The sequence below is a fragment of the Stenella coeruleoalba genome (assembly GCF_951394435.1).
Source record: "Stenella coeruleoalba genome assembly, chromosome: 1".
In the NCBI taxonomy this organism is placed as follows: domain Eukaryota; kingdom Metazoa; phylum Chordata; class Mammalia; order Artiodactyla; family Delphinidae; genus Stenella; species Stenella coeruleoalba.
Window position 1 is genome coordinate 114,141,760 of NC_137169.1, and position 144,179 is coordinate 114,285,938.

General features: G+C 38.4%; 3 protein-coding genes and 2 pseudogenes across 5 annotated transcripts; 1 reads left to right on the forward strand and 4 right to left on the reverse strand.

The window, feature by feature from the left end:
* Positions 1-6,070: 6,070 nt before the first annotated feature.
* OR10X1 (olfactory receptor family 10 subfamily X member 1) lies at positions 6,071-6,880 on the reverse strand (the record flags this gene model as incomplete). Its single annotated transcript, XM_079945708.1, has 2 exons — positions 6,071-6,705; positions 6,859-6,880. The coding sequence occupies 2 exons, from the start codon at positions 6,878-6,880 to the stop codon at positions 6,071-6,073; spliced, it is 657 nt and encodes a 218-aa protein (XP_079801834.1).
* Positions 6,881-13,633: 6,753 nt separating this feature from the next.
* On the forward strand, positions 13,634-14,576 carry LOC307198186 (olfactory receptor 10Z1-like; the record flags this gene model as incomplete). The annotated part of the gene is given in 3 exon segments (XM_079944934.1): positions 13,634-14,105; positions 14,108-14,200; positions 14,203-14,576. Coding segments are annotated over 3 exon segments (885 nt in total). The 3' UTR covers positions 14,523-14,576.
* A 5,599-nt stretch (positions 14,577-20,175) lies between these two features.
* On the reverse strand, positions 20,176-88,362 carry SPTA1 (spectrin alpha, erythrocytic 1; the record flags this gene model as incomplete). The annotated part of the gene is made up of 51 exons (XM_079944778.1): positions 20,176-20,301; positions 21,133-21,277; positions 22,056-22,202; positions 22,587-22,640; positions 23,536-23,723; positions 26,128-26,179; positions 26,649-26,693; positions 27,822-27,934; positions 28,762-29,058; positions 31,413-31,622; positions 34,178-34,254; positions 34,861-35,023; positions 35,787-35,885; positions 36,397-36,529; positions 37,025-37,146; positions 37,745-37,865; positions 40,981-41,189; positions 42,243-42,347; positions 42,533-42,670; positions 43,184-43,315; positions 43,578-43,740; positions 44,191-44,294; positions 44,830-44,973; positions 45,844-46,041; positions 46,156-46,255; positions 48,223-48,404; positions 49,942-50,086; positions 50,975-51,066; positions 55,466-55,567; positions 56,721-56,907; positions 57,544-57,695; positions 58,916-59,053; positions 60,769-60,861; positions 61,687-61,904; positions 63,495-63,617; positions 64,896-65,139; positions 70,057-70,238; positions 71,696-71,900; positions 73,234-73,389; positions 73,535-73,612; positions 74,934-75,044; positions 75,640-75,777; positions 77,264-77,365; positions 77,467-77,602; positions 78,548-78,702; positions 81,272-81,416; positions 81,976-82,109; positions 83,885-84,031; positions 85,129-85,269; positions 86,925-87,050; positions 88,126-88,362. 51 exons carry the CDS (start codon positions 88,360-88,362, stop codon positions 20,176-20,178), a joined length of 7,254 nt encoding a protein of 2,417 aa, XP_079800904.1.
* Positions 88,363-94,872: 6,510 nt separating this feature from the next.
* LOC307198710 (olfactory receptor 6K6-like) lies at positions 94,873-95,674 on the reverse strand (annotated as a pseudogene). Its single transcript has one exon. The product of its transcript is annotated as an olfactory receptor 6K6-like (transcript).
* Positions 95,675-105,038: 9,364 nt separating this feature from the next.
* Positions 105,039-105,997, reverse strand: LOC307198136 (olfactory receptor 6K2-like; annotated as a pseudogene). The gene has a single exon. The product of its transcript is annotated as an olfactory receptor 6K2-like (transcript).
* Positions 105,998-144,179: the final 38,182 nt, after the last annotated feature.

Consider the following 144,179-nt stretch of genomic DNA (forward strand, 5'->3'; position numbering starts at 1 on the left):
AGAGTATGCTTTGTGTATTGGTCTTGGTTCTCCAGAGAAACACAAAGAACAGAATGTATTCATATACATTCTATTCACAGGAATTGGCTCATACAGTTATGGAGGTTATCTTAAGTCCACAATTGTTTCAAGAAGTGATTCTGAAATGCGACTAACTGCAGGATTTTTCAGATTTATTTCTGCTCCAATACCTTAGAGGTCTTTGAACAGATTTCTTTAAAGGCTTATGCAGCCCCAAGGCTGAGGACTTGGCCAGCACCCCGTGGGGAAATGTTTATTTGGGAAGATGCACTGAGAAGAACAGCTGTCCAAGAAATCCAGGAATTCAGCAGCTATTAGGAGGGACTGTTGTGCACATTTGAAAATTTCTGGAAGCAGCAGTATCTACTGTCATATCTCTGTTGGTAGCCTCTGAAAATGGTATAACTGGAAATAAAAAACTGAGTCAGTAATCATCTCACTTGGGAGTTTCTGCTGTTCTGAGAACAAATGCTGTGGACTGCCAACAGGTACTTCTCTGCCCGTAGCCACTGATGAGATCTGCAACAGAGTCAAAGGCAAGAAGACCTTGATGCTAAGATCCTGCAAGCCTTTCTGACCTCTCCCTGTGAGTCGCTCTTGACTCATGAAGGAAGGTAGAGAGGGTGAATTTTTCTTCATTATCTCACAGAAGAGGAAGAATAAAGATTTCTAGAAAATTTAAAGGTCTAGAAATTGTGTTGGCTGAGTCCAGCAACAGAGAGCTTGACTTTAACTTCATTTCAAATACAGGATATGAAAACTGTGTCACACAAATGTGGAACAGGCACTTAACTGTTTTTCCTTCAACCCCACAAACTCTCTCATCTGCTTTTGGTCAGTCCAACAGAGAACTGCAGGAAAGAATGACGATAATTAGGAGACTAGCCAAGCCCTCTAGGATGCTACTTAAGATTTTTTCATCCTATTCCCTACCCTTGAGGCTGACATTTGATTGGAGGTCTTTTCATCTCCTTCAAGCTAGGAAGAAGTAGAGTATCATCTCTGTGACCTGCACCTGAACAGTCCACAGCTTTCCTTCAGTCCTCAAACCTGTTCTTTGCCACTGTTCTTCAGGGTCTCAGTTTTGCTAGCTAAGATACCGCCCTTCCTCATCCCTCACACTATGCTCCTATGCCCCTATCCTTGGTGCAGAAACTGAATTTGTAGAGTTCAGATGAACCTATACTAAAAAGAAGAACTTTGCTTCTTCTTTTGCAATGATAAAGCAGGTTTTACTTGCCTTGATGAAGTCCAAGGAAGAAAAGGTCTTCGTCCTCACCTAGCAACCTTAGAAAATACAGCTGTGTGTTACCTCTTATAATATGCAACAGCCTTCAGTTTCTAATGAGCTACCAGGCAACCTGGGACTAATTGCCAATTAATTGCCAGTGTCAGTTTTCTCCTGTTCCCTTTTTAACTTATTGGACCTGTGAGATTTAGGATCCATGTTGTTTTCCGCATCCTCTTTACTCATTGAAAGGATTGGAACTGTGCCAAAAATAATGTTGCAATAATAGCTCCCTGGAGTTTTGATAAGTATAAATATAAACCAGCATGTTGGGGCTACAACTAATAAGAGACAAAAGAAAAGTCCTTCAATGATACTTTAGGGGATACTTAGATTTCTCAGCAGAGAAGGTAAGAATACAGAGTTTGGGGGTATTGAGATGTCAGTAGTAGAAAGAAATAGAATTGAGTCATTTCAAAATAGAAATTATTGTAGTAATATTAATTTTTGACTCCTATTTGATTAGATGTCTAGGTTTCACTGACTTCTAATAGCTTTGTGCTAGGGAACTTAGAGAAATCAGCCCTGTTGGGTTATTTTATGTGAAAAATTGAGTAAAGTTAGTGTTTGGGTCTAGTGATATAGAAGTGCCAGTCACCAATGATAATTTTAGAAATGTTCTAATTATCCCATGAGCTTTAGTCTGTCTATTAATGATGGTTAGAAAAGAGCATGTAGGGAGAGCAAGGCACAAATATATATGATAGACTTAGAAGGTGGAGGATAGTACACGGCTTTGGGGTGATAAACAGGGCACCACCAATGAACTGTGGTAGGCACAGGGATGGCTACAAACAAGCGTTATGAAATATACTCCCCAACCCCATGGAACTGACTCCCTTTCTATCGACCATCTCTGAAAGACTGATTCCTTTCGAAAGGTTTTCCTGAGTGATTGAAAAAGAAAGGACAGAAACTGCTAATTTCCTATCAAGAGTGAATTTTCTACATTTACTTCATTTAATGTCCATTCTCGAATGTCACATGAAACTATTCTCCGGTGAAAATGGTGTATTAGAAAAGTCTAATAAGCAATGAGGAAGTAAAAGAAATGAATGCATAATTGAGTTATCTTTCCTTACATACCTTCTGCTGTTTTTAGACCTCACAATTGTAGCATTCTGTGGACAAATAATCTACTGCATAAGCCTCATAGACGGGAACTGAGGAGGTAAATAAATTACATTCCTCGGAATATCCTGGTGGTTGTTTTGTTAGCCATCTAGTGATGCATTAAGGTATTTTGAAGAACCAGAGTAGTAGTCATAGTAATAATAATAATAATAATAAAAGCAATGGTAGGGACATTCATGAGAACTTGGGTCTGGTTAATGTTCTACAACTTCTTGGTTGTGTGACACGTTATTATGTAGGTAACATAATTATAAGTTTGCAGTATGATCTGGTAGGTTGTGAGCTGAATCTCTGTTCCCAGATTCTCCATACAAGGCTTAAAATTCCACCATCATTTTCATGAGCTTAGATAATGCCTTTTACAGCTGCCATCTTAAAAAAAAATAAAATATTTAGTCATCAATTAATTAAACAAATAGTTCTTAAGTAGCAATTTGTATTCACATGCTATGGGAAATACAAAGCTGCTCCCAAGGCATTTACACTCTGGTGTATGAAAAAGTAGAGGTTGGTACTTTCATGATACATTTCATACACAATAGAAAGTAGCTAAATAATTTAAGAGAAAAGAAAGTTGATATCACTCTTATCATTGGAGACCAGAGTAGTCAGAAGTTGCAGCTTCTATTTGGGTGATCAAGAATGAATAGAAGTGAATAAAGGTTTTCCAGGTGAAGGGGAAAAGATGAGCAAAAGCACAGAGGTGAGTTGCAAGATGAGAAGACATAGTCTTTCCATTTGTTGAAGAATGCAAGGTGATTTACTATTATTTAAGAATAGTACTTTACTTAATGGCACTTTACTTATACTAAAATAGATATGTATTGGGGTGGGATGAATTGGGAGATTGGGATTGACATATATACACTAATATGTATAAAATATATAACTAATAAGAACCTGCTGCATAGCACAGGGAACTCCACTTCACTGTACAGTAGAAACTAACACAACATTGTAAAACAACTATACCTCAATAAAAATAATTTTAAAAAATAAAAGTAGATATGGAGTAAATGGAAAAATAATTTAATTTATGAACAAATTAACACATTAATGAATAAATAATTTGATAGAAATAATGACTTGTCTACTCAGAGAACCTGTCAAATCTACCCATTAGCCTAATGGTCACTATGCTCCATTCAGATAGAAAAATAAAACTGATACTTCTGCTTCTCTTGAAAGTGAGGGACCCTGAAGTGAAAACACATCAAAGATGGTCTAGATTTAGAAATATACCTCAAAAATGTAGGATTAGCAGTCAGCTGGTTTCTTCAATTGAGCTATTATACATTAGGTAAAAATGTTTCTTTTTGTATTCCATTTCTGTGCCTTATGTTTTCCAACTATTTGGTTGCTTTGATGTTTTTTATTACTTTACAAATTCAAATTTGATTTTAGTTGAATTAAAACAGAAAGGATTTGCTCATCTTTTAGTAAGGAGTAATTGGAGGAGCTGAAACTCCTTGTGCAAGTTTGACATAATTCACACTCTAAAAGTTTGAGAGAATCTACTAGTGACACTACAGGACCTAGACATTCTTTAATGTGAAATATATTAATTAAAATTAAGTTTCTCCTTATGTCAGTTTTAGTATGTATTTTATGGAAAAATTTCCACTTTTTCCAAATTTTATGTGAATTCTCAAATCTATGTTCATAACATCATTCACAGAATTCTTTCATTATTAATGTCTGTATGACCTGAGAAACATTTAGATTTGCCATCCGCATGATTGTTTATTTGTGTCTTCTGTCTTTATTTCTTCATCAAGATCATCAAGGCAAACATAATTTATTAATATTTTCAATATTCCAAACTTTGGCTTTTTGAACCACTCTATTGAATACTATTATTTAATTAATTTTGGCTCTTATATTTTTATTTCTTTTCCTCACAATCCTTTTGTGCTTAGTTATTTCTTTACTAAATTTTTGAGATGAATTTTTATCTTGTGAATTTGCAACCTATGAATGTTTCAAATATGGATTTTAAAGGCGGTATATTTCCATCCAAACACTGAAAAGCTGTATCCACAAGCTTTGACTTGTAGTATTTTCATTTTCTCCAGTACAAATCATTTTTTCTAATATCCATGGGATTTCTTGATTGATTCATTGTTTATTTAGAAGTGTGTTTCTTGACTTATAACCATATAGGTATATCCAGCTTCCACTTACTCCCAGTTACTTATTTCTAGGTTAATAATGGATGTGAAGTAGGCACCTAGCAATCACTGCCACAGTTACCATGTCAGATATATGCAGGTTAATTGGTGCAAATCCAAGTTCAGGAACTTGAGTCTAGACTTAATGTCATACCTACTACACTCACCATGAGCAGATAAATTGTTAATATTTACATACAACATTGTATGGTTTCCTTAGATTGAATAACCAGTTCTGAGGGGTGGAATACAAGCAGAAGAAACATTCTTTTTCACTGAGGCATTGACCACAGATGTAGAGGGAAAATATTCTGCCTACACATGTGTCACAAAAGGTCAAAGGGAAGAAAATAGAGTCATGGCAAGAGGTAATTTTAATCAGTGTAAGTACATAATAATTTCCATCCATTATCTTACTTATCTTTGTAACATCTCCATAATTAATATAGGTCAGAAATTATTCCAACAGTTTTCATATGTTTTATGTACTCCAATCCTCAGTACAGTAGTTGTATCCTTCATGAGAGGACATGTTAGCAGCAGAACTGAGAAAAGGATTCAGAAGAGCCCTTAGGCTTGTATGTTGGAATTTACAGAAAGACCACTTGCTATATATCTATGATATATAACCGCCAAAGTACTTCTTATTTTCTTCTGGGTAATATAAAAATTTGATGTTTTGTTTATCTGGTTTCCTTCATTACACATTGTATGTCTGCCAAAATTAATTCAAAACACCTTTTATTGTCATATCCATCAATAGCATGACATGATTTGTTTTTTAAACATTTACTGTTTAATACATTCATCTTATAGAAAATGGAGATTATTTCTAGCCCTCATCATGGATTTCCCCAGTCATAAAACATACAGGCTCTACTGTCTTGTTTACTTATTTAAATCAGTGTTCCAAAATATCCTATATATTCAGAAGCTAGCATCTGAGAGTCATTGAAAGACACCATCACGAACAGTGTTATTAAAAGCTTTTAAGAGTTGTTATGGCATGGAAATAAAACAGTATCAACTCTGATATGCACAAATATACAGCTGATGATTACTCCATAGTGTATCTCCTATCAGAAATGGTTTATGTTATGAGAAGCACAAACCAGTACCTCACAACATTACCTAGAAAAATTATTCAACTTTTACATCTCTAGATATTTTAAACCATCTCTTAGTGTAGTGGTCATAGGTGTTGATTTTTCCTTCCACAATCTTGCTTTTCCCACTTTATCTAAGATGCAGAACACCTAGTTGTTGATTGAAAGAAGCCTAAAATCTGCAGGGACAGATGTAGAAGTTGTTGGACAACTTCCTTAACATGCTAAGTAAATGCTTGTCAAGGCTTAGGTCCAAGACTCAGTCACTTGATTCCCATATGCCAGCCTCTGGATAAAGGCAAATGGTACAGATGTCACAGGGTAAATGCTTCACTGACTTCAGTGTACAATCAATCATGCAGTGATAATCCAAGATTATTCAAGGAATTTGTCTTTCCAAGTACCTTTCTGAAAGCATTATTCATGTCTTTATTCCTGAGGCTGAAAATGAGAGGGCTGAGGAAAGGAGTAATGATAGTGTAAGGGACTGCTATGAGTGTGTCATCTCCTCCTGATGCTTCTGGCTTCAGATAAACAATAGATGCAAAACCAAAGTGGATGTTGACCACTGTGAGGTGGGAAGCACAGGTAGAAAATGCCTTCTGCTTGCCCTCAGCTGATGGGATCTTGAGGACAGTGGAAAGAATGAAAACATAAGTGAGGATGATGAGCAGGAAGGTGCCCATCAAACCTGACACTGAGATCACTGTTACAATGAATTCTGTGAGGTCACTGTCTAGACAGGACAACCTCACAACTGCCCGCATATGACAGAAGTGTTTGACAAGGTTGGAGTCACAGAAAGAGCCTCTGAATATCAGTGTAGTCTCTATCACAGAGATAAAGAAGCCAGCAACCCAAGCAGAGGCCAGAAGTTTTCCACATACCATGTTGGTCATAAACAACGTATATCTGAGAGGGTTGCAGATGTCCAGGAAGCGATCTAATCTCTCAGGGACAGTGGAGCCTGATAGCTGATCTTTGGCTAAGAGATATGCAACTTGCCCTGAGCTCTGATTTTTCCTTCAGTGCTCTGCATAGACTCACATGAAAAAGGGCTTGTGGAACGGTGTTATAGATACAAGGGATTATTGTTGAGCAAACTCTTTCTTATTCTGTATTCATGTTAGTGTCCTACAGTGTCTGAGAAGAGTTATCATTGTTTGGGGGAAATAATGTTAGATTAGAACTCAAGTCACTTCTTCTCTGATCTTGGCTTTCTATGACTTCAGGGAAGTCACTTTCCCATCTTGGCTCTGTTGCTTAGTCTATAAAATAATATCCATCAAGCCACCCAACCTCAAGTTCTAACAGACAACGTGTCTGTGTCCACATGTGTATTATGTGGCAGTGTTGTGTACGAGGTTGGTATGAATGTATGTGTGTTGTACATATCTACATAGGTATGTGGTGTCTGAAAATACATGCATTTACAATGTATGTGCACTGTAATGGTAATGTAATACTACCATTGATGTAATATTAATAGTAAATATGCAGTGCAGAGTTTTGGTTTTTGTTTGTTTGGTTGTTTTTTTTTTATACTGCAGGTTCTTATTAGTCATCAATTTTATACACATCAGTGTATACATGTCAATCCCAATCGCCCAATCCACACACCACCATCCCCACCTCACCGCATTTTTCCCCCCTTGGTGTCCATAGGTTTGTTCTCTACATCTGTGTCTCAACTTCTGCCCTGCAAACCGGTTCATCGGTACCATTTCTCTAGGTTCCACATACATGCATTAATATATGATATTTGTTTTTCTCTTTCTGACTTACTTCACTCTGTGTGACAGTCTCTAGGTCCATCCATGCCTCAACAAATGACTTAATCTCATTCCTTTTTATGGTTGAGTAATATTCCATTGTATATATGTACCACACCTTCTTTATCCATTCATCTGTCAATGGGCATTTAGGTTGCTTCCATGACCTGGCTGTTGTAAATAGTGCTGCAATGAACATTGGGGGGCATGTGTCTTTTTGAATTATGGTTTTCTATGGGTATATGCCCAGTAGTGGGATTGCTGGGTCATATGGTAATTCTATTTTTCGTTTTTTAAAGGAACCTCCATACTGTTCTCCATAGTGGCTGTATCAATTTATATTCCCACCAACAGGGCAAGAGGGTTCTCTTTTCTCCACACCCTTTCCAGCATTTGTTGTTTGTAGATTTTCTGATGATTCCCATTCTAAATGGTGTGAGGTGATACCTCATTGTAGTTTTGATTTGCATTTCTCTAATAATTAGTGATGTTGAGCAGCTTTTCATGTGCTTCTTAGCCATCTGTATGTCTTATTTGGAGAAATGTCTATTTGGATCTTCTGCCCATTTTTGGATGGATTGGATTGTTTGTTTCTTTAATATTGAACTGCATGAGCTGTTTATATATTTTGGAGATTAATCCTTTGTCTGTTGATTCATTTGTAAATATTTTCTCCCATTCTGAGGGTTGTCTTTTCATCTTGTTTATGGTTTCCATTGCTGTGCAAAAGTTTTGAAGTTTCATTAGGTCCAATTTGTTTATTTTTGTTTTTATTTCCATTACTCTAGGAGGTGGATCAAAAAAGATCTTGCTGTGATTTATGTCAAAGAGTCTTCTTCTTATGTTTTCCTCTAAGAGTTTTATAGTGTCTGGTCTTACATTTAGGTCTCGAATCCATTTTGCATTTATTTTTGTGTATGGTGTTAGGGAGTATTCTAATTTCATTCTTTTACATGTAGCTGTCCAGTTTTCCCAGCACCACTTATTGAAGAGACTGTCTTTTCTCCATTGTATATCTTTGCCTCCTTTGTCATTGATTAGTTGACCATAGGTGGGTGGGTTTTCTCTGGGCTTTCTATCTTGTTCCATTGATCTATGTTTCTGTTTTTGTGCTAGTACCATATTGTCATGATTACTGTAGCTTTGTAGTACAGTCTGAAGTCAGGGAGTCTGATTCCTCCAGCTCCATTATCTTCCCTCAAGACTGCTTGGGCTATTCGGGGTCTTTTGTGTCTCCATACAAATTTTTAGATGATTTGTTCTAGTTCCGTAAAAAATGCCATTGGTAATTTGATAGGAATTGCATTGAATCTGTAGATTGCTTTGGGTAGTATAGTCATTTTCACAATATCGATTCTTCCCGTCCAAGAACATTTTATATCTCTCTATCTGTTGGTATCATCTTTAATTTCTTTCATCAGTGTCTTATAGTTTTCTGCATACAGGTCTTTTGTCTCCCTAGGTAGGTTTATTTCTAAGTATTTTATTCTTTTTGTTGCAATGGTAAATGGGAGTGTTTCCATGATTTCTCTTTCATATTTTTCATCATTAGTGTATAGGAATGCAAGAGACTTCTGTGTATTAATTTTGTACCCTGCAAAATTACCAAATTCATTGATTAGCTCTAGTAGTTTTCTGGTGGCATATTTAGGATTCTCTATGTATTGTATCATGTCATCTGCAAACAGCGACAGTTTTACGTCTTCTTTTCCAATTTTTATTCCTTTAATTTCTTTTTCTTCTCTGATTGCCAGGGCTAGGACTTCCAAAACTATGTTGCATAATAGAGGTGAGAGTGGACATCCTTGTCTCGTTCCTGATCTTAGAGGAAATGCTTTCAGTTTTTCACCATTGAGAATGATGTTTGCTGTGGGTTTGTCATATATGGCCTTTATTATGTTGAGGTAGGTTCCCTCTATGCCCACTTTCTGGTGAGATTTTATCATAAAGCGGTGTTGAATTTTGTCAAAAGTTTGTTCTGCATCTATTGAGATGATCATATGGTTATTGTTCTTCAGTTTGTTAATATGGTGTATCACATTGATTGATTTGCATATATTGAAGAATCCTTGCATGCCTGGGATAAATCCCACTTGATCATGGTGTATGATCCTTTTAATGTGTTATTGGATTCTGTTTGCTAGTATTTTCTTAAGGATTTTTGCAACTATATTCATCAGTGATATTGGCCTGTAATTTTCCTTTTTTGTAGTATCTTTGTCTAGTTTAGGTGTCAGGGTGATGGTGGCCTCACAGAATGAGTTTGGGAGTGTTCCTCCCTCTGCAATGTTTTGGAAGAGTTTGAGAAGGATGAGTGTTAGCTCTTCTCTAAGTGTTTGATAGAATTCACCTGTGAAGCCATCTGGTCCTGGACTTTTGTTTGTTGGAAGGTTTTTAATCACAGTTTCAATTTCAATACTTGTGATTGATCTGTTCATATTTTCTGTTTCTTCCTGGTTCAGTCTTGGAAAGTTATGCCTTTCTAAGAATTTGTCCATTTCCTCCAGGTTGTCCATTTTATTGGCATAGAGTTGCTTGTAGTAGTCTCTTAGGATGCTTTGTATTTCTGCGGTGTCTGTTGTAACTTCTCCTTTTTCATTTCTAATTTTATTGATTTGAGTCCTCTCCCTCTTTTTCTTGATGAGTCTGGCTAATGGTTTATTGATTTTGTTTATCTTCTCAAAGAACCAGCTTTTAGTTTTATTGATCTTTGCTATTGTTTTCTTTGTTTCTATTTCATTTATTTCTGCTCTGAACTTTATGATTTCTTTCCTTCTGCTAACATTGGGTTTTGTTTGTTCTTCTTTCTCTAGTTCCTTTAGGTGTATGGTTAGGTTGTTTACTTGAGATTTTTCTCATTTCTTGGGGTAGGCTTGTATAGCTATAAACTTCCTCCTTAGAACTGCTTTTGCTGCATCCCATATGTTTTGGATCGTCGTGTTTTCATTGTCATTTGTCTCTAGGCATTTTTTGATTTCCTCTTTGATTTCTTCAGTGATCTCTTGGTTGTTTGGTAACGTATTGTTTAGCCTCCATGTGTTTGTGTTTTTTAAGTTTTTTCCCCTGTAATTCATTTCTAATCCCATAGCATTGTGGTCAGAAAAAATGCTTGATATGATTTCAATTTTCTTAAATTTACTGAGGCTTTATTTGTGACCCAAGATGTGATCTGTCCTGGAGAATGTTCTGTGCACACTTAAGAGGAAAGTGTAATCTGCTGTTTTGGGATAGAATGTCCTGTAAATATCAATTAAATCTATCTGGTCTGTTGTGTCATTTAAAGCTTCTCTTTCCTTATTTATTTTCATTTTGGATGATCTGTCCATTGGTGCAAGTGAGGTGTTAAAGTCCCCCACTATTATTGTGTTACTGTTGATTTCCTCTTTTAGAGCTGTTAGCAGTTGCCTTATGTATTGAGGTGCCCCTATGTTGGGTGCACATATATTTATAATTGTTATATCTTCTTCTTGGATTGATATCTTGATCATTAGGTAGTCTCCTTCCTTGTCTCTTGTAACACTCTTTATTTTAAAGTCTATTTTATCTGATATGAGTATAGCTACTGAGCTTTCTTTTGATTTCCATTTGCATGGAATATATTTTTCCATCCCCTCACTTTCAGTCTGTATGTGTTCCTATGTCTGAAGTGGGTCTCTTGTAGACAGTGTATATATGGGTCTTGTTTTTGTATACATTCAGCAAGCCTGTGTCTTTTGGTTGGAGCATTTATTCCATTCATGTTTAAGGTAATTATCCATATGTATGTTCATATGACCATTTTCTTAATTGTTTTGGGTTTATTTTTGTAGATCCTTTCCTTCTCTTCTGTTTCCCACTTAGAGAAGTTCCTTTAGCATTTGTTGTAGAGTGGTTTGGTGGTGCTGAATTCTCTTAGTTTTTGCTTGTCTGTAAAGCTTTTGATCTCTCCATGGAATCTGAATGAGATCCTTGCCAAGAAGAGGAATCTTGGTTGTAGGTTTTTCCCTTTCATCACTTTAAGTATATCATGCCACTCCCTTATGGCTTGTAGAGTTCCTGCTGAGAAATCAGCTGTTAACCTTATGGGAGTTCCCTTGTTTATTATTTGTCATTTTTCCCTTGCTGCTTTCAATAATTTTTATTTGTCTTTAATTTTTGCCAGTTTGATTACTATGTGCCTCAGTGTGTTTCTCCTTGGGTTTATCCTGTATGGGACTCACTGTGCTTCCTGGACTTGGGTAGCTATTTCCTTTCCCATGTTAGGGAAGTTTTCGACCATAATCTCTTCAAATATTTTCTCTGGTCCTCTCTCTCTCTTCTCCTTCTGGGACCCTTATAATGCAAATGTTGTTGTGTTTACTGTTGTCTCAGAGGTCTCCTAGGCTGTCTGCACTTCTTTTCATTCTTTTTTCTTTATCCTGTTCCGCAGCAGTGAATTCCACCATTCTGTCTTCCAGGTCACTTATCCCTTCTTCTGCCTCAGTTATTCTGCTATTAATTCCTTCTCGTGTAGTTTTCATTTCAATTATTGTATTGTTCGTCTCTGTTTGTTTGTTCTTTAATTCTTCTAGGTCTTTGTTAAATATTTCTTGGATCTTCTCAATCTTTGCCTCCATTCTTTTTCCGAGGTCCTGGATCATCTTCATTATCATTATTCTGAATTCTTTTTCTGTAAGGTTGCCTATCTCCACTTCATTTAGTTGTTTTTCTGGGGTTTTATCTTGTTCCTTCATCCGGTACATAGCCCTCTGCCTTTTCATCTTGTCTATCTTTCTGTGAATGTGGTTTTTGTTCCCCAGGGTGCAGGATTGTAGTTCTTCTTGCTTCTACTGTCTGCCCTCTGGTGGATGAGGTTATCTAAGAGGCTTGTGCAAGTTTCCTGATGGCAGGGACTGGTGGTGGGTAGAGCTGGCTGTTGCTCTGGTGGGCAGAACTCAGTAAAACTTTAATCCACTTGTCTACTGATGGGTGGGGCTGGGTTCCCTCCCTTTTGGATGTTTGGCCTGATGCAACCCAACACTGGAGCCTACCTGGGCTCTTTGGTGGGGCTAATGGCAGACTGTGGGAGGGTTCATGCCAAGGAGTACTTCCCAGAACTTCTGCTGCCAGTGTCCTTATCCCCATGGTGAGCCACAGCCACACAGCCACCCCCCACCTCTACAGGCGACCCTCCAACACTAGCAGGTAGGTCTGGCTCATTCTCCCCTGGGGTCACTGCTCCTTCCCCTGCGTCCTGATGCGCACAATACTTTGTGTGTGCCCTCAAAGAGTGGAGTCTCTGTTTCCCCCAGTCCTGTTGAAGTCCTGCAATCAATTCCCACTAGACTTCAAAGTCTGATTCTCTAGGAATTCCTCCTCCCATTGCCGGACCCCCAGGTTGGGAAGCCTGATGTGGGGCTCAGAACCTTCACTCCAGTGGGTGGACTTCTGTGGTATAAGTGTTCTCCAGTCTGTGAGTCACCCACCCAGCAGTTTTGGGATTTGATTTTACTGTGATTGTACCCCTCCTACTGTCTCATTGTGGCTTCTCCTTTGTCTTTGGATGTGGGGTATCTTTTTTGGTGAGTTCCAGTGTCTTCCTGTCGATGATTGTCCAGCAGCTAGTTGTGACTCTGGTGTTCTCGTAAGAGGGAGTGAACATGTCCTTCTACTCTGCCATATTGGTTTCTCCCCCTCTATTTAATTTTTAACAGGTCACTTTGGAATGGCTTTTCACTGTGTTTCCTGCTTTTCCACCATACTCCAGAACTCTACACTCCACAGGCCCTCCTTTCCATGTGCTGCCTCTCCCCTTCCCTGCAGACCCTAACCAGTGCAGAGTTTTGAATGTGTAAAATGTGCATAATTATGTGTGAGTGCTTTGTATGTGTATGCATGTATATATGTGCCTGCATATGTGTAGTCATGTATGTATGTGCACATATGTGCATATTGTGTATATTTGTAGTCATGTATGCACATATACACATGTGAGAATAGATCCATACACCCATGTGTCTAATAAGTGTATTTCTGAAGTTTATTGCTGTCTAAAAAAGAGTTTTCTTTTTGAGTTACAACAGGTACAAAGAAATGAGAATCCGCCTCATTTTGCCTTCTAAAGAAACAAGGCATCTTCTGGCAAGGTGGAAAGAATCAAATCTATCAGGGATGTCACTCAGAATGGAGCAGACCAATGCAACCTTCTGCGGGGGCTTTGTATTCCTGGTCTCCTCTAGCTTTGGGGAACTGCAGCTCCTGCTCTTCGCATTGTTCCTCTCCCTGTATCTTTTCACCCTGATCAGCAATGTTTTTATTATCACAATCATCAGGCTTGACAGCCATCTGCACACCCCCATGTACCTCTTCCTTTCCTTCTTACCTTTCTCTGAGACCTGCTATACCTTGGGCATTATCCCTAGGATGCTTTCCAGCCTGGTCAGGGGTGGGCAGGCCATCTCCTATGGGGGCTGTGCTGTCCAAATGTTCTTCTCTGCTTCGTGGGTCTGTACCACCTGCTTCCTCCTGGCTGTCATGGGCTTTGACAGATATGTAGCCAACTGTGCCTCACTACACTATGCCAGCCGGGTTGGCACCTCCTTCTTGAGTGGGTATCTCTTTGGGCTGGGAATGATACTGGTCATTTTCCACCTCCCACTTGCAGCTCCCATGAGATCCAGCACTTTTTCTGTGACACGCTGCCCGTGCTGAGCCTGGCCTGTGGAGATACAGGCCTGAGTGAGCTAGGGATCCTATCCTCAGCCTGTTGGTCCTCCTGATCTCCTTCTCCTTCATCACTATCTCCTACACCTACATCCTGACAGCAATCCTGAGGATCCCCTCCAATGAGGGGAGGAAGAAGCCCTTCTCTACTTGCCCCTCACACCTCACAGTGGTCATTGTTCACTATGGCTGTGCCTCCTTCATGTACCTGAGACCAAAAGCCAGTTACCCTCTTGAGCGGGACCACCTTATTGCTGTCACCTATACTGTGGTGACTCCTCTCCTCAATCTCACTGTTTATAGTCTAAGAAATCGGGCTGTGCATACAGCCCTGAGAAATGCTTTCTGAGGGAGATTGCTGGGTAAAAGATGAAGGCTACCATAATGGGATAGTCTCCTCTATGTAGGCTGGACATACACCAGAAACACAGGCCACTGGGCCAGATATTCAGGGCTTTAGGCCAAAGCTACCCCACCTCCAATTCCCCAAGAGAGTCCCATCCTGTCTCTTGCATGCCCCCCCAGGGCTTCTGGGGAATGCAGATGCAGGGCTTCCTGCTCTGGTTACTGTGCTTAACTCTCACTGATCTCAGAATCTGAATTTTCACTTTCAGCCTCGCATACACCACACTTAGTTCCTGAATCCCAGTTCATTAAGAATTTTCTAACTGAGCTGAACAAGATGAGGGGAGTTTCAAGTGCCCAAGTTCAAAGGAGGGCTGGCCAGGGATACTGTAGAGATTTCTAAAATCATTACATAATTAGATTATCTGACCAATAATATTCTTCCAAGGTCTGAAACTCAGTGACTATCAGGTTGGCAAATAAGTTTGAATGCTTTCCTAAATGAAGAGGTCAGTTATTATTATTTTTTCTCTCCCAAAACGTGTCTTTAATCTTTTTATGTAGTTGTCTTCTTTATCTCTGGCTCATTATTACTTTGCCCTCTTCTTTTTAATTGGCTCTTCTAGTTGGGTAACTTCTATTTCAGAAAATAGATTTATTTCCTATTTTCCTCAATAATAGTTGTTGCTCTCTAATGGCCTCCTAATCTTGGGTGTGAGGACCTCTTCACTTGTGTCACTCCCTAGTATGGATACTACTCTTTAGAATCTATGGTGGAACTCTCTATCCTGCCTATTTTACTTTCCACTCACAATATGTCATGCATGGTACCAGACATTTCTAGGGATAAGAAAAGGTGGAATGAATTCACACAGTTGTCAGGAAGGAGTTTGAATACAGATTCTGCCACTTACAGTGTGACCCTGGGTAAGTTATTTAATCTTTCTCAGCTTCAAAGTTCTCACCTGTAAAATGGTTGTAACTTCATAGTTTTGTGTTCCTGACTAAACAGGGTCATACGTGTAAATAATTTCGTGCAATAACTGGATCATAATAATCTTCCAATAAATGTCAGCTGCTACCATTAATAATGTGCTAAGCAAAGTGATACTGGCTTTTAGTTTAGGGAGAGGTTATTCTCGGTAGAGGATCAGAGCAGATTTCATGTCTAAGGTAGTACTTGAACTTGTTCCTAAAGAATGAGTAAATTTTGAATGCAGTAAGTGGAAATAAAGTACATATATTCTAAGAAGACAGAACAGAATAACTACAGTCTCAGTGGCAAGACAATATAGGCTTATTACAGTGTGGTGAGTTGTCCAGAGGGACAAAAATATCTCACAAATGATGGGTGAAGTTAACTTGGGTTAAGATTTCTTTGAGGAGAGCATTGTGAATACCTTGCTTCAGACTTGATGCTTTTGGTAGTGGAAGATAGGACACAGTATACCTTTGAGCAGAGAGTGGAGTTGAATCTGGGAAGTGATTTAGGAAGATTAATCCAGCAGCAGAGAGGATGATAAATCTCAGCAAGCAGAAAACAGAGCCAAGAAGATCAGTAAGAAATCCATTGCCATCATTTAAAGAAAGTCAAAAAGACCTGAACAAGGATAGAGGTATTGGAAACTGAAAGAAATGGAAACATAAGAGATTCTGAAAATGTAGGATTCGTGTGATTCTTCCATGAGTTAGAAGTGGGACAAGACTTAAGAGAGAGGAAAGAACTTACATTGGGGGAATGTTTTTCAGATAGGAATCCATATTTTTCCATGCTCTCAGGGAAGAAACACATCCTCTAGGGAGAATTCAGTGGAAATCAAATTTGGCAGGAAGAAAGCTAGTCCAAGAGAAGAGAATAGGTTGTAGAGAAGTAGGAGATTTAGTTAAATGGCAGAAAGGACTTGGGTTAGGGGAGAAAAGCCATGTACTCTAGGCTCCTTTTCACTAGGTCTGGAAGTAATCTCCTCATTGCATTGAGGTATTTGAGCAAATTCATTTCCAAAATGTATTCAGTTCATCTCGCATAACATTCCCTAAATGCACACTCAGCAATGATGGGTAAAGATGTTCTAAAAATTGCTATGTAATACTCAAAGGTCAATCTACCTTCCAAATGTGGTAGTCTTAAGTATGAAAGGGTATAAAAATCACGTGAGGGATCTTTCAGTATATGTTCCTGGGAGCCATCTCCATAGACCTTGACACAATTGATCTGAGGTGACAGGCAGGAATAGTTTACAAAATGTGCCTAGGTGATTCAAATTCCCTCCCTTGATTACAAATATGGCCATGTGCTTAAAAAGAACAAATCCTCCTCCCAGGTATATACACACATATACACATAGCAAAGCAGAGGTCCCTCTGATGTGAACATGACCACATATGCCCAACTCATGGTTCTTTTTTTTTGCTGTACGCGGGCCTCTCACCGCTGTGGCCTCTCCCGTTGCGGAGCACAGGCTCCGGACGTGCAGGCGGACCCTCAACAACTGCGCCACCAGGGAAGCGCCAACTCATGGTTCTTTAAAGAGACAATTAATTCCATAAAGCTCTGGAGTCAGATTTCCTGAGTTTAAAGCCTAGCTTTGCCACTTTTTAGATGTGTGATCTAGAGGAAGTTTATTAACATTTCTGTGCCTCCATTCTCAATGGCAAAATGAAATTTTAACAGTATCTATTTTGTAGGCCTTTTTGTGATGATTAAGATAAAATCTTTAGAACAGAGTCAGCCATACATGAAACACCCAATATGACCATATTTTATTATTTGGAGTTTCTAGGCAGTATCACTTTAGCCTGACATATTTGTTACCCAGTTCATGCTGGCAGAAGCCAGCGCCGGCAGTGTCCAGCATCTTATATTTCATGATATAACCAGCCAAAGAAGAGTAAAGTGCACAGTGTCTGACTGGAGAGTGTGGGAAGATAGACCTAGATCCAGAGACCCGAGAAGAGTAGGTACTGGGAAATGGATCAGGCTATAGGAAAAAAGAATCAGATGGCTTCCAGGCAAATATTTAGCATCAGGGAAGCCCATAAAATGTAAAAGGGAGAGTTCTGTTAAGAGTGGAATAGTATTTGGGTCCCAACCAAGCAGTAGGAATCATAAAAGAAAAATCAAGAATGTAGCCACAGGGCTGGGTCCCAGAGGCAGGCTCCCCTCTATAAATTGTAAAGAAGAGAGTTACCAAGGAGCAGCAGGGATTCCAGTTCAAAGTAAGTAAACAGAAGGTCAAGAAAAGATCCATTTGAAATATGAGGAACTTAACCCTGAGATCAAGAGGAAAATTTGATACAAGTTCTAATTGTTATAATATTATAAATTGAATATTTATAGTCCACAATTATGTATGATAATTCCCATATTACCATTTTTTGCTTGAGTGCATAGGTGGTCAGAATCTGATTTCAGAAGATGCTGTATGTAATTCTAACAGTACCATCTTCTTGGGGAATTTCTGTTGATTCTTTAGATAAATACTATCTTCTTTACTATTAATCTCTTTTTATGAGATGGTACTACTGGTCCTTTGCCTTAAAGACTCACCACATGCCTAATAATCTTATTTAGGATTTACAGATACTTGGCAGGGTTCAGGAGAAGAATAAAACCATAGTCACCTCTGCCTTTGGTTATTACAAACATACATTTTTTAGATTTTCCATATTCGGGCAGTGTGATATTAAATGATACTGATTTTTGATGGCTTACTGGGCTATGAATATTTTCAACTGTAATCATATTTGGTAACTCATAATTTGGTAACACAATTTAGACATTTATGAACATTTTTTGAAATACTTTTTTTATTGTCATACTTCATAGTACCCAATCGTTTAAGCAAAAATCACTAGAAACACTTATACCTTATTAGCAGCAAAGACAGCTTTATAGTTTTAACCAAAATTTCTTTAAATGGCTCCTGTGACAGGATTTGTCCCTTAGCAAGGACTAATTTCTATACAAAGAATGGAATTGAGACTTGAAATGGTAACCAAGTGGCAATATACATGGATTGGGAGGTGGAGACTGTTCCTGCAGGATACAAAAACAGCTAGGCAGTTTCATACTGAGCAAAGAAATGAACTAAGTCTTCTCACAAGCAAATGACAGCATAAATTTTTACAAGTCAGAACAGAATGTCAGCATTCAAACCTGTTCAGATCAAACCTGGTCTGGAAATTATTTGGAAATAGCATCACCTCTTGTTTTTTTTCTTTTCTTTTCTTTTTTCTTTTTGAGCTTTTTATTATTATTATTATTATTAGAGTATAATTGCTTTCCAATGCTGTGTTAGTTTCTGTTGTACAATAAAGTGACTCAGCTATATGTATACCTATATCCCCTCCCTCTTGGACTTCCTTCCCCCACATCCCACTCTTCTAGCTCACCACAGAGCACCGAGCCGAGCTCTCTGTGCTATACAGCAGGTTCCCACTAGCTATCTATTTTACACATGGTAGTGTATTTATGTCAAACCGAATCTCCTAATTCATCCCACCCTCCCCTTCCCCCTCTGTGTCCACATGTCCGTTCTCTACGTCTGTGTCTCTATTCCTGCCCTGCAAATAGGTTCATCTGTACCATTTTTCTAGATTCCACATATATACGTTAATATACGATCTTCGTTTTTCTCTTTCTGACTTACTTCACTCCGTGGAAGCAACCTAAATATCCATCAAAAGATGGCTGGATAAAGAAGATGTGGTACATATATATATATATATATATATATATATATATATATATATATAAAGGAGTATTACTCAGCCATAAATAGGAACAAAATTGGGTCATTTGTTTTTTTCCTTAATTTTATAAAAATTCTGACTCTTCGCAATAATAGGAGATAAAAGTAAATCAAAACAAAGATTCTTTTTATCACATTAAAATTTTGGAGAAAATTCAGGGACATACAGGACAAAAAGAAGACCTGCCATGCCCATATTTTGCTGTTCTGAGAGTAATAACATTCACTCTAATGGGCAAGTATGAAAAATGGACAGATTGAGAAGAAAATGGGTGCTGTGCTGGTCTTCTCTGTGTGATTCCATTTTATAGACTAAAATATTGGGGTTTCCCAGAATATCAAATATCTCCATTTTCAAATGTAAGAATTTAAACACATTTCAAGCTCAAGAAACACTGTTTGTAGTTTATTTTGGATCTTATGTATCTACTGTACCCAAGCATTTATTTACAGTGTAATTAGCTGCCTATATTTAGATGACAGTACAATTCTCAGAAATATAGAAACCCAATTGAGTCAGGAACATTTTACTTCATATTGTTCTATCAAAAAGAACTTTAAAAAATGTTTTTTAAAGGAAATACTTTATTCTATAATCAGAAAAAACACAAAATAATAAGGATAGGTAGAACTCAACAAACGAAAAATAGAGACCTTGTTTAATACCCCTCAGCAGTGACTAGTTGCATATAAAATAAACCCATGGCCTCCTCTCCTCCAATTTTGTTAATGCCTTTATCTCCCAAGCCCAAGAATTTTTTCAGGTCCTTCAATAAATGTAAAACACACACACACACACACACACACACACACGACTATCTTTCCACCCTCTGTACTCGCCTGTCTCCTTCATCCCCCAATACCTCCCACAACATCAAGATTCTCTGACCCAGGAATAGCTGCTTATCACTTGCCAAAGTAGGAACTGATGAAGCCAACATAATCATAGCCAGCAGGCTGGCTTCGGCCCCGTGGGTCCATGTATTGCTGCATATGTGAGGCACAGAATGACACTTGTTCTGGGGTTAGGGCCTGAAACATAAAAAAAAAAAAACAAAATACAGTAATAAGGATTAAAAATATCTGGCTATTTGGGGCTTCTAATATGCCCTAAACTCAGGAAGTGGAGAGACTTTGGAAGAAGAAGCCAGTCCTGGTCCTATCACGTGCTTTTCTTATAGAAAGAAATCTATAATTTCTAATGAATAAGACCAACTCGGGCTTCCCTGGTGGCGCAGTGGTTGAGAGTCTGCCTGCCAATGCAGGGGACAGGGGTTTGAGCCCTGGTGTGGGAAGATCCCACATACCGCGGAGCGACTAGGCCCGTGAGCCACAACTACTGAGCCTGCGCGTCTGGAGCTTGTGCTCCGCAACAAGAGAGGCCGCGACAGTGAGAGGCCCGTGCACCGCGATGAAGAGTGGCCCCCGCTCGCCGCAACTAGAGAAAGCCCACGCACAGAAAAGACCCAGCACAGCCAAAAATAAATAAATGAAATTAAAAAAAAAAAAAAAAAAGACCAACTCATCTCTTCAACTTAGTTCTTATCTAGAGTCCCATCTCACTCTGACTGCACTATTTACACCATTCTCTAAATTTGGCTTATTAAATAAATAGCCTTAAAAACCAAGTAGCATGTTTGGGATTGACACTGATAGTCGCTAGAGGTTGACTGTAGGTTTTTGAGTTGTGTTAAGACAACATGAGTGATCAAAGCAAATGATATCCAGTGCATAACACTATCTGAGAAAAAGTTGGGGAGGGGAATGTGGTTGCCTATGGTAAGTAGGCAGCCAAGCCTGAGATGAGCAAAATGTTGATTATGATGAGAGTGTAATGAGAGTGGATGCAAACTGGAATCTGACCTGCTTCATGTCTTCTTTGGTAATATAGGCCTTGCCCTCTGCCAGGGCTTGGAAAGCATCCTCTAGTTCATCGCTGGACTTGATGTTCTCTGACTCCTTGACAATCAGGAAGTCGGTATAGTCGGTTTGTGAGATATAGCCCTTTCTGTTGGGAGAAATAGATCAGGAATTGTCCCCTCTCAAGACAAAGAGGAAGGCAGATCCCTTTCTCATCCTACTCAGTGTCTCAGAGACAGAGAGAAGCTGGATTCTCCAAGTGTCTGTCCCATCTCAGCTCTCTGAGACTATGGGGCTATGATCTCTATTTGACCCACATCCTCATGCCCTTACAGCCAAATAAACAGTTTCCTAAGTTCTAGCCTCTGTTTCCACATGGGTCAGTCACCCTGACTCTCTAAGTAGAATTTGGGGATTTTCCACTAGCACCAGTCTCTAAGTATCTCAAGCTCTTCAAGTTGAGTTGAAGACCTCTATTTCTGATCTTCTTTGGTCCTTGGTATAAGAAAGAATTGGTCTCTAATAGTAACGTAATTCCTCTATGACTGTCCCACCCTCACAAACACACAACAACCCCATCCGCAGGAGCTGGTCTTTGAATAATCCATGTCTCGTTAAGATCTTACACAAGGGAAGGCATTATTCTCTCAAGTTCCTTTCTCAGAACCAGCTGAAATTCCTAGATCAAACATAAACCAGGAATTGAACAAATTGCAGAGCTGGTGCCTGAGTTGGAGTTAGTGCCATGAACTTCTGAGATAATCCTAAAAGGGCACCAAAAGCTGCTCAATTCATTTATGGTAGTCTGTATATTCCTACTCTCAAGATGAATTAATTTCATATTTTATGGATTTTACTTTCTGTGCTTGCCCGCCCCCCCCAAGCCTCATTCCCTGCTATGGTCTGGCCCTTGGTTTTCCTCCTACCTCCCTGGATCAACAGCATCCAGGAATTTCTCAAACTTGGGCTCAGGTTCACCTTCCTCCACCATGGGCAAGTAGTAATTGAGCCCTCTCAGGCAGGACCGGAAATCTTTGTGACTTAAGCGACCTGTCAAATTCTCATCAAAGTGCCTAAAGAATAAAAACATTTTATCAAGTTCAGTAGGAATCAGATTAAAAAAGAAAAGAATAGTTATTTTTGTACTAGTTGGGGCTTTAGTAACATTCCATAAGTTTATCAGTTGAGTGGAGAGCTTGCCTGTGTTTCCACACTTTTTTTTAAAACCTAATGGATGGAGGGAAATGAATAAAATGTTGAACATAAAGTAAAAGTATTTCCTAAAATCAAGGAATCCCATAGACATACTAAAAGCCAAGACTTGAAGCTGAATAACATATCTATATCTTCATTTAAGATCCTACCAAATCACACTGAGGGAAAAATAATAGTTCCTTGGAAATTCATTCTGATTGTCTGGAAAACAAAGAACCAATCAACTATGAAGTTATACTCACCTGAAGGCTGTTTCAAACTCCTGTAGTGTCTCCTCACTCAGACCAGTGATGTCTCTGAAAGGAAAAACAAAAATTAACCCATGAAATAAACAGAGAAATATAAAAAGACATGCCATAAAAATAAGAGAGGAATTTTAGTGACTATTATGCTAGTCAAGTGATCTAGTTCAGGGGTTGGCAAACTATGATCCATGGGCCAAATCCAGTCAGTCACTCACTTTTGTATAGTCAATGAACTGAGAATGGTTTTTACATGATTAAAAATAATCAAAAGAAGAATTCTGTTTCCTTAAACATTAAAAATGGTGAGAAATTCAAATTTCAGTGTCCATAAATAAAATTTTACTGGAACATGTCCATGCTCATTCATTTATGAATTATCAATAGATGTTTTCTCTTCACAGCAGCAGGGTTGAGTAGTTAAACCAGAGGCTATATGTCTCACAAATTGTATGATACTTATTATTAAGATCTTTACAGAAAAAGTTTGCCAATCTCTGATTCAGATAACTAATGCTGCCAAAAAAGCTATGGAGAACTAAGGCTGCTCTGATATAATTAATTTATTTAGAAAAAAAAATGAAAATTTTCTTTTCTGCTCTATACTTTGAATATTTATTTCATTCTAGACATTTCGGTGGGAATTTTACAAAAGGGAATGCTTTCTGAAGAGGTCATAGATGGTGAACAGACTCAGAGAAATGGATGGTGAGTAGACACAGGGGTTTGGGAGCACTGTGTCCCAGTTTATAATAGCCTCCTATAAAAAGAGAAATAGTCATTCTGTGGGTCAGTAAAGAGAGAGAATATCGGTTCTGGGGATAGTGAGTGTACTACCGCTGAAGCAACTCCTGTATACAGTACCCCAAACTTTAGTTCTTGGAGCTAAGTTTCTAATACCTAACACCACCCACACCCTTGCCCAACCCTGGCCATGGGTTCTCAATACCTGGCTTGGATCTGTTCTTCCAGACTGTGTTGCCTTCTCATCCCAAGCTGGTAGAGCTGTTCCCACTGCTGAGCCAGCCCAATGGTGCTGTATTTAATGTCCAGGACCAGAGCCTCTTCTAAGTTTTCCCCCAGGTCCTCAATCTTGGTCAGCTTACGCTTCATTGCCTGGATCTCCTTCTGCTTCCTCTGGAAAAAGACAAAGAAGAGAGGCAGTCACCCAGGGTACCAGATCCAAACCTAGGGATGATACAGAAGGTAAGAAGCTGATAAGTTTAGACTTCCCTTCATTTCTCCTTTTCAATTATCTTCAGGAAATTTCCTGTCCTCTGTAAACAATGAACTACTCAGGAAAACCACCTCACTTATATTTGTATTCCTCATTTATAAAGTGGTAGAAAGGTTAAATGACATGACTTCTATCATTCTGGTAATCTGTAATAGATAAATCTAAGTGTCAACAGTTATATACTGCAGATAAAGAAGGGTAGGATTTCCAGGATCCATGCTCCCAGTGATTTGCATCATGAATTATTTGCACTATTGATTGTGGTTGAGCTCTGAGGTCCACTTAAACTTCCCAGTGTTCACACTTCAGTCTCCTTCATTGGCTTGGACAGACTTCCACAAGACTCTTCTGTCATTCAGGCATATTATATGCCAAACATCTACATTTAGGTCATGTTTTCTGAACAGGGGAATGTCTTTTCCTAAAGAGGGGAGGAGTGAATTGGTTGTGATGAGGGGGTTAGTTGTGAAAACATATTAGATATTACAATGGTTTGTGGCCCTCCAAAAATCAATCCTGTCTGACAACATCTTTTTAGCATAAAGTTCTCTCATTAGGGATAAATTAGATTTAATTAGTTAAATTTTTATTCTGGTGGTGGGGGGAAAGAAAATAAGGTTAATGTTAAAAACACTGTTCTAGCCAACTGCTTTTTTTTTTGACCATTTTATTTTATTTTTTTAAACATCTTTATTAGAGTATAATTGCTTTACAATGGTGTGTCAGTTTCTGCATTGTAACAAAGTGAATCAGTTATACATTTACATATGTCCCCATATCTTTTCCCTCTTGCATTTCCTTCCCTCCCACTCTCCCTATCCCACCCCTCTAGGTGGTCACAAAGGACTGAGCTGATGTCCCTGTGCTATGCAGCTGCTTCCCACTAGCTACCTATTTTACATTTGGTAGTGTATATATGTCCATGCCACTCTCTCACTTTGTACCAGCTTACCCTTCGCCCTCCCCATATCCTCAAGTCTATTCTCTAGTAGGTCTGCATCTTTATTCCCGTCTTGCCCCTAGGTTCTTCTGACCATTTTCTTTCTTTCTTTTTTTTTTTTTTAGATTCCATATATATGTGTTAGCATATGGTATTTGTTTTTCTCTTTCTGACTTACTTCACTCTGTATGACAGACTCTAGGTCCATCCACCTCACTACCTAAACTCAGTTTCGTTCCTCTTTATGGCTGAGTAATATTCCATTGTATATATGTGCCACATCTTCTATATCCATTCGTCTGTTGATGGACACTTAGGTTGCTTCCATGTCCTGGCTATTGTAAATAGAGCTGCAATGAACATTTTGGTACATGACTCTTTTTGAATTATGGTTTTCTCAGGGTATATGCCCAGTAGTGGGATTGCTGGGTCATATGGTAGTTCTATTTTTAGTTTTTTAAAGAACCTCCATACTGTTTTCCATAGTGGCTGTATCAATTTACATTCCCACCAACAGTGCAAGAGGGTGCCCTTTTCTCCACACTCTCTCCAGCATTTATTGTTTCTAGATTTTTTGATGATGGCCATTCTGACTGGTGTGAGATGATATCTCATTGTAGTTTTGATTTGCATTTCTCTAATGATTAATGATGTTGAGCATTCTTTCATGTGTTTGTTGTCAACCTGTATATCTTCTTTGGAGAAATGTCTATTTAGGTCTTCTGCCCATTTTTGGATTGGGTTGTTTGTTTTTTTGATATTGAGCTGCATGAGTTGCTTGTATGTTTTGGAGATTAATCCTTTGTCAGTTGCTTCATTTGCAAATATTTCCCCCCATTCTGAGAGTTGTCTTTTCGTCTTGTTTATGGTTTCCTTTGCTGTGCAAAAGCTTTGAAGTTTCATTAGGTCCCATTTGTTTATTTTTGTTTTTATTTCCATTTCTCTAGGAGGTGTAGCCCACTGCTTCACTCAATTATTAAGAGATCATCTAGATTCAACTTTATTTTCTTACCACATCAAATAATAACAGAAATTTGTCAATGTTACAAGTTGTATGCCAGGAGCTTTTGCATTTGTTCCCTTACTTAATCATTAGAGTAAGTCTATAATGTAGCTATTATTGACTCCATTGTATAGATACAGAAATTGAAGTTGAGATTTAAGCAAACTGACATCCATGTCCATGAAGTGGTGGCCAAAGGTTAGAATGCAAATTGTTGGCAGGGTTGACACCAGAGACTTAGGCTTTTGACTTTTGGGCCAGGGGACTTACCTAAAAGAATCACCAGTTTCCTTTGAGTAGTTTTTCTTGCACTCTTTGTAATTCCAGCAATGTTTAGAGCTAATGAATGAACATTACTTACTTTATTTGCTTCCAGCTGGGATTCTAGAGTTCCTGTTTCTTTCAGCAAAGATCTAGTTAAGAACCAGAGGAATACATTACTTATAATGTCAGAGGTCAGTATTTTACACAAACAGACCAACTCAAAACCCCTACACTTCTATAGTTCTTCCAAGTTATATAGCTTTTCTGAAATGAATTTTCACAATGCCAAATTTTCACAAGACCAAACCCTCTCTGTTTATTGGCAACAAATGAAAAGGGAAGTAAGGCTCTCCCAGTTCTTCTCTGCCTACGAGAAAGCTTCCATACTTCCCTCCTAGTTATTATTCTCAAATATACCCTTAACCTAATGTAGGCAAGACTTCACCTAGTGGGGTGTAGGGCCAGAATGATATACACTTTGCTTCTCTTTCTTACCCCACATTTTACTTAGGGACCATCAGATTGCAATGGGATGAAGAAGCTTTAGTACTAAGGCCTCCTTAACTAATTCTTTCAGAATGATACAACAAAACAAACATGATAACATAAAATACTGACCCATCCAGAAAGTAATCCCTGGATATGGAGGTCCAGATCAGGAATCAGAAGAGAGAAAAGTGAAATCACATGTTAACATGGTTTACTTAAATGATCTTCTTTCTTCAGATTTATGATACATTCTAAATTCTTTGTACCTAGAAAGTATGAACCTGTTCCAGCCACTGCCCCCAAAATGTCCCCCACACTGAGAAGCTCAGAGCCTTCTGTGCATCTCTTTACTTTAGGATGAAGGGCTCAGGTGTCAGGTGATATGCTCAGTGTTGGGCACCTGCTGCCAGGGGAGGAGGGACCAAAACCAGAGGCAGAGGAGGGTGAGCTGTATATCCTCTGCCTTCCGTCAGATGTTTTATTTAGCCATGATACAGAATTTCTTTTTGTTCATTTTCTGACTTATCCTTGTCAATGGGTTTGTAGGAACAGTAGCATGGATTGCCTAAAACAACACTTTAACTCCATAATGCTGACCCACCTGCTGAATATAGTCTACCACCTTTGACCATTTACTCATTTATTATACCTTCTAAGTTTCCTCTTTTCCAAGCCATTTGCCCCAGAAGATGTGACAAATGTTCTTTTCATGTATAGAACATTTTGCATTTAATAAAAGCAATTAGCATATATTATCTCACTTGATTCTCTTCACTGTTTTAGTAGTCAAGCAACATAATAATTTCCTATGAAGTATTCACAGTGTACTCTGCTCTGGTTGTGCCAATAAATACATATGTGACCTTGATCAAGTCAATTTATCTACTGAACTTCTTTCCACATTTGGAAACAGTGGTAATAGGATCAGCTCTGTACACTTTTCAAGGTTGCTCTGAAAGTTGAGATAATGGATCATAGAAATACTTTGTAAAGTATAAAGGGGAAGGCAAACATAAGGGACTGTTACTATTTTTGGACTGTAATTATAGGCGAGAGGGAAAAAAAGTATCAAGGAGAGAATGCAGAATGGGCAACGAGATGAAATTCTCATTTCTCAATTTTGCAATGATTGATTTAGAGTACATTCGATTCCAAATACAAAGCACAGACAGGATATGGTGATTTTAGGACAGCATAAATACTGTAAGAGTTCCCCTTCCTTCCCTCAGTTATGTATTTCATCCCTATAGTAAATGGAAAGTATAGTATAGGGATCATGAATTTGGGGGTATAACAGCACACCTGGTCTGCACGATCCAATCAAGGAAGGCACTGGCATTCTGTTCAAATTCTTGGCACATCTCAAAGTTCTTGACCTGTCTTGACTCTTCCTTTTCCAGCTCCTGCTCCCTTTCCTAAAACCCCAAATCACAGATAGTAATGTGCACATTGCAGGCCTTTCTTTGAATAAAATAACTGTTTCTGAGTCTCACCTGCACATCTTCCCTCTTCCAAATCTCACCTATCTTCCAATACTATTGCCTGTGTGCTTACTTTTCTTCCAGTCCATCTCTTCTCATCTCAGAAATGTGAAAGAAGCTTATGCAACTTCCCATAAGTACTTACAGGTGTTACCAAGCCCAGTAACAAATAAACTAGTAACAAAGGCAAATCTTTCTTCAACTCAAATTTTTTCCAGTTGAAATTTCATTTAAATGAACATAAACGTAGCTTTAAAGGAAAAGATAATGAGTTGCCAAATGAAATTGGTGATTTTATAGTGAAATTTTTCTTCGTAAACTTTTAAAATACTTTCCATAGCTTCAGTAATGAGCATTACTATATACAGACAAAAATTAAACACAAACACATTAAAAAGGCACTTTTGGAGATGTGTATAAAATAGAGAATGCCTTGGAGTATATATACTGTAAAGATATATACAAGCCTCATGAACTTCTCATAACCTATTTTTAGAGCCATCTCCTGGAGCTTGTGCTTGCTTCCTTGAATCACCACTCAACACCCAGATGCTTGAGACTCTAACCTATAGGGCGTAGGGCTATGCCTGTTGTGAACATATTTCCAAATTTTTTCTTAGATTGTCTCAGTGCATGACTGCTGTCCCAATATAATTATTAATAGTGTTCCTTTCTTTCTCAAAAGTCCCCAAACTTGGATATTATATCAAGTGATCATGCTCACTATAGCCAAAGGAACTCTCTGCTCTGCCCCAAGCTACCTTGACGATGTCAGATAGGTGATTCCAGATCCTTTCTAGCACCTCCACTGTTAACCACGTATAGGGACTAGAGGACACATTTAAGGCTTTAATCTGCTGGTCTAGCTCTAGCAAATAGTTGAAGTCTCCTTGGGCCCTTGTCAAGGAGGCCAAGAAGTCCTCATGGTCCTTCTTCAGCTGCTGAATTGCATCCAGTGAGATACAGCGCACAGGCTCTGACAGGTCCTCCTCAGCATTCTCACACCAGTTGTTGAAAGCTGAAGCCTTGTGTGCAAATTCCATGAATAGCTCCTCAGCCTAGAGAGGAAAAACAAAGACACCTCCATCTTTTCTGATAAAGCTCGTCAGCAGAAAACAAGACTGAGGATAAAAAAAATGACGGTCTTCAAATATTTTCAGGGCCAACACTCTAAGAGGGCAGAACTAAAACCAATGGAGACCATGTGATCAGATGGATGGACATGTAAATTCAAGGTACAAGCTCTGATCCTAGCATTTTCTCTTCTTCTTCCAACATTCACAAATGAAGTTGGATGACTTCTAGGATTATATTAGCTATAAGATTCCAAAAGTGGCAAGGGTAGATTGCAATGATAAGATTTCATGATTTCTTGTTCTGATGTCTGTGTTCCAAGTCTACTTGGCACATAGTAAACATGCACAAATAAGTGTTAAATGAATGAATGGATAATTGATTGAATAAAAAGTATCAATTTGTGGGATAGGCATTTCTTCTTTCTCTCCTCTGATCTTCTGCAGACCACACTTCCTTGATGTCTGTTTGCATATACTGAGTACTCATCCTACCTTCCTTCTAAACCTTGTTCAAGGCTCATCTCATGCCTGAATCCCCTGCTTAAACCCATTTCCTACCCTCTAATCTGTATCCTTATCCATGCAATACTCTTTGGAGTTATTCATATGCTCTGAATGACTTTGAATTTCTAAATGAGAGAAATAGCATGGATTTTCCCAAACAGTAGGTAATAGAAAAGTCTTAGATACAAAATACATCACATAGGGACTTCTCTGTTGGCTCAGTGGTTAAGAACCTCCCTGTCAATGCAGGGGACACAGGTTTGAGCCCTGGTCCGGGAAGATCCCACATGCTGCAGAGCAACTAAGCCTGTGCGCCCCAGATACTGAGCCTGCACTCTAGAGCCTGTGAGCCACAACTACTGAAGCCCATGAACCTAGAGCCCATGCTCCACAACAAGAGAAGGCACCGCAATGAGAAGCCCGTGCACCACAACAAAGAGTAGCCCCCACTCGCCGCAACTAGAGAAAGCCCGTGCACAGCAATGAAGACCCAATGCAGCCAAAAGTAAATAAATAAATAAATTTATAACAAAAATTGAAATAAAATACATCATATATTTTGGGTCAGCAGATTGTACTTTCAAAGAGAGTTATATTATACAGATATGAAAATAAGTTTTCATCTCCAAACATAGGGGTTAAAGAGGAGAAAATTGACCCAAATGGAAGGAGATTGCAAAGGTATTACACCATTACACCTTCTCTGTATTCATTTCGCAATCTATACACTAAAATAGACCAAACACAGAGAAAACTAATATTGCCTCTACCCAAGAAGGACATGAAAACCTATAAATAATGTCATATTGTTTTCATAATATTATGTATCAACTGAATATTTTACAAAGATTTTAAAATCATAAAATAAAATAAAACTCTTTGCAGATTGAAAATTGAGTAAAATAGAATTAGAATGTGAAGTATCTTCTTATGTAGAATGTGTGTATGTACATATGTGTGTGTGTGTGTGTGTGTATAGATATGGATATGCAGTTTTCCATTAATTGCTTTAACTTTTCACTTAAGATTAATTTCTGTAGGTTCCATGTCCTTCAATAGAGTAGAAATTAATTAAGGATCTGATTTTGTATTTGTGTGTTTTCTGATTCCTGTAACTCCCTACCTTAACTTGTTGCCAGGTACAATACTTCTTATGGTCTAGAAATACTAAGTAATTTCACTGACCATATTGACTTCCTTTTACTATTAATATTTTTATCATCAACATCCAATACCTTAGCAGCCACCACTAGAAAAAACATTTTAAAACTTATATCCATATAGAACATGGTGGTTTATATTGCATTTTCAGATCTATTATCTCTTTTAATAGTAATAACATAGAAATAGCTATGATGGTGATATTACCTTATTTTATAAATAGAGAAATCAAGGTTCAGAAATGTTAAGTGACACATGCAAGGTCCCCTAGCTAGGAAAGATGAGAACACAAGTTATACTTGTCTAATATTCCTTTTATTTGAGTTAGCAAAAAAGACAAGGACAACCCTGACTCCTACATGCCAGTATTAGTTCTTCCATACAGTAAGATCTTCTATCCCTTGTCTCACCTACCTGTTTCCATTATATGTACCTGGCTTCCATCATAAGTCAGATGGATAACTGATAAATCAGTCAAAAAAATACTCCCTATCAATCTAAAAAAATGAATTACTTCTTGCTCATAAGAATGTCTTCCTGATTCTTTGCAATGTACTCACTTAAATGTCTATAGTATTCAAACACGGTTTCCAGTATCTATTTCTGGATTTCATGGCTAAGGTACAGATAATTGAGGCCTGATGGTGGTTCACCATTTTTTTTTTTTTTACCTTCTGTAGGGGCAGCTGTTTTTTCAGCAATTCCTGTCTGTGGGCTTCAGAAGCTTCCAGCAGCTGTTCCCAGAGCCTCAGCAGGGCAGCATGGCGCTCCTTAATGGCTTCAGTCTGGCTGTGCTCAGCAGCCACCAGTTGGTCCTTCAGGTCAGTTATCTCAGACAGTCTTTCTTGCTGGAAGCTCTGCAGACTGGCATGCAGTGTGTCCTGAGAAAGACCCATAGAGAAGCTGTGAACAGAAAAATAATGCCGATTCCAAGGGGTCATTCATACCTGGGTTCCACCAGATTGGACCTATACAAGAGTTTAGAGTGATGTCCAAGGAAAATGAAATAGGACTTAGAGACGTTTGTAAACATTTGGGATTGGAATTATAGTTAAATTCCAGTGTTTTAAATTGGATTTTAGATTAGGTACAAAATTAATATTAAGGGAGTATTGGAGCATGATGTGATAGTCCAAATCAAAACTAAATTCTTCTTAAGGCTCATATTCTAAGACTCTTTTATATCACTTATTAGATGTTGCAGTCTAATTAGCACTAGACATTGTGGGAGTATGCAAACTAACAAAAGACCTTATACAGGTGCCAGTTATACAAATGATTGTGTGTGTGTGCATGTGTGTATGCAAATGATATCAGAATCACAAAATTCAGGATGTTCCACTTCCAGCTTTAACAGGGTGGTATGTATTCGACCAATTCTCCCTTTGAGAACAACTTTTAATGCTGGATAAAAGTACAAAAAATCAGCTGTTTGAAAGGGATCAGAATGTAACTCATGTAGCTATAACTTGAGGGATCAAAATTCCAGGGAGAAGGAAATAGTAGCAAACTAAGAGTAATACTCTCTGTCACTTTCCCCTTTGAAGTATAAGCTGTACAGGGTGAGGTAGTGGAGGAAGCAGATGTTCAGATCTTTTGATCATCTCATGGAACTAAAGGGACAAAAATTGGAGTTCTGGGAAACTGGGGCATCCACGGTTTAAGAAAATCATGAAAAGGGAGCTGCAGAAAAGGAGGCTCAATAATCTCCCTGTATGTCCCCATCAGGGTATTTATAGATTTCTAAACACAAGTCCTAGAAGTCAAGCAGAAAACAGTAGCTAAGAATGTAGAATCTAAAATCTAAAGAATCTAAAATCTAAGAATTTTCTGCAGTCACACAGTGCTGTGATCAGGACACATCAAGTAGGAGCAGACTTAGTGAAAGAGGTTTAGTTGAAACCTCTAAAGTCCCTAGGTTTAAGAGCAAACTGAAAAAGGCTAGTCCTCAGGAAAACTGAAATCACATCTTGAATCATTACTGAAAAAAGTGGGGTTGGATAGGGGATAGGGGAGGGGAGGTGTTAAATTATAGCTTTAAATAAAACTCATGAATTAATTACTTTAAATGTAAATGGATTTACTACTCCATTAAATTCATCAATAGATAATAAATCAAACTCATCTATATTATATTTATAAAAGATGCATCTAAGACATACAGACACTCTGCACTTCTATGTTCATTGCAACATTATTCTCAGTAACCAAGATACAGAAGCAAACTAAGTGCCTGTCAACAGAACAATAGATAAAGAAGGTATGTGATATACACATATGGAATATTATTCAGTCAGGAGGAAGAAGGAAATCTTGCTGTGTGCAACAACTTGGATGAGACTTGAGGGCATTATGCTAAGTGAAATAAGTGTCAGAGAGAAAGACAAATACTGTATAATGTTACTTACATGTGGAATCTAAAAAAGCCAAACTTAGAGAAACAGCCAAGCTTAGAGTACATTGGTGGTTGCCAGGGGCTGGGAGGTGAAGGAAATGGGGAGAAATTGGTCAAAGGGAACAAACTTCCATTTATAAGATTAACAAGTGCTGGAGAGCTAATGCACAGCATGGTGATTATAGCTAATATTTCTGTATTATGTACTTTAAAGTTGTTAAGAGAGTAGATCTTAAATGTTCTCACCTTAAGAAAGAAATGGTAATTATGTCACAGGATGAAGGTGTTAGCTAATGCTACAGTGGTAACCATTTTACAATTTATAAATGTACCAAATCAACAACAAAAACAAAAAATATAAAGGCATAGAAATATTTTTTAAAGGGTTGGAAATAGATATACATTGCAAATAGTAAACAAAAGAAAATTGGTATCGTATACTAATATATGAAAAAAAATTTAAGAAGTGTTAAAAAAAGTGTTATTGGAGAGAAAGAGAAACTTTTCATAATTAAAAGAATCAATTCATCAAGATTATTTCATAATTCTAAATGTCAACACAACTTTTAACCTAGCTTTAAAATATATAAAATAAAATATTTAAATAACATAAGTAACAAAATCTGATAGGTAATATAAATTATTGCAAAATACACATTCTTTTCAATTGTACAAAGACTATTCACCAAAAGAGTGAATAAATTTTTTTTAAATTTAAAAAAATCAAGTAATATGAAATGAAGTTAAAAAATAATAAAGATATAAAAAGATATTAATGGAATATAGTACAAAGATACAACAGAGAAAAATTATATAGCCAAAAATTTGTTCTCTAATAAAAATGAACACCTATTGGCAAGACTGATGAGGGAGAGAAAACTAGCAAATTATCTCTATCACGAAGGAAAGGGGAACAATATTACAGGTCCTACAGACAATAAAACCACAAATTTAGGAATGAAATAATCCTGTATGAAGCTTCTGTGTGATATGGGTCTTGGACTTCACGGGCATCTATCAACAAGGCAACCCTGCTCTCACCTGCTTTGCCAGGAGAGTGAGGAAGGCAGCGAGGTCTGCACCATTGCCATTGGTCTTCAGGCTTGTTTCTTTCTCAGCTGAAGAGCAAAGATAATTAATAAGAAGGGAAATAGGGTTGGTCTTGTACCAGCTGTGGTAAGGAGAAAAGGAATATTTACTATAGGCCACAAGAGAGCCTCCTGAGTCTCAAAACAGATGATTCATTAGAATATGGGGGGTGTAGGGTCCAGTGAATTGTTTTTCTAGACTTATGCAGGATAAAACTGACTGAAACAGAGCTGGAGCCAAGAGGACTTTTGAATGTTTCATAAGGAAAACTGCAGACTAGAGATAAATTATAAGTAAATCAAACACACAGTTTATTGCCTAGAATGTTTTGCCATGGCCCTATCTTGCTGAATATCACATGTGAAATCACCAGTTTCCAAAAAAAGATGTTCTCTGGAATTATAGTACTTAGTTATCCCCTCAGCATGTGTCTCTGTGTGTTTGTGTGTGTGTGGGGGCATGTGTGTGTTTGCACGTGTGTGAATGTAATTGTAATTGTGTCCAGGCGGGATAGGAGTGAGTAATGAAGGGAGCATCTTTCTTCCCATGGTAAGCAACAGAGCCCCAGGATCCATTCTATAAATGGAATTATCGGCGTTTCTCAAACCTAAGACCCTGGCCCTCACACGTCATACCTATCCAGGCCTCAACCACATCAGCCTTCCAGTTGAACTGCTGAAAGTCATAATCATCTTCCAGTTGTAACTTCCAAGCAGCCATTGCCTTGGCCAGAGAAGGGGTCTTTTCTTTTAGAGCCTCTATCTTGGTAGAAATCTTCTCTTTATGCTGACTTTCCTCCTGTAACACCAAGGTCGAAAGGAGGAGAGACAGATATACTGATGAGTGTCCAGGGCCAGAAATGTGAATTCTTTAGTATTATTAAAAAGCTCTCATCTCTCCCATCCCAAATATATAGCTACTCTCTTCTAGATCTAGTGAAATTATTCTATTATTCACCTATAATAGAATAATATCTATTCCACCCAGATGATTATTTCTACCCCAGCATTTGGACACTCTTCTCATGTTTGTCCATATAAGTGTGATCTTCTCAGTTGGCATAAGCATCTCGAATGTACAGAGTCATCTCTGTTTAGCATTCTTTTGTATTCTTTAGGATTCAGCATTTAGATCACTGAGCCTCTGTTAAAACAGGCAGTTAAACAAAACAATCGTTCTCAAATTACAAAGAGGTTTCAGTGGGGTCCTCATCTCTAGAGGCATGCAAAGAAATTTCTTCACATTCTTAAAATACTCTATGACCAAAGCAAGTCACGTATAATATATTTTTAAAGTCCGTATTCTGCAGAGGATAAGAGTAAGAGTGTCAACAAATGATTTTTTTAAAAATCTAAAAAGTGTACCTATAAGAACTTGAAAAACAAAACTTCCAGAAAACAGAAATTGAATAAAAAATTATTTACTGAAAAATAACAAAAAGCCAGCTTAGAAGAGATTATCAGTGGTCTATGTTTGATTTTAGCACTGCTCATGATTCTATATTTGGGCCAATCCCTTTTTGAAAATCCTGTTTTGACCCGGAACCCCTAGCGCAGTTCACCTTGCTCAGGATGTCTTCTCCTTGAGCACACACATTTTGCACTCGGATCTCATGGACTGCGAAGTCATTCTCCAAAGCTTCGAGTTTCTTTAGCAAGCTCTGTGTAAATGAGTCAGTGAGAATCAAAACTTCCAAGACTAGACAATCTATCCCACTTACATTCTGATTCCTTTTGATGCCATTCACCAGGGATGATTCAACTCAAGTGGCAGACTAGATGAGTGTCCCCTTACTCCTGCATAGCTCCACTAAATTCCTCTCCCCAAACTCTTCACTTGCCAGAAAGACAATCTTACCAGAAAAAGAGCCAAAGGAATACAAGTGACATTGTTTCTAACTTACCATGTGACCTTAGACTTTTCTGGATTTGGGAATGAGTGTTGATCAAGGTAGTACATAAGGATTTCCCCACATTGAAATTTACGTAATTCTAGGAAACATTCCATCTAGTGGAAAAATATTAAGTATCAAGAACATCGTATACTAAGAACTGACCTGAAAGTTTTCTTCTTCCACCAGAAGAAAGATTCTAATTTTACAGATGAAAATGTTGACTACCTAAGAAAAGATTCAAAGAGAAGAAAATTGATCCATTCAGCCTGTTACTCACCTGAGTAGCAGCCAAAGTGTCTCCAGAATTCCCTTGGGTAACCATAGCTTCCTTTTCACTGATCCAAGCTTCCTCCTCCTCAGCATTCGCCATGAATTCCAAGTATTCTAGGGACTCTCCCAACCGAATCCCTCTGTAAGAGGAAAGCAAACCCCGATAGATAAGAAAAAACTAGTAAGCAGTGGGAATGTAGCAGAGTGGAACTATCTTGTAAGATTTTAATTGGCTATAGGACTATATGGTTATAAGGGAGAAAAATATCCCTTCATTCTTTTATTACTAAGCACTGCATGTAATGTTAAAACTGGGGAGATGTATAAAGTAAAACGGGGATGTGGGGGATAACGTGGTATGAAGGATAACACATGTAGGGCAACAATGATAAAAGACAGCAGCTGCAAGTAAGCACAAGAATAGAGGTATATTCAGAACACAGAGGCAGTGTCATTTCTGCCTGGGGTACATGGGGAAAGCTTCATGGAAGACTTGGCATTTGAGCAGGCACTTAGAAATTAGACAGAGATTGGTAGCTGGGGAGAAATGCTGAGCAAGCACTTAAATATCTTCTCCATACCAACCGAATACCTGCAATCCAAGAAGAGAATTGGGCCTCATAGCCCCAACTCACCGAGCCTTGGTCAACTCTTTGAGCTGGTCCCAGTGTTGAACAAACTGATCCAGCCTCTCCCGGATCTCCTCTCGCCCCACGGCAGCCTTGTCTCCCAGCCTCTCTGCCATATCCAGCACATTCTGAAGAACACACCCCCTCCATGTCACATTACCCCGCAACCTCTCCCCATTTATCCACAGTTTCCTGGCAAAAAGTGTCTAGCCCTTCACACCCTCTGGCTCTTTTACAAACTGGAGGTACTCGAGGTGGTCCTGACAATCCTGGGAGAATGAAGGAAGCTGCAGTAAGATCTAGCAAGCTAAACGTCGCCAAGTATTCGAACAAATACCTTGACGTTTGCATGAGGCTACTTTCCAGGATCTGCTTTATGCATTATTCGTGGTCACAGGGTAACCCTGTTGCCAAGCCAAGACTCAGGGTTGCCCTCTTTCCATACGGCTCAGCTCAGGTACAGATTTTCCAGATGTCCCAAACTGTAACCTAATTGTCAGCAATTGTGCCCTGGACTAAAAGTGCTCCTTCCATGGAAGAGCATGAGTTTCCATGCAGATTCTTCTATTCATAGGAGACAAAATGTGGAGGACACTTGTGAACTCTACGACTAACTCTCTATGTGACCTTGGCATGCCACCTTCACTTTTTGTAGCCTCAACCCATTTATCCATAACATGGACTACTATTAGATTATCCCAGTCTTTTCAGGTTTCATATTCCTACCTGGATGATGGGTTCATGTGCCACCAACTCCCCTTCTAGGCGTTTGTGCTTCTTCAGTAAGTTCTGAACCCCCTGCAGATCCCTCCCATAATCCTGGGATCGCACTCGTACCAACTTCTCCCTAAGACCAAGGGAAAAACAAAAAATATAGACTTTAGACATCTGAGGTCATCCTAAAATGAAGGTTTTCTAAGAGTGTGTGTTTGGCTGGGGGTGGGGTGGGGGTAAATTCTGGAACACGGTGGTGTCATTAATCACAAAGTTAATTAGAGGCAGAGGCTTTCAGCAAAATATCTGACTGATGGCAATACAAGTTAAAATAACATACTGACCTACCTAAGGAGACAAAAGATCTGTATGCAGAAAATTATAAGACACTGATGAAAGAAATTAAAGATGATACAAATAGATGGAGAGATATACCATGTTCTTGGATTGGAAGAATCAACATTGTGAAAATGACTCTACTACCGAAAGCAATCTATAGATTCAATGCAATCCCTATCAAACTACCACTGGCATTTTTCACAGAACTAGAACAAAAAATTTTGCAATTTGTATGGAAACACAAAAGACCCCGAATAGCCAAAGCAATCTTGAGAACGAAAGAAGGAACTGGAGGAATCAGGCTCCCAGACTTCAGACTATACTACAAAGCTACAGTTATCAAAACGGTATGGTACTGGCACAAAAACAGAAAGATAGATCAATGGAACAGGATAGAAAGCCCAGAGATAAACCCACGCACATATGGTCACCTTATCTTTGACAAAGGAGGCAGAAATGTACCGTGGAGAAAGGACAGCCTATTCAATAAGTGGTGCTGGGAAAACTGGACAGCTACATGTAAAAGTATGAAGTTAGATCACTCCCTAACACCATACACAAAAATAAGCTCAAAATGGATTAAAGACCTAAATGTAAGGCCAGAAACTATCAAACTCTTAGAGGAAAACATAGGCAGAACACTCTATGACATAAATCACAGCAAGATTCTTTCTGACCCACCTCCTAGAGTAATGGAAATAAAAACAAGAGTAAACAAATGGGACCTAATGAAACTTAAAAGCTTTTGCGCAGCAAAGGAAACCATAAAGAAGACCAAAAGACAACCCTCAGAATGGGAGAAAATATTTGCAAATGAAGCAACTGACAAAGGATTGATCTCCAAAATTTATAAGCAGCTCATGCAGCTTAATAACAAAAAAACAAACAACCCAATCCAAAAATGGGCAGAAGACCTAAATAGACATTTCTCCAAAGAAGATATACAGAGTGCCAACAAACACATGAAAGAATGCTCAACATCACTAATCATGAGAGAAATGCAAATCAAAACTACAATGAGATATCATCTCACACCAGTCAGAATGGCCATCATCAAAAAATCTAGAAACAATAAATGCTGGAGAGGGTGTGGAGAAAAGGGAACCCTCTTACACTGTTGGTGGGAATGTAAATTGATACAGCCACTGTGGAGAACAGTATGGAGGTTCCTTAAAAAGCTACAAATAGAACTACCATATGACCCAGCAATCCCACTACTGGGCATATACCCTGAGAAAACCATAATTCAAAAAGAGTCATGTACCAAAATGTTCATTGCAGCTCTATTTACAATAGCCCAGAGATGGAAACAACCTAAGTGTCCATCATCGGATGAATGGATAAAGAAGATGTGGCACATATATACAATGGAATATTACTCAGCCATAAAAAGAGACGAAATTGAGCTATTTGTAATGAGGTGGATAGACCTAGAGTCTGTCATACAGAGTGAAGTAAGTCAGAAAGAGAGAGACAAATACCGTATGCTAACACATATATATGGAATTTAAAAAAAAAAATGTCATGAAAAACCTAGGGGTGAAACAGGAATAAAGACACAGATTTACTAGAGAATGGACTTGAGGCTATGGGGAGGGGGAAGTGTAAACGGTGACAAAGCGATAAAGAGGCATGGACATATATACACTACCAAACGTAAGGTAGATAGCTAGTGGGAAGCAGCCGCATAGCACAGGGAGATCAGCTCGGTGCTTTGTGACCGCCTGGAGGGGTGGGATAGGGAGGGTGGGAGGGAGGGAGACGCAAGCGGGAAGAGATATGGGAATATATGTATATATATAACTGATTCATTTTGTTGTGAAGCTGAAACTAACATACCATTGTAAAGCAATTATACTCCAGTAAAGATGTTAAAAAAAAAAAAAAAAAGTAAGGGAGGAATTGAACAAATTAAACAAATTTCATGAAAAAAAAAAAAAATAACATACTGATCTCTACCATATGCATAGCCGTAACAGCCTTCCCATTACTTCCTTTGCCTGTCTATGTGTGCATATTCTCCATAACTTACAGTAATGTTTCTCTTTCAAAAAATGTGAAAATTAGAGACACACACACCTACATATATACATATACAAACATATATGCATATATGACCTTTGTCATTTTTGTCTATTAATATCAGTAACTAATTTAGGTAAAATAGGTATAAAGAGGGACATTATAGGAATCATGGCCGTTGGATAGGTTCTGAGCGTAAAATGTTTGTATATCACCATGAAGCATGGTAAAAGACATCGTAGACAAGATTATATCATCTTACTATTTCTAAAAAGGTTCAAAAATATCCTACTAGTTGCCCTATGCACATTTTTTTCCTCTAATTCATTGATTACAAGTAAGAATCAGCAGGTTTGTAGAAGAGGAACATGATGAGGCAGGGTGGAAGTAGGGCAAATAATTTAATTTCTAAGATTTTCCAATCACATTTTTTATAACAAAAGTAGAATTAGCAATAATACCATAGCAGGTACTATGTAACATTTTATGCCAGTGTCAAGTTCAGTGGCGTATTACAATAGATACACAATATACAGAAAGAATCACGACAAAGATCTCATCAGTCCGGTAAGTTGTAAATGCTCAGCTGTCTCATTCAGAATGAGCATTACACATTCTTTCCAAAAAAAATATATACAGTTTCTTAATTTTCCTCCCAGAATGTATATGAACTGCTCCCCACTCCCTCCATGCCTGTCTCCCTCTGCCTGCGTACAGTGAAAAAATTTGAAACCAATGTTCATTTCAGGCTAAGGCAGACATGATTAAGAAATAATGCGAACTGCAAGAAGCAACTATGTATTTCATTTCAGCATCAAATAAGAACATGTTTGGTGGATTATCTATTTTCTTGGACTAGTCATGCAATGTGAGCTGGCAGTACATACTCTATCCAGAATTCTTCATTGTCTAGGTCCTGGAAGAACTGGAACAAGGCATAGGCCTCTTTCAGTTTCTCATGGTGTTCAGCTGCCAATTTCTGGACATTCAGGAAGCGCTCATTGACATTATCCCTTTTCTCCACAATCTGGTCAGTATTGAAAGTCCCGCTGGAGATGAGATCTTCAGCCAACGTATTCAGGTCCTTGAGTGCATCCTAGAAAGCCCAAGTGTCCTCAGTGAATAGTATAGTATAGGTATTAAGTAGACCCTGGACTTTAACCACTACTAGTTCAAGTTCAAAGACTGGGTCAAATAGATCATTTTTGAAGATAATGAATTTGACCTTATGCTCTTTTAACTCAGTTTGGATAAGGGCAAGACCAGAGGCAATAATGGATAGCATGGCTACATTATTCGAACTATACATTTGGCCTTCTGATGTTTTCCCCTGTATTTTCTTCCTCTCCCGATATGGAAAATAAGACCTTGGTGAACAATGCTGTGTCTCCGCAGAACTATCTTTTCACAGTGCAGAATATGACACAGATTGATGGATTGAAATATTCAAGAAGAAGCTACTCTATTGGTAATATTCTTAGGCTGATCCCACCCAGAACACAGCCTTCTTCTGTGTCTCTTTGCATTCTAAGTCTGCCGCCTAGTGATGTCACAGGGAATATCATCAAGTCCTGAAACTGAACTTAGAACCCTTTGACTTCTTGCCCTTTCTGTGGGTATCTGTGTTACCCAATAAAACCGATAATATAAAATGCTCCAGTGTGAAATGAGCACCTGTCTGAATGTTTATTACAGCTCTCAGGACACATCTATGCTTGATATTAGGATACAACTGGAATGCTCCATAGAATTTTCAGAGTGTATTTATAGTTCAACTCCACAGCATGTGTCCCCTATTTTTTTTTTTCAGTTGTTCTGTAAAATAAAATTCTATTTTCTCTCAAAGACCAGATCAGATATTCAGCTTTGGAAGAGAGTGAGTTTATATACATAGGTCATTAAAAAGTAAACAAGATCATTTTTAGGATCTACTTCTTGGAGTCTTAGAATCTATCCAATATAATTTAATGAAAATAGGTTAATGGTTCTAAAGCCCATGGACTTGACCTGATTATAATGACTGATGGATGAGAACACTAAGTTCAGTTTTGCAAGCCTATGTTCTCAAATGGACTCCTAAGACAGGAGAGAGAAAAGTCACAAACATTTCCATTCTGGCCAGAGGAGTGGGATTCCAACACTACTTAACCTTTCGGGCCAACATCTCTGTTTCCAATAGCTGATGTTTCTTTAGCAAGTTTCCTGCTGAAGCCAAATCCCTGGCGTGATCTTTCATGGACAGCAGTGTCTCTGCCTGGGAATGGAAGGATAAACAAATAAAGCTGTCAGATGCAAGCTGTCTTTAAGGAGACCAAGATTAGCAAATACATCCCCCAACTTTTCCCAAGAAGAGTCAAGGAAATTGTTCATGCAAAAGTCTGTTTATCTGACAAGTATTTATTAAGATCCCATGCCCATACCATTTCCAGGTATAATTACCTCTGAGAGCCAGAACTCAAAGTCCCGGATGCCTGTGTTGAACCTCTGCTGGCGACTAGCTTCGTTGAGCTTCTGTCCTTTGTCAATTGTTCTCTCAAACAAGTAGTCCCAGTTTTTCTCCAACTCTTCTACTTGACCCTAGCCTCCCAAAATTGAGTGGTCATTATGGTGTCTAGGGTCCTGTGACAACTTGAAAGGATAACGTAGGGAGGCTCTGGAGTTAGGGTGTAGTCAAAATCTGCCAGTACTGGAATCTTATATATTGATATTTTAAATCAGTTATGCTGGTTTAAATCTGAGAAAGCAACGGGAGGTGTTAGAAGAAATTTTGAATAAAGGGTCATGGGCTGATTACGGAGGCTGATGCCTAAATATCAAAGCTCTTGGTAGTAGGGATAGAAAATATAAGGCAAGCATGATAACACATAGGAATTAAGTCTAAAGCTTTCTTGGAGGTCAAGGTACTGAGTATGATGGGAGTGATAAGGTCTGAGCATCACTATTTTCCTCCTCCTTTGTGCAAAAATCAAAGGGAAGACAATTAACTATGAAACATATTCCATATCCCTACACATGAAAACATTGAAAGAGTATAAAAGATTTCTCTTCGTGTGCCTTTGTAGTCCAAAACCCATTGTGAGCAGGACCTACCTTCATGGTCTCTTCATTGCCATCACATGCCCTCCTCTCAATCAGAGTGTTCCCCAAGGTGATGACTCCTTTCACCTGCTCAGCTCGGCCATAGACCTCATTTTCAAAGGTCTTGTGCTTCAGATATTTTCTCTGAAGGGAAAGCAGAAACTAAATTACCACCTAATTTAGGAAGCAAGATGAGATAAATTCTGTTTAAAAGGAAGAGTTAGCATTTCTATCATAACCAAGGTGATGATAACTTCTGAAGAACTCACTCCACATTAGACTCAGAAGTCCCTGAAGGCAGTGACAGTGCTCTGAACAGTAAGGAAGTGTTCAGTATCACAAGGCGACCATTCATCCAACAATCTGAGTATGTTGAAGTTTTCCAAGATTCTTATCTTGAACTTGCCTGAATGTTGGTGGGGTCTTTGTAAGATTCATCACAGGCTATGGGCAGCATCTCACTGATCCATTCTTCTTGGTCCTTGAGGTCATGGTAGAATTGTTTTAGGTCAGCATAGTCTCCAAGTTTCGTTCGCTCAGCAATCAGCTGTTCTTTGAGAGCCTTCCATCTGGAAGTCAGGGCTAGATTACTCTCTGTCCTCTACCCTTCCACCAAGCTTTGATGCCATATTCATGAATCTTCTTATTTGCTTACCTGCCCTTTCTTCTCTCATTATTTATATATTTCTATGTCATATATATAAACATAGTTATATATTATTTATTCATATATTTCCTTATGTATTACATATTATATTTATATTATTATATATTCATATGTTATATATAACACAGTCTCATTATTTTCAGATATAAACTAAAGTGATTGTCAGGTAATTTCTAAGGTAACTTCCAAGTCTTTCATTTTATGAGTCTAGATCAGAACATTTCCCAAATTTTCAAGATAGTTTTAGGCATTTAGAAATGAGAACTCAGTGTTACCACCATCCTCAGTGTTAACAAAGAGGCCGCTTTGCTACATCTACCTATAACTCACAAAACAATTGCTCGGGCCTGACCTGTCTAGTACCCGTTGGCGCCGAGCAGCAATCTCTTCCTGGGCATAGTGGTCATCAGCTATGAGCTTCTCAGCAAAAAGTTCTAGTTCAGTGATCTTCTTTTCCTAGATAAAAGAAAGAGAAAAAGCCCAGATGCATGGAAATTAGGCCCTTCATGCAATCCCAGACTCCCTCCTAGAAAAGGTCGGTGATATCTTTGTGGCTTCACAAAGGGAAACAAAACCAAGGCCAAAAGGTAAATGCCTTATGGGGAGGTGGGTTTTAACTCAACAAGAGGAGAAACAATAATGATACTGAAATGAGCTACTTCCCATCTCAGTATGGTGCTGAGTTCCCTATAGAAGAGACACTTCCCATGGCCATTGTAGAAGATGATTCCCACATTGGATGGGATGTTAGGCAGTATATAAAATAGCTTCCAATTTTAAAAGTCAAGTTTTAAAAAGCTGGATTTAAAGTAAAAAGTCCAGTGTCCCATGCGACTTGGCTAAGACTAAGCCACCATGTGCCCTGCCTACTTCAGAGTTTTCTCTAAGAATCAAATGGGAATTAAAATAAGTATAAACCACAAACATGTGTAGAATTTCTGTTATTATTACTAATAGCTATTATTGGAGTTCTTATGTTAGTTGTTATTACCTGGGCAGTGATTGCTTTGTCCAAATCGTCACGTTTCTTCATCAAGGCCTCCAGACTGTCTAAGGAACCCTTATCATCTGACCTTAGGTAATTCTCACGTACCACCATCCAGCTCTCAGCCTGATCACAGTTCCCTCGGAAAAACTATGGGGAATAAAGTTGAACGTATATGATATATTCATTCCAGGTGGACAGAGGAAATTATCTCCCCAGTCTCCTGTGATATTGATATAAGGGACCCTGTAAGGTGTGCCAATATTCTTCCAAGAAACATTTATACCATAAATCTTAGATATACTAGACCTTTTACTCTTCCCTGAAAACATGTTTTATGTTCTCATATAAGCTATACTCTCATATAAGTATATATGAGCTATATATCTCTATATATCTCATATAAGCTATACTCCATCCTTGGAGTATAGGAAATACTCTCACTATTTCCCATATCCTATACATAAATACTGGCTGGTTATTTCTTTAGGACTCTGGTAAACACTATTTTTTAGGGTAACCTGTGACACTCTCACTCCCTTCCCTCAAAAGCGTTAATCACTCCATCTGCCATAATCTCAAAACACTCATACATTTTATCAGTAATTATCTTACTGTATGAGAATGATCTGCCTACATGTCTAATTTCATTACTTTTAGGAAAGGGACACTATCTTACTAATCTTTGTGTTCCCAGGGCCCTGCATACAGTAGGTTCTCAATAAAACACAATCAATCAAACCCTCAATCAATCAATAAAGTATAATCACCCAATTTTATGCCCCCATGCCCTGGGACTGACCCCTATTTTGTTTGGCTTTTTTTAACAGGAATAAGGAGTAAAGAACACCACAATGAACAGTCTACAGAGCAGGAAACACAATGTCAAATAATCAAGAGATGCCCTTATGCTTTCACCATGGAAATCCAGTGAAATAAGCACCTGTATTAACCACATAAAATTGCATAGATGAAACAGAGTGTAGCTAATCCTGCCTAATGACTGGGAATTTGCAGTACCTGCAATTCAAGACACTGATCTAGCATCTTCTTGCGTTGTTCCCAAGCTTTCTCCAACTCATCTCTCTCTAGTTTGACAGCTTGAAGTTCTTCTTCAATTTTAGGGCTGGCACGGTGCCCACTGCTTATAAGATCTGTACCGAAGTCTTCTAAGGCTTGGAAGGTGGGAGCCTCGGCCTCCATTTCAGCAAGATGCTCCTGTGGCAAAAAGGGGGCAGAGACTGGTGAGGCCAGTGACATCTCACCAAAGTTGTAAAATGAGGGAAGGTCGTGAGGTCATGTGATCAGGGACTACAGCTTTTGTAACCGTACCTGGTGTCGCTCTATCATGATCTCTGTGCCAGTTAAATCCTCAGCTAGCTCCTGGGATGATACCATGCCACCAATGCCACTGAGCCAATTCTGTTGGTCCCTAGAGAAAGAGACATATTGACAAGAAAACCTTGTAACTTGCTATAGAACTGCCCGTCCTTGGGCTTTTTCTCCTCTAGAAAACATTTCCATATCAGTATTTTCTATCAGGTTTATATACTTCACAAATTTTAGACTTGTTGTTTTCACTTTATAACTTAATAATAGCATTCCCTTGCCTTTGAAATTTTCTTCACTTATTATCTCTTTTGATTCTTGCAATAATTTTGTGTAGAATTCTGGGAATTCTTTTCTTTCCATTTTGGAGATACAGAAGTTGGCCTAGAGAATGTAAGCAATTTGCCCATGTGCTAAAACTAAAAGCAGACATCTGGAGTAGAACCCAGACACTGGAATCCTGGACTGGTACATATTCCATTACTCCTCACAAGTCCTGTTCCTTTAAAGTGGATAGATCTTGGGTTTAAAGATCTATTTTAGTATAGAATCTCAGGGAAGGCATGTCTTTCTTCTTACTTTTATTCCCAATAGAATCCAGTACATGATTCTGTCCAACACATACACACACATAGCACCCCCACCCCCTACTCCTGTGCTATTGACTAAATCAGGGCCAGTTCCCACTCTTTTAGCAGTCAAGAAATTAGGCAAGGAGAGCTCAAGTCCATCTGCTCCAGATGGTAAATGTCAAATAATAATGCACTGACTTAAAAAACTATATATGATGGTCAGATTAAGCATCTCATGAAGAACGCCCTTGCTCTTGTTTGCTAAACAGGAATCAGTAGCTTTAAGACAAAATGGTCTCTTCTTTTGTAAACTTATTTATTCACTTATTTAAACAATTAAGTTTTATTGGGTGTTTACTACGCACCAAACATTGTGAAAGAGATATATTTGTGCCTTCCAGGAGCTCACACTTTATATTGAAAGAAGAAAAAAAAAAGCAAACAAAACATAGACACTAATACATGTTTTTAAAAAGTACTAAAAAGCAAGACTGTCCTAAAGAGATAAAATAAGGTGTTAGAGTTGCTCTGAGGGTGGGGATATTACTTTTGAAATATTGAAGAGTAAGACTTCATAAAGAGAAAGAGGCAGCATTTAACTTGGAATCTTAATTACAGGTAGAACCTATATATACAGAGATAGATGAGCATATATATGATTTGGGGGAAAGAGTATGGATGCTACTTATTTATACTGTATGAAAAACTATAGCTTTCCAGAGACCCTGAATTGGGGAGGGGTTTGCCAAGAGCAACTGCAATCATTTGCCAAAGTTGCCCCCTTTTTTCTTCAAAAGTGTTGCATTGCAAACTACTACTTCCTGAACCCTCAATTCTAAATGATCCTCTCAGCAGACTGATATGATGGGGCAGAATGTGAGAACTGTTCCACAGATAAAGTGCATATTTGCTAAAACGTGATAATGTCTAAAGTCTTTAGCAAGGCAGTGAAACTTCTCCAGGACTTAATTTTAACATTTCTGAGTTCATCTCTTGCTAGTTCTCCTTACCCCTGTGACATACAAAACCCAGGCTCTAGCTGTCCCCACATCATGGATATTCTGTACCTTTCTTATTCTCACACTTTTGTTTGCATAGTTCCATCTATTTGTTAGGATGTGTGTTTTGGGATGTATTATGTTCTACCATGGTTATCTGTATTCTTCTTTGCTTCTCCAGTAGACTACTCCCTCCCCATATCCTGTAATTCCTGCTATAGCACCCTATATATAGTATACACTCTATAGAAACTTACTTAATTGGCATAGATAATCTCACATTCCTTCAAACTGAAATATTTCAGTTTGAAGGAATTGGCTTGAAATATTGAAAATGAGAATTTTGTGCCTTACTGGAGGTACAATCTGGACCTAGAGGTACACTCCAAACCCAGCAGTGAAGAGCACCTGTACATAGACTGCTCCTAGATGCTCCACTCATGGGCCAGACTTGGAAATTGCCCACCCCACCTGGTGGAAGTCTGCCTCTGGAGCTTTACCTGGCCTGGCTGAGGAACAGGAAGAATTTTAGGTCCTCCTGTAGGTTCTCCTTACGTTCCTCCGTAAGCCCCAGCAGGTCATCCCAGGCCTGATTCAGCTCCAGTCGCTGCCTTTGCAGGTCATCGGTGGCATCTGGGTGGGACTCACTGAGCCGATCTGCTGTCTCCCCCAATACAGCCACCTAGGAAGTCAAGAGCTCTGACAATCAGCCTGGAGTCGCACCTGAATCCTAACAAAGGAAGAGTTTCAAGCCCCGGTGGTGCTCCTTCCTCAAATAGACTTCAATGAGGTACAAGAACACCTTGCTACTTTATAAAATATTGTACATTTAAGAATAAGCCTTTGTAAAAATAAATAAATAAACAAACAAATAAATAAATATATAAGAAGGCTACCAGGCAGGGTGATTGACTTGGTTGGTGGCAAGTGTCTAATTTTTAATGTGAAAATCTTTTCAATGTAGACATTTTCTGTGCTTCTTTTTGCTTTACATGATAATGCAAGTTCTATGATGTCTCTGATTTTTCCAGAGTGTATTTGGCAAGCTCTAGAGTTCATTTTTTGGTCAGAGTAGGATTAATCTCCTTCAATCCCTTGCTAAGGAAACTCTGTACCATACTCAGGCATAGACCTGGCCATTTCCTATTTATCTGAGGCTGCTGACCTCCAACTAACATTGGTTAAGTTCTGGCCTATTGGAACTCACTAAAGAGGTACTTAGATAGTAGGAAGTTCATTTACAAGTTCATTTATATTTTCCCTCAATGTAATTTGGTGCAACCACTGTGGAAAACAGTATGGAGGTTCCTCAGAAAACTAAAAATAGAATTATCCTATGATCCAGCAATCCCACCCCTGGGCATTTTTCCAGACAAATCTATATAATTCAAAAGATACTTGCACCCCTATGTTCACAGCAGCACCATTTACAATAGCCAAGACACGGAAACAAACTAAATGTCCATTGACAGATAAATGGATAAAGAAGATGTGGTATGTATATAAAGGAATATTACTCAGCCATAAAAAGGAATGAAATAATGCCCTTTGCAGCAACATGGATGCAACTAGGGATTATCATACTAAGTGAAGTAAGTCAGAAAGAGAAAGACAAATACCATATGACATCATTTATATGTGGAATCTAAAATATGACACAAATGAACCTATCTATGAAACAGAAACAGAATTATGGACATAGAGGACAGACTGGTGGTTGCCAAGGGGGAGGGGGTTGGGGGAGGAATGGAATGGGAGGTTGGGGTTAGCAGATGCAAGCTTTTCTATATAGAAAGGATAAACAATAAAGTCCTACTGTATAGCACAGAGAACTATATTCAATATCCTATGATAAACCATAATAGAAAAGAATATAATAAAAGAATGTATATATATATATATATATATATATATATATGTATGTATAACTGAATTACGTTGCTGCACAGCAGTAGTTAACACAACATTGTAAATCAACTATAATTTTCAACAATTTAAAAAGTTTTCCCTCCATGTGAATGGTTCTGGGGCATGCCCTCTTAGTGGACTTGCCTTAGGGACAAGGTAAAATTATGAGTATGGAATAAGATAAAAGTACAAGTATGGAGTAGGATAAAACTATAAGAATAAGAGACTCGACAATAAAACCAAAGAAAAGGACATTAATAGGTATAAATATGAAGATGAACGTGTTAGAAAAGCTTAAAAGCACGTCTCACCTTTTCCTCCAGGGGTATGAGGTCTCTCTCAAAGCCCTCATGCTGTCGCTGAAGGGCCTGAACACTGAACAAGTCTGAGCCAGGGTCAGCAGCACTGAGGGCCTGGCACTTCTTCTCAATCTGTTCCTTGGTGTCATCTGCTTCTCTGGTACACGAGAGTGAAGAGTTTAAGAATAATAGGCATACTAGAGGCAGACTAGCTGAGTTCACAAAGAAGTCATCACTACCATCATCATCATCCTTTGTAATGTATTAGAACTTACGTGTACTTAATCTTTACAACAACTACTTCAGGCCTAGTTACTATTACCAGTCCCATTTACATATGAGAAAACTAAAGCTTAAGAGGCTAAGCAGAAAAAAAAAAAAAAAGAAGTTAACTATTGTTTCAAGGTTATACCACTGCCAAATGGTGGAGCCTAACTTTCAACCAGGTAGCCTGATGGCAAAGCTCCATGCTTAACTGTTATGTTTCATGATTTTCCATCTTAAGCCATTCTAAACAAGACCTGTCTGAATTTCAGTTTTCCCGTCTCTGAATATTCAAAAATACATTTATACACAGTAAAGGTGTTTGGTTTTCATTAGTCTTGTTCATTCATTTGTTTGCTTAATTAGTTGTGTGTGTTTCTTAGTGTAGACACAGATTTGGAAATCAAACATAAAAAAATTGTTGAATCAACAGTTAGAGTCAATGTGATGTTTCTTGCCCTCTACTGTCTACTTCTAGTTCAGAAATGTAATTACTTAAACCTCTTGTTTCAACTTCAATTTTCATTCACTATCATGAAAACATATAAAGACTGGTAATTATGTATGTACAAGGGCCCAAGCCTAGGTACTAGAAAATTGAAGTTGGTTGTCTGGGAGTAGTCTATGTGCCAAGTGAGGAATCTACTACTGAAGCACCTGATTTCTGATTTTCTCCAGGAAGAAGGGTTAAATTTATAGCTATGGATCTACTATACTAAGTAGAATTGGCAGTTCTTGAGTGGGTTCTAGAGTAGCATTGCTTTTCAGGTAAAATTCTTACCTGTGAAACATTTGGACAGCATGGGCACTGCCCAACAGCTGGCGCTGTTCCTCTGCCAGCCTCTGCAAGGACCTCCAGCGGGCATTCAACTCCTGAAAGAGGCAAACACAGACTTTAGCTAGGGAGCTAACTCAGACAGCTCAGTGGTTTCTAACGACTAGATGGTTGTGGCTAAAACTTCCAAAAGTATGTTGAATAATAGTGGTGAGAGTGGGTAACCTTGTCTTGTTCCTGATCTTAGTGGAAATGGTTTCACTTTTTCACCATTGAGGACGATGTTGGCTGTGGGTCTGTCATATATGGCCTTTATTATGTTGAGGAAAGTTACCTCTATGACTACTTTCTGGAGGGCTTTTATCATAAATCGGTGTTGAATTTTGTCGAAAGCTTTCTCTGCATCTATTGAGATGATCATAGGTTTTTCTCCTTCAGTTTGTTAATATGATGTATCACGTTGATGGATTTGCATATATTAAAGAATCTTTGCATTCCTGGGATAAATCCCACTTGATCACAGTGTATGATCCTTTTAATGTGCTGTTAGATTCTGTTTGCTAGTATTTTGTTGAGGATTTTTGCATCTATGTTTATCAGTGATATTCGCCGGTAGTTTTCTTTCTTTGTGACATCCTTGTCTGGTTTTGGTATCAGGGTGATGGTGGCCTCATAGAAGGAGTTTGGGAGTGTTCCTCCCCCTGCTATTTTTTGTAGGAGTTTGAGAAGGATAGGTGTTAGCTCTTCTCTAAATGTTTGATGGAATTCGCCTGTGAAACCTTCTGGTCCTGGGCTTTTGTTGGTTGGAAGATTTTTAATCACAGTTTCAATGTCAGTGCTTGTGACTGGTCTGTTCATATTTTCTGCTTCTTCCTGGTTCAGTCTCGGAAGGTTGTGCATTTCTAAGAATTTGTCCATTTCTTTCAGGTTGTCCATTTTATTGGCACACAATTGCTTGTAGTAATCTCTCATGATCCTTTGTATTTCTGCAGCGTCAGTTGTGACTTCTCCTTTTTCATTTCTAATTCAGTTGATTTGAGTCTTCTCCTTTTTTTTCTTGATAAGTTTGGCTAATGGCTTATCAATTTTGTTTATCTTCTCAAAGAACCAGCTTTTAGTTTTATTGATCCTTGCTATCATTTCCTTCATTTCTTTTTCATTTATTTCTGATCTGATCTTTATGATTTCTTTCCTTCTGCTAACTTTGGGTTTCTTTTTTTTTTCTTTCTCTAATTGCTTTAGGTGTAAGGTTACATTGTTTATTTGAGATGTTTCTTGTTTCTTAAGGTAGGATTGTATTGCTATAAATTTCCCACTTAGAACTGCTTTTGCGGCATCACATAGGTTTTGGGTCGTTGTGTTTTCATTGTCATTTGTTTCTAGGTATTTTCTGATTTCCTCTTTAGCCACAGCAATCAGAGAAGAAAAAGAAAGAAAAGGAGTCCAAATTGGAAGAAGAAGAAGTAAAGTTGTCACTGTTTGCAGATGACATGATACTATACATAGAGAATCCTAAAGATGCTACCAGAAAACTACTAGAGTGAATCAATGAATTTGGCAAAGTACGAGGATACAAAATTAATGCACAGAAATCTCTTGGATTCCTATACACTAATGATGAAAAATCTGAAAGTGAAATTAAAAAAACACTCCCATTTACCATTGCAACAAAAAGAATAAAATATCTAGGAATAAACCTACCTAAGGAGACAAAAAACCTGTATGGAGAAAATTATAAGACACTAATGAAAGAAATTAAAGATGATACAAACAGATGGAGAGATATACCATGTTCTTGGATTTGAAGAATCAACATTGTGAAAATGACTCTACTACCCAAAGCAATCTACAGATTCAATGCAATCCCTATCAAACTACCAGTGGCATTTTTCACAGAACTAGAACAAAAAATTTCACAATTTGTATGGAAACACAACAGACCCCGAATAGCCAAAACAATCTTGAGAAAGAAAAATGGAGCTGGAGGAATCAGGCTCCCTGACTTCAGACTATACTACAAAGCTACAGTAATCAAGACAGTATGGTACTGGCACAGACACAGAAATATAGATCAATGGAACAGCATAGAAAGTCCAGAGATAAACCCATGCACATATGGTCACCTCATCTTTGATAAAGGGGACAATAATATACAGTGGAGAAAAGACAGCCTCTTCAATAAGTGGTGCTGGGAAAACTGGACAGGTACATATAAAAGCATGAAATTGGAACACTCCCTAACACCATACACAAAAATAAACTGAAAATGGATTAAAGACCTAAATGTAAGGCCAGAAACTATCAAACTCTTAGAGGAAAACATAGGCAGAACACTCTATGACATAAATCACAGCAAGATCCTTTTTGACCCAACTCCTAGAGAAATGGAAATAAAAACAAAAATCAACAAATGGGACCTAATGAAACTTCAAAGCTTTTGCACAGCAAAGGAAACCATAAACAAGACCAAAAGACAACCCTCAGAATGGGGGAAATATTAGCAAATGAAGCAACTGACAAAGGATTAATCTCCAAAACATACAAGCAACTCATGCAGCTCAATATCAAAAAAAAAAAAAAAAACCCAATCCAAAAATGGGCAGAAGACCTAACTAGACATTTCTCCAAAGAAGCTATACAGATTGCCTACAGACACATGAAAGAATGCTCAATGTCATTAATCATTAAAGAAATGCAAATTAAAAGTACAATGAGATATCATCTCACACCAGTCAGAATGGCCATCATTAAAATATCTACAAAGAAGAAATGCTGGAGAGGGTGTGTGGAGAAAAGGGAACACTCTTGCACTGTTGGTGGGAATGTAAATTGATACAGCCACTATGGAGAACAGTATGGAGGTTCCTTAAAAAAACTAAAAATAGAACTACCATACGTCCCAGCAATCCCACTACTGGGCATGTACCCTGAGAAAACCATAAATCAAAATGAGTCATGTACCAAAATGTTCATTGCAGCTCTATTTTACCGTAGCCAGTACACGGAAGCAACCTAAATGCCCATCGACAGGTGAATGGATAAAGAAGATGTGGTACATATATACAATGGAATATTACTCAGCCATAAAGAGGAATGAAACGGAATTATTTGTAGCGAGGTGGATTGACCTAGAGACTGTCATACAGAGTGAAGTAAATCAGAAAGAGAAAAACAAATACTGTATGCTAGCACATGTATATGGAATCTAAAAAAGAAAAAAAAAAAGGTCATGAAGAGCCAGGGGCAAGATGGGAATAAAGATGCAGACCTATTAGAGAATGGAGTTGAGGATACGGGGAGGGGAAGGGTAAGCTGGGACAAAGTGATAGAGTGGCATTGACATATATACACTACCAAACATAAAATAGATAACTAGTTGGAAGTGGCCGCATAGCACAGGGAGATCAGCTTGATGGTTTGTGACCACCTAGAGGGGTGGGATAGGGAGGGTGGGAGGGAGGGAGATCCAAGAGGGAAGAGATATGGGGACATACGTATATGTATAACTGATTTGCTTTGTTATAAAGCAGAAACTAACACACCATTGTAAAGGAATTATACCCCAGTAAAGATGTTTAAAAAAAGACTAGATGGGGCTTAAACCCTGGTTGTTTTCATCTTATCTCCTTTACAAAATGCACAGGTTTCTTTCTTTCTTGGATAACTTGAACTTGGGTCTCATCTATGCCACTGTAGCTAAGAAAGGAATTAGTTTTCTTCCGAAACTGATGTTCTAGGGTGGAACAATGAACCTTAGAGCAGCAATTGCTATTGGCTGTCACAGAGATACATTACAACCTCTGAAAAGTGAGTGGAAAGTGTTGCCTTGGTAGTTAGAAGGTATTACTTTTCTCTGTGAGAAATATAATACCATTCTGCGTCTTGAAATGACTAAACCAGGTAGCTTCTTAGAGCCCTATTTTACTGTAGAGAGTAAGCAAATTGTTCCTATGCACTTTCCTTCTCACTCTTACCCCAGGTCAATTACCACAAAAGGAGGCAGAGAATTCATCCTCACTGGTTTATGACGACTCAGAGAACTGGACTAGACATTCTATTAATTCATTACATCTCTTATGGAACCACAAGTCCAAATCTGAGTCAGGTCTAGAATGCCTTCTCCCCCATCTCTACTACCTATATTCTTCTTTCATCAGATTTTACCAGAGTATCTCCTCCAGTAAACTTTCTTGATTAACCACTTCGCACTGTCATAGCTCCTTTATCTGCCTTTTCTTTGTATTCATGCATTTGATCACTGAATTTCTTGGGGCGATGGGGGGTGTGTGTGGCAATTTATAGATTTCAGATCAGTTAAAATGGATACATGGCTGGACTATCTGAACTATTTCCTTTGACCTTTCCTGTAGTTGGCTCCATACTGCCATTACCTTCTGCATGTTCTAGTTGATCTTCAGGATATGAAATTAAGCATTTTAAAATGAAATGAAGATTCCCCAAACCTGGTAATGAGAAGAAAGAAGGAGCCATAGTTACCTGCTGTATTTGAGCTCCTTCTGGTGTCAGAAGCTCTTCAAATTGAAGATCATCAGCCACCTTGTTGATATCCCTCAGCCGAGGCTCATTGGTCTTCAAATCCTAGGTGGGAAAATGTATCCAAAGCAGTATAAATCCCCTTCTCAAGAATCTTTCATACTTACCTGCTCATCTTTGCCCCGACTTGGCTACAGGTTAAAACGTATTGCTAACCACATTTGCAGTACACGGCAAACTGCCTTCCTCCAGTCTGTCACAAAGAAGAGCACCTTTAAACTCCCTGATACCCAGTGGCTATCAAAAACATGACAAGAGAGCTGTTATTTACATGGATTATGGAGCACATTAATTTTCCTAGATTTCTCCCTGGATTAAATTATACCATCAAAGGGGTCTATACCTGAGCCACGTAATGTTCTTTCTACCAATACAAATTCCTTCACTTTTTGTAGAATTTCATTGTCTGAGTTGCAATTTGCTTATATTAAGATGTTGTAGCAGCTCTAGGGAACTCATCACCACGTCTATGGTGATGACATTGCTTATTTCACTATGCAATGGCCTTTTAATGAGTTTTCTCATGGAAGTCTCATTCTTGGTATTGTTTTATAAATTGTACCCTTTTTTTCCCCCTTTCCTTTCTTTCACTTCTCTCTGTCTCCATATGTACTTTATCTTTATCTATCGATTGATTGATAGCTTTGTATAGCTTTGTATTCCATGTGTAAGGAAAGTACCATATGGAAAAGAAAGAAGGAAGTAGTTTATACTAATTGCTAGTTAAAATAATAGAATGGATCTGAGAGAATAAAGGAGAATGGAAAGGTTTTAGGTAGGCAGAAAATTAGAAATTGTCTGGTTGTAAAGTCAGGTTGTTCTTCCCACCTTTCCATCCAAACTTCTGTCCCATAATTAGAGCTTGCAAGAGTCTCACAACACCCCATCTCAACCTGGGAAGCAGGAACAAAAGACAGTATAGGACAAGTTGTAAAGATTCTGGGGGACCAGCACTTCCAGTAGGATGTGGGAGTGGCAGGAAATGCAGGCTGCAAAGTCAGGGTGACTAGTTTCCTCTGCATTTTCCTTCCACTTGTAATACCCAGAGAAATATTTGAAATGTGGAAGTCTCAGTAGTTTGGGGGAGGATATTTAGCAAATATGAAATTAAGGAGTTACTAAGGAGGAGATATGGGGTAAAAGGAAAGGATGATAACCCTCGTAAAGCTGTCTAGAGGAGTTGGTTCTTCTTTCTCACCATTTGGAACTCATCAAACTTTTTCTGCAGCTCCCAAACATCATCTAATTCCACCCCGCTGTTTTCTGCCTTTTTCTCTCGGATCCAGTCCAGCATGTCTCCTGCCTCATAGGCCAGCAAAAACTCATTGTAACGTTGCAATAGATGACGTCTGCGTTGTTCTGCCCGATCCAGGAGAGAAAGGTACCTGGGTGGAGAAACAAAGAGAATGGGAAATGTGGAATAAGAGATGGAGAAAACACAGAAGAGTAGAAGCAGGGTGAGAAAGGGGAAGAATGAAAGGGACAAAAATGAGAGGGAGGAAAAAATCAAAAGAAAACAGTAAAGAGAAGAGGAAATAAAGATGGAAGGAAAATAGCATTGAGAAGAGAGAGAAAAAAGTGTTCCATTTAAAAACAATAAAAATGTCAATGTTCCAACAGTATGACTGTCAATACGCCTTCCTCATTCTATAGAAGTGAAAATCTCACATTCCTATTGACAACTGGATATGAAGTAGCCTGGCATAGTAAACAAAGTTCACACAGAAGTCAGAAGACCTTTTGATAACCTTGAAAGAGTGAAAGATTGCCAGGCAGGGAGTCAGAATACGTGACCCTAATATGTGTCTGACCTCTGGCACTTGACTTAATGGTTCTGGGGTTCCCTTTCCTCATTTAAAAAGTAAAGGGTTTGAATTACCCTAAGTTAACTTTCAGCTCTTAAAATCTGTGAATTTGCAAAGCATCCTTAATCTAACAGATATAGAATCGTAAGACGTGTTTTTGACCAATCTGGAATGTTTGGCCAAACACTGTTCTGTTCTCCAGCCTTCAGAACTTACTGGTTTTCAATCTGTTCCTGACGCTGGGTGATGTTGCCTGGTTCTTCTCGCCTCCGTTGCGGGAGCATAGGAAACTCATCACGGGCAAGTTTCCTGACGTAGACAGCTGGCACAAAGCCCTGCTGATCATCAGCTTCCACTTTCCACCAGTCCTAAAGGGAGAGAAAATCCCCATTTCTTCCTTACTTCTTGGAAAAGCCACATATAGGAGAAGTTTTAACCCTCATAACTAAGTCTCTAGGCAAAGGGACAGGCTGATGGCCAGAAGAAGCAAACCATTGCTTATGGGTAGCATATAATGTTTATATATTACAAAGAACATACATCAGAAGTTGCAGGAAGTGCAGAGATAAGCCTCTTAAATCAAGGAATCTGATATTTGATGTTAGATCCTTAACTTTGATGAGGTTTTCAAAAACTGACAGCCATTCTCTTCATGATGGCGCATTTTGTCCACTAGGAATTCACAAAAAACCCATAGGGCCAGGACTGAACTAGGCTTTTTGTGGGTGAAGCACCTGTATATGACAATATTGTATAATAACTTCTCACCATCCCTCTCCCAGAGCCCCTAAAAATTGTGTGTTGCCCTGAAATTCACCTATGCAAATGCTTTATGCTTAAGTATGACCTTGATCTCCACAGGAGGGTTGCTATACTAACTGCAATGGAGTTAACATCCTCAGAGAATAATGTGGTGAAATGAAGAAGACTGAGCAAAGAGAAAAGAGGACTGGAACACAGCTTATTTGATAATAAAATTCTTGCTTCTCTAAAAAAATTACTTGGCCTCAGAGTAACAAATCCCAAGCTCTCTGTTTTCTTCTCAATCATTTTTGGAGATTAATGAAGCATTAGAATATAAAAATATTTCTCATGCTCTTATGAGAAATATATTTAAAATCCTAGACAATACTTTGTCAGTATTCTCACAGTCATAAGGGCTAAAGAAAATCTAAGTTGACAAAAGACTTCTCCTTGAACAGGCTCCTCTTAACACCAGCCATTTTTGTTCCATTACTAGGAACACTGGGTCAGAAGAGCAAGGAAAGATGAGAAGAAAGAGGCAGTTTAATCCTGTAAACATATTACAGAATTGTCACTCATGGCTTACATGTCTTTGGGCTAGTTACTTAAGCTCGTTGAGTCCTCACTTTGTTAACTGTAAAATTGGTATTATAATCTCAAAAGATATGTACAGGATCCTACACAGCATCTGAAGGAAAGATACTGCTCAATAAATTATGGTTATTTAAGAGAGAGAGAAATAGAAAAATATTGGCTGGTTAAAATATGGGTATCTGGCAGGGTTGGGAGAGTTGACTGCAAGAGCCACCCTGTTGATGGGGAGAAAGGTAGAAGGGAAAGTCACCTTGTTGATGGAACTGAGCAGTGTTAAGATATCGTCTTTCTTCATGGTGACTTCTCGGGGGCTGCGGGCCTGGAAGTCATATAAGGCCACAACCCTCTCTTCTCGAGCAGCTTCCTCCACGGGTGCAGCCTGTTGTTGCTGAACAAAAACAGTAAGCAGAACAAGCCAGTCACCCATAGGAAAGATTTCCCTGTACAGCCTACCCATGGTGGGCCGTCCCTGCACCTTGCAGGAGAGAGGAGCCCCTGGCTGAAATCTCTTACATGGCTGCCAGTAACAGAGCTATTGCAATATGCCATCTTCAGAGATATCGTTCCATCCTAACACTTCTCAGGGGACAGGTGGGCTGGGATATATGAACACAGAGTGAGCAAGTAAGAATGTAAGTTTTCAAAAACATATTAAATGCTCTAAACTACCAGTTCTTAAGCAGGCAATAAAGGATTGTATGCATCCATGTTCCAGAAAAGTTTTTGAGAAAGTGAGAGACCCACTGTCTCTCATCACCTTCTCCATTCCCTGGGTCTTTAAAGCATTTTGTCAAACAACCGTGGACTTTCTTTTTTAGAGATGAGTGATCTACAGCACAGGAAAGGCCACAGAATTTTAAAAATTGAGAACATAAACTGAGATCAAATATCTTGTCTCTCTCTCCTTTTTAACCTGTCCTCTAAGGTATGGTCTTCTCTGATTTTCATTTTTCCCAAATATCATATCTCTGAGAGAATGAACAAAATATAATCCCTCTTCATAAGCAATGGCCCGCACCTTCTTCAGAATGGAGCTGAAGATGTACTTCCCCTTACATATCCTTCTGATTTTGTATCCTTTAAGTACTGCTTCCTCATAACTTACAATTCATAAATCCACCTGTTTTTGTGTAGGCACCCACTGTGCAGAGCTTGAGGAAGGCACAGCACCAAAGCTCTGTAAATATATATTGACTTGACAGAGTGAGTCTATGTCTTTTCTACTCCCAGTGTATGGATTCAGAGCCCCTCATAAGACAGAATTTCTTGAATGTGAGAAGTGTGTCTCTGTTGCTTCCACTATACTAGGAGATACCCATATCATTTAGTTGATTGCAGCTCCCATCACTCTTCAGGACACTTATTTTCACCTTGCAGTCTAGCCATTCTCACATTCTCAGTCCTTTGCATTTCCCATTTCCCAAATACACTTGATTATTTTGTGCTTCAGTGCATTTGCTCTCATAGCTTATTCACTAGAAGAGCCCTTCTTCTCATTATCTGCATAGTAAACTACCCTTAAAAAAAATAAACTGGTTTGCCTCAGCTATGAAGATTTTCCTATCCTCCAGCACTCTCATTTCAAAAGAATGAAACACTCCTTTCTTTGAGATTCTTTTTCCTGTTCATATATCTATTATATGCAATTATTTGTTAAAATTTATGACCTAATAGACTGTAATTTTCCTTCAAATCAGGATTATTTTTTATTCATGCTTGCACATGGTAGACATTTAATAAGTGTCAGTATAAAAAAAACTAAGAAAGGGAGGAAATAAATCAGGAGGGAATATAAGGGGAGAGATGCAAATAAAAGAAATAGGAAAAGACAGAGAATGAAAGTATAAAATGAAAAAGGAAAGCAAAAAAATAATATACCAGTGAATAAATGATAATACTTACTGAGAAATTCTTATAAACTAAATCTCTGTAGGTGCTACAAAGATGCCACAGCGCCTGTCTAAAGATCACAGGACTTATTATTTTCTATTGCAGTTGCTTCCTGGACCATGTAAAGTAAAAACTGGTAAGAAAGAGAATCTCCTAATTCCTTTTCCTCTGTGGTGGAGAATGTGATTCTTGTCATACCTAAGTCCTTCTTACCTGGCAGGCTTCTGCCTGATCCCGAAGAGCTTGCATACTGTTTCCAAAAGCCTTCAGATCCACTAGAAAGGCCTCATGCTTCTTTAGAAGAGCCTGAATTTGTTGATGGGAAGATCATCAGAAGCAAATACAGGAAGAACACTAAGCATCCCTGGGGAGTGTTTCAACTATTGTTTTGTGTTATACTTATTGTCCTAATTCCTGGTAAGAGACACTTTCCACATATAATAAATTTTTTAACTCTAAATTTGCAAGTATCAAGAAAATAAGAGTTAAGTGAACAACAATATCAATATATTTGCTTTAATCAAAATAAAGTCAAATTGCACAAGTGTTTTCTCAATGCACATCACAGCTGAAAGAGGATACTGCTGAAAACATTGCTTTGTAGGATTAAATATTGGCATAACTTTAGATGCCCATGTCAAGTATTTCTAGTGCATAGGGTTTGTGAAATACTATACTGGCTGACCATAGGACAATAAGCAAAACAAAGAAATGGATATAAAGGGTAATTATAACCTTAGAAGTTCTTCTTGCCCCAACGTGTCTGTCTGCCTGGCTTTATTACAATAAAGTAATTAAGTATGTGTTAAAACTATGGTTGGTTTGTGAAATCCCAAGCTCAGTCTGGGAAATTTAGGATGGGACCAAGACAGGCATAGATGTCTGGTCATGCCTTTTTGGGCTTAGATAATCTCTAAGAACTATGGCTCTCTGTGGGGTTAGGAAAATGTGGTGTATCTTTTGGGATTTCTGTTAACTCAGGTTATCCCAGCAGATGAAGGCCAAAGGTTATCACTCTGGAAACTCCGAAAAATCTGAGAAAACCTGTAGTTGTCACACAATCTAATCAGGTTCTAATTTGGTACTAATTTGGTGAGTACTAGACAGTATCCTTCCCTGTGCCCACCTTACCCCAGCTGCTTCTTCATCAGCCCCATAGTTAGTGTTGTCTACTATAGGTTCCCTCTCTCTAATCCATGCTTCTGCTTCATGCAGGTCAGCTAGATATTGCTGGAACTGGACATTGGCTTCAAGATCATTCTGCCGTCTAGCAGCTCGAGCCTGGAGAGATTCCATATTCTCATTCAAACTCTTGACCCTAGAGGCCACATCTTCTGCAGCAAAGTGTCCTATAGAGTAGTTATAGAAAAGGAGAATTTTACCCTCATTAATATCCACTATACTTTAATCCTTTTGGTGAGCTGGGAGAGAGAAAGGGAGCCATGAGAATGATGCTGCATGTAGTCAATGTGACATTTCACCTAAGTTCCTGGGAACTGGGATGTCATAAGTGAGATTAAGCATCAATAAATGCTAATGGGGGATAGGGTATATGTGTGGTGGTGAATTGGGTGGTACAATCTCTGATATACAGACTGAAAACAAAATAGCTATGTGTGGGTACTGCTCAGAGTTCCAAAAATGTGTATTCTCTAGCTTAAGCAAAAAATTCAGCAGATTTTCATTTCTTTTTTTTTAATATCAATGAATTAAAATTCATTCTTAGGATTGTGTTAAGTATGTTTTTTAGAATTTGGTGAACACCTCCACAGATAAACCAAGAAGATACAGTGAAGTGTCAGCCAAAATCAACCAGCAGATTTTCATTTTTACCCATAAAAGATTTATTACTGCAGGAATTGTTCTCCCATCCTAAACAACTAGAAAACAAGACACAGTGTAAGAAACAATGATTTTCAGAAGATAGGCAGAGGAGTGTGACTCCTGAGAGAAGGGAAAGAAATGAGCTATGCTTTATGACTGCCACAGTTTATGCCTGGGGCAGTCTGTAGACTGCAGTGCTGGGAGGACTAGCCCAGATAGAACTAGCAATCACACCATTCTGAGGAGACAGAGATCAGAGTTGGGGGAAGACAAAGACAGCTAGAGCTTGTGGAGCAGAGTACTGAGAAGGGTGCTGTACTGGGGATGGAGTTTTGGGGATACACATAGAGGTCCCATGAAGTATGTGACTGATTACTCCTTTGCACACATGTGTCAGGAAACTCTTCAAGGGTAAGGAAAAGAAGACTGGAAAGCAGTAGGCCAAAAAACTCCTAAGGTCACATAGGGCTGTGAATAATTAAAATTAGCTCCCACCAAAGTGGAAAGATATTATAATACATGAGGTAGTATCCTCAGAAGGGTTATACCTTAGTAGTGAACTAGTCTCTAAATTAGTTCCAGAATAAAAACGTCCCTGGAAGAACCATAAGAAAGCAGATCCAAGAAGCTCAACGATTGCAAAGCTAAAGAAACAAAGACCACTACACCAAGTTATACTGTAATCAAATTGGCGCAAATTGGTGAAAACCAGTGATAAAAGAGTCAGAGGGAAGAAAGACCTTACCTACAAAGGAGCAAAGATAGTAATGAGAGAAGACTTCTCACCAGAAACTCTGCAAGTCAGAAGACAGTGCAGCAGCATCTTTAAAATGCTCAGAGAAAGACAATATCAGCCAAGAATTTTATATCCAGTGAAAATGTGTTTCAAAAATGAAAGCAAAAGGAAGTCTTTTAGACCAAAACAAAAGCCCAGAGAATTTATTATTAGCAGGATTTCACTACAGGAAATGTTAGAGGAACTTCGTGTAGAAGGAAAATTATACAGGTAAAAGTATCAAAGTAGATAAAGGAATGAAGCCCTAAAATTGAAAAAAAAAACTTCTCATAAATCTGGCACAGTGATGACAGGTCAATTCAATCTGAATCATACATACCTTCCTCTACCATTTTGTTTCCCCTCTCTGTTATCACTTGGATGCGTGGCTCATGGCTGGCAATATTAGCCTGGATGACTTGGTGTCTGTTCAGAAGATTCTTGGAGGAAATCAGGTCCTTGCCTAGAGATAAAAATAATTTCAAGGTCGTTGTTGTAGTACACAGAATAATAAGAAGCTACTGTACTTCTTTTTAACTCTTGGACCTACAAGTTCTTCCCAGTGAAGTTCATTAAGTGGGCTTCCTACAATTTATGCTGTTTGTCTGAATTAACTCTGCTCAGCTTTGTTCTTCCCCTTGCCTCTTTGTACTAAGAAAATGCATTATTCTACAAAAGACAATGAATAAATCACTCTTCTCTTGGATGATAAGTAGAAAGGCACGTAACTCTTCAGCTCAAACTTCCAATAATTTCATGCAACCAATTTTCTTTCAACATACTGTGGTATAAAAAGCAGGATCTTCTATTTGCTTATTTTTATGGATGCCAGAAAATTATTAAGTCCTCTAAACTAAAAATAACTGTTTTGTAGTTTTCTTTGTAAAGATTAGACATAACTTACAAAAAGTGCCTCACTCGTTGGTTAACACTAACAAGCACATAATAAATACTATGTACCGTTAATTTCCTGCTTCTAAAGTCCCCAGTTCCAGCTGTCTACTTCATCCTCCCTGTCTCCCGTCCACACCTCAACTCTCTTTCCTCCAAAATTTTCTTCCATATAGTTCACACTAAATGTCTCCAGAAACCCTCTATGCCTGTCTCTCCCTCAAAGAGATCTTTTCTGTTCTAGGATATTTTCCCAGACTAGCCCCTCTGTTGTCATATGGTCCAGCCTCTCACAGATGTACCCAATACATGTATATTAAGTTTGCATTATATTTATGTGCACTTTTTTCTGTATTTCAATGCAAGTGTCCTGGCACTAACAATGGTGGACTGACTGATTCCAAAGGAAAGGAAATTATGTACTTTATCAGCTGCTTCACCCCTTTTATCCTTGCAATAGCTCATACATATCCTTGTGATAGCTCCCCTTATAAAAGGGAGTCACTGACAATATAAACAAAAACACTTGTGACCTCAAACGCTAACCATGACCGCTCAGCTAAAGACCTTGGCAATAACTTAGAGCAAGTAGCAAAATGATGGTTACTTTAGCTCTTCCCAGAGACCTTAAATTCATGGCATTCTTCATGTCTGGTTTTAGGAGGAAAACATCTCAGTATGAATTATTAAAAAATCTTTATTTTTTGGAAAGCAGGAAAAATGTTCAAGAGTCTAAGGAGAAAGACCTGAGGGCAAACTTTGCTACTGGATACCAGATCCCTCAAACTATCTGCAGACCTTGGTCTTCTCCTTATGGCTCTGCCTGCTCGGGCTGTACGGCTGTACTAACCAAGGTAGGTGGAAGCTGCAGAAGGTTCAGTCTCTTGGATCCAGGCCTCCTCATCCTCTGTGTCTCTGCAGATCTGGTGCAGGAGGAGAAGGTCAATGAGCTTATTCTTCCGGTTGGCCAGTTGCTTTTTCAGGTCTTCAAACCGAGACACCAGGGACTCCTGCCTGGCCCGTACGTCCCCAGCATTGGGATGGCCTATTTCTTCAATATATGCTGCCAGGTCTGTGAGGGTGTCCACCTGATCCTGAGGAAGAAATAGAATCGGTGTCAGAAAATCCCATCATTCAGTAGAAAAGGATGAGAGTTTGGTATCTGGCATGGAGGGCAGGATGGGGGGTGGGTGGTGATGAGGAGAATCAGCTCTATACGTACTCATGTTTAAACTTCTAATCAAATCAGTGAAATAGAGTGGGAAAGTTTGCTACACTAAGAACCAATTCTTCAAGCTAAAGGCTGTTTATAAGAAAGTAGTTCTGAAACCACGTGTTAGAAAGGACAAAATATGTGTAGAATGTGCCAAAGAAATCAGGGAAACCAGAACTACAAAGGCTTGCTTGTTTGGGAGTAGTGATAAATTGAGGCCCCAAAGAAAAGAGCAGGAGGCTTCTTCTATCTCAGTTCCCTTTCCAGCCTCTTTCTCACCCTTTAAAATTAGCTGGAACTGTAAATAACAAGGAAATTTCTGAGGCTTACGTTTGTTGCATAACAGGAACCATGCCTATGAGATGAAATGTGACGTTACAGAAACAAATGTCCAAACCACAGAAAGAAAAATTAAAAGGCCTTTCTTTGGCCACTAACTAGTTGTATGAATTTAAGTAAATAATGGTCCCCATTTGGGTCGTATCTGAGAAAGGAGAAAAATAGAAACAGAAGTTTGAAGGATCTTCCTAGAAATAAAATTTTAATCGTATTACTATATGGTAAAATACATACGAGAGATTCGTTTCATCTTTATTAATGAGGTCAACTGTAACTGGTCTAGCAAGAGCACAGAACACAAGATTTTTGTTTGTCTGCTTGTTTCATTTTGTTGTTGGAATGGGGGTGGTGGTGATAAGAGAAGTTCTTCAAAAAATGGATGAGCAGCAGGTATTGGTTTTACTTATTCTATTTTGCCATCCAGTGTTCAACCTACACAGGGTTTGATCTATCTCTTCTTAATTTGGAACAAACCATTGATCATCAATAGCTTCTTAAAATGTATACTCACTTCTCCATAAAGAAATAAAGGCGCCACAAAGAGTTAAAATTAAAATCTCCTACTAGCCAACGGTTCTCATCTCTTAGGACATTTTAACTTTGAAAAACATCATTGTGTAATAGAGTGATTTTCAAACATCATAATTGTTATCATGATTATGGTTCCACTGTACTAGTTGAAAGCTAATGTAGTGCAAGAGGCTTCAGACTAAAGAGATAGACTTGGCTGCTCCTCAGTTGCCATTTTATCCAGCTCTTCACCTGTTTTCATAATAGTTTCCTCATCGATATAATAAGGACTTTGGGCTAGAGAATATTCATGATCTTTTCCAGCTTTAATAGTCCGTAGCTAAAATTTTTTTTTGCAAGCATGATATCTTAGCCGCTACTCCAACTAGGAGTGTAACCAAGGGGAATCCTATGGGGCCTTCCCGGGACAGATCCCTCCCATACCCTCTGTTTTAGCTGCTCTTTGAAGTTACCAGGTAATAGTATCTGATGCATATTTCCTGACTTCTTCAGATGCTAATACCAGCACCAAATGGAAGAAATTAACTAGAATACTTGATGAAAATGAGCACATAGCCCCCAGACCTTCTGGAACTGAAGGATTAATAATGTTAACTGCCATGTTAGCTCAGCATCAACCAATCAGAGAATTGTGCATGAGCTGATCACATACCCCCACGATGCCCCCTCCCTCTCCTGGCCTTTAAAAATACTTTGCTACTCAAAATGGATTAAAGACCTAAATGTAAGGCCAGACGCTATCAAATTCTTAGAGGAAAACATAGGCAGAACACTCTATGACATAAATCACAGCAACATCCTTTTTGACCCACCTCCTAGAGAAATGGAAATAAAAACAAAAATAAACAAATGGGACCTAGTGAAACTTCAAAGCTTTTGCACAGCAAAGGAAACCATAAACAAGACCAAAAGACAACCCTCAGAATGGGAGAAAATATTTGCAAATGAAGCAACTGACAAAGGATTAATCTCCAAAATTTACAGGCAGCTCAATAACAAAAAAACAAACAACACAATCCAGAAATAGGCAGAAGACCTAAATAGACATTTCTCCAAAGAAGATATATAGATTGCCAACAAACACATGAAAGAATGCTCAACATCATTAATCATTAGAGAAATGCAAATCAAAACTACAATGAGATATCATTTCACACTGATCAGAATGGCCATCATCAAAAAATCTAGAAACCATAAATGCTGGAGAGGGTGTGGAGAAAAGGGAACACTGTTGCACTGTTGGTGGGAATGTAAATTGATACAGCCATTATGGAGAACAATATGGAGGTTCCTTAAAAAACTAAAAATAGAACTACCATATGACCCAGCAATCCCACTACTGGGCATGTACCCTGAGAAAACCATAATTCAAAAAGAGTCATGTACCAAGATGTTCATTGCAGCACTATTTACAATAGCCAGGACATGGAAGCAACCTAAGTGTCCATCATCGGATGAATGGATAAAGAAGATGTGGCACATATATACAATGGAATATTACTCAGCCATAAAAAGAAACGAAATTGAGATATTTGTAGTGAGGTGGATGGAACTAGAGTCTGTCATACAGAGTGAAGCCAGAAAGAGAAAAACAAATACTGTATGCTAACACATATATATGGAATCTAAGAAAAAAAAAGTCATGAAAAACCTAGGGGTAAGACAGGAATAAAGACACAGATGTACTAAAGAATGGACTTGAGGATATGGGGAGGGGGAAGGGTAAGCTGTGACAAAGTGAGAGAGTGGCATGGACATATATACACTACCGAACATAAAATAGATAGCTAGTGGGAAGCAGCCACATAGCACAGGGAAATCAGCTCGGTGGTTTGTGACCACCTAGAGGGGTGGGATAGGGAGGGTGGGAGGGAGGGACACACAAGAGGGAAGAGACATGGGAACATATGTATATGTATAACTGATTCACTTTGTTATAAAGCAGAAACTAACACACCATTGTAAAGCAATTATACTCCAATAAAGATGTAAAAAAAAAATGCTTTGCTGAAACCCTTCGGGGAGTTCTGGTTTTTTGGGGCTCAAGCTGAGGCAGGAGATAGATGGTCCCCCAGGCTGGACAGTTTCTCCCCTGTGGACAGATACTCCAAAATAGCAGGAGAGAGGAGTTGAACCCTGCCTAGGTAAGAGCTAAAAAAACACATATTCCTCATTCTTGAAGTTAAGGAGACCTTCCAAACTACACATGTGCAGAAAGGCTCCCTGAAAGTAGAAAGGAAGAGGGCGCCACCCCATAGTAGGTGATGTCAACCTACCCATAGGTTGCTAAAATCCATCTTGGCTAAGAGATGTGCATGCACACAAGGGAGAACACTGAGATATACCAAATATAGACTCAGAACCAGAAAAAGCAAGATGATTAGCCAAAGGAAACCCGGAAGAAATGCCCCATATAAGTGATTCAAACTATCACGAGGGCGTGACTCTCTCTCTGAGCCCACCCGTGTGTCTATCCACACATACTCATTTTCCTCCTAATAAACACTTCACTTGTTTCACTACTTTCCATCTCTCTGTGGAAATTCATTTCTACACAGCTGATGGGCCAGGGCCTTGTCACTGGCCACTGGTCCCTGGTTGTCTAGTGGCTAGGATTCAGTGCTCTCACTGCCTCAGTCCGACCTCAACATCTCTCCGGGAACCGAAACCTTGCTGCAAGCTGCTACAGGCTGAGACCATCTGAAATCAAAGCCACCCATTCTTGCGTGGCCCTGCAATCAACCTTTCTCTTCTCCAAACTCCGAGATTTCAGTTTGTTGGGCCTCACTGTGTGTTGGGCACAAGAGCCTGTGTTCCATAACAGGAGAACAAATTCCTGGGGGTTGAAATTCCAAACTAGGGTCAAATACTCCTACTTATTACATGTTTACACATGCTGTTCCTCTTCTTTGTATGTTTTTAGTTACTTTTCACCAAATCTTTTCTTTTCCCTTCTTTGAAAATCTGTTCCAAACTCTCTTCCTCCATGTAGATTTCAAAGCTATCTTTATATGGTTTTCCTAACTCCAGCCTTTTACTTCAAACTCCATTAAGCCATACCTAGAGCTATGTAAGTGACTGGGTTTGCTTTGTTTATTTCTATTTTCTGTAGATTATTCTGTCTTTTCCTTTTAACCAAGAGTTACCAAAGAGCAGACATCATAAAAGTGTATTGTAACAGGAAAAATCAGTGGGACTTTGTAGGGAAGAGCAGAATAATTTTTAAATACAAGCTAGGATTCCTGGGACGAGAGATTGAGTCAGCTGAAAGTGGATTTCTGCTGAGTTCTCCAGAAACTCACATACAGTATCGATACTCTAGAAACGTATTGGATAAATTTATTTAAACTAACAGTCTGGTGGGATTTCAGTGGGTAACTCTGAAACTAAGAGCCTAGACATCTGCTTCTTAGTCCTGGCCCTGCTATTAATTTTCTCTGTGACATTAGGGAAGTTACTTCACTTCTCTGGGTTTCAATTTTCTTAAGAAAAATATAATGGTACGATTAAAAATATTTTCAAACTTTGAGTTGCAGGATGCCAGAATAGAAAGAGGAAATTTTATAAAAACTTTTATTTTACAGGTGAGGATACAGAGGTGTGAAAAGGTGAAAATATACACCAAATATCACAGAACTAGTAAGTGATAAGGCTATATATAAAACCCAGGTTTTTGGATTGAGAGTACAGTGTTATATTTAGAAGAGTTAATAAAGTCTTACATCAGCCATGGGGTTCTGAAAAAAGACACAAGGCACCCAGGAGAAAGGCTGAATTAAAGGAGATATTGGAAAGAGGTAGTTGACCAACTACCTTTGGTTTCCTGCTCTCTCTCTGTTTTTTTTAAACGATAATTACTTATGATCAGTGTGCTCAGAACATATACAGGTGAGTTGGCCTATAATTGGCCAAAGAGCTAGCAACATACCTGACGAGCAGCCATGGCAGACTCCAGGAGGCCGTGTTTCCTGAGCAGATTCTGTATATCAGCCAGACCTTTCCCATAATCCTCAGACCTAGCCTGCCATTCCACCTCCTCCAGCCAGTGCTTCAGGTCTTCTGCATTATTTTCAAATTGCAGCTGCTTGTTAGCTTCATATAACTGAGTCCCTAGGAAAAGACAGCAAGTATAAGATAACGGATAACTGTCATAACTGATCCTCATTATATGCTAATACATGTTACATCAATTTAAGGAGCAATATAATATTTTGACCCTCCAGTGGGAAAAAGTATAACTGTCTCACATGTGATTATATAAGAACTTATCATAAATTTGTAGAATTCAGATGGTATTTGTTTTTGAAGATAGTAGTGTTTGCAAAACAAAGATAAACGATTTGTTCATTTCTTGTTGAGGTATAGTGCTGCTATGTTAGATTTTAACTATCTTGGGTATTTTCATGTCACTTGTTACTCTCTATTGAGACCTCCTTTTCAAAGGGATTCAAACACAAACACTGCGTTTTCTGAGAGAAGTATAAAACTTGGGGTTGGCTCAGTTTGAAATTTTGAAGTGTCTTTTCCTAAATATCTTTCTCAGAACTTTGCTAGGCTCCTCTCTTAGTGCCTCTCCTTCATCACCAACCACGCCTTACAATTTTTTCTTCCAGAGAATATCTTGATTATCCACATTGTTCTCAGCTAAATTCTTTATTCTATGATCTTATAGCAATTATTTGTGTTATTTCTGTGAAGCAATTACTATGATGTAGAGTAGCAGCTACTTATTGTTACAATCAAGTTGAATTTTTTTTTCCTAAACCAAAAATCAGGATGACATCCGACAAAATCAGTATAATGTATCTTTTCTATAACCAGGGCAGAGTCATGTCTATAGATGATGTTTATAACAAGGGGGATATGGACAGAGAAACTTCATTATTGGTGTTAATCATGGCAATTGATTAATTTTCCAAAATAAAAGATGAAGTTAAATTTAAGTAGAGGCTCTTCAAGCAGACATGGGAATTTTCTAAGAGCTTACAGCAAAACCTGAACATGCTCAGATAGGTAAAATAAGTCATCAAGCCCTATTCATAAGAATAAAATATCATGGGAACATCATATGGGGCACCAACAATATTTTAATGTCTAATTTTATACCCTGGGTCAGAAAACCTTGTTTCATCTATAGAACCAAAATATGTATAATATAATTTTAAGGACACTAGTTTTAGGTGCATAGCCAATACTGAATTCATGGTATCTGAATATTTATTCAAAAGGAAGAAAAAAGTGAAGAAAACAAAAGTAATTTCAGTTGAAAAGACTTACCTACATGAAGAAAACATAAAATTGTGTTAATATATAGTGTGATATATTAATCACACTAATATATAGTGTGATTATATTAATATATAGTGTGATATATTATCACACTAATATATAGTGTGATAAATTTAGGTTAGATTTTAAAATTTCTTGACCAATACAGGAATACACAGGGAAACAAATGAGTAGCATCCCTTCTTATAGAAGTCACTAGGTAAACTCAAGGTGGTAAAGATGAAGAAGGTGGGTTTCAGAATTTAGGAATTTGTTTTCAACAAGACTCTGCTTCTAACCTTTCTGTGCTGTAGCCTCCAGCAATTCCGTCCAGAGTTTGGCAACTTCACTCAAACGAGCATCCACACTTTCAGAGGCATAATGGTTGCTCTCAATCATCTCCTGGCCAGTTTTCTGTATGTTATTGAGCTGGATCTCATTAGCTGCCAATTCTTCTTCAAAGACTTGCTGTTTTTGAACCTGGCTCTTCAAGTTCTGTGTATCCTGAGACAAAATGAAAACAATTAAGGAAAACCATTCCTTGAAGAATGAGGGGCAGACATTCTGAGGACAGGAATTTCTTTTCACTATAAATCTAACTGAAGTAAGAAGAGGATATACGGCAGAACTGTCCTAGTCCAAGTATAGAGGCAGAAGAGGCTTAGGAAACTGTGTGACCAATCCCTCCTCTATACAAATGACAGACGTGGCTAATCAACCCCTGAATTTATTTCTGTTGAGTCTGGATATAGTCTGAAGACCATTTTAAATACGACATCCCATGCAAGCACTAGCAATCTATCAGAGCTGTCATGAAAGATTATTTTCCATTCCTGTCCTAGTATATGAAACATCCATCCTTTTGTCCCATATACAGAAGATCTGTTTACCCTGCATACACTGGAACCATAACTCCTCAGGAGAACACAAGCACATAGTGCTGAGTTTTACAGAATGAAAGGTACAGTTTAGATGCTCAAAGTTCTATAAAAAAAAAGTGAGAACAAAAGCATCAGAGGTATACATTTAAGACTAAATGATATCTAGAAAGTAAATACTGTGAATAGATATTGGCCTAGAAATCAAGAGACTAATTCTAGCCCTGATTATAAATGCAAAAATTTGTGAGTATATATGTGTGTGCATAATAGTTTATATTGTGAGTGAAAAATATGTGTTTTACACAAGCATAAGGTAAAGAAACCTATGTATAGCTCAGAGATAATTCAGAATATTTTCAAATCATACAAACTAAGACAGGAGAGGGAGAGAATTCAAGCCCAGTTTTTACCTTCTCCCAAAAGAATTCATGCTTCTACCCCTTATGTTAAACTGCATTCTAAACATTGATTCTTGGCTAACCTTGGGCAACTCACTTCACAATTCAGATCCTTGGTTTCTTCATCTGTAAAATAAGGAGTTGTTCCTTTCCAGCTACAAAACCACATAAGTCTATATTATATCAAACCATTAGGTTACTTTTGAGTTCCAGGTAGCTTGAACGTACATTATGATTAGACACAACATTTTCCTACTATAAGCGTGCAGAGGGCAACAGAGGGCTAAATAAGGAGAGTTCCTCCTTTTCTCCGTTCTGTTAAGGACCACTGGAAATTGTGCCAGAGAAAAGGGGTGATGGGCAACAGGGTGTAGGAAAACCAGAAACTTGATGTACAGTCTTGGAGGAGTCATTGCCCTTCTCTGAATATCTGTCTCTCCATCTATAAAATGAGGCTCACCAGCTGAACGCTATTGTCCTTTCAGTTCCAAGACTAATTCCATGAAATTCAGTCCCAATGAGTATGTCCAGGGTCTGTAGTTTGTAAATCCTGCCTACCTTGTAATCTTCATCATCTGCCAACTTTTTCTTCTTGTTGATCCAGTTCTTTAGGTCATCTGAGTCCTGATACAGTTGCTGCAGAAGCAATGAATCCTCCAGCAATCTGCGTCGAGTGGCAGCCCTTTCACGTAAAGCATTCTGTCGGGCCAACAGCTGCAAAAAACATAAAGAAACTCACTGTCAGCAAAATCAAATATGGATACATGAGATTCACTGCCCACCAAGGTTATCATGCTCTAACACTTTCCCTGATCCCGTGCATAAGCAGGCAGAGGCACATAGGGGACCTTGGACATACCCCATCCCGGATAGCAGCAATGTTCTCTGAATCATAATGGTCATTATCAATCAGTTTGGTTGCAGTCTTGTCTAAGGTCTGGAAAAAGAAAAAAAAAGGAGTGGTTTTCCCTCAGTGGCCACTGAGTAAGTGGCCACAGTTTGGCTAACTGTTTAAAAAGGAAGCATGACAATGTCGGAAGTAGACAAGTTTCAGGGTCAGAAGATCTAGGTCCTACTTCTGACTTCTGTTATAAATTGTATCTCAAAATGTATTGTATCTCAGGCAGGTTAATTACCTTCTCTATGTCACAATTTGTTTTTAATCTAGTTTACAGTAAATGAATCCTGATGTCACTACGAGGTGAATATCTGATCTAGTCTTAAATTTTTAAGAGGAAGCATTATTGATATAGTCACATCCAGTGCCACCAGTCTCTATCATCTATCTATCTATTCATCCTTCCATCCATCATATATCATATATCCTTTTATCTATATCTATATCTATAGCTACATGGGGAATGGAGTCACAAATTACAGACATGAATTTTTACTCATATTCATTCATGATTCCCAAAATTGCTAGGGCTTAGGTTGGATTAATTGATTGGGAATAAGAAAATGATCTAAAATAAACAATAGAATTTTATGAACTGTAATTTATTTTACACAGTTAGCTTTTACCAGTGAAAATCAGCTTAACAAGCATATGGACTGGGAATGACCATATTAAGCTCTGTACTGACTGAAGATTAACAGAGAAGACTTGGAATTTTGTTTTTAGTGTGGTTGTTGCTGCTGGTGGTGGTATACATGCACACGTACAAGGTTAAAGTCAGCACTGTCCTAGGGAACATACAGTAGATTGGACAAATAAAGTCTTCCTCACACTTCTCTGAGACTTGCTTATGTATTGACATAAGACATTTTCTGGGACATTGTACCTACAGTTCACAAGAAGACTACAGTAGCATTAAATGAGAAACACATAGATGAAGGTATACAGGAAAAAATAGATACTACTTAGATATCTAGATATTACTAAAGAAAACCAAATGGAGATATTATCAGAGGGGAAAAACTATAAAAAGTAAATAATACATTCAAACTTTTAAGTTATGATTCTATGTTGGATATGGATCCAATAGTTTCTACTTATACTGCAGAAAAAATAAGACAATCATGCACTTCATCGGAAAATATAAATGGCTCAAAATCTTTAAAACTTTCTAAATATGTTTTGTGGAATACAAATGTATTGATAAAATATGGGTATGATTATTTTTCTGGACGTTTTCTCTTTAAAGAACAACCCTCATGTTATGTCTGATAGTTATGAGTGATTCTAAGGATTGGTATTATATGAGATGATATGTACAAACATGAACCCAATACCCAAACCAGGGCCCATTTCTTACTGTGATCTTCTCCTCCTGGGCAGTAAAGGCTTCCTCAAAGTCATCATGCTTCTGAAGAAGGGCTTCAACACTGCCCAAGGAGTTTCCCAAGTCCTCATTTTCCAGGAAGGCCTATAGAAGACAGAAAGATACATCCCAGCTGTACCTCACTGGTGGGAAACATTCCCTTTGGAATATCTCTGAGAAAGGAGTAAGGAAGGAGGTGAGGGGAATAGAGAGCAAGGTGGGAATTAGCACAAAGTAGGAGAGGAGATAGAGGCTAACATTTAGCAGCAGGAGGTTCAGAGTCCCTTCCCAATCTTCTCATACAACTTTATCACTTTTGTCTCTGTGTCTGAACCAACCAATCTAGGCACTATTCTGAGATCTCAAATACTCAAGAGGACCACTCACCTCCTCCAGGAAATCTCTCGTTAACCCTGCCTGACTCATTACATTTTCTCTTGCTGAACTCTTAACAACTGGATATTCATTTCACCTCATGTTCAGTAGAGCTTAAAGACTCTCTGCTTTGTATTTAGGTATTTTTCTGTGCGTTTGTCCATGAGGGAATTTCAAGAGTTTCACAAAGAGGGCCAATCTTTTCTCCTCCTTGTGGCTCACCCTCCAGTTCCCAGGTGAACTGAAGTGGTTGTAAGGGTGTTGATAGTAGTAAATAAGGAGAAGGAGAAATGGCTTCTGGACACTTTCTGAGCCCCTTTGTTACCTCTTGTCTACTCATCCAACTGTCCACTTGCTCACTGTCACGGTAGAAGAGGTGTAGTTCCAGGCACTGCTCATACTGCTGCCAACGCTTGTCCCACAGTTCCAGCAGAGCATCCCAATGGGAGGTAAGTACTGCCATCTTTGGAAAGGAAGAGATAATGTGCCAGGAAGATACTAATTAATTTATTTTATCCTATATTCACTGAGCATCTAATAAATGCAAGGCTTTTTGAAGGATACAAAAATGAATAGGAAATGGGATTTTCTCTTAAGGCTGCAACATCTAAGTGAATCACTGTAGTATAGGAAAAATGGGATAAATACCATAACAGAGGTACACCACACTTAATATGTATAAATAAAGAAGGAAAGATTAATTCAGATTTGAAGAAGCAGGGAGTAGGAGTATAGAAAGTATTGTATCAAACAAAGATTTGAAGGGCAGGGAGGTGTGGATCAGGATTGTAGGAGGACATAATACCACAAGCAAGTAATTACTCCAAGTAATCATTAGATTATACGAAGTGCTCCAGAGAAAAGTGCAGTGTCTAAAAAAGATAAACATTTAATGAAATTCAAATTTATAGGGCACTTAAATGATCAGATTGAGAAGTTTGCATTCTATTCCAAAAGCAAATAAGAACCATCACGGTGAAAGTGACATTCTCAAACTCATAAAAGCCTTTGTTTCTGCCCAAGCATCTGCCCAAGAAATTCCAGCTTATTAAAATAGCTGTTGTGTTAACTCCATTAAAAAGACAGTAACAATACTCAGAATCCCAGGATAATAGGTAAGTTTTCAAGGATTTAGGGTCCCACTGTTCCTTTGGCAGGAAATAGTTAAAAATAAAAATCCATAGTATAATTTTCCCATAGAGTTCTTGATGAACTGAAAATATGGTCATCTCAACCTTCATCATATAGCACTCGGGGCTGTGCTTGGAATCTAATGTTATGAAAAGAGCCTGCAAATCTTATTTCAGTTATCATCCCAAGGAGTTCCTGTGACTCTGTGACTGGAGTAAAATGTCTCAGGGATCAGGAGGTTTACGTGAGCCCTTGGGATCTAGGAGGTTAGGATGATGGCAAACCTTAATCTTCATTCAGTGGAATTCTGAGTGTTTAAAGTTTTCCTGTTGCTTAATGGAGATTTGAGAAACACAGATATAGGAAAATCAGTTTGAATTGAGGTTGTATAGAGGAGAGAAGAAAGGGATCCATGTGCCAGGAACCATGCTAGGTACCTTAGGGAACCCAAAGATGAATAAGGTGCAGTCCTCAAAGAATTCACAATCTAGAGATGAGCATGGGAAAGTGATAAAACAGAGCACATGTGACAAGGCAAGATGGTATGGAGGCTTCAAATTAGGTAGAAGGTAGGTGATGAAATTAGTTAGGTTGATGAAGTAATGTCTCAGAGGTGAGGGAGCACACATCAAGTCCTGAGAACTTCAAATGCCTCAAATTAGCTAAAGCAACATATGAAGGAAGCAGGGTGATATTTGAGCCCACATTAAGATGTTTATACGTCTTCTGTCCTCTTTCAGAGATTGTCATATTAGTATGAGATTAAGTGAAGGCTTAATATGTATCAAAATTTCACAAATTCTGTTAAACTAGATTACCTTATCCATGACTTCATCAGATGCTTCATGACTGGCATCCAGCAGGGCTTGACCAGTCTCATTAGCAGATTGAAATCGGTCATCATAAGAGTCAATCTCATGCTGTGGTCATGAGACAAAATGTTTTAAAATGCAGCAAGAAACCTTCTGGCATTGTTGGAAACCGCCCTCTTCCTCCTACTGGGGAGGCCTTTCCTCTCTACCTTATGCTGCTGATGCCTGTCCAGTAGGGCTTCCCCACCAGTCACATCTGTGGGCAGCTCATCAGCATTGATCAAAGCAGTCTTCTCCTTCATCCAGCCTGAGAGCTCATCATAGTCAGATAAGAACCGCTGGTACCTGAGGGAAAGGTAAGGGAAAAGACAGGAAGAAGGAACCAGATACAAATGGACTTTGAACAAAGAGTCAGGGTTGGGTTGGGCTAAGATGTACAACATGTGCCTTGCCCTAATCCTACACCTTCCATTCCTCTGATGTACTTCCTATTCCTTTAGCAGTGCAGGTTGTAAATCCTTCACTCCAGGTTGTATATTCCTAGGGCAGATGTGTCATTGTGTGATGAAGCACTTGGACTTGACATCTCCAACATCACAAAGTCACATCCCAGATGCACTTGAAGTAGAATAAAGTACTCACAAGGAGGCCAATAAATAAGGACATAACATAACCAACAGGAAGCCTAAGGGACGACTAGAGTTAGGGTTAGGAGCCCTCATGTATTTTAGTTCACCCTTCACCATACCAGTAAAAACAAAAACTACAAAAAAAGATTACCTATTCAAAAAAATCAAAAGCTCACCAGTTCATTTTAAATCATATCAATAAGATAAACACTATTTTCTGGTGATTTTATAACTAATCATAAAAATTAACTATTGAAATGTTGTCCAGATTTTTTGTAAGCTGACCTACATTCCAGAAATAATTCTAGATTTATTTTGTGTTCTTCAGCTTGGAAATTAATTCCAGTTCCTTAGCTAAGGCCAGGATTTTAACATGTTTCTTCAGCTAATTTTTCAGTTCCATGGACCACTTCATAGCTTCTTACAACTGTACAAACAGAGGAAGACAGGAAGGGTACAGGTGAAAGGAGATGTCACGCTGAGGATTATATCAGCCTTCAAAGGACTTCTCCTGACAAATAAAAATTTCTTTTGCCTCTACTGAGCAGGCAGGAGGGCTGGGTCACTCATTATTTTACTCCTTTCACTCTTTTATTTCTGCTTTTGATGTTATACTTTGACCTAGAGATAGGTAAAGCAGTAGAGAAGAAGGATTTCTCACCTATAAGAAGCCTGCAGCTTTTCATATCTGCTGGTAGCCAAGGTGCGAATGTGTCCCCAGTTGGAGACCAGATCCTCTTTCATCTGCTGGATCTGCACTGCATCTGAAGGATGGGAAAGCTTCAACTTGTCTGCTTTGGCACATAACTCCTTCACCTTTGGGATAAAAAAGAAACCTAGTATGTGAAGGTAGTCAACCATATGGTGATGGATGGCAACTTTGTAGTATATACGGATGTCTAATTATAATGCTGTACATCTGAAACTTATATAATTAAAAAAAAAGATAAAGAAACACAGTGGGAAATCCGAGCATTCTGGTCCTCTTGGCAAAGTTTTATGGGAAGAATGTAACATAATAATCATAAGAATTAGAATAATTTATTAGTGCTTTTATATTGATATATTTATATTAATATACTCATGTAACTATATTAACAATAATAATTTACTGATTACATTTTGTCTCTCGTTGTGCTAAGCACTTGATATGCATTTTCTTGTTTTATAGTCTTCCTTTAATAATACTGTGAGGTAAAACTATTCTTGCTCTCCTTGTATGTGAAAACTGAGAGGTTGAGTATTTTATTTGCCCAAGGTCATTGAGCTAGTCAACGTCAGAAGCAATGTTTAGACATACATCTGTCCTTCATTACCCTCTATACTAACTCCATAAACATTATTGTGGGAACCAGAAAGACATTTCTGCCAAGGAAAATTGCTGCCAAGAAAATTTCAGTAATGTCAGGCCTTTTTGAGCACAATTCTTGAGGAGCAGGCTTACTAGGGCAAATTCCACATGTTACCATTAGTTCTTCTACTATACCCAACTATAATTAGGTGTTGTCTAGGATTTGAGATTTCATTATCATTATTCATTAAATCATGGTATTTTATCATCCATAATTAGAAAAAAAAAAGACCAAAGAGAAAAAATGAGGAAGAACAAAAGAAGTAGAATGGTGAAATCATTTTCAGAAACGACCCATGCACAGAGCTATGATTAAAGCATAGCAAGTAGGGATCTTCCTGTGGGCTGACTCCACTGTAGAAGCTCAGGCGTAATAAGTTTAAGTTATAGTTAAACTGTGACGGGAAGAAGTAAGAATGGGAATCATTCAAGAAAACAGGCTTGCTCCAATTTCTAGTGTGTCTATACCTACTGTAGGTATAGGAACCGGGGTTTTCCAATTTCCAGAAGAAAACCCAAAGGTGGGTTTAGTAATGTGTTGTTGTTGTTGTTTTAACATCTTTTTTGGAGTATAATTACTTTACAATGGTGTGTTAGTTTCTGCTGTATAACAAAGCGAATCAGCTATACATATACATATATTCCCATATCCTCTCCCTCTTGCATCTGCCTCCTACCCTCCCTATCCCACCCTTCTAGGTGGTCACATAGCACCGAGCTGATCTCCCTGTGCTATGCAGCTGCTTCCCACTAGCTGTCTATTTTACATTTGGTAGTATATATAAGTCCATGCCACTCTCTCACTTTGCCCCAGCTTATCCTTCCCCACCCCGTGTCCTCAAGTCCATTCTCTACGTCTGCATCTTTATTCTCGTCCTGCCCCTAGGTTCTTCAGAACCATTTTTTGTTGTTGTTATTGTTTTTTTTAGATTCCATATATATGTGTTAGCATACGGTATTTGTTTTTCTCTTCCTGACTTACTTCATTCTGTATGACAGACTCTAGGTCCATCCACCTCACTACAGATAACTCAATTTCATTTCTTTTTATGGCTGAGTAATATTCCATTGTATATATGTGCCACATCATCTTTATCCATTCATCTGTCAGTGGAGACTTAGGTTGCTTCCACGTCCAGGCTATTGTAAATAGTGCTGCAATGAACATTGTAGTACATGACTCTTTTTGAATTATGGTTTTCTCAGGGTATATGCCCAGTAGTGGGATTGCTGGGTCGTATGGTAGTTCTATTTTTAGTTTTTTAAGGAACCTCCATACTGTTCTCCGTAGTGGTTGTATTAATTTACATTCCCATCAACAGTGTGAGAGGGTTCCCTTTTCTCCACACCCTCTCCAGCATTTATTGTTTGTAGACTATTTGATGATGGCCATTCTGACTGGTGTGAGGTGATGCCTCATTGCAATTTTGATTTGCATTTCTCTAATGATTAGTGATGTTGAGCATCCCTTCATGTGTTTGTTGGCCATCTGTATATTTTCTTTGGAGAAATGTCTCTTTAGGTCTTCTGCCCACTTTAGGATTGGGTTGTTTGCTTTTTTGATATTCAGCTGCATGAGCTAGTAATGTGTTTTAAGTGTCTGAGTTTATTATAAAAGGGGAAGAAGAAACTTACTCCCTTTTTGACTGAGTGAAGGACAAGAAGAAACAAGGTTCAGCTCCAACAGGAGAAAGTATAGTTACATAAAAGAAAAGACTCTCTGGCCATGGGGTACTGAGTGAGATTAGGAAACCATTCTTGAAGCTATCTATTTTGGTTTAAATTATGAAATAAATTACAAAAAGCTTGAGCGTATATAAAACATATATGTATATTTAAATAAAAATAATTAAATAAATTAAGAGATATCCAAGATTCATGTACAAGTTATAAACTAGAATAAGGAGGTATATTCAAGTGGCACAAAATTTCTCCTTCATTGAAATAGTGAATTTCCTGTGTCCTATGGAGACGAGATGAACACCAAATGCCTTTTCTAGCTCAAGGGATTAGCCATTCCTCCAACAGGCTTACCTTGTCATTCATGACTGCAAGGTTCCTCTCAAGGGTCTTGTGACTGTGAAACAGTGCCTCAGAGCTCACAAGGTCTTTGCCGTAGTCTTCAGAGGTGACTTGAGGCTCCTTCTCTTTAATCCACTGGATGGCTTCAGTCACGTCCCTGTCAGACATCTCCATGAGCTCCAGCAAAGGAAGAAGGCAGGCATTTCAGGGCAAACAGCACACAGCAAGGACCAGTCTAGCTCACTCAGTCAGAAATTACCCTATCTTCACCCACACTAGCAAAAAACGTAATGTAAAATGTTCTTTACTGCTTTTAATGGTTTCCATTGAGAGTTAAGAGACTTGGGCATCCTGACAACTGAACCTCCAAATATACTTCCTATACCTGGGTCAGCTCTTCACGAATGTCCTTCTTCCCAACTTCACCCTCCATTCCCTTCCGGTTCTTAACCTGCTTTTCTTGCCTCTGCAGAGCTTCCATCACTAATTTACCAGTGCTATTTGTATTGCTTTAAGCTCCATTAGACACATACTTGGCTATAGAGTGGGTCACAATTTTCTTAACTACTCTCTCCCTTGTTGTCTTTAAAGGCAAGCACATGAGTTTCTTTTTTTAGAGGTATTGGCCACTAATTGCTAACAGTAGACAGAGGCTAACACAAATAACAAGCATGGTGCTATTGCAGTTTCCTACAGTTCAGTGGTGAGATTCCTACCTTTTGAATCGCTGGAGGTCTGCAGCACTGGACAGCATTTTCTGTCGTTGGACAGCCAGACCATGGAGCCGCTCCCAGGCTGCATTCACTTCCTCCTGCTTTGACTGAATCAAGGGCAGCTCAGGATGCTTTTCCTGTGGGAGAAAGTCAATGATGGACTAATGCAAAAAATCATTTAAACACTTCTTATTTCACACTTCACTTTATCCCTGCTCTCTAACTCTTACTTGATCCACCTCACCAAAATCTAGAAAATCAAACCACCAGATATTTTGCCCACAGCTCCAGACTAGCCTACTAACACAGGCTTGCCCAACCTCATTATTTTCAGAACTCCATCATGTTGATGCCTGCTAACTCCCTTCAAGATCCTGGAAGCCAAGGAAAAGAAGAGAAAATTCCTTTTGTGAAATCTGACTTAATTTTTCAAAACTCTAATACTGTGGGTCTTGGTTCTTTTGGGATCCTGATACCTTTGAGAAGCTAATGAGAGCTATTTCCCTCTTTGCAGAATTATACAGACATGCAGATAAACTTAATTTTGCAGAAAACTCCATGCATTTTTGCAAACTAACTGAAGCAATGAGATTTATGAATACTAGATTAAGCTAGCAGCATCAGCCCATTTTGATACTTGGCAATTTTGAGTAGTTCCCAAATACCTGTCTCCCTACTCCTCCTATCCCTGTTTATTCCCATTTCCATTTCTATTTTGAAGCCTCATCAGACTGAATTTTCTACTTCTCCTTCCTTGCTTATAAATAGAAATGATATTCTATGAGCCCCAGCACTTAGGCATCAAGAGGCCTTTCAGCTTCTGTTCTTACCTTCTTGGAACACATAAAAAAAGCATGATCTACTGAAAGATGAGAGAGCATATGGAGAAAACCTTCATTTTCCTTGCTAAATCTCCATACATGGGAGCAAGGCCATTTTAGACACTCCACCCCAACTGACTCATTGTATAACTGCAGTGACTTAAGAATACCAGGTGATATCAGCAGAATAACGCAGCTGAGTCACTGAATCATGAATCAGTGAATCTGATTCACTGAAAAAAATAGGTTGTTTGTTGTTTTCAGTTTTGTGGTAGTTTGGTAGATAGTAATAGATAACTTAAAAATCTCCACAATAAGAAAAATGTGATAGAGGGAGAAAATTTGGGACTGTTGGAAATGTGGCCTGGAAAAAAATTGAGAAATATGTTATTTTCCCCTACTCCAGTACCCGTTCATCCTGAAATCTTGGTTCTATTAACACAGAAACATTATTCCCATTATAAAGCTGCAGTGATAATGAAACCTTAAATGGTAAAGCAGGATAGCCAACTGTTAGAATTTCTAATTCCTTCATGTACATATAAAATCAGACTGACTTCCCAGTTCTCACATATGTTAGGATTATTTATTCACACACTGAGTTTTTACATGCCCAGAAATTAAAAACTTATTTAACCACTTTCTTAAGAAAATGAAGATAAATCTGCCTCCTTTTCCCTTCCCCCCAAAACACAAAAAAATTAGTTTAATTATATCATGTATATTATGATAGCCCACCATTATTTTATATTCTTTGCCACTTTATTCTGGTTCTTCTTCATGAAGAAAGAGTGCTTCATAAACTTGAGAAATCAATGTACTGCATGGTGCAGGAGTAACCCCCTTGTGGATTGAATTCCTTTATGTAAACACACATACACTCACTCACTCTCATCTCCATTTCCGTGGACTGGCAAGGGATACATTCAGAAAGGAGAGGAAACTGCTCTGGGCATGTTGCTCCAGGGACAGGCATACCTCTGCTTTCTCACAATGTCCTATATCTTTCATGTCCCATCTACTAATGGCCAGAGAGTCTTCTTGAAGATCAGACCCTTTCCCTGGCTTGGCTCTCTTGTTCTCCACCTCACCTCAGCACACTCATTGGCATATTGGTTCACTCCATTCAACCTCTCCTTTCGAGCTGCCAGATCTGCTTGGAAATCTTCAAACTTCTTATGTAGAACCTCTGTGCGCTCCCAGTCCTCACCCAGCTCCACTGATGTCACTAAAGCCTCCTGTAGACAGAGAAAACTCTGGTAAGTCACCCGTAAACATTTAGGAATTCCTGCAGTTCAAATGCCCAAAACCCTTGCTCACATTCCCAGGATAACTCAGAAGGAGATACTGGTGGAACTTGGGAGAACCCTTCAGGAAAGAGCCAGAAGCAGCAGTATATTTCCTGAGGTGGCGTTCTGGCCCAGGGAACAGTGTTCTTTGGGGTAATTCTTTGGAGAGACCAGGAACATTGTTGGCAAAAGCCCCTGGGAACACCCTTTTGTGTATTGGAACCTGAAAAATAAATTCATCCTCGTTCTACTCAATTCAACAAACTGAGCATTTACAAAAGTATTGTGCGGGCTTCCCTGGTGGTGCAGTGGTTGAGAATCTGCCTGCCAGTGCAGGGGACACAGGTTCGAGCCCTGGTCTGGGAGGATCCCACATGCCGCAGAGCAACTAGGCCCGTGAGCCACAACTACTGAGCCTGCGTATCTGGAGCCTGTGCTCCACAACAAGAGAGGCCGCGACAGTGAGAGGCCCGCGCACCGCAATGAGGAGTGGCCCCCACTCGCCGCAACTAGAGAAAGCCCGCGCACAGAAACGAAGACCCAACACAGCCAAATACAAATAAATTAAAAAAAAAAAAAAAAAGTATTGTGCTAGGCACTTGCTTGTGTAAATGTTCAGTCCTAACCACAGGATTATTCTTTAAGTATGTAGAAAATAAAAACCTCCCTAGTTATAGGTACTGAGAGACAAAGAATTAGGGAAAGAACTGCAATGCTCTAAGCTGGACACAGAGTAAGAGCAAAAATCTAGGAGTGAAGACTCATGGAAGGTAGAATGGGGACAATCCTAGATCATCTTTCAATGCAGTTTTTGTGTAAGACTTGCCTTCTTCATATTCAGATTCATACATTTAGACTTATCCCCCTACAGTGTTAACTACCTCCAGAATACCCCTAAATCTTTGCCAACATTCCTCTTTCTTCCAAGGAACTAAGCCCAGAAAGAGACATCCTAACTTCTTTATGAAAGGCCTGCATTAAATTGCTATGGGATGTCTGGGGCAGATGGATGGGAAGTCCTATATGCATACTGTTTGGTCCTATACCTTGTCTCCAATCCACTCCAAGATGTCAGCACACTCCTGTAAGTACTGCTGAAGCTTCAGGGCCCGCAGCAGCAGGGTGCCTTTCTCTTGAGTCAGCTCCAGAAGCAGGTCCCAGAGGTGGCTGAGTTCCTCCAGAAGGACCTATGGGGAAAGTAAAACAACTCAGGCACAGTACCTGCTGTGGAGCAGCAGGTATAGACTCAGAGACCTGTGCAGAGAGGGGCCTGGATAAAAATACCTCCTCCCATTCACTCGTGCAGTAATTGATCAACAAATATTTAAAGGAGGAAATAGGACATGTATATGAATAGCAATTAAACCATATGATCTTCCATAATAGAAAAAAATGAATAATGTTTTGGTGTTTTAGAGGATGAAGTGATTACAGACAATAAGACAAGATAGAATAAGAATTCATAAAAGAGTGCTCATTTGAATTGGACCATGAGGGATAGGTAGAATTTTGATAGGTAGACAATGGGCAGAGGGTGTTCAAAGTACTGAAAAAGACATAGAAAAAACTTAGCATGGACTGTTTGTCAGAAAGGATAAGAGTTACAATGTTTTTCTGACTTATAAAGGAAATAGTGGCACCAAAGCAATGAGAATTTAAGAGTATATAGTTGTGGGCTCTAATGCCAAGTTAGCTTAGAAGACCAGATTTTACATATACTGTAAAATTGAAGGTGTCATATATGTTATGCCTTCAAGATTCTTGTATTTTTCAACTACTTCATGGTCCTAAGGTAACATGTAGCATGTAGACCACATTTATCTCTGAATCCTGCCATGGTACAGACTGATATAGCCCCAGTGATTCTGATAGACGTGAAGATGTTTCAAACATTTCTCAAATATTTTAATTAATGTAAGGGATTGGTTTTTGTATAAATTATACAAAGTGATTTCTATTTTATGACAATAAATAAAATTTGAGATTTTCTTGTTAGAGTCTTCTTTCTAATAAGGTTTATTCTGGTTAATGTCTGTATCGCCTGACCATGTTTTGTTGACAGTAAAGCAAACTAGAATTTGTACGCTAAATATGGAACTACAGCCCTAATTTTTAAATACAACACAAATTTTTTTTGAAATTTTTAAAATATTTAAACAGTAAAAAAAGTTCACTTGTACAAAAAAGAACCTGAATTGACTGTATCAACACAAACTTGCTGGAAGAGTATATGAATTAAGTCAGAAAAAAAGCTGATACATTAGTAGTGGGTTCCATAGTTGTGGTGATCTTCAGTCTTCAGGGTTTAGGGAAGACAAAGGATTTTAGGAGGTTTTTTTTCCCCAAAATGAACAGATGAGAGGGTTTGGAGAACTACAATAGTAGTCATAGTATGTGGGCTGTGAAGGGAAAGAGGCATCATAGACAAAGGGAGAAAGATTTTGGAGAAGATTCAAAGAAAGAGTATCCCTTGTTTAGAGAGTTTAAGGGACAAGGACTCTGAGGCTAGAAGAATTAAGTAGAAAGGACATTTCAGAAAACCAATTCATCTGGGTTGAAGTGGGTTTGATCTTGAGCCACCTATACTGTGGTGGCATACGCAGGAATGTGATGTTATTTGATGACAGCTTCGTATCATAGCTTTCTCCCCACTCCAAGGAACACTAGGACATCCCATCATTTTTCCTGCCCTAACCCAAGTAAAAGATATAAGGAAGTACCATGGTTCCAAGCCAGTTATATCAAGGTTTATTCCTGTTGTAATCAATTAAAACTCTGATAACATAATCAACATGATAACTTAATTAGAAACATCTCTCACAGAGTCCTGCCATAAATTTACCTTGGTGTCCTCATGGGCAAAATGCCCCTCAGGAAATCGAATTTTCCTGGTTTCTTCCAGCTCAGGAATGACCCTCGATTTTGCTTGTACCTCTGCTTCAAAGGATTCATGCTTCTGATATTTCCCCTGAAGATTAGAAATCAGAGTTTATGGCTAATGCAGCCTGGTCTCTCTGGAAGGGAGGTTCTTTTATTCCTCTTCTTTCTTGCAGTCAAAACTACTTGTTTCCCAACCTAGATTAAGTGATAACCTATGACCATACCTGGAGGAGTCCTATCCTAAAAGAAGCGGTGGTGGCACCACTGCACTTAGGGTTTCAAAGGGTCCTAGGCTCAATGTCCAGGACCATAGTGGAAGTTTTTTTCCAGCCCCCACTGCCTTTGGGGAATTTCCAGTAAATATTATTTTAAATTCTCAATTGCCTTCTGTGGAAATGAAATAATGTAACAGAGTTTTTCCTCTTCAGAAAAGAGGAACTAAATGTTACTGAAAGTAGTGAACAATGAGGAAGATGATCATGGCAACAATGGCTTTTTTTTTAATTGAGAGGTTTTTGCATGCCAGATTATGTTTTTGCTGTCATATATAAATTGATCCATTTAGTAGATAACACTTTGTTCTTGTTCCAGGTGCTTCCTCTCCAATATCCATTGCACATTTTAGGCATGCAAGCCTTTCTTCTGATCCTGACTGTGCCTCTTTCTATAACATTGTACAAGTAGGAGTGGGAGCTTCCACCAAAGCTCTCCACCTGACTCCTTTCATTCAAACTTAACAAGAGGCATGAATAGCCATTTGGTAAAAACCCTGGTTAAATCACATCTTTCTGAGGAGAGCGAAGAGCAATTGTTTCAGAAACATTGATGTCTCTTCACCTCAATTCCATCCTTAATGTCACAAAATATTGAAATCACATAGTGTGTCATAAATTCTTTGAATTCTCAGTGTTTTGCCCATGGGTTAACTTCAGAATGAGTTTATAAAATATTATTTAGAATGAGTTTCCTTTGTAAATAAGACATTGAGGCTTAAGGAGTTGAAGACATGTGCTATTTAAAGACAGAATTACAGTCCCCAAAGTCTAATCTTTCTGTTATATCATCCCTCTACAGTTTCCCAGATGTACACCTACATTATGGAAATGTTTCCCTCCCTAGAGATCTTAGAGTCAACTCTGGGGAAGTCAATGAAACTAAATGACCTGTATGTTAGTTGGGTCTTCATAGCTTTTATCGCCTGCAATCTTGATTTTCTCCAAGATCCATTTCTCGAGGTCATCTGCATCTCGTATGAAAACCTGGTAGTAATAGGAATCTTCAAGCTTCTGACCCCTCTCAGCAACCAGTTCCTTGAACCTCCGGTACCGGGTCAACACCTCCTGACGCCTCTCCTGGATCTCTTCTGCTGTTTCCAGCACTTTTGGTCCACCACTCTCCATAGCCTACAAGTTAAAAAGCTTCTACATATTGCTGGTTCTCAGATCTCTAGTATACTGTCCTTTTATATGTCTCAAGGCATTTACTCATATTGGACTTATGTTCAGATATCTTTAAGCCTATAAAAGCCTGTTTTTAGAAAGACGGTAGTACATTTATATAATTTTAACCATATACAGCTACAACCTAGGCTAATAATTCTTGATCATTCAGAACACTTTTTCAACTTTTCACATAAGTGTGTGCTAACATTAATAAATTTAATAAACTTAATAAAGTTTGATAAATGCTTATTATTGGACTAATAATCGAAGACAACTTTAAATTAGCAAAATCACAGAGTTTCAGATTGATAAAAAAGAAATATAATTTTATTGCTTTCAAAGGCTGAAGAGGTGTTAACATGTACTGATAATGATGAACTTAGTTTAATGAATAAATAAAAATGGTTTGCAATTAACTTGATGAATGATATACCCCAAAGTTTGAAAAGGTTGAATTCTTCTTACATAAAAATATAGCTAATATCTTGTTTACTCTTTTTATTTGCTTTATTTATAAACATTACAAATCAAAAGTTTGGCACATTTGCAACCTAATTATCACAAATGTCAAATTATTAGCATCTTGGTAATTGGCTTTTGCTATATAAAACATTGTATTACTATCAAACAACATAAAATATTATTTTCCTATAGTGGAATCCAACCTATTTGTGACAACATCGAGCAAAATCTCCATAGGGTCAGTCTTCATTCTTCTGGATATAAGCACAGTTTTCCTAGCTTACCACAATGAAAACATTCAATATAAAGTTTAAATTTTAGTCTCCTTCTGCTATACATAATTGCTATTCTGTGGATGGCCTTTACAAGTTTGGCTATAGAATTAAATCCTTCTATGGAGACTCAAACCTTTACTGTGTGTTACTTTGCTCCAAGTTACTAGGTTGTTCTCCATGTGAACCCATAGAAACAGGTCATTGCTAGATTTTGGTGCTGTATACTGGAAAGCTCAAGGTCATTGTTTAAAGTGAGACATTCATAAAAAGAGTTAAAATTAAACTTCTTTACCTCTTAAGAATCAAGAAACAATTCTTGTTGATCCTGTCAAAGATAGTACAGAAAAGTCAAAGGAGACAGCTTTCCTAGTTATATTGGTGACAAATTGTACTGTAAAGAATTCTGTACTCACGGTTTCCTTTGGAAAGTGTTACGCTTTTCCTAAAGGTCAAGAACCTGTCAAAATAAAATGTATCCAAAAGACAGAGAGAGAGAGAGAGAGAGAGAGACAAAGGGAGAGAAAGAGAAACAATTCACATGTAGTTGTCTAGTCTAATTCAGATAGAGATGAGAGAAACATTACATATGTGGCAAGACAAAGAAAAAAAACAGCGCTTCACTTGGGCCAGAATCCCGCCAGCTACAATCTACATTATCTTCAGGAGACAGATTCAGCTGAGGCAGATGCTAACTTTCACAGATGCTGGGTGACTCAGCGGCTTGTGGGACTATGGCTCTCAAAGTTTCTCAACCGGACTTTATAAAAAATGAAAGCAAAAATTTTAGATGAAAAATTAGAAAAAAACTCAGTTATAGATGTAAGATAGAGTCAGTGTTATGATGGTGTTTTGTTTCTTTGATTAGTTTTAAATTTTATATCTGAGAATTGTAAATCAGGAAGGAATTCTGGGATGCCCATTCTTCACACTCTGTGAAGAATTACAAGAACTCAGGGCATACATATGTTCTTGTTCTAACCTATCTCTAGGAAATGCAAATCAACGACTCCATCAAAACCCAACTACAGATTTTTAGCAGCCTTTAAGCAACAATACATCCTATTTTTTGCTGTAGAACCTTTGTTAAAATAGAAAATTTTACTCTTTGCCTCACAGATTGGGTTTTTAAAAGTCTGATTTAGCCTTACCCTTAATCATTTAAATAAAAAGAACAAAGGAAGTAAGATATACGCTTTTTTATTTGTATTTTGTGAAACAAAAATTAGGATACTTCATTTGACAAACTAATGAAGTCATAAAATATTTGAAAATTGGACAGAGTTTTAAACTGTAGGATAAAAGTCATCCTAATCTATGTATTATTTTTAATGGAGAGAAAAGAAACAGAAATCCTTCTCCAAACATATAGTTTGTAAAGACAACTTTACAAAAATGAAACAAACCAAAGAAAATAGTGGGATGGTTTCAGAGCCTCCTAAAAAACAGTGGGTCTATCCATGCCAAACTTCATTCCAATACAAATCCAATTTGAATAATCTAGCTTTCACGGTCTACTAGGGTAGATCAAGGTTCTACATTTCTAGTTTCTTTTCTTCCTGGATCATCTCACCCAATGAAATTGAGAGAGCTTTAAATTCTCTTCTTGAAAGTATAATATTTACTTTTTCACATACTTTCTTTATATTAAAATCAAATTTGGGTGCTAAAGGCATGAACACAAGTCTTAGAGAATGCATTATATCACATGAACCAGGGAAACTCTGACTGGAGTTGGTTAGGGAGGAAATATATTTTTAATCTTTATCCAAGAGATAAGAATCAATTCGAATCTACCGTGTCTTATTTATATATTGACATGATTAATTTACATTAATTTCTACTCTTTAGCAGATTCTGTGAAGCAGATATTATCAACCTCATTTTTATATGAGAAAACAAAAGTAGTCTCTGAGAGGTAGTCTCATCCCATGGTTGTTTGGTTTGTAATTATTTAAACAAAGGATAAAATCCATGTGAGTGTGACCATCATGCCCCTCATCTGTTTTAGTCAATCTTCTCTTAGTCCACCAATATTTCTGGTTGACTTATTCCAGGATCTTCTCACCAAGAGTGTCAACCATGTGATAGCATTGTAACCAAAGAAATATTAGGACCCAATTAGCAGGATTAGTCATCATGAAATAGAATAAAAGTGGACCAGAACAATAGTCATTAGAGCAGGTATCAATGTGAAAGTGCACAGGAGACAAGGAAGAGAATTTATACATCAAGACAGAAGTGTTCTTTGAGTTTTCAGTTTGCACCCAAGAGAGATTCATGCTAATAGTTTCTGTGCCAACACCCTGGCTGCCACTCTGGCTGCTGCTGACTTTAAATTCAGTCCCACCCTATCTTCTCATTCCCTTTAGATTGACAGAGTTTATTCAGTCTCTGAGCATGTTTACCATTATTAGTACAAGTATCAGGGTGTCTCCTTGGGATTGATGGAAGGGTATGATGAAAAACTCTTAAACCCTGGTAGCTTAACACTTGGACCTCTGACCTTCTTGCCACTAATATAGTTTTCCAAGAATGTTTATTGGCTCTGAGGACATGGAGGCCTTGAGTACAGGGGACACAGGTAAAGAATGTATGAGAGACACTGTGGATATTTAGAATCATGTAGAATCTTTAAAATTGCATGTAGCCATGTACATAAATGAGTGCTAAGAGGTTACAGGGAAAGCGTGAGCTGATGACAGACAGCTTCATTAAAGAGAAGTCTTATATTCAGTTTTACAGGGTGGGAGTAATTTGGAGAGCTGTTTTATTTGATCATGGTTATCAGCTCTGGGCAGAACTGTACTTCACACACTAGTTTTATCAGCACTGCCCAGCTTGCCTGAGTCTCTTCTCAGTTATCAGATCTTCTTTTCCTGGACTCAGAAACTCCAAGAGATGCTTTATATGCCCAAATTCTAAAGTCTCCCCAATTTGCAACACTAAAATTCATATGCTTACTGTGGATATTTTGGAGTTCAACTTTCTCGGCCCATTTACCAACAAGGAAAAATATGTTAACTTTAACGTAAAACTAAGTTTTCCCATGAAATAGAAGTCATCATTATTTTATTTTTAAAATTTTATTTTTGTTTCTCTAGAGTTAGTTCTCATTTTAAAAGGTCTCAAATGGGGCTTCCCTGGTGGCGCAGTGGTTGGGGGTCCGCCTGCCGATGCAGGGGACACGGGTTCGTGCCCTGGTCCGGGAGGTTCCCACATGCCGCGGAGTGGCTGGGCCCGTGAGCCATGGCCGCTGGGCCTGCGCGTCCAGGGCCTGTGCTCCGCGGCGGGAGAGGCCACATCGGTGAGGGACCTGCGTACCGCAAAAAAAAAAAAAAAAAAAAAGGTCTCAAATGGTTGTCTCCTAAATGGGTTAAAATATTAAATATTGTCATTCAGAAAAATAGAAAGACCTTTTTGCAGTGAACTGTATCCACTTTAACTCATCTTTTCGGGTCCTCTAAAGTTATTTGTCCCTTAACTCTATAAGGAAAATTACGTAATTAAAGTTTACAATCCTATAATAAAAAATAAAACTCTTTTTTTCCCCTTACCATTATCTTCTCTCACTCTCCCTTACTTATTTTATTATTTTTCTGTTTTATTTATTTGGTATTACTGCATTGAATAAGAAAAAACAAAACCCATGATGTCTCCTTTAACAACAAACTATGTAATTATAATTGAAAAAGACATTGGGATAATGGAAAGTGCACTGGATTTGAAACAGAAACCATCTAATCTGAAGACTCAATTCTACCATTTTATAATCAGATGAATATTGGAAATTTGCTTAAATTTTATTAAGTATATAATGGGAATAGTAATGACAAGGCTACTTATTCCAGAGAATTTTTATATGACTTAATTTAGATGGTTGATTAAAAAGCACTTTATTTAAATATACACAAAAAAAGAATTTTTATTGTTATGAATAATGCCAAGCACATATATTTCATTTACTTCAAGTCATCTATTTTGTTCTGAATCAGAAATCTGGAGTGCTTATCTTTTAAAGAATGATTTGCAATGTATCATTAGAAAATCTTATGTAAAATTGCTGAATGTTTCCATCCAGTAATAATTATCTCTGCAACCTTTAAGGAAACCACATAAACTTAAATCTTTACAAACTTTATAAAAATAGCATTTTTGGTGACATGGTCCTACTCAGGGAAGAAAGAGCACAACCAAAAAAATTATTTCTTATTAGAATAAAGGAAAGTAGGAGCCAGGACTAAACATTATTTCCTTTATAACCATGACTAAACTATGAAGTTTAATTCTTATATTTAAGGGATTAGATTCCCAAGATATCAATAAAATCCTATTAAACATGTAAATAAAGGCCAGTCATTGAAATTTAAGTGGATTATCTGTGACATTTCTTCATTTAACTATTAAAAATTACTCTAAGTGTAAATACACTATGTATCTTATCTTTATTCATTATCGCTGGCCCCCCTGCCATCCTCCGTTGAATGTGTGAATAGCCTGAGTTTTCTATAACATAACTTTTTTATAAATTATAATTTTGTCAGGAGACAAAGAATGCCTCTGTTTATTTACTCTTTTAGTGAAGCATTATTGAGCATTTCTCTGGGCAAAGAATTCTAACAGGCATGGGGAATATAGAGATGAACAAAATAAGATACCTACTTTCAAAGAGTTCACAAACTAGAGGGCTCACAGAAGACATGCAAACCATGACACAGGATAGAATAAAAACCATACTAAGTAGAAGCTCAAGAAGTGTGTTACAGAAACACAAAACAAAGAATGTTTCTTTCTTGTTTCAGCTAACTATAGCAGGAGATATTTTGCCAAATCTGGCTCCCTGTGCACCAATGCCAAATAAAAATACAGAGACAGAGAACTGGAAGATAAGAAATAGAGAGGCTTTTTATTTTCTTTGCCAGGCAAAGGGAAGACACAGTAGGCTAACGCCTCAAGAACTGTGCCCCCCTCCTTGAAGAATTGGAAAAGATTTTATATGTGGGGCTCATGGTCTGGGGTAGGTGATAAGGATCAAAGTAGTGAAGGTCTTGCATTTCTTTTCTTCTGCAAATTCCTGGCCAAAGCTGGCATCAGGCAGCTCAGCAACCTGCTCTGTTGTCACTGAAGTTATGGGTCGTGACTTTCTTTCTGAAATGAGGAGTGCTACAAGAGAGTTGTAAGGGAAGAAGAAATGCCAAGTGCAAAGGGTAATTCATATGGAGTCAGAGAATAATCAGTTTTGTGAAGGACAAGTCTAGCTACAAGTGTTTGTTAGTAGTAACAGCTAAAGAATAACCAAGATTGCTTAATTCTTTCAGGCCTGTTTATGTTGTTTCCCCAGCCTGTTCATTGTTTCCTTATTTTCCTTGTTTATCAGAAAAGTCTCATTTCTATTTTTGCTGCAACAGTGTCAGGACAGAGGTAGAATTTTATGAGTCCTTCTGGATTCAAAGAATAAACGACAGGACTGTGTGAGTCTTCACCCCCATTTTCTTTGTATTCTATGATTAATCAACCTCTGAGGACATTTCCTAAGTGAACAGAGATTGGATGGATAAATGTCCCACTTAGAGTCAATGCACAGAAAAAATAAACACAACAGCAACACACTGAAAACATAAATACAGATACTGGCATAAATATACTTTGTTAATGGGTATGTCTTTTGTCTTATTTGATAGTAGATCGGCATGTGTGCACTTTTATTGCTTCCTTGATCTCTTTACTCCTTAGACTAGATAATTGAGTTAAAGGATGGCCATAACACTGCAAAGAGTGGGCTAATGGCTGTGCCCCAGGAAAAGGAATCCTTAGTAGAGAAGCACAGGGATATAAAGGCTACATTTCCAAAAAAATATCAAGAAAATAGCAAGGTGGGAAGCATATGTAGAAAAGGCCTTTGGTTTCAGCCAACAGAGCAGATAATGTAGGATTACTGCAATGATACAAACATAACCCAAAACTACAAGCAGTATAGCCGTGATGATCTCCACAGCATGTACAATTTCTACAACCTTGATTAAAATAATCTATCAGTGTTCATGCATGTCAGATTCAGGATGAGATCAAAGTTGCAAAAGATATTTTGAATTTGGACCACAAAATAATAGTGTAGATATTCAAGCAATCTCAGGAAGTGACATGAGGAAGCCACAGAAGCAACAGCCTACAGTCAGCTGAGTGTAGGGCTGAGGTTTTATGATTGTGGGGTAATAAAAGGGGTTGAAGATGGCCAGGTATCTGTCCTTAGCCATGGTGGTGAGCTTGTAAATCTCAGAAATGACAAGAGAGTAAAATAAATACATATTCAGGAGGCAGTTAGTCAGAGAAATGGTCTTCTGTTCACTGACTTGATTGGAGAGTATCTTGTGGATGATGGTTGTAGTATACCAGATCTCCAGGAAGGACAGGACACTGATTAGGAAATACATAGGAGTGTGGAGGTGGGAATCCAGTTTGATGAAAAAGAAGACCATAAGGGTCCCAGTGATGATGAACAGGTAAATTAAGAGCAAGAGATAAAAATAAGAGTTCATCTTCCTGCAAATGAAAAAAAAAATCCAGTGAATATGAATTCAATCACTGCTGTCTGATTTTTACTTAAAATCTTCTCAATGTGGGGCAGAAAAAAAAATAGAAAAAAGGAAGTAGTAATTGGATAATCAATTCATTCATTTATTATATTTTTATTTGTTCATTCAAGTATTTGGTCAGAGCTTACTATGTCCCATATGCTGTGTAATATGGTCGAATGAGAGGGATCACTTAAAAAGAACCAATATTCCAAATGCATATATTGCTGTATTTCTCCTAGCTAGCCACACCATAAGATTCAGCTTATATAGGCAATTGCCTCTGTTATCCAAGGACACAACTTTATATTTAGCAGAATTGTCCCCTTTATATTTCCTTCACTTCTTTCATCTATATCAACCCCTCTCCTGTTCAGAATAAAGAATAAATCAGGGTTCAGCTCAAATAATACTTCCCATGAATTATTCTAGTTAGATTAAATTTTTCTCTCTGTGGTACTCCCATAGCAATTAATTTTGCACTTTCTATATCATGGCTAATAATACAATACCTTGTCTGCTTTTCCAATTCCTTTTTATACTCTATTTTAATCAGATGTTTTACACTAATAAGTGCGCAGTAAACATGTGTGAATGTGGGGAGGCAGGCTTGTCTACCAGCACACTTAAGCAGTCATGGCTCCAACACAATAGAAAGGCATACACAGCCCACATATAGGAGACATCCTCGTACGCTGTTGGTGAGACTGTAAATTGGTGCAACTACTATGGAAAACAGTACAGAGATTTCTCAAAAAATTCAGAATAGAACTAGTACATGACCCAGCTATTCCACTCCTGGCTATTTAACCAAAGAGCACAAAAACTCTAATTTGAAAATATATTTGCACCCCTACATTCATGGCAGCATTATTTACAATAGCCAAGATACGGAAGCAACCTGTGTCCATTGATGCACAAAGGGATAAAGAAGATGTGATACACACACACAATGGATTATTAGTCAGCCATAAAAAAAACGAAATCCTGCCATTTGCAGCAACATGAAGGAAACTTGGAAGTGTTATGCTAAATGAAATGAGTCAGATGGAGAAAGACAAATAATATATGATTTCACTCATATATGGAATCTTAAAAAAACAAACACAGAAAACAGGTTAGTGGTTAGCAGAGGGGAAGACTAAATGCTAATTGGGTTAGTTGGGGAGAGGGTAAAATGGTGATGGATGGTAAGTAGACTTGTGGCGGTGATCTCTTTGTAGCGTATACAGATGTTGAATTATAAGGCTTTCCACTTGAAACTTACATAATAAAAATATATGAATGGAAATGAATTTTATTGAAAGTGGAGAGGTAAGTAGCATGTGGCTGAGCAAGTTGAATTCACAACTATGGCAATTTTGACCTGAATTTTGAAAAGGGAGAAAAAGTTTTTCATCTCCCTTTTTCCTGTAGATGAGTACAATAAATTCAGTTCTTCTCAGTGGGCATGTCCTATGTGGAGCAAACAAATAACATGGAGGAAGAAAATGATATATGTAATTGGAGTTGGAAAGAGTGTTTGACTACTTGATCTCCAATACTTTCTGGAAGAAGATAGGGAATAAATATATAAATGAAACAAATGCCTGATCCCACTTAATGGAACCTTCATTCTTCCAGTTCTTTAGACCAAATTCTTTGGAGTCAAGCTTGTCTCCTCTCTCACGCCCCATATTCAATCAGTAAGCAAATCAATTAGTGATACCTTCACAATATTTCTAGAACCAACTACTTTTTTTTAAATTACAACTTCTTTATTATATAGAGTTTTAGTAATTTCTTATTGGACAACAGATAACATTCTAAAGAAAGAAACAATATAAATTATATTCCTCTCCTCAAGAATAGACCTAATATAACTGCTTTAGGAGTCTCTTCACTTTGCATAACAGATATCCTAAAAGTTTATTGTGATATGATTTGACATCTCTGGATGTTTTGGGCAGAAATTATTTCAAACAGAACAAGAGAGAAGTCACCTTGTCCACTGAAAGTCCTGGGGATGTCACAAAAGCACCCCTGGTACTGTTGGAGAGAGTCCCCTATAGTCTTGAGATATTATAGTAGTTTTTGAGTCATGAATTTAGGGACTCGGGTTTTAGGAGCTGAGGCAATGCCAAGGGCCCCATGATGCCTGGTGATATTTGAAGGAATCTGATTCTTAGGATTCAGATGTAATGACCAAATGGACTTCTCATTCTAATTGTCAAAAGGAGGCCAAATTGCTGAATTGCTCTCTTGCTAGTACAGAGAAAAGGACACTGCAGTGTATAATGGAACTCCACCAGGTTAGAAGGCTTTGTATGTAGCCTATTTTAATGTCGGGTTTAATCCTGGGTTTAAAAACAAAACTCATAAAAATACATTGATTTCATTTACCATCTTCTCTCTTTTAAAACTACTACCCATAGGTATACGACTTAATATTTGGAAATGGCAGGCCACAGGATTCATCCTTTTTATTTAAAATTGTGTGTGTGTGTGTGTGTGTGTGTGTGTAGGTGTGTTTATTTTTTTGCATATAACCTATGCACTTCCTCCCATATACTTTATTTTTTTTAACATCTTTATTGGAGTATAATTGCTTTACAATGCAGTGTTAGTTTCTGTTGTATAACAAAGTGAATCAGCTATACGTATACATATATCCCCATATCCCCTCCCTTTTGAGCCTCCCTCCCACTCTCCCTATCCCATCCCTCTAGATAGTCACACAGTACTGAGCTGATCTCCCTGTGCTATCGAGCTGCTTCTCACTAGCTATCTATTTTAGATTTGGTAGTGTATATATGTCAATGCTACTCTCTCACTTCTCTTTTACTTCACTATGTATGACAAACTCTAGGTCTATCCACCTCACTACAAATAACTCAGTTTTGTTTCTTTTTATGTCTGAGTAATATTCCATTGTATATATGTGCCACATCTTCCTTATCCATTCATCTGTCGATGGACATTTAAGTTGCTTGCACGTCCTGGCTATTGTAAATAGTGCTGCAATGAACATTGCGGTACATGACTCTTTTTTTTTTTTTTTTTGCGGTACGCAGGCCTCTCACTGTTGTAGCCTCTCCCATTGCGGAGCACAGACTCCGGACGCGCAGGCTCAGTGGCCATGGCTTACGGGCCCAGCCGCTCCACAACATGTGGGATCTTCCCAGACCAGGGCACGAACCCGTGTCCCGTGCATCGGCAGGCGGACTCTCAACCACTGCGCCACCAGGGAAGCCCCATGACTCTTTTTGAATTACAGTTTTTTCAGGGTATATGCCCAGTAGTGGGATTGCTGGGTCATATGGTAGTTCTAGTTTTAGTTTTTTAAGGAACCTCCATACTGTTCTCCAGAGTGGCTGTATCAATTTACATTCCCACCAACAGTGCAAGAGGGTTCCCTTTTCTCCATACCCTCTCCAGCGTTTATTGTTTCTAGATTTTTTGTTGATGGCCATTCTGACTGGTGTGAGGTGATACCACATTGTGGTTTTGATTTGCATTTCTCTAATGATTAATGATGTTGAGCAGCTTTTCATGTGCTTCTTGGCCATCTGTATATGTTCTTTGGAGAAATGTCTATTTAGATCTTCTGCCCATTTTTGGATTGAGTTGTTTGTTTTTTTGATATTGAGCTGCATGAGCTACTTGTAAATTTTGGAGATTAATCCTTTGTCAGTTGCTTCATTTGCAAATATTTTCTCCCATTCTGAGGGTTGTCTTTTCATCTTGTTTATGGTTTCCTTTGCTGTGTAAAAGTTTTTAAGTTTCATTAGGTCCCATTTGTTTTTTTTTGTTTGTTTGTTTTTATTTCCACTTCTTCAGGAGGTGGGTCAAAAATGATCTTGCTGTGATTTATGTCATAGAGTGTTCTGCCTATGTTTTCCTCTAAGAGTTTTATAGTGTTTGGTCTTACATTTAGGTCTTTAATCCATTTTGAGTTTATTTTTGTGTATGGTGTTAGGGAGTGTTCTAATTTCATTCTTCCATTTTTCCCAGCACCACTTATTGAAGAGGCTGTCTTTTCTCCATTGTATGTTGTTGCCTCCTTTAGAGCCAACTACTTCTTAGAACATTCATACTGCAACCCTGGCCCAAGCCATCAACTCTTGCCTGGATTTTGCATAACCTCCAAGAGTGTCTGCTTTTCTCGTTGCCCTCTTTCAGTCTATCCTCAGCCTCAAACTAAGATAAATCTTATTAAAAGGTAAATGAAATAGTTTTGCTTCTCTGCCGAAAACCCTCCAATGGGTCCCACTTTACTCCAAATGAAAAGCAAAAGCCTTTACAATGGTCTTTTAGTTCTTATGTAATCCGGCCCAAGAAAACTTTTTCTGACTTCATCATCTATGTCTCCACCCCCACCCCAATCACTCTATCCACGTGCCACCTGGAATGCCCTTACATTAGAGCCTTTGCACTTCCATGCCCTCTACCTAGAACATTCTTCCTTGAAATATTCACATGCCTAGAACTTATTTTCTTGTACTTCTTTTGGCCATAATTCAAATAATACTTGCTGAGAGATGCCATTCCTGATTACCTTACTTAAAATTAATCACATTCCAGCCCCAAAACTCCTTATTCGCTAACCGTATCTTATTGTTTTTTCTCCCTACCATCTCTTACTATCATTTAAAATATAATTGCATTTTATTTAGATTATTGTCCACCATCCTTTCATATATAGACTCCGTGAGTACAAGGATTTTTTTCCTGTTTTTAAAATAGTTTTATATGTAATGCCTAGAACAGCAATTGGTACAGAGTTGGCATGTAATTCCCTCTTTAGAATTATATGATATATACCGTTTCTATTCCTCTCAGGTTGCTGTTACATACAGAGCAAGTTTCTTGAAATACTTAAGACAGAGATAGTTCAAAGTCCCTATGGCTGATGGAAAAGATATAATTAGGTAACCATACTCATATTACAGAGGAAAAGTGGTGAAAGTGTTAATTGTGTCAGGCTATGAATATGTGCAAATGAATAGGTTAGAATAGTGATGGGAGGAGAAATTCTGAACTTATAAGTAAAATATCTAAGAAATTGTTTCCTAGCTGTATAATGATCAACATTTTAAAACTTTCAGCCTGCAATTAAGTTTTAGATTGTTCATACCTACTTGCCCTAAGGTAAATGAATTTAAAAGAGTAATAAACACTCTCTTTTTCTAGGAATCTAGATGCTCTGTTTCAATAGACAAACCTCTGAAAATCTATTATTGGAACTGCAGGAAAGTTAACAAGAGCAAAATAATGTCAGCAATGGAACGGTAACTCATAGCATCTCCTCCTTTTTGCACCCTTCATAGATGTGACAGTACAGAAAATCAGAAGTCATGAAGCAATTCAATAGTTATTTATTAAGGCCATTATTATGTAGAGCCCAGTGCTAGGCACAGGGAACAATGCACATATGAACCAATGACACAGTGCTTCAAGTCGGATGTATTAATGATAATTCAAGGTAGAAAGCAAGCAGTGTCATAAGAGTGGTACAGATAAAGTACAATGAAACTTCAGAGAAGTTACTGCCCATTGTCTCTGGAGTCCGAGTGTTGGGATTCCTGTCCTTGTTTGGCTACTTTTATGGGTAAATTACTTACCTGCTCTTTGTCTCAGTATTTTCAACTGCAAATTAGAAATGATGAGATGACTCATATTGTAAGTATTAAATAAAGTAAGAGATGTGAAACACTATGTGCTTGGCACATAGAGAAAATAAATTGCTAGTTATAATCAAAATAATTATTTATTCTCATTTGTTAAAGGGATGAATAAGTTAAAATATGCTTATTAGGAGAGTTTAAGAACAGCACAGTCAGTAATGCTGAGACAATACTATTAAGTATTGCTGTGGTGAGAAAAGCATGGCAGTTTGAAGTCTGGACTCATTTTTGTTACTTGCTCTATCATTAGCCAACTATGTGAACATAAAAAGTCTGTTTGCTTCAATTTTTTTTCTTTTCTTGATCTGCATAATGGATGTGATAATATCAACTGCATGAGTTTGTTATGAGGAGTAAGTGAGTTAATCCAGTGAAAACTTGGCTTATATGCCATAGTTCTTATTAAAACCAGTCTCAAGTCCTCAAGCCCATGTTTGTTTGTACCAAAAACTCTTCCTAAATTAAAAGCAAGTAGAGTTCTAAAGGTATATAAATAAAGATTAAAAAATAAAGGTAAGTATATGATAAATATTTTTCATGTCTCAGAACAAATACAATTTCTCTTTGCAATTTTTCTTGATTTTCCAGCACAGTTACTACTTCTGCTATGATTTTATGGATTTTGTTGTTATTACTTTTTATATTGTACTTTTATGGGCCTCTCCAATTCTTTAGTGGAAACTCTTTTAGGTAGAGGTTCTATGTTTGTCCAGAATTTACCACACTGCTTGACATGTAAAATTTGCTCAGTAATGAATTGTTCAATATGTTCATGCAGATAAGGTTTCTGACATTTAAAAAATGATGGAAAGTAGTTAACAGTGAACATAAATAGCCATCTTCAGATTACATGCTTCATTAGTTACGAAGGATTTTCAGTAAGTGATTATATATTCTTTCATTCATTTATTTATGTATTTAATATAATCTCCCCAAAATATCATAAAAATATAATAAGCAGGCTGGTGAGGTGGAAAGCAGTGTGAGAGAACTCACTGCTCAACCCTCAGCAATGTGAATTTTAAAAATCACTGTAAGACGTTCCATCAGTAGGTTAGCGCCGTGATCTCCCCTCTGAATGGTGTCCTTACTTTTGATCATCAGACACTGCCGTACGCTGTTTCTTTTCCTTTTGCTTTTCTCTCAGTTTGGAATCTTCTTTATTCAACACACATGAACACGCACACGTATGCACAGATACACAGGTTAGCTAGGAAAATTACATTCACAATGTGGAGTGAGGGCGTATTTAATCTTAGAACGTTTTTAAGCAGCATAGTAAAGCAATAAGATCTAAGTTTTAAGAAATAAAGTAGTCTCAGTTGGGAGAGAAGATAGAAGGTGAGAAAGTACGGATGTAAAAAGGTAGTTTCAGCTATATACATTTTTAGGGACAATGATAAATTTTGAGGGACAAGGAAAGTGATAAATAAATTTTATATTTTAAGGCAGGACAAGAACTTTTCAGCATAAAATTCTCTCTGTGTGTCCATTTGGGCCTCCTCTCTCTCTCCTTAATGTGCAGTGTGCATCTGCATTACACATCAAAAAGAACTTCTCAAAGATGGGAGTGTCTGCTGGACCCTAAAGATCGTTTTGTTTTGTTTTGTTTTCCTTTCTTCTGACTCTAGCAATGTAACTTCTTTAAAAAATATATTGTTCTTTCCCAACTCTGTAGGGAGTCATGATGACTTGATGCTTGTTTTGTAACTGCTTACCTGGACTATGTATCCTTGTTGAACTTTATGTAAAATATCAATGTCATTTTGATGCATGATACTTTGTCTCAAAAATGTATCTGACTGTGCCTTTGACTTCTAACAGGAGGAACAGTTCTCAGAGCTTTCTGAGAGCCTGTCTCCCTGGTTATAATTCTCAGTTTGGCTCAAATAAAGTTCCTTTTATTCTTCTTAACTTGATTGTTAATTGGACTTTTATTGAGAAATTGATTATATACTACAAAATCTTAAAGCAGACAAAACATAAGAAAACTGTGTAACCCTTTCATATGGAGATTTATGTAAATCAATTCTGTAACAATATTGCACTGAGAAAAGTACTGTTAAAATAATCTATCAGTAATTTCATTCCTCATGCTTTATGAAAAACATTAAAAATATATACATTATTTAAACCCAGTTACATTTCTTGTATCCCTTTTCCCCTCTTCCCTTATTTTCTTACACTAAGTATACTTTCTGAAGACATTCCTTTACCAAGACCTCTCCACCCACAACCTATGTTTTTTCTCACATTTTCTCTCTTCTCTATCTGAATTCTTTATTGGATACCATTATCCTCTTCTTATAAGACATTTCCCTTTACTTCTGTCTCTGCATCTGACTTTTAAGTATCATAAGACTTAAGGGTGAAGATGAGGGCATGGCTATGGCACACTAGTGGGAAAGTGAGGCTGACTACCATAGGATTCCTGTAGGTGGGCTAGGGAAGAGTGAAAATCTACTAACATTTGCATAGTAATCAGCTTTATTATTGCATCCCCATGAGGCGTGAGCCTTGGAGAAAAGCACCTTTTATGAAGCATGTATAAAGAGAAGAATCCACAAGAGAAAGAGTCCTCAAACAAAATAAGATTAAAAAAAATAAAGAGTCCAGCATCCTGAAATACAAGGGAGAAGAGGTTGAAAGGGAAGCGTTGTCCAATATGGTTGATCAGTTGTCTGGGACAATCAGAATGCAGCATGGTGATATTGGTTTATTTACTCAGTAGATATTTATTGATATTATTGCTTAATTAATAAGTACAATACATTTGATTACAGTGAAACCAAGGATTACATTTTTCAATTTATCATGAAAAAATATTGATTAGCTAATGAATGGGTTAGTTTTATTACTTTACTTTTTTTTAGAGCCAAGGTTTTTGTTTGTTCATTTATTGTACTTAAAATATTCTTCAGTGACCTTCTTGGCCTGAGATTCTTTGCCATAGTCCTTAACTACCACAGAACTGCAACCAACCCTTTTATGGGGTTTCTCTCTCTGTCAGTCTTAAAGAGGCCTATCCATTCTCCTCATTTCTAGTGGTCACTGATATTAATGAAGTTGATTTGGGGTTCAGCAAAACAGTCTCCACTAACTTGACACACACAGGCTCAATACAGGTAGACACAGGGCTTAGTGCCTGTTATTGACACAGACATGGAATTAATATTGTGTAGTACTGACAAGATATAAATCATACAAGGGATTCATAATAGAACTTGCTGAAAAACATCTAGACTGCTATTTATCAATACATGAATACTCAATTAGAAATTAGGGTTATTCTTCAAGTATATCCATTGTGAATACCATGGAGAGAACTTAGTCTTATGAAGATGGTTTTCAATTATCATATCTTACAAACAGAAGTCTCGACTCTGTTAAAATTAGTAAATTTTTACCCAGATTATTTCCACAAATTAAATTTACCTTGAATAAATTGAGTGGCAGAAAACTTAATCAAAAAAATCAGATCCAAAATATGTCAAATTGAATAAAGGTTGAAATAAACTATTGAGTTCAGTTATTAGTGAATTTTTTTTATTGGTGACTTTTGGGAGACCAGTTTCAGCAAAAGGCTGTTAGGAAAAGATGTATTGCAGGGAGTTGAGGATTAGAGGGCTCCAACAATTATACAGACTCCCAACTACTAGATCTTACTTGAGGTCCCTGGTCTTATGAAAAATGATGTTAGCTTGACTTACGTGCTTTTTTATAGCTCCCTCTATCTCTTTATTCCTCAGACAGATAATGAGGTTAAAAAAAGGGAGACAAAACTACAAAGGCCAGAGCAATGGTTATATCCCAGAATAAGAAGTAGGTGGCAGAGAAGTGTAGGTACATGAGAGCCACACTGCCAAAGAAAACCAGAAAGACAGTGAGGTGGGAGACGTATGTGGAAAATTCCTTGCAATGACCCTCAGCTGAACAAATACATAGAATTACAGCCACAATACCAACATAGGACATGAAAATGAGCATCACACCTGTAATGATCTCCACTGCATGGACAACATCCACTGCCTGAATCATGATGATGTCTTGTGTGTCTAGGCAGGCCAGGTTTGGCACTGGGAGGAAGTCACAAAAGATATGCTCAAGGTGATTAGAGCCACAAAATAGCAGTGTGGAGATCCAGGCAGTCTCAGTGAGGGGCATGATAAAGCCATAAATACAGCAGCTTAAAGTCAGCTGGGCACATAGCTTAGGGGTTATGATAGTGGGATAATGAAGAGGGCTGCAGATGGCCAGGTAGCAGTCAAAAGCCATAGCTGTCAAGAGACAAAACCTCACTCATGCCTGTGGAATGGAAGAAATACATCTGCAGGAGACAACCACTTAAGGAAATACTCTTGTCACTAAGCAGGCAAGACAGCACCTTTGGTATGGTAGCTGTGGTTTACCAGATCTCCAGGAAAGAAAGGGCACTAATAAAGTACATGGGAGTGTGGAGGTGAGTATTCAGCTGGACCACTGTGATGATGACTAGGTTTCCAACAACAATGAAAGCATAAATGAAGAGCAGTGGAACAAAACAGATGACAGGATCTCCCCAGGAATAAGGTAAAGCTGAGAAGATAAACTCCTGAGCAGTGGTTTAATTGGGGCTCTCCATCTCCAGGTGAGAAATGAGGATTTCAATTCCTACTGCACTCAAGCCTTCTAGGAGATGCTTACTATTGGACATAGAGTGAGTACACTTACCAAATGACAGCATCTGAATAAATCCCTGTATTGGGGCTATAGAAGAAGAAGGAATATTCCATATTCCATAGATGCTTACAACTAAAATTGGAGTATGGAAAAAAAAATACAGTCAGAAAACACAGCCAGTATTTTAGACCAATGATTCTCAAAATTCAGCATGCATCAGGATCACTTGGAGGGCTTGTTAAAACTGAGATTACGGGTCCCCATCCTGAGAGTTTCTAATTCAGTAGGTCTGGGGTAGGGTCAAAGAATTTTCATTTCTACCGGATTTCCAGGCAATGCTGTCTGCTGATCAGAGGGCCATATTTTAAAACCACTGCATTTAGACAAAGAAAGAACTAGATGAGGTAGTGAAAGAATAGCAAGGTGATGTTTTTGCCCATATTCAAGTCTTATTGATTTTCTAACAATCTCCCCATAACTGTTTCAAAATTCTTCCTTATAAACTCTCAGTTCCTCATCTGATTCTTGGCATATGATTTAATTGAACATTTTAATGATGAAGACAGACATCATTAATAAATTCCAACCTCTTGCTCCTTTTTCTGCCTCTAAATAACACATCCTCTCTTTCATCTCTCTTTTCCTTTTCCATCTTCTAGGAAAATGGATCTGAAATGTATTTTGTACCAGAAGCCTTTAGTCAAATTAAATAATTGGTGGAAACTGACTATATCAAGCAATAAATGCAAAGCTTTTCTAGTATAATTATATTGGGTGGTTGGGTGGAGAGAGAGAACTGTAGTGTTCTGTAGAATACAGTTTAAATACAACACATTTTAATATATTGTCCTATTCATTTATCTCCTGTTCAGAACCATTTGTTTTACTTCCTTAATGATTTCCTCTCTTCTGCTATCAAATATGCACAAATCTTATCTTGAGAGGAAAGTCCTATCTCTATTCAGACTATTTCTCTCCTTTGTGTCAATATCATCATTTCCTATCATGTTAATATGTATTTACTGTCTTCATTCCCTCCTGAATCCCTTTGAATCAATTATCTTTCAACTTTCCATATCTCTTTTCTTAAATTATACCAATGACTTTCTGATTGAAAATTCAATGGTCTCCCTCTGTCTTTGTTGCCACTAACCTTTGAAGGTTAATCACCCAATCCTTGGAAGTCTTCCCTTCTTTTGCCTATTCCACACTACATTATACAGGTTTACCTCATTGGCTATTCTGTCTTCCACCTCCCAAGTTTATGGAAATAACACAAAATTCTATCTTTGTTCTTTGTTTCTCATTCCATCTTCCCTTCTTCAGAGACAACTCATTTATTCAAGTTTATTGATAAGCTCCTTAGGTTTTCAACTCTCATGAACTAATGTGACTCCAGAATTCCTTGTTTTGTATCTCAGTCCTGAGCCCCACATTTTCTTTAGGACTCTCCCACTTAGATGAATCACCTTGACCCAAAGTTGCCACCTCCACCTGTTATAGAGTGAATTGGGTCTTTCCCCCAAAATTCATATGTTGAAATTCTAACCCTGATACCTCAAAATGTGACTGTATTCAGAGATAGGGCCTGTAAAGAGATAATTAAATTAAAATGAGGTTATTAGGTTGGGCCCTAATCTGATATGACCAGTGTCATAAGAAGAGGAAATTTGGACACAGTTTCAGAAGGAGGCTCATAGGAAAATTCAAGGAAAGGCAGCCATCTAAAAGCCAAGGAGAAAGTCCTTGGAAGACATCAACTCTGTCAAAACCTTGATCTCAGACTTCTAGCTTCCAGAAGTATGAGAAAATAAATTCTTGTTCAAGCCATTCAGTCTGATACTTTGTTATCAGCCCTAGTAAATTAACACACCATCCTTACCCCCAACACTCAACCAATTTCCCTTGCTGATTTTCTTATTTTTGTTCTTCTAGATACCAACTTTACACATTTTTGCATCTATTGTCCCATCATGTCTCAAACCTAATTAATCATCAAAGTCTGCTTAACTTTTTTTTTTGCTGTATTACCAATATCTTTTATTTCCATTGTCTTACCCCTAATTTAATGTCTAGTCATAATGTCTACACTATTGTAATGGGTTTCCAAATGCTTCCGGTCTTACTTTTCTCATACAAGCCTCCATTCCCTCAAGATTAATCTTGCTAGAGCATCAGTTTACTCATGTGACTCCCCTTCCACACCTATACTTAAGTTTTACATTCTCATCATTTTCTTCCTCTAAATTGTTCCTTCTTTAAAAAGGAAACAATCTCAAATCCTCTAGGATAACACTTTTCTAATCACTGAGCTAGGAAAAAATAAGCTCCCTTTTTGCCTGTCATTGATTAATAACCTTGTGTTGTGTGTGCATTAGGAAAGGGCACTTTATTAATTGTCTATTGTTTATATTAGCTATAGATATACTTGTTCATTGATTATGTGATTAAGTCCCATCAAACTCCCAACTACATCGTCTTTCTTTAATATTGCACTGAAACGATTTTTTGTTATTTCAGCAGAAAACAAAGCCATCTTATCTACTGTTGCTGTAAAAATTATTCATTACCAATCCAGTTTAGTAAACCTGTTATTAATCCAAACATGTCACTTTCATTTTCTGGTCTCTGAATATTCCTGAAAGAAATCTTTCCTGCCTGAAATATCCTCTTGTTCTTTCCAAGCTCTGCCTCCTTTATATATTTTTTTGAATTTTTGAATTTTATTTATTTTTTTATACAGCAGGTTCTTATTAGTTATCCATTTTATACATATTAGTGTATATATGTCAATCCCAGTCTCCCAATCTGCCTCCTTTTTAAACTAACCAAATTCTACATGTGTCTTTTCTAGTTTTAAAAAGCTAATCCCGGGCTTCCCTGGTGGTGCAGTGGTTGGGAGTCCGCCTGCCGATGCAGGGGAGATGGGTTCATGCCCCGGTCCGGGAAGATCCCACATGCCGCGGAGTGGCTGGGCCCGTGAGCCATGGCCGCTGAGCCTGCGCGTCCAGAGCCTGTGCTCCACAACGGGAGAGGCCACAACAGTGAGAGGCCAGCGTACCGCAAAAAAAAAAGCTAATCCCACGTCTCTAATCACTCTATTTCCTGTAATATTTATGTATCTATATATCTTTTCCTCTTAAGATAATTTTCCCTTTTAAGTGTTCTTGAGTTTTCATATGCATATCTGATCTTTCCCATAAGTTTTGATGTCCTCAGTAATAGTCACCACATCTTGTGACTATGGTCCTATGAACAAAACTGGTCTACTAGTTCAAGAAAGTGCCCCTGAGCAGACCCAGATCCAATTCCCTATTCTATTGAAGAGATGTGGCCTAGCCAAAGAAAAGGTAAGGAAAATCGAAACCAAAAAGAAAAACTATTAGACTTTCCCCAGTGAACACTCTATCTTTATCCAAAGCGCAGTAAAGTCTAGTACAATTGTCAATGACGTTAATGCCTAACAGTGAACTGGAAATCTCACTTGATTCCTGAAACACTGATTCCTGAAACATTTCAGAAATCAATCACAATGCTCATTTGTTGTTTTAAAGCCATCCCATGAGTTTGACCCCTTTGTATCCCACGCATTTCTTGGGAAATTTAGTAACTGAAATCATTTTTCTTTGTACCAACTTGCCTTATAACAATCTTTCCTGATTTCTCCTTGCCCAGACGTCCCAACAGTTACTCACAGTATCTATATTCATACTAGGGCTGCCTATTGTCATGTGTGAGTATTTTTCTTTCTCTGGATATCTACCATTCCCCAAAATTAGTTAATTTACTGACCTTGTTGCTGTTGGGTTCCAAAGTTGGAAGAAACATGGGTGAAGACTCTATCTTTCTCTACCCTGATGTGGTCAACCAAGTAAAGCTACTGAGACAGGAGACAAGCATCTTTTTCTCTTCTGCTATGTTTCTACACTGAGCTCTCCATCTAAACTATATTTCCTTCATCAGTCAGTGATTAAAAAGATCTGACTTTCCTGTAGAGCTCTCTCCATCTCCCACACACCTTTGTGTGGACAAGTGTATCTTTTTTTTTTTTACATCTTTATTGGAGTATAATTGCTTTACAATGGTGTGTTAGTTTCTGCTTTATAACAAAGTGAATCAGTTATACATATACATATGTTCCCATATCACTTCCCTCTTGCGTCTCCCTCCCTCCCACTTTCCCTATCCCACCCCTCCAGGCAGTCACAAAACACTGAGTTGATCTCCCTGTGCTATGCAGCTGCTTCTCACTAGCTATCTACCTTAGATTTGGTAGTGTACATATGTCCACACTCTCTCGCTTTGTCACAGCTTACCCTATCCCCCTCCCCATATCCTCAAGTCCATTCTCTATTAGGTCTGTGTCTTTATTCCTGTCTTACCCCTAGGTTCTTCATGACATTATTTTTTTCTTAAATTCCATATATATGTGTTAGCATATGGTATTTGTCTTTCTATTTCTGACTTACTTCACTCTGTATGACAGACTCTAGGTCTATCCACCTCATTACAAAGAGCTCAATTTCGCTTCTTTTTATGGCTGGGTAATATTCCATTGTATATATGTGTCACATCGTCTTTATCCATTCATCCGATGATGGACACTTAGGTTGTTTCCATCTACGGGCTATTGTAAATAGAGCTGCAGTGTATATTTTGGTACATGACTCTTTTTGAATTTTGGTTTTCTCAGGGTATATTCCCAGTAGTGGGATTGATGGGTCATACAGTATTTCTATTTGTAGCTTTTTAAGGAGCCTCCATACTGTTCTCCATAGTGGCTATATCAATTTACATTCCCAACAACAGTGCAAGAGTGTTCCCTTTTTTCCACACCTTCTCCAGCATTTATTGTTTCCAGATTTTTTGATGAATGGCCATTCTGACTGGTGTGAGATGATACCTCATTGTAGTTTTGATTTGCATTTCTCTAATGATTAATGATGTTGAGCATTCTTTCATGTATTTGTTGGCAGTCTGTATATCTTCTTTGGAGAAATGTCTATTTAGGTCTTCTGCCCATTTTTGGGTTGGGTTTTTTGTTTTTTTGTTATTGAGCTGCATGAGCTACTTGTAAATTTTGGAGATTAACCCTTTGTCAGTTGCTTCATTTGCAAATATTTTCTCCCATTCCGATGGTTGTCTTTTGGTGTTGTTTATGGTTTCCTTTGCTGTGCAAAAGCTTTGAAGTTTCATTAGGTCCCATTTGTTTATTTTTGTTTTTATTTTCATTTCTCTAGGAGGTGGTTCAAAAAGGATCTTGCTGTGCTTTATGTCATAGAGTGTTCTGCCTATGTTTTCCTCTAAGAGTTTGATAGTTTCTGGCCTTACATTTAGGTCTTTAATCCATTTTGAGCTTATTTTTGTGTATGGTGTTAGGGAGTGGTCTAATCTCATACTTTTATATGTACCTGTCCAGTTTTTCCAGCACAACTTATTGAAGAGTCTGTCTTTTCTACACTGTACATTCCTGACTCCTTTATCAAAGATAAGGTGACCATATGTGCATGGGTTTATCTCTGGGCTTTCTATCCTGTTCCATTGATCTTTCTTTCTGTTTTTGTGCCAGTACCATACTGTCTTGATTACTGTAGCTTTGTAGTATAGTCTGAAGTTAGGGAGCCTGAGTCCTCCAGCTTCATATTTCGTTCTCAAGATTGCTTTGGCTATTTGGGGTCTTTTGTGTTTCCATACAAATTGTGAAATTTTTGTTCTAGTTCTGTGAAAAATGCCAGTGGTAGTTTGATAGGGATTGCATTGAATCTGTAGATTGCTTTGGGTAGTAGAGTCATTATCACAATGCTGATTCTTCCAATCCAAGAACATGGTATATCTCTCCATCTATTTGTATCATCTTTAATTTCTTTCATCAGTGTCTTATAATTTTCTGCATACAGGTCTTTTGTCTCCTTAGGTAGGTTTATTCCTAGATATTTTATTCTTTTTGTTGCAATGGTAAATGAGAGTGTTTTCTTGATTTCATTTTCAGATTTTTCATCATTAGTGTATAGGAATGCCAGAGATTTCTGTCCATTAATTTTGTATCCTGCTACTTTACTAAATTCATTGATTAGCTCTAGTAGTTTTCTGGTAGCATCTTTAGGATTCTCTATGTATAGTATCATGTCATCTGCAACAGTGACAGCTTTACTTATTTTCTGATTTGGATTCCTTTTATCCTCTGATTGCTGTGGCTAAAACTTCCAAAACAAGGTTGAATAATAGTGGTGAGAGTGGGCAACCTTGTCTTGTTCCTGATCTTAGTGGAAATGTTTCAGTTTATCACCATTGAGGACAATGTTGGCTATGGGTTTGTCATATATGGCCTTTATTATGTTGAGGAAAGTTCCCTCTATGCCTACTTTCTGCAGGGTTTTTATCATAAATGCGTGCTGAATTTTGTCAAAAGCTTTCTCTGCATCTATTGAGATGATCATATGGTTTTTCTCCTTCAATTTGTTAATATGGTTTATCACATTGTTTGATTTGCATATATTGAAGAATCCTTGCATTCCTGGAATAAACCCCACTTGATCATGGTGCATGATCCTTTTAATGTGCTGTTGGATTCTGTTTGCTAGTATTTTGTTGAGGATTTTTGCATCTATGTTCATCAGTGATATTGGCCTGTAGTTTTCTTTCTTTGTGACATCCTTGTCTGGTTTTGTTATCAAGGTGATGGTGGCCTCATAGAATGAGTTTGGGAGTGTTCCTCCCTCTGCTATATTTTGGAAGAGTTTGAGAAGGATAGGTGTTAGCTCTTCTCTAAATGTTCGATAGAATTCGCCTGTGAAGCCCTCTGGTCCTGGGTTTTTGTTTGTTGGAAGACTTTTAATCACAGTTTCATTTTCAGTGCTTGTGATTGATCTGTTCATATTTTCTATTTCTTCCTGAATCAGTCTTGGCAGGTTGTGGTTTTCTAAGAATTTTTCCATTTCTTCCCAGTTGTCCATTTTATTGGCATAGAATTGTTTTTAGTAATCGCTAATGATCTTTTGTATTTCTGCAGTGTCAGTTGTTACTTCTCCTTTTTCATTTCTAATTCTATTGATTTGAGTCTTCTCCCTTCTTTTCTTGATGAGTCTGGCTAATGGTTTATCAATTTTATCTTCTTAAAGAACCAGCTTTTAGTTTTATTGATCTTTACTATTGTTTCCTTGATTTCTTTTTCATTTATTTCTGATCTGATCTTTATGATTTCTTTCCTTCTGCTAACTTTGGGGGTTTTTTGTTCCTCTTTCTCTAATTGCTTTAGGTGTCACGTTAGGTTGTTTATTTGAGATGTTTCTTGTTTCTTGAGGAAGGATTTTCTTGCTATAAAATTCCCACTTAGAACTGCTTTTGCTGCATCTCATAGGATTTGGGTCATCATGTCTCCATTTTCATTTGTTTGTAGGTATTTTTTAATTTCCTCTTTGATTTTTCTTCAGTGATAACTTCGTTATTAAGTAGTGTATTGCTGAGCTTCCATGTGTTTGTGTTTTTTACAGATCTTTTCCTGTAATTGATATCTAGTCTCATAGCATTGTTGTCGGAAAAGATACTTGATACAGTTTCAATTTTCTTAAGTTTACCAAGGCTTGATTTGTGACCCAAGATATGATCTATCCTGGAGAATGTTCCATGAGCACTTGAGAAGAAAGTGTATTCTGTTGTTTTTGGATGGAATGTCCTATAAATATCAATTAAGTCCACCTTATTTAATATATCATTTAAAGCTTGTGTTTCCTTATTTATTTTCATTTTGGATGACCTGTCCATTGGTGAAAGTGGGGTGTTAAAGTCCCCTATTATGAATGTGTTACTGTTGATTTCCCCTTTTATGGCTGTTAGTATTGGCCTTATGTATTGAGGTGCTCCTATGTTGGGTGCATAAATATTTACAATTGTTATATCTTCTTCTTGGATTGATCCCTTGATCATTATGTAGTGTCCTTCTTTGTCTCTTCTAATAGTCTTTATTTTAAAGTCTATTTTGTCTGATATGAGAATTGCTACTCCAGCTTTCTTTTGGTTTCCATTTGCATGGAATATCTTTTTCCATCCCCTTACTTTCAGTCTGTATGTGTCTCTAGGTCTGAAGTGGGTCTCTTGTAGACAGCATATATAAGGGTCTTGTTTTTGTATCCATTCAGCCAATCTGTGTCTTTTGGTGGGAGCATTTAGTCCATTTACATTTAAGGTAATTATCAATATGTGTGTTCCCATTCCCATTTTCTTAATTGATTTGGGTTCATTATTGTAGGCCTTTTCCTTCTCTTGTGTTTCTTCCCTAGAGAAGTTCCTTTAGCATTTGTTGTAAAGCTGGTTTTGTGGTTTTGAACTCTCAGCTTTTGCTTGTCTGTAAAGGTTTTAATTTCTCCATCAAATCTGAATGAGATCCTTGCTGGGTAGAGTAATCTTGGTTGTAGGTTTTTCTCCTTCATCACTTTAAATATGTCCTGCCAGTTCCTTCTGGCTTGCAGAGTTTCTGCTGAAAGATCAGCTGTTAACCTTATGGGGATTCCCTTGTGTGTTATTTGTTGTTTTTCCCTTGCTGCTTTTAATATGTTTTCTTTGTATTTAATTTTTGACAGTTTGATTAATATGTGTCTTGGCATATTTCTCCTTGGATTTACCCTGTATGGGACTCTCTGTGCTTCCTGGACTTGATTAACTATTTCCTTTCCCATATTAGGGAAGTTTTCAACTATAATCTCTTCAAATATTTTCTCAGTCCCTTTCTTTTTCTCTTCTTCTTCTGGAACCCCTATAATTCGAATGTTGGTGCATTTAATGTTGTCCCAGAGGTCTCTGAGACTGTCCTCAGTTCTTTTCATTCTTTTTTCTTTATTCTGCTCTGCAGTAGTTATTTCCACTGTTTTATCTTCCAGGTCACTTATCCGTTCTTCTGCCTCAGTTATTCTGCTATTGATCCCATCTAGAGTATTTTTCATTTCATTTATTGTGTTGTTCATTATTGTTTGTTTCATCTTTAGTTCCTTTAGGTCCTTGTTAAATATTTCTTGCATTTTGTCTATTCTATTTCCAAGATTTTGGATCATCTTTACTATCATTATTCTGAATTCTTTTTCAGGTAGACTGCCTATTTCCTCTTCATTTGTTAGGTCTGGTGGGATTTTATCTTGCTCCTTTATCTGCTGTGTGTTTTGCTGTCTTCTCATTTTGCTTATCTTACTGTGTTTGGGGTCTCCTTTTTGCAGGCTGCAGGTTCATAGTTCCCGTTGTTTTTGGTGTCTGTCCCCAGTGGCTAATGTTGGTTCAGTGGGTTGTGTAGGCTTCCTGGTGGAGGGGACTAGTGCCTGTGTTCTGGTGGATGAGGCTGGATCTTGTCTCTCTAGTGGGCAGGTCCACATCCGGTGGTTTGTTTTGCGATGTCTGTGGACTTATTATGATTTTAGGCAGCCTCTCTGCTAATGGGTGGGGTTGTGTTCCTGTCTTGCTAGTTGTTTGTCATAGGGTGTCCAGCACTGTAGCTTGCTGGTCGTTGAGTGAAGCTGGGTGCTGGTGTTGAGATGGAGATCTCTGGGAGATTTTTGCCGTTTGATATTATGTGGAGCTGGGAGGTCTCTTGTGGACCAGTGTCCTGAAGTTGGCTCTCCCACCTCAGAGGCACAGCACTGACTCCTGTCTGCAGCACCAAGAGCCTTTCATCCACACGGCTCAGAATAAAAGGGAGAAAAAGTAGGAAGAAAGAGTTAGTAGAAGTAGAAAGAAGGAAAGAAAGAAAGAAAGATAGGAGGGAGGGAGGGAGGAAGGAAGGAAGGAAGGAGGGAAGGAAGGAAGAACAAAAGAAAGAAAGAAGATAAAGTAAAATATAATAAAGTAAGATAAAATATAATAAGGTTATTAAAATAAAAAATAATTATTAAGAAAAAAATTTTTCTTTTTTAAAAAGAAGAAGAAGAAAAAAAACGGACGGGTAGAACCTTAGGACAAATGGTGGAAGCAAAGCTATACAGACAAAATCTCACACAGAAGCATACACATACACACTCACAAAAAGAGGAAAAGGGGAAAAAATAATAAATTTTGCTCTCAAAGTCCACCTCCTCAATTTGAGATGATTCATTGTCTATTCATGTATTCCACAGATGCAGGGTACATCCAGTTGATTGTGGAGCTTTAATCCGCTGCTTCTGAGGCTGCTGGGAGAGATTTCCCTTTCTCTTCTTTGTTTCCACAGCTCCCAGCGGCTCAGCTTTGGATTTGGCCCCGCCTCTGCGTGTAGGTCGCTGGAGGGCGTCTGTTCTTCGCTCAGACAAGACGGTGTTAAAGGAGCAGCTGCTTCGGGGGCTCTGGCTCACTCAGGCCGGGGGGTAGGGAGGGACATGGAGTGTGGGGCAAGCCTGCGGCGGCAGAGGCCGGCATGACATTGCAGCAGCCTGAGGCGCACCATGCATTCTCCCGGGGAAGTTGTCCCTGGATCCCGGGACCCTGGCAGCGGTGGGCCACACAGCCTCCCCAGAAAGGAGGTGCGGAGAGTGACCTGTGCTCGCACACAGGCTTCTTGGTGGCGGCAGCAGCAGCGTTAGCGTCTCATGCCCGTCTCTGGGTTCCACACTTTTAGCCAAGGCTCGGACCAGTCTCTGGAGCTCCTTTAAGCGGCGCTCTTAATCCCCTCTCCTCGCGCACTAGGAAACAAAAAGGAAAGAAAAAGTCTCTTGCCTCTTTGGCAGGTCCAGACTTTTCCCTGGACTCCCTCCCAGCTATCCGTGGTGCACTAACCCCCTGCAGGCTGTGTTCACGCCACCAACCCCAGTCCTCTCCCTGCGCTCTGACCGAAGCCCGAGCCTCAGCTCCCAGACCCACCCACCCCGGCAGGTGAGCAGACAAGCCTCTTGGGCTGGTGAGTACTGGTTGGCACCGATCCTCTGTGTGGGAATCTCTCCGCTTTTCCCTCCGCACCCCTGTTGCTGCACTCTCCTCCGCGGTCCCGAAGTTCCCCCCTCCGCCATCTGCAGTCTCCGCTCACGAAGGGGCTTCTAGTGTGTGGAAACCTTTCCTCCTTCACAGCTCCCTCCCACTGGTGCAGGTCCCATCCCTATCCTTTTGTCTCTGTTTATTCTTTTTTCTTTTGCCCTACCCAGGTATGTGGGGAGTTTCTTGCCTTTTGGGAGGTCTAAGGTCTTCTGGCAGCGTTCAGTAGGTGTTCTGTAGGAGTTTTTCCACGTGTAGATGTATTTCTGGTGTATCTGTGGGGAGGAAGGTGATCTCCGCTTCTTATTCTTCTGCCATCTTCCCCTCCTGACACGTCTTCTTAGGAGGCTTCTGGTATCTGCTAGACATACGGCATTGACCTGGTGGGGACTCTACACTGAGGAATTTGAGTGATATTCTGTAATAATACTTGAGATGATGGGAGGTCACACAGGTTTTTCCAGGCATTTTTTCCCATATTAAGAGTTCTCTTGCTTCCCACTTATCTCATTTCCCGTTTAGCTCATCTCATTATAACAGTGAAGCGTTGCACATTCTAGAAAAACACTGATCCTCTGGAAGTGTTGAGAGCCTGACAAATCACTTTGTATCTCTATGATGGCCCTAACCATCAACCACTTGGCCGCTAAGAATCACAAAAAGGTCACAATTTTTTTTTTCCATTTCTTTCGTCCATCTTTTAAAATTTCAACTGCACAGTATGGATTTAAGAGCATTGTTCTGACTTCCTCTTATTTGGGCCAATAATGTGTGTGCTTTCTGCTGCTGAAACTCAGCTTCTGTTCACTGGTGCCAAATAGAAACACAGAGACAGAGTTTTGGTTGAAGTAGAAAAGAGTAGCTTTTATTGCTTTGTCAGGCAAAGGGGACTACAGTGGGCTAATGCGCTCAAGACTGTGTGACCCACTGATTTATCTTCCTACTTAAACAAAAGAATTTTTGAGTAGTAAGGAGTTTTATAGTGTTTAAGGAGCAGGGTATGATCAGCTCTTGGAAAATTCTCAGACTGGTTGACATCAAGGTGAAGTTTCAAGCATCATCAACCTTCTGGTTTCAACCTGTCTAGGGTCTATGTTTTATGGTCAGCAGTTTTCATCTGGAAGGCGTCTGCTGTCTGTAAAAACAACTTAGGAATGTGTGTCAGGCCTTTATCTATATCTTTCAGGGAACTGGGAGTTTGGTGATTCTGCTGTGTGGTGGATTTATAGTCTAAATAGCTACCAGTTGTTCAGCCCAATAGCTATTCTTTATTTCTACATCTTCACATTTCCTGATCATTAACTCTTTTTTTCTTTTATGGTAGAGAGATTTTTTATTTATTTTGTTTTTACATCTTTATTGGAGTATAATTGGTTTACAATGTTGTGTTAGTTTCTGTTGTTCAACAAAGTGAATCAGCTATATGTATACATATATCCCCATATCCTCTCTCTCTTGCGCCTCCCTCCCACCCTCCCTATCCCACCCCCCTAGGTCGTCACAAGGCACCGAGCTGATCTCCCTGTGCTATGCAGCAGTTTCCCACTAGCCATCCACTTTACATTTGGTAGTATATATATATGTCAATGTTTCTCTCTCAGTTCGTCCCAGCCTCCCCTTCCCCCACTGCATCCTCAAGTCTGTTCTGTATGTCTGTGTCTTTATTCCTGCCCTGCCACTAGGTCCATCAGTACCATTTTTCTAGATTCCATATATATGCATTAACATACAGCATTTGTTTTTCTCTTTCTTACTTACTTCACTCTGTATGACAGACTCTAGGTCCATCCACCTCACTACAAGTAACTCAATTTTGTTCCTTTTTATGGCTGAGTAATATTCCATTGTATATATGTACCACATCTTCTTTGTCCATTCCTCTGTTGATGAACACTTAGGTTGCTTCTATGTCCTGGTTATTGTAAATAGAGCTGCAATGAATATTGTGGTACACGACTCTTTTTGAATTATGGTTATCTCAGGGTATATGCCCAGTAGTGGGATTGCTGGGTCATATAGTAGTTCTATTTTTCATATTTTAAGGAACCTCCATACTGTTCTCCATAGTGGCTGTATCAATTTACATTCCCACCAACAGTGTAGGAGGGTTACCTTTTCTCCAAACCCTCACCAGCATTTATGTTTCTAGTTTTTTCAATGATGGCCATTCTGACTGGTGTGAGGTGATATCTCATTGTGGTTTTGATTTGCATTTCTCTAATGATTAGAGATGTTGAGCATCTTTTCATGTGTTTGTTGACAATCTGTATGTCTTCTTTGGAGAAATGTCTATTTAGGACTTCAACCCATTTTTGGATTGGGTTGTTTGTTGTTTTGATATTGAGTTGCATGAGCTGCTTGTATATTTTGGAGATTGATCTTTTGTCAGTTGCTTTGTTTGCAAATATTTTCTCCCATTCTGAGGGTTGTTTTTCATCCTGTTTATGGTTTCTTTTGTTGTGCAAAAGCTTTTAAGTTTTATTAGGTCCCATTTGTTTTTTTTATTTTTCTTTGTAGTTCCATTACTCTAGGAGGTGAATGATCATTAACTCTTGAGTCAGCCTTTTACTTCAAAAAGCGAGGACATTGGGGCTTGCATATGGTTTAATTTCTGCTGCAGAAACAACCGAAGAGTTTCTAGTAACAGGAGAAGGAAATGTCCTGACTCATGGTCGTTCCTGTCACGTGTCCTCTATCTCCTGGTCTGTGGATTGGGACCCTCTGAAGTACCTAAAGTCCCTCTCTCCCCTTTACATTTAGATCATACAACACGTCCACATAAGCAGCACTAAAGTCTGTAATGGAAATGCATGAAAACCTACTGGTTATTGTGGTGCTCTTGCCAAATCCTCCTTGATTTTCCTTGACTTACTCCTGCATATTTTTTTTATTTTTAATCTAGACTTCAACTGTCTACTCCACAAACCTAGTTTGAATTAACTCAATCAGTTTTATTCTCCCTTCAGATGACCTCAAATCATCTACTAAATGTACCAGGTCTTTGGGATCATTTTTCATTTCATGGTCTCATCCTATTTACAGATCAGATAGTGGGCTAACACAATATCATCTACTGATTGATTTCATTTATTTGACATCTCAGGATTATTTTTCAAATTATTTCCATTGTACTATATGGGAAAAAATGTAGAAAAAATATTTATTAAGTCCTCAACCCTTCTAGAAGCTCATTGCTCTTCCAGAATTTGAAGGATTCATTGCAGTGATGATATGAGCCCTTTACTCACTTGTAATTCTGTGAATAATTCTGAAAGGCAAGTGTAATCATGAAAGTGTATCATAGAAGTAGTGGATCCTTGTCATAGGCAAGAGGATAACAAGGGCAAAATTTATTTCCAAATACTTTAGGAAGAAATTACATGTAAATAATAATTTTATGCCTCTGGTATGTCAACTATTAATAACTATGTAAATATTTCACATAGTATTGAAACTAGAGGCAACTTCACAGGCAATTTTTCTCCATTCAGGAAGTACAGTCAAGTATTGGTAGTGATAGATGCTTCTAACCAAGATCTGCCACTATACAGACTGCCAACAAACACATGAAAGAATGCTCAACATCATTAATCATTAGAGAAATGCAAATCAAAACTACAATGAGATATCATCTCACACCAGTCAGAATGGCCATCATCAAAAAATCCAGAAACAATAAATGCTGGAGAGGATGTGGAGAAAAGGGAACACTCTTGCACTGCTGGTGGGAATGTGAATTGGTTCAGCCACTATGGAGAACAGTATGGAGGTTCCTTAAAAAACTACAAATAGAACTACCATATGACCCAGCAATCCCACTACTGGGCATATACCCTGAGAAAACCAAAATTCAATAAGAGTCATGTACCAAAATGTTCTAAATGATCTAAATAGACATTTCTCCAAAGAAGATATACAGATTGCCAACAAACACATGAAAGGATGGTCAACATCACTAATCATTAGAGAATTTTAAATCAAAACTGCAATGATGTATCACCTCACACCAGTCAGAAGGGCCATCAACAAAAAATCTACAAACAATAAATGCTGGAGAGGGTGTGGAGAAAAGGGAACCCTCTTGTGCTGTTGGTGGGAATGTAAATTGATACAGCCACTATGGAGAACAGTATGGAGGTTCCTTAAAAAACTAAAAATAGAACTACCATATGACTCAGAAATCCCACTACTGGGCATATACCATGAGAAAACCATAATTCAAAAAGAGACATGTACCACAATGGTCATTGCAGCACTATTTACAATAGCTAGAACCTGGAAGCAACCTAAGTGTCCATCGATAGATGAATGGATAAAGAAGATGTGGCACATATATACAATGGAATATTACTCCGCCATAAAAAGAAACGAAATTGAGTTATTTGTACTGAGGTGGATGGGCCTAGGGTCTGTCACACAGAGTGAAGTAAGTCAGAAAAAGAAAAACAAATACCATATGCTAGCACATATATATGGAATCTTAAAAAAAAAAACTAACACACCACTGTAAAGCAATTATACTCCAATAAAGATGTTAAGAATAATATATAGTTCTGATCAACCTAGGGGCAGAACAGGAATAAAGATGCAGACATAGAGAATGGACTTGAGGACAATGGGAGGGGGAAGGGTAAGCTGGGAGGAAGTGAGAGAGTAGCACTGACTTATATATACTACAAAATGTAAAAGAAATAGCTAGTGGCAAGCAGCTGCATTGCACAGTGAGATCAGTTTGGTGCTTTGTGAACACCTAGAGCAGTGGGATGGGGAGGGTGGGAGGGAAGTGCAAGAGGGAGGGGATAAGGAGATATATGTATACATACAGCTGATTCAGTTTGTTATGCTGCAGAAACTAATACAAGATTGTAAAGCAATTATACTCCAATAAAGATGTTAAAGAATATTTTTATATAGAAAAAACTAAAATAAATTAACCTCCTCAACCTCAAGAGCTGTAGAGCGGATGTTTTAAAACTGAAATAAATTTAAAGTGTTTTTATTTTCAAGATGCTGTCACAATCCTGTTTCAAGTTCCCTTTAACCTTGTAGCTTCTGAAAAATGGATTACTTCATATACACATAATGTTTGCCTTCTAGGTTATTTTTATATTTATACTCATGATCTTTATTCTAAGTGCCTCCTGTTATAAATACAAAATTACTACAGTTGAGTGATAAACTAGATTATTTGACTTGGGAGTCCAATAAGTAAGGTGGGAGTCCAATAAACTATATTATTTGACTTGGTAGTCCAATAAGTAAGGTGGGGTGAAAGAGCTGTGCTTAAAAGAAGAAAATAGAAGACAGAGTTAGTATGAGATGACTTATTAGAAGGGAGAAATAATAATATATTTTGACTCTGAGCCTCTGGGAACTAGCCCTGTGTGACTGCTTCTGGTCTAGGCTAGCACCAAGAGCCCTGGAGAGGGAACCTGCTGACTCTGCCTCCAGGAGCTTAAGGCTAAACTCTTCTGTCCTGGCTTTAGTGTAGAGGAACTGATAGGGAGAATCTGTCCTTCTGAATAATTCAAGCCAAAATTAACCTTGGATAAGAAGGCCATGGTCTTTACCCTAGTTTTGAGCTTTCAATATATATATATTCATTGAGCCCATTAAATTAAGCCTAAAATACTATCAATCGTCTAGGTAACTGATCAGTTAACTAGAATTGTAAACAATCCAATTGTTCCTCACTTGGGGAATGAATAAACAAACTCTGGTAGGTCCACACATTGAATTCTACACAGCAATATAAAGAATAAACTGATACACACAACTATATGAATGAATCCTAAACCACAATGCTAAGTGCCAAAAGCCAGACTCAAATTGCTATATATATTTAAATTTCCATTTTAGGAGACTCTGGAAAAGTGAAAAGTTTAAGTTAAGAAACTATATTAGTGGCTGCAGGGAGCTTGGATTGGAGGAAGAATTAACAATAAAGTGGCATGAAGGAAATTCTTGTTATGATGGAATTGTTCTAATTATTCAGAACGTGATCTTGCCTTTCTGTCCCTTATTGTTCTCATCAGGAGGGTAAAAAGTACACCATCAAGCCTCTAGAGCTATTATAAGATTAAGTGACACAAAATAATTGCAAAACACCAGATACCAAATATGCAATCAGGAAATACACTGTAAGGGAATTATATTCAATATCCTGTAATAAAACAAAATGGAAAAGAATATGAAAAAGAATATATTTATATGTATAACTGAATCACTTTTCTGTACAGCGGAAACAATACATTATAATGTTACAAGGTTGTAAATCAACTATATTTCTATAAAATAAAAAAAATACACTGTAAAATCAGTGTTAGATATCTACTTTCTGTCATTGTACCCTAAAGTAAATGAATTATTCTTCAGTGTTTGCCTAATGCAAGTCTTTGCCTGGAGCAACTTTCTCATAGGATCCACATATATGAGTACCAGGAAATATATCTGGAGAGCTACTAACCTGTTGGTACCTGAGTAAATAAGTGGAACCAGCTATTTCACGTCAGACAGGGCTAGAATTACTTCCCACATATACTAGAGACTTCATGCAAATCACCAGAAGCTACCTTATATGGTACACAAATTACCCAATTATGGCCCCTCCAGGAGATCAATTCTGAAAAGATATCATTGTTTTGGACTAAAGCAACTCCACCCTAGGATAAGGGTTGGCAATTGAAGCATAGACTGGATTTCAGCTGGTCTGGCTTCCTCTTGGGTTTCTTTGAGCAGGGCACAGCTTGTTCAACCTGTCATTCTTTTTTTTTAAAATAAAAGACAATTTTATTTTCTTTAACACAACTCCATAGAAAAAGTGGGTACCATGGTCTAAATAAGACTCATTTGATATCAGCAGTATACATTATGTAAAACTTGGAATCTCAAGGAAACTAAACTTTCTGCTGCCTTTTTGTTTACATAAGCTCACCTAGACAATGCCCTTCCTTCACCATGAAGATAGACAGCAGCTCAGTTCCAGTCAAGGTCTGGTTAGTTTTGACTCAGTCAAAATAGAAGGAAACCTGGATACAGGCTCCGGACTCTGTCCTGTTACATCATGAGATAAACTTGCAGTGAGTGTGAGCACTGCCATCTGCTTTGGAAGGCCTCAGCTTGGGCGTTAGACCTATAAAGCACCAATTCTGGTGGAGCATCAACCTGTTCATTCTTGACCAGATTTATATCCTGTAAAGATCACACCCAAAGTATAAATTCAAATATCGCTTGGGGCTTAGGTGTCCCTATCTGATCTGTAGGCCACAGACTATTTGCTTTTAAGCAACAAACCAATGAATTAGACTCCTAGGGAGGCATGCCTATAGGAAAAAACATGATGCTTATTATGTTTTCCAAATTATAAAAGTTATAGATGCAAAATATGGCATTGAGATAGTATAGAAAAGTATAAAAAAGAAGGTGAAAAGCACCCCTAACACCCCATTCCTAAGAATTAATAGCTAGTATATATATTGCTGTATTTCAAACATATATATATATTTATATATATATATACTTAAAAATATATATATATTTTCTGTACTTAGATCTTAGCTCCATAAACATCAATATTAATGACATCCAGGTTTTTAGAAGAACAGCTCGAGCAAGGTTTCCATATATGATTCAGGATTGAATGGTTGTTCCTTGCTTTTCCTGGCCTTGATGACCTTGAAGAAGAAAGAGGTAAAGATAAACAATGAGATGACCCTGATTATACATTTCCCCCTTCACTCACACTGTGTCACCTTGCTATGGGCTGCATCCCTTTTTCTCTTCCCGTCTGAGGGGCTCTTCTCCCACTCTCACCTATCTTCTTTAGTGAATTCCTGTCTTTTGAGTCAACACCCCCAATTCTTGGTTGGGACCCTGAAATGAGATATGCACTCACACCCAGCGTGAGCGCATGTGGACAGGCAGGAGTTGTTGGAGAACAAGAGAGAGGAAGGAGCAGGTGTACTCAATGCCAAGTGTTGAAGGGAAAGTTCTTACTGGGAGAAAAGGTGGAAGGAAGGGGCAAAAGTTATTCCTGGCACCATGCTGTGAAGGAAGGATTGGGATATCTCATTGAGAGCCTGAGCACTGGCAAGATCGAAGAGCATGTGCATTTCTGAGTGCCTGATATATCAGCCTTTGTATTTGATCTGTTTGCATTCCAGCGCAGGCATACCTTGGAGATATTATGGGTTCACTTCCAGACCACTGTGATAAAGTGAATATTGCAATAAAATGACACACAACTTTTTTGCTTTCCCAGTGCATATAAAAGTTGTTTACACTATACTGTAGCCTATTAAGTGTGCAAGAGCATTAATGTATATACCTTAATCAAAAAGTACATTTTGCTAAAAACAGCTGACCATCACCTATCTCTCAGCCTTCATAGAATTGAAGAGTGTTAGGACCTTACCCTGGGAATGTTGTGGCTGGTTTGACCTTCTATCCAGACCACTAAAACTTTTTCCATATCAACAATAAGGCTATTTTGCTTTCTTATCATTCATGTGTTCACTGGGATAACATTTTTAATTTCCTTTAAAAACATTTCTTGTGCATTCACAACTTGTCTATTTGGTGCAAGAGGCCTAGCTTTTGGCTTCTTTTTTTTTTTTTGCCTTCCTCACTAAGCTTAATAATGTCTAGTTTTTGATTTAACATGAGGGATATGTGACTCTTCCTTTCACTTGAACACTTAGAGGCCTCTGTAGGGTTATTAATTGGCCTAATTTCAATATTGTTTTGTCTCAGGGAATAGGGAGGCCCAACGAGGAGAGAGATGGGGGAATGGTCCATCAGTGGAGCAGTCAGAACACACATAACATTTATCAAAGAAACTCACCATCTTATATGGGTGTGTGGTTCATGGCACTGCAAAACAATTTCAGTAGTAACATCAAAGATCACAGACCTCTCAGGCTGGTGAGTGCTGGTCGGCGCCGATCCTCTGTGTGGGAATCTCTCCCACTTTGCCCTCCGCACCCCTGTTGCTGTGCTCTCCTCCGTGGCTCCGAAGCCTTCCCCCTCCACCGCCTGCAGTCTCCGCCCGCGAAGGGGCTTCCTAGTTTGTGGAAACTTTTCCTCCTTCACAGCTCCCTCCCAGAGGTGCAGGTCCTGTCCCTATTCTTTTTTCTCTGCTTTTCCTTTTCTCCTTTGCCCTACCCAGGTATGTGGGGAGTTTCTTGTCTTTTGGGAGGTCTGAGGTCTTCTGCCGTCGTTCAGTAGGTGTTCTGGAGGAGTTGTTCCACATGTAGATGTAGTTGTGGTGTATCAATGGGGAGGAAGTTGAGCTCCACATCTTACTTCTCCACCATCTTAAAGGAGCCCCAAGAATTTTTAATTTCATTTATTGTGCTGTTCATCATTGTTTGTTTGCTCTTTAGTTCTTCTAGTTTCTTTTTAAATGTTTCTTGTATTTTCTCCATTCTGTTTCCAAGATTTTGGATCATCTTTACTATCATTACTCTGAATTCTTTTTCAGGTAGACTGCCTATTTCCTCTTCATTTGTTTGGTCTGGTGGGTGTTTACCTCGCTCCTTCATCTGCTGCATACTTCTCTGTCTTCTCATTTTGCTTAATGTACTGTGTTTGGGGTCCCTTTTTTCAGGCTGCAGGTTCATAGTTCCCATTGTTTTTCGTGTCTGCCCCCATTGTGTAAGTTTGTTTCAGTGACTTGTGTAGGCTTCCTGGTGGAGGGAACTGGTGACTGTGTTCTGGTAGATGAGGCTGGATCTTGTCTTTCTGGTGGGCAGGACCATGTCCAGTGGTGTGTTTTGGGGTGTCTATGACCTTATTATAATTTTAGGCAGCCTCTCTGCTAATGGGTGGGTTTGTGTTCCTATCTTGCTAGTTGTTTGGCATGGGGTGTCCACCACTGGAGCTTGCTGGCCATTGGGTGGAGCTGGGTCTTAGAGTTGAGGCGGTGATCCCTGGGAGAGCTCTTGCCAATTGATATTACGTGTGGCCAGGAGGTCTCTGGTGGTCCGATGTCCTGAACTCGTCTCTCCCACCTCAGAGGCTCAGGCCTGACACCAGGCCAGAGCAGCAAGACCCTGTCAGCCCCATGGCTCAGAAGAAAAGGGAGAAAAAAAGAAAGAAAAAATAATAATTTAAGAAAAGTAAATTAAAAAAGAAAAGAAAAGAAAATGTAGTAAAAGAAAATTATTAAAATAAAAAATATAAATGTAATAAAAAAAGAAGAGAGCAACCAAACCAATAAACAAATCCACCAATGATAACAAGTGCTAAAAACTATACTAAGATAAACATAAAAATCAGAAACAAGTCAGTCGCAGACAGCAAACTCCAAGTCTACAGTTGCTCCCAAAATCCACCACCTCAATTTTGGGTTGGTTCGTTGTCTATTCAGGTATTCCACAGATTAAGGGTACCTCAAGTTGATTTTGGGGATTTAAGCTGCTTGCTGCTCCTGAGGCTGCCCAGAGAGATTTCCCTTTCTCTTCTTTGTTCGCACAGCTCCTGGGATTCAGCTTTGGTTTGGGCCCCACCTCTGCATGTAGGTTGCCCTCAGGCTCTGTTCCCACCCAGACAGGATGGGGTTAAAGCAGCAGCTGATTAGGGGGCTCTGGCTCACTCATGCACGGGGGAGTAGTTATAATTGGAATGAGGGGTGAGCCTGCAGTGGCACAGGCCAGCGTGACGCTGCAACAGCCTGAGGCACACTGTGTGTTCTCCCTGGGAAGTTGTCCCTGGATCATGGGACCCTGGCAGTGGCAGGCTGCACAGGCTCCTGGGGTGGGGGTGTGTGTGTGTGTGTGTGTGTGTGTGTGTGTGTGTGGATAGTGACCTGTGCTTGCACACAGGATTCTTGGTGACTGCAGCAGCAGCATTAGCGTTTCATGCCCGTCTCTGCTGTCTGTGCTGACAGTTGCAGCTCACTCCCATCTCTGAAGCTTGTTTAGGTGGTGCTCTGCCTTCTGTGGGAAGACAGGGAAGGAATCCTCTCACCTCACATACCACAAAACAATGGTCTTTTGCCTCTTAGGCAGCTCCAGACTTTTTCCCGGACTCCCTCCCTGATAGCTGTGGCACAGTAGCCCCCTTCAGGCTGTGTTCACGCAGCCAACCCCAGTCCTCTCCCTGGGGTCTGACCTCCGAAGTCCAAGCCTCAGCTCCCAGCCCCCAGCCTCCCTGGCGGGTGAGCAGACAAGCTTCTCAGGCTGGTGAGTGCTGGTCGGCACCGATCCTCTGTGTGGGAATCTCTCCACTTTGCCCTTTGCACCCCTGTTGCTGCGTTCTCCTCGGTGGCTCTGAAGCTTCTCCCCCGGAACCCACCCCCCGTATCCGCCAGTGAAAGGGCTTCCTAGTGTGTGGAAACTTTTCCTCCTTCACATCTCCCTCTCAGAGGTGTGGGTTCCATCCCTATTCTTTTGTCTCTGTTTTTCTTTTGCCCTACCCAGGTATGTGGGGATTTTCTTGTCTTTTGGGAGGTCTGAGGTCTTCTGCCAGCATTCAGTAGGTGTTCTGTAGGAGTTGTTCCACATGTACATGTATTTTTGATGTATTTGTAGGGAGGAAGGTGATCTCCATGTCTTACTCCTCCGCCATCTTGAAAGTCCACTCTATAAAAATGTATATATATATTTTTTTGCGGTATGCGGGCCTCTCACTGCTGTGGCCTCTCCCCTTGTGGAGCATAGGCTCCGGACATGCAGGCTCTGGACGCGCAGGCTCAGCGGCCATGGCTCACGGGCCCAGCCGCTCCGCGGCATGTGGGATCTTCCCGGACCGGGGCACAAACCCGCGTCCCCTGCATCGGCAGGTGGACTCCCAACCACTGTGCCACCAGGGAAGCCCTATAAAAATATTTTGAAATGAATTTCTAAAGTCTCTCCAAGCTTATAGAGGAGAATAAACAATTCCTATTAATCAACATAAAATTATATATAATTACCTTCTGGACTACAAACAGCCTATTCACAATTGTTTTATGCGGCTGAGTTTGAAGCTTACGATCTTTGGGGGTTTCACCAGGTTTTCTGATAATGTGCTGTGGGACACTGATCTGTTGGTCAGATTCAACATCACACACAATGGAGGCACTATTTGCTTCCAGGAAACAACTATGCCAATAATATTTTGATATCATAATTTTTTTGGAGTGAATTTATCCTTCAGCTATTTATTGAAAACTTTTACATAAAAGAGCGCACTCTCCATAGCCACTGCAGTGTGAAACATCTATTGTTTTCCTTCTTGGGTCTCAAATTCAAATGGCTTCATTTCTTTCAGCACCATGACTGTCACAGGCTTTTCTGCAATACTCTTGCCTGATGGATTCCTGCTGGGCCACTGTCTTTTTCCACTCACGCTGAAGGCAACAGAAGAAAGACTTCAGCTTGAGTAAAGAAGGTACTATTGAGGAAACATCACTTCATTCATGATATTAAACCTCTGAAAGCCAGCCAAGGTAGATGGAGTCAAAGAAGAGATATAGAGGGGTTAGGAAGAGATGTGAGGTCTAGAATTACCTAGATAGACAAGAGAGTGCATAGGCAAGAATTCATGTCCTACTTTCAGATGAGGCCATATTACCAGCTTTGGAGGCAGACTCCCTGAACTGCATCCTTGCTTTTCTACTGTATGTGAAGAGCCCATCAGATCTCTGAGACATTGCTTACAAGGCAAAGGGGTGAAGCTGGTCCTTCTATTGACTCCATTAGGACACAAGATGTCCACATTCCTCCACCCAATACTGTCCTGAATATTCATTTTACTCTGGTATAAAAGTAAGGGAGTTCATCAGGAGGTTAAAAAAAAATCAGCAATCTCAAACTCTTGCTTTTCCTTAAAAAAAAAAAAAACAAAAAAACAGACTTCTATCAGAGCTGTTTCTTAAGACCCAAAAAGTATACGTTACAAAGAGAGAGAGAAAAAAAGATTAGAGATCAATGCAAGCTCACCCTGAAATGCGTGCCTCAGTTGATAAATGAATATGAAGATCACTATAAATAAAAGATGCTATGCCTTTTGGAGTAAAATATGAGGGCAGTCACAATGTGATGGATCAAGTTTAACTCAATTAACCCCCTGGGATAAACAGGGGTTTGGAGTTTGCTGCATTTGAAAACTGAACTGATATTAAAAAAAAACAAGCTTCTATATGAAAAGAGTCATCCAGAGGCTCAAAAAGGAGAATTCAGTTTCTTTCCTTTTAGGTAGTCTCTCTCAGACACCTGCACAAGATTTAGAAAATGCTTTCCCCTGGACAACAGAAAGCAGCGCGATCATTCAGCATTCTGTGAAGGTGCACCAACTTATCTTATTGGTTGATGTGATAGCTGGAAGCTCTGTTTAGGGGATGGATTCTTTTTGGCCATTTCAGTCCACAAGCTTTGCTCAGAAAATATGCTTTCCATTAGGATGTACACAAATCACTTTTGTAACATACCATTCATTAGATTAATGTTAGTATTAGAGCTTTGTAGAGCACATATGTGTCATGGACATCTTTCCAGAAATGCATTATGTAACACATGGGTTTCCAGTTCATAATTGCAAAGGTTTCAAAACCTGAGCTTCAGAGGAGACTTTAGAAACAGACTAGCTGCAATGAATTGTTCACTCCCTTGCCTAACTAGTCTTCCCAAATTATGCGCCTTTTCCAGGAAATGAGATCAAAATAAAAATGAAATTCTTGGTTAAAAAAAAAAAAAAGCAAGGGAGTTCAATTATCTGTACAAACCTTCCCAAATTTTTAGAGATGCTCCTGTGCTTGATAAAATGACAGATTAAGTTAGATGTGAGTAAAGGGAATGACCTAGATCTGAGATCCTACAAATGAGTTAAAGAGAGAATTTAAAAGAAGAATCAACTCTACTTTTATGAATTTACCCTTAGAAATAATGAACTACCGCTAAGGTTTATATAAAAGAATTATATCTTGTTATCTGTAATTCTAAAAAATTGAAATAATTTAAATATAAAAAAACAGGGATTTGATTAAATTAAATATGTGATAGTCAGACGAGATAATACTATATAAATATTAAAACTGCTTTAGAGGAATAGTATGATAAATTGATTCAAAAAGGGTAAAGGCTCCAAACAAAATATACAATGTGTTTCTTATTAGATAAATAAACATTAAGTCACACACACAATCACACTAGAGAGATATTTACCAATATCAAATATGGTTTTCTCTAGGTGATAAGATTATAGGTAATTATTTTCTTTGTGCTTTTCCAAATTGACAGAGATAGGAGATCGGGGTGTTGTTTTAGAGGCAAATGCTACTTTTGAAAAACAAGTTGCTGTCCAAACTCAAAGGGGAATAGAGAAAAACAGAGGCATATAAGGCCAAGTGTAGGACCTCCTGAGTGGAATCTCCAGTAGGACCTGGAGTGCAGGAAATGTCTATCCATTAGAGGACACTGATGGACCATGAAACAGACTCTATTTGAACCAATTCAGGAAAGTGTCAGCTTCACTTAGGTCACTCCAAGATTTCTTCTGTTTGTACCACTTACCTATAGCTGGACAATGTATATTTCCATTACTAATGACTGGAAGGCACCACTTACACCTGAATCTAGTCTCCCTGTCCAGAGAAAGTGGTTGTTCTAGACAAAAGGAAGAGAGTATGTATAATCAGTTTCCAGAGTTCATGCATCTGTAAAATGATATGATACCTGCTTCACAGGGAATGACATTGCATGCTTGTGGTGAATTCTGTGGTGAGTCTCCCATATGTTGTCTGCTGCTCCTCTTTAGGAAAGGTAATCATTCTTACAGAAGCCAAGACTCTCTCCAGGTATCACTCTTGCCTGAAGAGAGCTACCTCATCTTAGTGCAGGTGCATAAAGGTCTTCCTTCCTGTATCCAAATTATGACAACTCTGAAAGGTATTCCCATCTTCTGAGCTCCCTGTGGGATTTGCTGGGGTATTTGCTGCAATGCATTGGAGATGAAATTTTGCCTCTTCTTCTATGTCATTCCCTTGCAGGTATTAATCCTGAGAACACGCTCACATATACCGCCTGAAAACAACTGTCTATTCCAGAGTTTTCTTCTTATAGAATCCACCCTGTAACAATGTGTTAAGATGCCCAGAGCCTGGCAGAGATTAGGAGCTCAGTAGGTGTTTAATCTGATGAATCTGAAGCAATTTCCCTTTTTGTTACCCAGACATACCTTTCATATTATAGCCTTGTTCTCTTTACTTGCATGCTGTGCGATAAAGAACAGAGGGCTCCAATGTGGGACATGACAAGGACAGTGACTGGAGGATGCTCTTACAAGGACTGAGGCCCCTCCACTTGCTCATCACAACTAATATGAGAGACTTCCAGTGGGGCATGTTCATGACATCATTTCTGGGAGCTGCAGAAACATCAGGAATCACTTCAACTTGACTTCTCTCTTTCATTAGCTTTGCTCCTTTTTTCCATTTTTATTTCTTATCAATGGGTTAAAAGTAAATAAATACACATTAACCCAGAAGAGATAAACATAGGTAGCTGAGAAAATGTAAATATTTCCTCTCGGGAATACAAGAAAATTATCTTGAGTCAAAACTTGCGCTGGGATCACACACACCTGCAGCTGCTTCAGCATATTGTAGCAGTAGGTAAATACCTTCAGAGATATAGGTACAGGAATATAATGATACACAAAAACATTCTGCCTCTGACATAGATGTTGTCAGACCAAATCCAGGAGAATATATTGACCAGAAATCTACTGTAAGAAATAACAATGGAAATTTTTCAGGCTAGAAGAAAGAAATGTCACACAGAAAGAAGAACTTACTGAAATAATGAAGAACACTTTAAAAGGCAAATACATGGGTAAATATGAAGAGTACTGACAGTTTAATACCACAACAATGATGAGGACAGTGACAGTGATGATGATAATAATGATGACACTGTATGTGATTATAACATGTAGAGGTAAAATATGCAATAATAATAATCATAATATTAGCACAAAAGATGGGGGGCACATAAGTTAACTTTTACTGCATAATAAACCACCCCAAAGCTTAGTGGCTTAAAAAAAAACAAACATTACTATCTCTTATAATTCTGTAGATTGTCTGAGCAGTTCTTCCAATCTTGGCTGGCAGATGACTTCTCATACACACACGTCTGGGACTTTAGCTGAGACGCTGGGAAGACTGTGATAACTGGGGCTTCATCCCTTGTGGTGTCTCATCACCTAAATGTTAAGCAAGGTTTGTTCACAGTAAGGCAGAAGGGTTCCCAGAAACAAGAGAAGGCAAGCTCCAATGTACATACGGTTTTCACATCTGTTCTTCATGTTTCCTAATGCCCCGTTGGCTAAAGCAAGTCACATGCCTACACCCAGATTCAGAGGTTAAGATATGGAGCCTTGGGCTTCCCTGGTGGCACGGTGGTTGAGAGTCCGCCAACAGATGCAGGGGACACGGGTTCGTGTCTCGGCCTGGGAAGATCCCACATGCCGCGGAGAGGCTGGGCCTGTGAGCCATGGCCGCTGAGCCTGCGCGTCCGGAGCCTGTGCTCCGCAACGGGAGAGGCCACAGCAGTGAGAGGTCAGCGTACCGCAAAAAAAAAAAAAAAAAAAAAAGATATGGAGTCTTCACCTCCTGATGAGTATCTGCATGATCACAATGCAAGGGGTGATAGCGTGTTTATAGCTTACCACAGCATCAATTCATCCAATTCCCCAAAAGGTACCATTAAGAGTGTGAAAACCAAGCCACAAAGTGAGAGAACAAATACATTTCCATTTATTGACTGAGATAGTAGTGTACCCAGGGGGTTCACTTTTTGATACTTTATGTGTATATATAAACCAAAGTACTGGTATCCAGAATATAAATAACTCTCATCCACACATGTTTAAAAGGTAGACACACCACCAGATAAGTAGGTAGATAAAAGTAGGTAGATAAGATAAAAGTAGGTAGATAAGATAAAAAAAATGTATTGTCGCTTTGCTAAATAAGATACACAAATGGTCAATAACCACATAAACATAAACAGCGCTCAATCTCAAAAGTTATCAGAGAAATGCATATTAAAATACTCTTTAAAAAATGGCAAATATTTTTTAAGTAAATAAGATTTCTTTAAAAACCTGTGAACTAAGTAGAATTCTCAAATTGCTACACCACTTCAGAAAATAGTTGGGCACTGTTTGCTAAAATTCAATATATACTAGCCTTACTATCCAGTAATTGCATTCACAGGTGTACAGCCAAGAGAAAGATTCACACACATACACGATATTATATATATACTTATATAATTGCATACATATGCGTATATATAAATGAAAAGACATACTTAATGTTCATAATATTTATAATGAACCTAAGTGATCATAGCAGCACTATTCATAATGGCCCCAAATAACAATCAGCAGTAGACTCTCTCTCTCATGTATATGTATAAAACTATATATATATATTTATATGTATAAAACTAAAATATGAAATGTTATACAGAAATTAAAGTGAACAAACTACTGCTACAAACTACATCATGAATGAAATTATACTAACGTCATTTGAAAAAAGAAAGACACAAAATAATTTGCACTGTAAAATTCCTTTTATATTCAAAAACAGGCAAAACTAGTCTCTGGTGTTAGAATTCAAGACAGTGCCTATCTTTAAGCGTGAGTCTTAGAGGGAGTACAAAAGGGACTTCAGGGGTGCTAATAAAATTTACTGACCAAGATGGTATATCATCTTGCATTTACTTTTTGATAATTTATTGAGCTGTATTCTTAAGATCTGTGTATCTTCTATATTTGTGATATAATACAGTAAAAAGTAGTATATATATACACATATATACTGAAATGTGTATATATATATATTTACATGTATAAGGTGTATAGATATTTATATATAAATGTATATTTCACCTGGTAACTTAACTAATTTGAATAAAACTAAAGTGTCCTCCCTGACAATGCCTATTCACTAACCTTTCATTTCCAACCTATCACCAAATCTTAATACTTCTCAAATCTCTCTAAATTCAGTATATTTTCCTCCATTTCCATTTTATAAGCAAATCAAAGTTACTAATATCTCTTCCAGACCTATGGTAATAGTTGTTCTCCCCAAAGTCAAACTGGCTACTCATTTTTTTCCAAATAGTATCCAGAACTTTCACTATAAAATGAAATCTAGTAGCACTCTATGGCCCCAAAACTTTTGATCAATCACATCTGATAAAAACAAAGAATTCTAATCATGTTCCACAGGACTTACACCGTCTTCTCTCAAAGGGCATCATACCACCCTTCAGAGATTCTCTGTACTTCAGCCACACTGGTTTTCTTTTAAGCCCTCAAGCAAGTCAAACTCCTGCCACAGGCCTTTTTCACACTGTGTTTCCTCTGACTGAAGATACTTTTCATTCCTGTTCATTTTCAGAGTTTAGCACAAAAGTCACTTCTCAAGCGAAGCCTCAGCTGACCAACTCCCACTCTAACTCCCGGCTGTTATTAGGTTTCTTTGACACATGCTCTGCAACGACCAATGTCCTTTCAGTTGGAACTCTTACCTCAGCTTATTAATTCATTAATTTGTGCTCAAGAAAAAGATCTACCTCTCTCATTAGAAATGTAAGCTCTGTAAAACTTGGATTTGTTTATAACTCCCTGTTTTAACACCAGAACCTAAGAGTTCCTGTCACCTATTAGATGACTCAAGGGATATTTACTGAATGCGTAAGTGGATGGATGGGTGGATGACATGCTGGCTGCTCACCGGTGGCACCACAGTGCAGCTGTATCATCTGCCTTGGGTGCCCTAGGTCTATGGCCTAGAAGTTGGCTTTTCTTTAATGAAAAGCCAACTTCTAGCCTTGATTTTTAAAATACCATGTCTCAAGATGTCCTTTTCCAATTATTTGGTGGGGGGTGGTGGAGGGGTTGAGGTAGAGGGAACAGCATTCTCTGTTTTTTTTTTTTTTGTATTTAAGTATAATTTGCAATGTTGTGTTAGTTTCAAGCATACAGCAAAGTGATTCAGTTTTATTTTTTTTCAGATTTTTTTTCCATTATAGGTTATTACAAGATATTGAGTATAGTTCCCTCTGCTCTGCTCTGCTCTGCTCTGTGGCACATGAGGAGAAGTTGTGAGAAGAACCTTATACAGCAGTCTGTGTGCAGACATGCCTGGTTATGCAGAAAGAACCTTCAACAAAGGATGGAAGATGAACCTTACAGGAAACAAAACAAAAACTGGTTTCCTACCAGAATAGTTAGGGGTGGCGTGGAGCACAAATAAATTTGCTACATACAAAGTAGACCTAAGAATACTCCAGGATGGAATTTTTAAACAAAATAGGAACCTAACTGACTTCTTATATGGAGTACTGAGCTACCAGTCATTCATAACTTTCCAACCAGATTCTTTTACTGAAATCTTGTCCCATACTGGATCATTTTTACCTAGTCAGGATAATAAAATTCTAGGATCATTACAACAGCAAAAAGAGGAAAGATTGCAGTAGGGGAAATTTGGTGCTATCCTGGACAGAGAGGAATGAATTCTTCAGTTTAGAGAAAAAACAAAAGACATTCTAAATATCTTCAGCCTATGTTCACCAACACTTCTAGATTCCTGGCTCACCCTCAGAAAACCACAGAGCTTTGGGTTACTTGGGGCAATTACGTGTAGTTACTGCCACCTTGAGGGCATCTCTAAAACCTACACCTTCTAACTTCGCTGAGCAGAGGAAAGTACAATGCAAGACACAATCAGTCCCTTCTGTAAAGTGCCTTAGAAACTAGATAACAATTTATATCAGTGTAGCATCATGTGCTTATATCATCATTTACATTCATCATTTACATCATTTACATTTATCTCCTCAGTGTATATTCTCTACCTGGGCTTTCTGAGCCAATAGTGTAGATGAAAGCCAGAATAAATCACAGTTGTCAACTCATATGTCTCCTTGTAGAATGATTTCCAAAGGAAGAATGATTGAGAAGGCTTGTTAAAATCTAAGTCTTACGTCAAAATATATTCAAGGTAAGTGACTTGGAAACTTCTATCCCAAAGAAAATAATCCAACTTTCTATTGTACCATTATACCAGCTAACCTAGATTCTAAGAAAGAAGTAAACCATGGTATAGTACAGGGAAATGTAAAGTAATTCAGTTTGTGTAAACTTGTAAGCTGATACCAAATCAATCATGGAGTTTATCTGAATGCATTTCTGCTATTAGTTATTTTAAACCATATTTTCACTGGTGAATACAGTAATAATTGACACCACAGTCGTATTTTTATTCTGGATATATCAATATATTTTGAAATTACACAAGCCCTAAATTACTGTCATAACACTAAGAAGCAATAACTTGCCATAATTCAAACCCCTGGAGGAGTTATATCCCTGTTCCCAAAGTCATCCTGTTCTTTACTTTGTTAATTGGTCATCCCAAGACTAGAGTCCCAGAGTGAAGTGCTTACATCAGTATTTGGCTTTATAAGCCTGAGAAGCGGTCTGTCATTTGTCATGGCCGGGGAACAAGACTGGCCAAGTCAGTAAGCATTTCCTCCAATAACTTTCTACCACTTGCATGTCAATAATTCCTTTTTTTTTTTCTTCTGACACTCATGAGGTGATGGCTTAACCAATTTAAGAATACAGGAACATTTATTTGGGTGCATAAGAACTTCTTTCCTTGGGCCAAAATTCTTAAGCCCCAATATGAAACTAAAAGGAAAGAAAATTCTGAATCCAAACACCACTACTCCAGTACCTTTAAATTATTTCCCCCATCTCAGTAAGTCAATATATATCAAGTAAAAAAAATACTATGAGGGCTTCCTTGGTGGCGCAGTGGTTGAGAGTCCGCCTGCCGGTGCAGGGGACATGGGTTTGTGCCCGGGTCCGGGAAGATCCCACATGCCGCGGAGCGGCTGGGCCCGTGAGCCATGGCCGCTGAGCCTGCGTGTCCGGAGCCTGTGCTCTGCAACGGGAGAGGCCACAACAGTGAGAGGCCCGCGTACCGCAAAAAAAAAAAAAAAAAAAAAAACTATGAAATTTAAGTTAATTCATTTTGCCCCCTTTGCTGAGTAAATCTTAGTAAATTATATATTTTAGTAATGGGACAGTCTCAAAATTAGACATTAGGGTGGAGAGCTCAGTGTTTTCAACAGTAAAACATCTCATCACCAATTTTAGTGTAAAGTAATATCTGAGAAAACCTTGCGAGTAAAAAGAGGAAATTCTGAAATAAAGCAGAGTAAAGGAATTCTTGTTCTAGCAAGGATCATCAGAGAAGCCCTCCTGGAAATTGGTCTGTCTCAGACAAAATGATCAAATAGGGGATGAAAATAGCAGAAAAGTCAGAGAGGTGGGAAAGTATGCCTTGTCCACTATTTTAAGTGTCAGAGAACAATAGCTATGATGAACCAGGAACTGCATCTATTCATATACTTTCCCTGTGCCGTGCAATGCAGACGAGATTAATGGCGCCAGTTCTAGGTGTGTACAGTAGGACACAACTGAGCTACATCACCCCTGATGTTTTCATAGAGGTTCAGTCTCCTTTCCTGCTCCAGCACTGAGTCTCATCTTTATTCTACTTAAAATGGGGAGATCATCACAGAGCCACTGATGCCTTTTCTGACACCAGAATTATCCAAGGTTTACGGTATTAGTTTGGGAAAAAGAAAAAATAAAAGAAAATAAATTTGAGATGCAGATTGCAGAATGAGAGAGAAGAGAGACTATATGGGAGAAGCATTCAAGTTGGAATGAAAAGAATTCCACCTTATAATTTAACTAAATTCCCACTTGGTGCAAGTGTTCCAACTTCCCTCTCATGCCTAACCTTTCTAACCCTAGCCCTCCTCAGATATACCTTTCACCCTAAATTTTGCACATAACTGCTTGTCACTGCATTTTGGTTTTTGTTTTCTGAATTCTTAATCTATCTTATTTCCTAACCACCATAATGTTCTACTCCTGATTTTCAATTAAAATTTATTTTCCAGAAATATCCACTTGCTCTCTCCTGGCAGTTCATTCACTTCACCATGTTCTGGACCCGGGCTAGACAGTTTCCACACTTTATCTCCTAACCAACCTATAAGCACAGGCGATACTAAGAAATATTTAACAAACTGCATGGTGCAAGGATTGACCAACTAGAACAAGTGTCCACTGTAAATGGCCAGTATAGTCATACAAGACAATTATCACTTCACTGACCTTATCTTCCACAATTTTCTCCCTCACTCCACTCCAGGCACAGTGGCCTCCTCAGAGTTCCTCAAGCTTCCAGGAACACTCATATTTCAAAGACATTTGTAACTGTTGGGTTTTTGTCTGCCTAAAAGATATTTTTCTGAGTGTATTTGGTTTGTACTTATCACTTTCTATTCTATATGTTTTATTCATTTTACTCATTTTATTCATGTCTCTACCCACTAGAATGTACACTCCATAATGGTAAAGATCTTTTTCTATTTTGTTTCCTGTTTTATTTCCAGCATATGGAAGGGTGACTGGCACAGAGCCTGCACTCAGTGATTATTTTTGTATAAATTAATTTACTAATTTAATCTACAGAACAGTACCCTGATATAGATAATTTTATTATCTCCATCTTATAAAAAGGGAAATTGCAAGTCAGAGAGACTGTATAATTTGTCCAAGAATACACAGACAGTCAGTGGCAGAGCCTGGATTAATCTCCATCTATTTGATTACAAAAGTCATGCTCTTTCTACTGTGCCATGCTGCCTTTAAGGAGAAAATGGTTCATGGTTGGTGTCCGGTCCAACACAGATGTAGATGTGTGGATTTTGTGCCCTCTTAAATTCCCTTCTGGCCAAAGAATTGTATTCCTCATGATGGATCTAAATCGCTCTCAACATGGCTTATATTTTTATGTTTAGATCTTGAGTTTCCAGGATATATACTAAGGCCTTAAGGAAGTGCAAAACAGAAACAACAGTGTAGAAGAGGAGGGATTGGAGCTTAGGGAGGTTGATCCACAGGCACTCACCAACAATTAAAGGTAAAAGAGAGAGAGAAAGAGGCAATTATCTCGTTTCTAGTTTGGAAAATTGGGTGGTAAACAAAAATAAGAAAGGAGGAATTCATTTACCATAGACAGAAAGGTATGCATGGGAGAAGTTTTGATACATCTTTAGGACTTTAGAATTTTAGGGCCGAGATATTTGAGTATCCAACTGGTTCACGGCCCAACTCATGTAATGTGCTTCTCATTTTGATTACCTGTCCTATATCCCTGGTTATGAATTTTCCTGTTTCCTTCATCATGTCATTAGTTCTGATTTAGCTTCATAACAATTTGGCTGAAATAAAGTGGCTTAAAATTTTGAGCAATGCAGACTGAAGTAGAGGGGAGAGCAAGGTGAGAAGAGTGGAGATGAAGCTGGGGTGCTGACTCAGTAGGAGGGCTTATTCTGCTGGAGGCATCAGCATTCCGTGGAACTACATCCAAAGAGACAAGGCAAAACAGAGATTGGCTCAGGATATATCAGTAACTGGAACAATCCAATGTGGCAGGAAGTGTCTGTAATTTAAACCAGCGGTTCCCAGCCTTTTCAGCATCAGGGACCGGTTTGATAGAAGACAATTTTTCCACGGGCGTGGGTGGGAGATAGTTTCAGGATGATTCAAGCACATTACACTTACTATTCCGTGGCTGATCTGACAGGAGGCGGAACTCAGGCAGTAATGAGAGCGATGGGGAGCGGCTGTAAATACAGATGAAGCTTCACTTGCTCACCTGCCGCTCACTTCCTGTTGTGCAGCCAGGTTCCTAACAGGCCAGGGGCCGCCACCGGTCCCTACCCCAGGGCTTGGGGACCCCTGATTTAAACCTTATGGGAGCCCCATAAAAAATATGAGACTCAAAGAAGGCCAGGCAACTGAGGCTTATATTACCATCCTGAGCTAAGCAGAAGCGGGTAGAGGTCTGGGGCCTCAAAGGGGAAGAAGAAAATTCACAGGAAGATAAGAAGAACAGATGTTTGGTAAATAGATGTTTGCCCTACCATGCAGATAAGTCTTTCTGATGTAAAAAGTTACCTTTGGTAATACCTCTCTTTCTGGTAGAGGCCCCCTATCTAAATTCTTTTAGGTAGGTTTAGGGAGATGTAAAAAGGTTTTCCTGAGTCTGCTGGTTCTTAATTGCCTTTAGCTCAAAATCCACATGTCAAAGTGAGATATTTGGGGGTGACATTGTACTCCTCCTCATTCCTAACTCTTATTTAGACTCTTCAGTAGGTTTTGCATCATTTGCTCACGTGTCTCTTGGATTTGTTGCTTTAAGCAATTGGCCTCCAACTCTGGGATTTCTTTCCCCTGCCTATTCTGACTACTGGCCCTACCAATTATTGGCTCACATGGCCATCCTAGCCTCCTAAGGGAAGGGAGCTTGGGACTGGAAAGATGGATGTAAGAGGCAATAGGATCTAAGAAAAACATAACTATCTTCTCCACTTGAAGTTGCTAACATCTACTAGCTGTATACATGCCAGATTCAACCTGTAATTTTTCCCTTATATCTCTTTCTGGAGGCTGTTGCTGGCACTTCTGATGTGTGATTGACATGGCATTCCTTAATCAGATTACCAAAAGTTGGGTGTTGATTTTATTTTTGCAGAAAGCAAAACAGAGGAATCATATATATATATATATATATATATATATATATATATATATATATATATATATATATATATATATATATATAAAATATGACCTAAATGACAACACAGGAAGGATGAAAGTATTTGGTGTTTGGAAAAGAGAACAAAATCCAGTGTAAAGAAGGGGATAAACTTCAACTTACATTCTTCAAGCTGTCAAAAGCTGGAGAAAAACTACAGCTAAAATCTGGAGTTCATAGTTTCATTAAGGTGAGAACTTCACGGAGGAAAGGCAACTCTCCAAAAGGATAATGTTTTGTGTTCGCTTTCAGCAAACTGGACAGGTGCTATTGAAGAGGATATGGTGTGGAAGACCCTGATATTTAGTACGCTTACAGCTCACAGAACTTAGGAGCTTCCTTTTAGGAAATACACATCCTAGGCACACAGTTAAGAGGACATGGACTTCATAAAGCAGAGACACATGCTGTGGTACCCACACAACCCTACAGACTGTTGAATACTTAGTGTTCAACACTAAGTCTAATGCAGGCGGTTTGCCCAAAGTTGGACAAATTATTCTGAAAGAGGTATATAAAAGTAGACACAGACCAGGTATACCTTGAGGACACATTTCTCAAAGTCAATTCCTTGCACCTATCATAGTCCAGGGAAATTGAATCAGGATAAACCCGTACTGCTGACTTTTCGTCTCTCCCTCATACCAGTACATCTTGCTGCCACTACTTGGTCCTCTTCCCCATTTCTTAGCTTTGTTTGCACTGGCTGCTGTCTCCCTTTTTAAGAGTGGGGTGGAGACTTGAGACACTGGCATATGTGACCTTGTTAAGTAGGAGTGTATATCTCGAGCCAGATTTAACTTCAGAAGAGTGATTCAAGAGTGAACAATGTACTAGGAGGAAGGAAAGAAGATAATTTTATGAGAAGAAAAGAAAGATGCACTTTAGGAGGACAGTGGAGCATTGAAGGGGTAATTGATCAACTTCATCTCAGACTATGTATATGTTTTCTTCATCCAGGTTATTAAGGTCAAAAATTGAAATGAAATGGATCAATTCAGATCAACTGGTCTAAACAGCATTTAATTGAAGAATACCTAATACAGACAGCCTCTTCAATCAGACTGTGAGTTACTGGAGAGCAGCAGTACACAGGTTCCTTCCCAAACCCAGGCTAGTCAGAATGGGATAATTCCTGGATAAACAATTCCATACAGATGAGTAAAAATAACCAAATTCACAGGAAATCAAATATCAAAGATTTATAGCATGAAAAGATTGTCAACCTCACTGATAATCTGAAAAATGAAGTTAATATAAAATTTACTTTTTTCTTATGTTTAAGTGTACTAGAAGACCACTAAGGTTCCAAAAAAGGGCTTGGCAAAATTTTTCTGTAAAGCACCAAATAGCATATATTTTAAACTATGTGGGCCCTAGAGTCTCTGTTACGGATGCTTAACCTTGCACTGGCTACCAAAGGAGCCATAGACAATCCATAGATGAATGAGCATGTTTGTGTCCAATAAAACTGTATGGTGGACATTGAAATTTGAATTTGATATAATTTTCATGTGCCACATTCTTCTTTTGATTTTTTCCCCAAGCATTAAAAAGATATACATAAGAAAATTTTTTGATAATTTAAACTTCACCAAAATGAACGTCTTTTCAAAAGTTACCTTTAAATCATGAAAAGGCAAGCCAAAGATTGAGACATAGTATTTGCTAGTCACATAGCCACTAAAGACCCTGTACCCAGAATTTATAAAGGATTCTCAAAACTCAGTATCATGCAAACAAACAGCTGAATTTTTAAGATGGGCAAAAAGAAATACATAGGTGGCAAATAAGGACATAAAAAGATGCTCAACCTTATTTATCTTTAGGGAAATGCAGAATAAAACTACAGTGAGATACCACTATGCACCAATTAGAATGACTAAAATTTAAAAAGATTGACCATACCAGGGGCTGATGAAGATGAGGAGGAAGTAGAACTGTCATGCAATGGTGGCAAGAATGTTAAGTGGTACAGAACTTGGCAAAAAAGTTGGATAGTTTCTTTGTTTTTTAAAATTAACATGCACTTACAATGCTAAACTCTGAGGTGGATGCAGAGCAACTGATATTCTCACACATTGCTCAGGGGAATGAAAAATGCTACAGCCACCTTAGAAAACAGTTTGGCAATTTCTTTTTTTTTTTTTTTTTTTTTTTTTGCGCTATGCGGGCCTCTTACTGTTGTGGCCTCTCCCGTTGCGGAGCACAGGCTCAGCGGCCGTGGCTCACGGGCCCAGCCGCTCCGCGGCATGTGGGATCTTCCCGGACCGGGGCACAAACCCGTGTCCCCTGCCTCGGCAGGCGGACTCTCAACCACTGCGCCACCAGGGAAGCCCGGCAATTTCTTATATATTTGAAATACATTTATCATATGAACCAACAGTCTCACCCCAAGATTTTTATTCATTGAAAATGATAACACAGGTTCACACAAAAATCTGCGTGCGAATATCTGCAGCAATTTTATTTGTAAATATGTCAAAGTGTCAACAATCCAATTGCTCCTCACTTGGGGAATGGATAA